General features: G+C 31.7%; 6 protein-coding genes, 1 long non-coding RNA gene and 2 other non-coding genes across 10 annotated transcripts; 4 read left to right on the top strand and 5 right to left on the bottom strand.

Moving 5' to 3' along the window:
* Positions 1–39,516: 39,516 nt before the first annotated feature.
* On the bottom strand, positions 39,517–41,731 carry LOC134715388 (uncharacterized). Its single transcript, XR_010106680.1, has 2 exons — positions 41,266–41,731; positions 39,517–39,727 (listed from the first exon to the last, which is right to left on the bottom strand). It is a non-coding gene; the product is annotated as an uncharacterized LOC134715388 (long non-coding RNA).
* Positions 41,732–42,451: 720 nt separating this feature from the next.
* LOC134716654 (G-protein coupled receptor 83-like) lies at positions 42,452–43,636 on the top strand. The gene has a single exon (XM_063579662.1). The coding sequence runs from the start codon at positions 42,452–42,454 to the stop codon at positions 43,634–43,636; it is 1,185 nt and encodes a 394-aa protein (XP_063435732.1).
* Positions 43,637–58,285: 14,649 nt separating this feature from the next.
* Positions 58,286–65,427, top strand: LOC134715386 (zinc finger protein 239-like). The gene is made up of 2 exons (XM_063577539.1): positions 58,286–58,423; positions 64,204–65,427. Exons 1-2 carry the CDS (start codon positions 58,390–58,392, stop codon positions 65,172–65,174), a joined length of 1,005 nt encoding a protein of 334 aa, XP_063433609.1. The 5' UTR covers positions 58,286–58,389; the 3' UTR covers positions 65,175–65,427.
* Positions 65,428–70,850: 5,423 nt separating this feature from the next.
* Positions 70,851–110,652, top strand: LOC134715385 (secretory phospholipase A2 receptor-like). Its single transcript, XM_063577538.1, has 14 exons — positions 70,851–70,927; positions 87,277–87,440; positions 89,627–89,757; positions 91,309–91,436; positions 91,907–92,070; positions 92,379–92,506; positions 97,342–97,469; positions 99,795–99,961; positions 102,015–102,136; positions 102,624–102,751; positions 103,518–103,690; positions 104,356–104,495; positions 107,533–107,684; positions 110,477–110,652. Exons 1-14 carry the CDS (start codon positions 70,888–70,890, stop codon positions 110,539–110,541), a joined length of 1,830 nt encoding a protein of 609 aa, XP_063433608.1. The 5' UTR covers positions 70,851–70,887; the 3' UTR covers positions 110,542–110,652.
* Positions 80,933–85,388, bottom strand: LOC134713980 (uncharacterized). Its single transcript, XM_063575240.1, has 7 exons — positions 85,197–85,388; positions 84,592–84,816; positions 83,895–84,001; positions 82,752–82,854; positions 82,129–82,252; positions 81,813–81,902; positions 80,933–81,366 (listed from the first exon to the last, which is right to left on the bottom strand). Exons 1-7 carry the CDS (start codon positions 85,266–85,268, stop codon positions 81,011–81,013), a joined length of 1,077 nt encoding a protein of 358 aa, XP_063431310.1. The 5' UTR covers positions 85,269–85,388; the 3' UTR covers positions 80,933–81,010.
* Positions 85,515–86,833, bottom strand: LOC134714340 (uncharacterized). The gene is made up of 3 exons (XM_063575578.1): positions 86,656–86,833; positions 86,242–86,372; positions 85,515–85,633 (listed from the first exon to the last, which is right to left on the bottom strand). Exons 1-3 carry the CDS (start codon positions 86,706–86,708, stop codon positions 85,515–85,517), a joined length of 303 nt encoding a protein of 100 aa, XP_063431648.1. The 5' UTR covers positions 86,709–86,833.
* A 4,943-nt stretch (positions 110,653–115,595) lies between the features above and the next one.
* LOC134717365 (small nucleolar RNA U3) lies at positions 115,596–115,817 on the bottom strand. Its single transcript, XR_010107297.1, has one exon. It is a non-coding gene; the product is annotated as a small nucleolar RNA U3 (small nucleolar RNA).
* Positions 115,818–120,115: 4,298 nt separating this feature from the next.
* Positions 120,116–120,334, bottom strand: LOC134717367 (small nucleolar RNA U3). The gene has a single exon (XR_010107298.1). It is a non-coding gene; the product is annotated as a small nucleolar RNA U3 (small nucleolar RNA).
* An 11,878-nt stretch (positions 120,335–132,212) lies between these two features.
* LOC134715384 (slit homolog 1 protein-like) lies at positions 132,213–136,459 on the top strand. Of its 2 annotated transcripts, none has more exons than XM_063577536.1 (2): positions 132,213–132,356; positions 133,616–136,459. In XM_063577536.1, the coding sequence occupies exon 2, from the start codon at positions 133,620–133,622 to the stop codon at positions 135,681–135,683; it is 2,064 nt and encodes a 687-aa protein (XP_063433606.1). In that variant the 5' UTR covers positions 132,213–132,356; positions 133,616–133,619; the 3' UTR covers positions 135,684–136,459. The 2 variants fall into 2 exon arrangements, with proteins under 2 accessions (XP_063433606.1, XP_063433607.1); XM_063577537.1 differs by having other exon boundaries at positions 132,254–132,346.
* Positions 136,460–144,179: the final 7,720 nt, after the last annotated feature.

The following is a 144,179-nucleotide window of genomic DNA, read 5'->3' as shown; positions in this document are numbered from 1 at the left end:
CGCGCCATCATCGTAATCCATCGTATAGCCTGCGTGGTCCATCGTATAGGCTTCGGCTGAGATAGGAAGCTTAAACACCAGTCTTTGGTTAACCTTCGTATGTCCATTGATCTTTTGCTATCGTGTATAATTTCGGCACCATCGTATAGACTTCGTTATTCATCGTACTTGCTTCGGTCACTATTTTGGTATTTTAAAGAGATCGGGACCAACTTCGTGCGAACTTACAATTTTCGCATTCGGGTGTCCATCGTATATAAAAATCGGGACAGTGTGACGCGGGCAATATAAAAATTGGGACAGTGTGACGCGGGCAAAAAGGAAAACAATATTTCAATATTTTTATTTCTGAACTACAAAAAATAGACTTTATGTGAAACACCGTGTTGTTATTGCATACAATCAAAATTATCAAAATCCAAAATAAGAATCCTCTAGACTGACCATCTTATCATTTTATGTTAACAAGCATAAATAACGTTTTGTGAAAAATGTTAAAAACAAAACACATTACTTAATGAATCAAATGAGTAAAATCAATACTGAAAAAAGCAAGAGTTATTATACTTCGTAGACAATTCAAAGTTACTGTCTATTCTGGTGTGTGAGAGTTTAGACCATATCAGCAGAAAATGACTTACAGCAAGAACTGTACAAGGTTAATAATGATATTACTTCTCCCATCAGATCTGATTTTCTTTATATTTTTAGAATTGCAGAAGTGGACTGCTGTCTTTCTAATTGATTTTTGATTAAAAGTCAAACCTGAAGTGTTCCCATGCTACATGTTTGAATTAAATTGAAGTTTATTGGGTTCAAATAGGAAAATATTTATTCATTTATTTAATTGTGACACATAGTTTTTGTGATGTAAATGCACTTACTTAAAAATGGAATTTGCTCCTAGATAGGTGCCCCATTACCTGAATTTAAAACATGTTGTTTCTTGACCAATTATTTTTAAAACAGTGTCTCAGATTTCCAAAATCCTCAATAAAACAAATTGTTTACCCAACTAAATGTTGTCACTTCGTATGAATTAAGGTTGCAAATTAGATTGAAGTTTTTTTTATATCAGTGAATGAAATACAATGACAAAAATCTGCGACACGTTTTTGGGAAGTCAAAATGTGTTGCTAAAAAAACTATCAAACATTTTGGCATACTATGAATAATAGGGAAGATAATTTCATTGAAATATGGACATCACAATCTAGCAACTTATTACATAATAATCAATTATGTAATAATGAAACTATTCCCATTTGAAAGATTAATCATTTTTGTTTGTTCTTTATGTATAAATTCCAGAACTAGATGAATGAAACTAATCAGTTTTGAATTTTCTAATTGGTGACGAAACAAACCTTGTTTGATATGATTATAATGTACATGTGCTACCTTAATGTAACTTTAAAAGGTATGGTATAATGCAATAATTTAGCTAGATAGTTTCAGTGTAAAAAGAAAATGAGTGAATTTAAAAAAATGCTTTCAGTTTTATTATTTAAGCTTCCCATTTTTGATAGACGATCCCATTTTGAGAAGCCCAGTGATGTCTTATTTCCCTGACCTTTAAAGAATTTATAGATATTTTTTGTTTCCATATTATTAAATATTTGTATTATCTCTTCAAATATTGAAAAAAACATCCAAATATGTCATCTGAAACTTTATCATTGTCTTTAGATATGCTAATAATGTGCATTTTTTTGCGCTTGTCCCAAGCCAGGAGCTTTTAGCCTTTGTTAGTCTTGTATGATTTTTTTTTAAATTTCAGTTCATTTATATTCTTCGGACTAAAAATTTATTATGACGTCCTTTGTCTCTGAACTAGTACACATTCTTGTTTAGAATCCATCTGAAGCATTTGAGACTTTGACACATTCCAATTCCTCATTTCAATTCTTAATTTTATCTAAATGATGAATGCAATTCTTAGGTAAACAAATTAGTAGAAATTTTATGTTGAACTCTGGCATGCCACAAAACTAGGTTCAACCCACCATTTTTATCTTTAAAAATGTCCTGTACCAAGTAAGGAAAATGGCCATTGTTATATCATAGTTCGTTTGTGTGTAAAATTTTAACGTTGTGTTTCCGTTGTGTCGTTTTTTCTTATATTTGAGTGTGATATCACATTACTATAAGACGTGTCACGGTACTTTTCTATCCCAAATATATGTATTTGGTTTTGAAGTTATATTTGTTATTCTAATCGGATTTGTCTAATGCTTAGTCCGTTTCTGTGTGTGTTACATTTTAATGCTGTGTCGTTGTTCTCCTTTTATAATTTATGCGTTTCCCTCAGATTTAGTTTGCTACCTCAATTTTGTTTTTTGTCCATAGATTTACGAGTTTTAAACAGCGGTATACTACTGTTGCCTTTATATATAACAACAATGTTCAGTTATCTAATTATTACATCTGTGTATTGACATTGTCAAAAATATGCCATATTTAAATTTGAGTGTCTGCCAGTCATTTCTTGAAGAACAAAAACTAGGATTTTATCAAAGGATATATTTTCAATTTTTGTATATGGAAGAGTGCAAGCATTGCTGCAATTAACAGTCAAGTGAATAAATGATGTGCTACGTTCAAGATATATATTTGTGTATTTGTAACTTTAAATAAAAGAATGAAACTAAAAGTTATCTTACTTTGAAGTAATTTTGAATAATTCACAAAGCGTTCTGATTGTTTAATCTGTTTCGTTTAAAATAAGCAAGTATACTGTCAAATGCAATTGAAAAGTAGCAGACAATTAAGAAAGAGATGCAATGAAATTGCTTTGATCTTGTTAGTTTCTTGTTCTTAAAGGTTTTGAACATTTAAGTCATTCCATGTTCGAGTTTCAATCATTATCTAGATCTGGAGCAACATTTAAATCAAGTTCTGGAATAATTTTTGGGATTTAGTTTTGCAGACAAGCTTCAAATCATACTACAGTTATGACATTAAACGCCAACACTTTGACGCCAAATATCGACAAAACATCCAGATATGACATTATAAACTTGCAGAATATCATTATCATTATCTTCAGATACGCAAGAAATGAGTACTGCAATTCTTTAATTAACATGTTATTGCTATTGTTCAGTTTGTCTCTTTTCGTAAATAATTGATAGCACCATCACAATCAGATACAAATACTCGTACATTGTTTTTTTTCTTCTTTTTTCTTTAAAAATATATAATGTATATTGAATATGTCCTTAGTTTGAACAAAGACTTTAAAAACGTTAGAGAAAATGATCGAACAGTATAATGGTTTTTAAAAATCAAGTATGTTTATTTCACATTAACCTACTTTGAAAACACCCAGTTGTTGAACAATCCGTTCGGATAACTATTAATGATGCAGGACTCTGTGGAATAGGATTATACAGCAACAACAATGACCAGTGTTCTGTAATTTAGTGTTGCAGACAAAATTTAAATTATATTACAGTTATTTCAATTATTCCTAACACGATGACGCCAAATAATGACAAAAGATCCAAATATGTCATACTAAATTTGTGCTGTATCATTATCTTCAGATATGCAAATAATGAATAATGCAATCTTTATTATTAATAATATTGCAATTGTTCGGCTTTATTTTAGGATTATGCAATACCAATAATGAAGTTGAAACGTTAGAACTTTTAAACGCAAGTGACCCTTTCATATGGGAATACAATCATATATCAAACAATTCTAGACTGAGTTGCTGGAATTAATTGTTTCTATTCACCAATTCAATCAAAATCTGCCTGGACAGTCTGATGTTTGTCAACGATACACTTAGGATAACACCAAGATCTTCATAGGTTTGTCTCGTATATGTCTAAATAAACTCATCATCTAATGTATTTATTGAACTTTCTATATTTACAATTGTTAAACTCATTAGAGACATATAACAGGTCCTACATGTCCATGTGTGTTAGCCTTGTAATACTACCAGTGTTTTCATGGTCCAGTGCTGCAACTTGCCTACTTATGAGATATGAATTTCGATACATTACTGTTGCCTATATTTATGGATATCATTTTTGCATCATGTGACCATTTAACATGCATATACCGATGAATTTACCGACGTACCTGGTCTGATCTGTTCAATCAATTCAGTAAATTTTAGTACCATTTGTTTCTGTTTAATGTATTACTTAAAGATATTGACTGCACATCGGTATACTAACTTTTTATAGTCTGAAGCATTTGGAAGTTATATAGATCTCTGGAAGTTAAACAATAATTGAAGAAAGGATTAATGACCAGACATCTTCGTCAACATTATCAACTAGACAAATAAATTTCTTTTTCCAATTAAGCAGACTTTCTTATAGTTGGGTTACAATTATTAATTCAACCCAATCTGATTATTGATTTTAAAGGTTTTATACATTACTTACTGTGGTAAGTCGGTAGTCTGTTATCATTAAAATGAAACTCTCGTTCTGTTAAGTTACCGGTTGTGTAATATGCCCAATAGCAATTGCTTCGGTACCGGCAGGATTAAGATTATACCTTTCGTCTTTAAGTTTCCAGTTAGTAAACTTTGGTTATTGTTATAAACATCGGTAGTATAAAATTGATCTTAGCTCAAAGGTTTAACGGTTCGTTCTTGTCTAATGCCTTCAAAAGATTTATTTTTTTTGGTTTTCAAATTTTTCATCTCGTACTTCACTTTACTACATTAACTACAAAATGATCTTCCCTATGAGTGTTAGACCTTACAATATTGAAGAAGAAAGTTCTAAAATGTTATCTCGTTGAATTCAGCTCCTTGTATTTATTATTAGGGTTATCGTACTAGCTTCCTCTAAATCCATGGGACTTAGTGTTTCGAGGCGAATAGCGGGATCCTTACTATTTGTTATCTTCCTGGTACAGTACTTTCCAAAGTCTGATCATTTTTATATTTCGAATATTTGTATTTGAACCATAATACTGACTGTTTTTTTTTTCGGAACGTTAAACAGGTTCGATAACATTCGGTTTTACACTTGCTATCGTGAGTTAAAAGGCATCCGAAGAATATCGAGTTTATTCCTTCAACAATTATATATGTTAGCAATTTAAGTATGAAATTAAAATTAATGGAATAACTTGAGCAATGTATTTTACAAATTCAAAATTCGATGCCAAATCGCAATTTTTTAAGGAGTAAATCTCTTTTGAATATGAAAAAAAAAGTTTGTTTTCATCAAAAGTTTATTTTTATTATAGTGACATTGTGAATATATATATAATAATAATAATATTTGTCAATACAATGTTTGTACATCCGGCCCATTGGACCTATTATCTCTTAAAAATAAAAATCGAAAAATCATTTCATAGTAGAGTCCTATAGTTCAATTATTAACATAGATAAATTGTCTGCGTTTTGTAAATGCTTGTAAGCTATATTTAGCTGTTCTTCTTAATAAATGAATTAGAAATTGTATTAGTTGTTCACAGCGTGGCAGTGATACAAATGTTTATTTGCTGGTATGGTTGTGTAAAGTTCATTTCGAAGTTAATTATATAGATCACAGTTAAAAAGGAAAAGGAATTCAGTTTCTATTTCATTTTTGCTACACGTTTTACATACTCTGCTGTCCTCAGGTTTGCCACTAAATCGCCCTGTTATATCAGCGATGTCTAGCACAGCACAAGATCCAATCAGTGTTTATCAATTATTTTATTGGAAGTTATGTTCCTGTAATATCAAATGTTTAAAGCAGTGGTAAAAAGTTACCTACCTAACAAACTTTAGGTACTAAGTACAAGTTTAGGTACTAAGTACAAGATTTAAGATTTAGGTAAAACAGCTTTTGTAAACGGTGTCAAAATTGTATATACATTGACAATTTGTAACTATTGCATTTGTGATGATAACTTATCCACTACTTCTATTATTCTTAAGTGTTCTACAATCCTTTCAAATTTCTAATTGACTACTTTCTTAGTCTAGACATATTTCACTAGGTTGTGAACTTTTACGCAGTACAACCATTTCATTTCACTTTTGAAATCAGATTTACAGTGTGATATAGTGATCAGAATTGTTAAGTGAAAATACTAAGACTATTGGTCATTGCAGGAACTATCGTCTTCACTCGTCTCCATTTTATCTTTAGAAATAGATTTATATTGTGATTTAGTGTTCAATTTAGCAGTGCATATCAAAATGATGTTCAGTGTTTGTCGTTAGTTTATGCGTTCATATTTGTTTTACGTTCATTTTTTTGTACATAAATAAGGCCGTTAGTTTTCTCTTTTGAATACTTTTACATTGATACTTCGGGGTCTTTTATAGCTGAAAATGAGGTATGGGCTTTTCTCATTTTTGAAGGCCGTACGGTGACCTATAGTTAATAGTTTTTGTGTTATTTTGATCTTTCGTAGAGATTTGTCTCTTTGGCAATCATACCAGATCTTCTTTTTTTTTATATATATATATACCAAGAATAAAGGTCAATGTAGAAGCCATCGTCGGCACTGTTCATTTAGAAATGCTTATCCGATATTGTAAGTATTTGTTGCTAATCGAACTATTTGGAAGAGAAAAGTACAATTATTTTTGTAATAGTTAACGCTGATAATTTTTTTTTGAATTGCTATAAAGATAAGAAGATGTGGTATGACTAAGCTGAATTTCTCCTGATACTTTAACAACAAAAAATCCTACATATTGACTTACTGACTGTATTTACTTCTACCGGTACCAGTTTGTGCACTGCATGTACATTCTGGCTTTCCTGATATTCCCTCGACATTGTAGCATACCACAATCATATGTATTGACTAAGTGACTGTATTTAAAAAATTGAAATTAACACGTTTGATAATTGCATGGTCCGTAGCGCTTTTCTGGATTTACCTTCATCAGGAACGCTCAAAGAAGATGTATAAATACCGAAAATCGTTGAAGAGCTATGTGTCAAAAATACATAAAATAAATAGCCAACATCATTTAACGTCAACTTCGCCTGAGGGAGTTGAAATACAGTTTCATAATAATTGTAGTAGGAGCATCAAAGCCTTGTTTTTGGCCCAAGAAATTAAAATGTCTTATAAGTCTTTCAAATTGGGACATAATGTTTAGAAATGCATAGGGTCAAGAAATATTAATGAAAATCATTAAGATTGTTATGTGATGACGTCACAATTACGTCATAATATGTACTGTTTTCGAAAAAAACGATGAAAAATACAGAATTTATGCAGTTTTTCTATCTTTATTTCTGTTGTGGAAACAACGTGCGCATCCAAAAAACAACAAAATAATTTAATAGAAGCTTTATTATACCTATTGACAAAATCTCACCAAATATGAAGGTGTTTCTAGCTGCGCACATACTTTTTCAATCTTAAATATACTTAATAGTTTGATGAATAACAAAGAAAAGCACAACATTTTACAAATTATGCAAATTAAGTCATGATTTGTTGCGTACTTTACTTGGCCTTTTTAACTTTTTAGGATTCGAGCGTCACTGATGAGTCTTTTTGTAGACGAAACGCTCGTCTGGCGTATACACAAAATTTAGTCCTTGTATATATGATGAGTTTATTTACAACAACTGGGTCGATGCCACTGCTGGTGGAGATTTATTTCCCCGAGGGTATCACAAGCCCAGTAGTCAGCTCTTTTTGTGCGGACATGAATTATCATTGATATGGTTATATTTATAAAATTAACTGTTTACAAAATTTGGAATTATTTGAAATACTAAGGCTTTTCTACACTAGGCATATATTTCTTTAGCTGTATTTGGCAAAACTTTCAGGAATTTTGATCCTCAATGCTCTTCAACTTCGTACTTTATTTGGCCTTGTGAACTTTTTAGGATTCGAGCGTCACTGATGAGTATTTTTGTAGACGAAACGCGCGTCTGGCGTATAAACAAAATTTAGTCCTGGTATCTATGATGAGTTTATTGCCATGGTTAATTTTCAATGTCCAAAATTGTTTTGTATTTCTGAATACCTTATACCTTAGACACTGTACAGTAATTTAAAAATATGTATGCTTACTTTAAAATTTGCAGTGATTTTTGGGCCAAATAAGGGCCTTATTGCCCCTACTCCTTTATAAACGGACATATAACGGTACTATGTGTTGCAGTGCATGTACATTCAAATGAATAAAAGCAACCATCAAGGGGGTTGATAACGAAGTACGGTCGCTTGAAATTGTCAATTTCCGGTCCACATGTGGTAGTATACGTGTATACGTAGCCATATCAAGTCAGCATTGGACATTCAAACAATGTCTCGTGCATATGCGTGCGTGTCAAGGAGAAATAAACAATATCCAATTATAGATAGGTTATTTAACATACCAACTTGTTCAGTATATACATTACATGCGTCGAACTTGAAACTGAAGCACTTATCAATTAATAAACAAATACAGTCTATCCAGCTATGCTTAAGACCAAGACACAAACATGTGTTTATTTGAATAACAAAGGGGTAACCACGGAATACTTGTTCAGTTCTATCAAAACCAAACCAAACCAAAAATATAAATCTGAAATGAAAATATACATGGAAAATAAAATCAAATAATAACAATACAATGTCCTAAAAATAACACTTTAAAAATTAGATGCATTCAAAACGACCAAAGGTCGTCGTATTTTATACAAATCATTGTCAAACTCAATTTGATTGGTCTGGAATTACATAGACTTAATACACTTTTTTTTATATTAAAGCAGGATCAATTTAAATGTATTTATTTTCATCTTATTCAAAAAAAATTCAATATTTGATTCTGGTTGTCAACCCGCTAAGACTCTTTGGTATAGCATTGTGAATAATAAATATGAATTAATGATCTGAAATGAAAGATTCAACCGAATTAACCGTAATCATTAAAGATTTGTGTCTATATATAAGAAAAAGTTGTTGGATGTGAATAATAGTGGCAGAGATCTGATCAGTGTTACAACCATTAACATCAGAGCAAATGTCTTAGAATTCTGCTAATAATCAATTAGGACATTGTCAATACGCTTCTTCTCTTAATGTTGCGATGAATGGAATAAAATTGCAATTAATTTTATATAATGCCTATAACCGTTTGTTGCTTACTTTATAAGTAAACCAATTAGTTTAACAGCTTTATATGAGAATAGTTAACACAGTGGCGACAAATAGAGGTAAGTCAATTTTCACATATAGTTTTAATAAGAAAATTCATTTAAATCAAATTATCAAACAATTTGTTATATTTGATTGATTTATAAACTATGAAATGATATATGTCTTATTCTGAAGTAAGATTTTACTTATAATTTAATCGTTCGATTTTAAATCTTAAAAGACGAGAAAGATGAAAAGCCTGAACATACCTCTTTGTTGTATATAAGGTTAAAAAAAAGAACCACATATGACACTTTAGCTAAAAATGCATAGCAGCTATTTTGATTTTAAAATATATATTGGTTTTGTCAAACCGATATTGCGAAAAAGAAACGAAAGCTATCAAAGGAATATTCAAAGTCAAAAGTCGAAAATAAATTGACAACGACAAAAAAGGATCAAAACATAAACAACCGTTATTTACTGCGCACAACTAAGATTGGGCAACACAAAATCAAACAAAATCCGGAGATGATATCAGGTGCTTCGAAAGAGTACGCATCCCCAGCATCAAATACGGTACCACCAGGAAGTTTTTATTAAGACTTAATTTAACGATATTATATTAATTATGTATTATTGAGTGTACCTCAGTTGTCTCATTTGTGACTTTTTAACCTTTATTGCTATCTACATTTTCTTGGTTTTGCATTAACTTAAGGAGAAATATCTGTACGATGGATGTTTTGGAACTGATATTGGCAACGTATTTTAATTATTTAATCATATACAATGTAACCATAACAGTATGCAGTTTCGTTATATAAATGATTTTATAGTTAAGATAACGATTCTCTCTTAATGTAAACCTACTTTTAGTGTTGACTTGAATATCAATTATGTGGTCATTTTCTGTTTACAATTTTTTTTCGAAAAACTAAGGATTTTCTTATCCCAGACAAAGATTACCTTAGCCATATTTGGCCAAACTTTTTGGAATTTTGGATCCTCAATGCTCTTCAACTTTGTACTTATTTGGCTTTATACGTATTTTTATATGAGCGTCACTGAAGAGTCTTATGAAGACGAAACGCGCGTATTGCGTACAAAAATTATAATCCTGGTCCCTTTGATAACAATTTACCCTATGTGCCCTATACCCGATTATAACGTATTGAATGAGTCTTGTTTAGACGCCTAGCCTATCCAGTCCTGCTCCTGTCTCGATTATAGCGTATTAAATCAATGTTGTTTAGACGCCTAGCTTGTCGACCAACCAAAACTTGCTCCTGTTTGAGTTTATGCAATTCCCTCTATTTCTGCTCTATTCCTGTGTGTTGCATTGATTCGCTTTCTTGATCGATTGTTTAGATTAGAACGTCGACAAATTACTGTTGCCTTAATTCATTACATTCTGTACAGATGTGATGAAGAATTTGTTTAACAGAAATTGATAATTTAAGTCTCGCAGTCTTGGTTAAAAGTCAAATCACAAAAATACTGAACTCCGGGGAAAATTCAAAAAGGAAAGTCCCTAATCAAATGGCAAATTTTATCAAAAGCTCAAACACATCAAACACATCAAACGAATATTCATTGGAGTTGATATGAATATCAATTATATGGTATTTTTTTTTAATTTCCTATTTACAAAAGTATGAATTTTTCAAATATTCCATCGTATTTGGTGCAATTTTTTTGATATTTTGGATCCTCAATGCTCTACAACTTTTTACTTGTTTGGCTTTATAACTATTTTGATATGAACGTCACTGAAGAGTCTTATGTATAGACGAATCGCGCATCTGACGTAGTAAATCATAGACCTGGTACCTTTGATAACTATATACACATCAAACGAATGGATAACAATTGTCACACTCCTTAACTGTTCAGTTTCATAGCGATCTGAAATTTTGATTGTCATTTTCATAATTATTGAAATTGTTGGACAGATATTTACAGTAAACATTCATAACCAAACAATTTTTATAAAATATGTTTTAACCTGATTTAGAACACACAATTAATAATTTACACCCACTTCATTTAAATTTTGGTAGATTGCATTGCGATTATACCACATCGCCTTATTCTTATAATAATTACTCAAGTGAAAATATTTGTCAAAAGTGAAATGGAAATTGAGATATAAAAGTTAAGAAAACCAAGATAATCTTAAAAGGAAGCAAATCTCAGTGAATCATAAAAATTGATAAGACTTTTTATAATTGTTCACTTAATACGGAACATATTCACGACAGAGTAAAATTATAAGTAAACTTTTTTTCTCAAAGTCGAAATTTATTAGATTTCAAATCTTAAATTTGCGACTCTTAAAAAAAATTGTGATCTAACAAAAAAATCTAACAATTGCGACTCTAACTCGTAATTTTAATATTTCAAATCTTGAAATTTCGACTTTCAGAAAAGTCGATTTTTTTTTTTAAACTCGACATTTCGAATTTTCCTCAGTATTTATACGACTATTCCATTCACAATCATTTATATCAGCAAGCGGAGAACCATATACATCATAAACTTGATAAAAAAAACAACTTTACCGTTTTAAAGATGTCTTTTTTACATAAAACAATCTTATTTGTGGAAGAACAAATGGAATATTTTTCACGTACAAATATCTAACGCAAGTATGTATTTCAGATATGTACCAAGACAACCCCATTATCACACCTACATTACATCCCTTTGTAAATTTTACGGACGCCATCACGAGTTGGTTGACTGTTATTGAAAAACCGTGTCACAAATTATATCGAATATTTTCCTCACGTCGTAACTACAATCCCCTTCCCTTTCATGAATGTGACCTACCGAATTAGGCTATGTACCGGATTTGTTATAACATAAGCAACATGACGGGTGCCACATATGAAGCATGATCTCCTTACCCTTCCGGAGCACCTGAGATCACACCTAGTTTTTAGTGGGGTTCGATTTGCTTATTTTTTTTAGTTTTTATGTTGAGTCATGTGTTCTATTGTTTGTCTGTTTGACTTCTTTCATTTTAAGCCAGGCGTTGTCAGTTTATTTTTGTTTTATGAGATTGACTGTCCCTCTGGTATCTTTCGTCCCTTTTTTCACCAAATTTCAAAAAAGTTTAATTCAACAGTCTAATATTTAAAGGGTTAATAATTGTCATAATAATCAATGTTTCAGAAAAAAGAATTAACATTTCAAATGTCCAAGAACTAGATAACTGAGAAGCTTATGAGTTGTTCCGAATTATCATGACATATAAGCAACATAATTTGCCATGTTTGCAAAGTCGTTGACTTGCTTTGAAGAGACCAAACAAGCCTTTAAACCAACCATAAAACACTGGATACTAAATGTCTTGACGACCATATTAAAATATGTATGACCATTAATATGGTCATAATAATAAATTTACTGTTGACAAAATTTTGATATTTCTTATATACTAAAGCTTCTCTACCTCGGGAAAAGATAACTTTATCTGCATTTGGCAACAGTTTTTGGTTCTAAATGCTCTTCAACTTCGTACTTTATATTGACTTTTTAACTTTTTTTATTCGAGCCTCACTGATGAGTCTTTTGTACAAAATACAAAATACAAAAGTGCAATCCTAGAATCTTTGATGAGTTTATTCATAACAGTGGATTATGGAAATTAAAACATATAATATATGGGATACCCCGAAAACATCAAGTTTGTGCATAGTTCTTTTCGATTTAAACTCTATAATATAAAATGCTAGTTCATATCATAATCTAAGAACACAAAACAAATTTCTGAATACAAATTGCTAAAATGTGTGGATGATGCTTTAATAAATTGCGTCCATTTCCCCTCCATCTTAAATTGTAATGAACTAAATTGAAAAAAAAACTAACAAAGGCCAGAGGCTCCTGAATGTGATCAGGCGCAAGATATCATATCTTTTGTGAGATCTCAACCCTCTTCCTATACCTATACCTAGACAATGTAGAATAAAGACACACACAGTTATACGCACAGTAAAACTCAATAAAAAGAAAGTAACAAAATTAACTCCGGAAAATGACAATGATACATAAATACTAGTAAACAAAGGACTTCTTGCAGTTGCTGACATGCGAGCTTCAGACATCAATTAAATTGATTGAATATACCTTCATCATATGAAAATCAAGCATATACCTCAATTGAAAAAAATATTGTTTCTTGCTATTAACAAGTAAGCTGGAATCATTTATCTTTTATTCTTTTGTCAGCAGTAACAAAAGAAATCGGTGTCAGTTTTCTACTTATCTTAATAATACGATTTAAGTATACGTTTTGTCTCTTATCTTTCAAACCAAACAACCAATCAAAATTGTGCATTGCATTTCTTTAAAAGTTTAAAGATTATAAATATACGAAACAAATTTAAACACGCGAAACGTATGCTTTACAATTCATATATGATATTAAAGTAAACTATTGTATTTCATTCTTGTTTTTTCTTTTATGGGCAATACATCTAATTAATTTTTTTATGAAAAGCATGATTCGTTTTTTTTCAAATTGTAATACTTCAACCCCATTGCTATCTATCTAAGATTCTCTAGGAATGCCTTCCTGTTTTTGTTTATTAGAATTCAATACTATAACAATGAATAATATCAATGATATGATATTCGTCTTTGAGATTGTTCATGAACGCACAGAATTATCCGAAGCCTATTACTACAGATAAATTATACACCCTTCCAAATAGTGAAGGACATCGCATTGTCAACATAACTGTATTCATATGAACTGTATGTCATGTCAATTTTCTGCAGTGAGTAACAAAATTGTATGGCAAAAAAGGGCAATACATGGGTAGGCATAATTTATGAATTTGTCCAATGATTTTTTTAAAAGCATGACCATATCAACTTAGATATTATACGTTAAACCTTTCTAAAAAGTATGTGTGATTCGCAGGGTAATAAATCTATGTCGGTTAATTCATTTGATTAGCGCCTTTTTTTGTTACACTAAACATGCTAAATGGTAGTAATATCTGACGTTGCTGTCGAGAGACCGGGGGAAAATACCTACATCATACACGATTAACCGGTTTCCTGTTAGAATGGAGTTGCCTTCTTAAAGCGTTAGATATTTTTTTAAGAGCATATACGGCAAAATTAAATATTCATCGAAATTAATAAACAAATTAATATATGTTTTGAATGTTTACATTTGATTGTCTTTGTAAATTCATCAAAACAGAGGTAGGCTGAGAAAAGAGATTTTCTTGGCCTAAACTTTTTAAACCTTCTAATCGTGTCTTAGTCATTCCACCTATTTGTGCTTAACCATTTTTCCTGATAGAAATAACTAGGTGGGTTCTTTTTTTTAATAAAGCACGAAGGCATATCAAGCATGCATTTACTTAATGAAATATTTATTGATTTTGCTCTGCATGTTAGTTTTATTATCGTCATCTAGACTGTTGTATCAATACTTTGTTATATGTTTTGCTTTTGTTTGACCAACAAGAACTTTTTTTTCGATTTTTTTCTAGTACATAAATGAGGCTGTTAGTATTTTCGGTTGAATTGTATTTCATTTGTTATTTCGGGGAGTTTTACAGCTGACTATGATGTATGTGATTGGCTCATTGTCGAAGGCTGATAGTGATAGGTGACTTATAGTTGTTAAGTTCTGTGTTATTCGATCTCTTTTATTAACTTACATTTATATATTCCAAGCTCAATAACAAAATAATGATATGTGAAACAAAAAACTTCACTGTTATTGCACCGTGGTTATTGCAGGCGTGAGGGCACAAAGTGCTACATTTTGACGGAGATGCGACCCACAAAATAAATCTCATAATTTACTTGAGTTAAAACTTGTTTAAAATCTTCAATTTCAGTCGTCATTTTTAACAAAAAGTTAAAAGTTATTTTCAGCTTATATATTTACAGGAAAATAACAACCTCAATTCAATTTGGTCTAACGTGGTTTTTGATATTATTTTGTGCGCCTTTTTTCCCCAGCTGTTCCATAAGATAACCAATTTTGAAATTATTTAAGAATATAAAACCCATACAATCTTAGTGAAAGTGTATTTTTACAAAATGTTAAAAAGATACCGTAAATTCTTTACAGAAACCTTTAGAAATCATATAAATGTTTCACTTATCTCATATAAGATCAATTTTAAGACAGCCCTATGATATCTAAAATATAATATACCAAAACATGATTTATCTACAAAACTTTGTATGAAAATGTTGTTTTTTTTCAATTTAAAAAAAGAGACATGATATGATTGTAAATGCGATAACTGTGCAATTGTTAACAGTAATTTGCGTGAACTTTTCGATTTAATCACTTTCATTATTGTTTTAGGAAAGCCAACATAGAATGATAAGATTCATTTTCATACTGATGAAGGATGTCTGTTATCCGAATAGTATATCGATGCTTGTTTTGTATTTCCTTTTTTACTATTTACAGTATTGGTGTTGCTTTGTACCCTTTTTATGTGTATATTAAAAGTATTCATTGTGCACAGTATCGTTATTCATATTCATATATATTCATTTACAGAATTATTTTTTTTTAAATCTAATTTTAATAGGAAGTTGTGTATAATTTTTTTTTTATTACTTTTTAACCGTCAAAATCTGCATTTGTCGTTTGTTGGTGTGGTTCAAAAATGTCTCTCGTTTTTCGTCTTTTATAGATTAGACCGTTGGTTTTTTCCGTTTGATAGTTTTACTCTGGACATTTATTGGGCCTCTTAATAGCTACGTTTTGAAGACCGTACTTTGATCTATAATAGTTTTCTTTTACAAATTATGATTTGTCTCAATGGCACTCCTACCGCACATTCTTTTATCTAGTAACAATCTATCAGATCCAGAAACACATCATGACAGACAGAATTAAAAAGGACAATTCTCTTATTGTTTGGGCCTGCTATCTGTTTCGCACATGAACAGACATTTCACGTAAAATAATGAACGGAGTGTGGTATTTATAATGCTGCAACATATCCATTAATTTGGTTGCCCTGGTTTAAAATGTGAAACGAATTTCAATTATTATTGAAACAGAAACAGTTGATATACATTTGCATTGTTTATTGGTTCATAAGGAACGTCTGTGATTCTGATTTACGCGTCGCACATTTCAAACGATAATTTGAAATGTTGCTTCTTCAACTTATACTTAATGCATTAGTAGTATGTCACTAAAACTGGGACTTGCTAATGCTTACAAAGGTAAAGACAAATTTACACATATTCGTGACTTGGAACACATATTTCTATATGAAGAAAATGTTGGAGAAAAAACACTTAGATGTATTCTTCTCTTTATTAAGTTGGATCTGCATGTATCTGTATGATGTGCATATGTCTAGCATTTTCAGTAATTGCTAAATTTTGAAAGTAGTGAAAATAGAAAATGCAACATGAATAACAATTACGTTGACTATTTTGTCCAAAGTTAAATCAAATGTGACAAAAAGTAAATGATTTAGTGAAAAATATGATGATTTTCCCTATGACTAAAGAAATCAAGTATCTTCGATACCAAGGACAAGAAGGAGGAAAATTAGTTGGCCGTGCACTTTGCTAGATGTCACCGACCTAACGAATAAAATATATAGAAAAAAACAAAAAAATATCGCATCGCAGGAAAACCAGATTACACAATTTTGGCATCATTATAAATATAACACTGAGTTCAGTATAATAATTTTGTATTTTCATACACGAAATTAATAAGAGAATTCGGAAAATTAAACAAATTCTTCTAATTATCATTGAAACAGATACTTTTGTTCTGACGAAAACAAACAATTTAATTCAGTTATTGATTTTATTCGTTCTTTGAAATTAATCAAATGTCACGCTGTTTTATATTTTGCACTTTATGTAAGGAAGGAAAGTTAAAATTGAAAGTGTCAACAATTGAAGTATGTAAATGTTGCAATTTAGATAAATGTCAAATAGAAGTATTTTTAGCAAACCGATAAAAAGAAAATGCCCTAAACCTTTCCTCACCATATCCTATAGACATAATTACATTAGAACAAAAATCAAGCAATTGTCAAAAGCACAGTCAGAGGTCTGTTTTTTAAATTTTTAATCAAAGTGCACTTTCGCATCAACTGATTCGTTCAAATAATCGAATTGCCTATATCTATATATATACAAGTATAAATTGAAAACAACGTTCAAACCTATGATTGTGTTGGATAAAAACTGCAACTTTCATACGAATGCATATTACAAATTTCGTTGTAGAAAGGTCTAAATACAGCACATTTTCCAAAATACCAAAAAAGTTAAAAGTATATTTAAACAAAACCCATTTGGCTAACGGGGCAAACAACTGATGTTCTTAAACCCTGCCGACTGTCATTGGCGATTGCCAAATAAATTGATCACAAGGTATGACAAAATGGATCTCCATATTATCTTGATACCAAGTAGAAAACAATTAACTTGCGGATAAGATGGTAAACCGCAATATGAGGTGCTAAATCTTTTACACCATATACGGATTTCTAAAACTAATGTCTCTTCAGTGATGTAAGGGATCGAAAAGTATTTAGAAGGCCATTTAATTTACCTAAATTTAGGATACTTAGTAGGCTCTTGAATTTTAAAGAGTCAAAATATGATATATATTGTTAAAACTTGTGACACAAGAAGAAGGCCATTTGTTGAGCCGAAATATTTGTCAACACGATTTTATAACAACATTTTCGTTTAAAAACACCTTATATCAGTACCGTTGTGCAAATCTTTAGACTGATATATATATATTTATTACTGCAATGTGTGCCTACTTTAATATATATGATTATTAAGACAAAGCGACATTAAAACGACTGAAACAACTTTAACATTTTAAGTGGAAACTTGAATAGTTATCATTATTTACAGAAACGATTAGTTTTTGTACAATTTTTCTGAAAGAATCTCAAAATCTACGCTTATTCAAAAAGTCTTAATAATCATAGTGTCTTGCAAAAATTTAACACGATCTTATTTGCATCTGTGCATATGCAATTTAAAATGTGAACTCGGTCGAAACGATATTGTGCAAGTGCTCAGCATTTTCAGTTATTACTAAAAATTGAAATTAGGGAAACCAACTTGGAAACTGATTTCGTTGTGTAACTCGACCATTCGTATGCAAGTTTCTCAACAACGATTATATGATTGCAATGTAACATTTTTTTTTAATCTCTGACATTCAAAAAACCAAACAGAACTAGAAGTATTCGTCATTCTACTAGTTCATGTGCTTTCTGTGTCCACCTTTTCATATTTATGCTTGCATATGGATCACACGCCCGTCAACAATCTTCGGAAGTCATGGTGATTGATAACTAGAACACAAGTCCAAAATACGTAGGAGATGTTGATTTACTAGTATCAATGCCAAGTTATTGCAATGCAATGAGATGTTTATGGATTTATTGTATCAGTAATTCTAGAAAATTCGATTTTTTTTGGACATACTGTATATTTTAAATATGTGAAATTTTAGAAAAAAAGTGGGGTCGTCATTTTTTTTTACTATTGAATTTGAAGTCATATGAAACCTTAAATAAAAAAAAAAAATATGCATATGTTTTTTTTTTTAACAAAATGGATATTTTCTGTTATTAAACTTGTGTACATATACTTTTATCTGAAGAGAATTCCTTAATTTGTCCACATTTAGAAGAAATTTACTTTTTTTAATTGCTTGCTTCCATGCAAGAAACAATTCGCCGACATATTTTCCAAATTCAAAATTGAGCGTAGCGTGACCCTTTTTGTAAAAATCCGGTGATCCTAATACGCATGGATCTATCAATGACCTAAGCTATAAGCGTCGTAACTACAATCCCCTTCCCTTTCATGAATTTGACCTACCGAATAAGACTATTTGCCGGATTTGTAATCACATAAGCAACACGACGGGTGCCGCATGTGGAGCAGAATCTGCTTATTCTTTCGGAGCACCTGAGATCACTCCTAGTTTTGGTGGGGTTCGTGTTGTTTATTCTTTAGTTTTCTATGTTGTGTCATGTGTACTATTGTTTTTCTGTTTGTCTTTTTCATTTTTAGCCATGGCGTTGTCAGTTTGTTTTAGATTTATGAGTTTGACTGTCCATTTGGTATCTTTCGTCCCTCTTCTATAATTAATTAATTATTTGCGTTCACAACTCTGTCGCATTTTCCGCAATAATAAAAACCTCGCAATAATTTCTGAATTACAGTATATCTGGCCTTGTTGTCATAAAAATTTCGAGCACTATTTTCGTACTCAGACTCAGAAATAAACCTAGTATCGACATTATAAGTTTTGAGTGTAAATTTTGTACTCCGAGAACTGAGTAAAGTTTTATGACAGATATATGTTCCTCCATTGTAAATTTTTTTTGGAAATGAATATGTTGCGTACTGAGGCGTGACTGCAAACACTGGAATATCTAACTAACTCTTTAACTTAATCAAACAAGAAAGAGCCAAAGCAAAATCATAATCAAGTAACAAGGAACAATTACAGAAAGAATAATCATTTAGCGATTACCATTTAATTTTCTTTTTAAAATTGATCTAGTGAATAAAATTTCACTTGAATTAATTGTATCAGTAACTTAACAAAAATCTGGATTATTTTAAACAAACTATCGTTTTTTAAAAGATATGAAATTTGGGAATAAACTATGAAGTGGTATTTCGACAGCTTTTTTAAGTTTAATTTACATCAAACTCAATATTCAGACTGGTAAACACACAAATTTGTAACAAGGCGCATAGTTTCCATATCAAATTATACATCAATTGACGTCCATACTTTCTACATTATTACTATACACGACGTAATAGTTTATAATAAAGGAAGTGCAACTTAAAAATTGCTTGAGCTAAACATATCAAAAATTGTAGTGTGTCTCAAATATTTTAAAGCAAATTATCGAAATAAGTTCTTTTGAGTACTGTTTCCACACTGACGACAATACAATAATATTTGTCACAATCTAATAGATCTTTTGTTACATCATCATCACAACTAAATTTTGTCCAATAATGACAGCAGTCACAGTTTGTCAAACTTTGATTATCAGTGGTACTTTTAAAGGATATTTTATTATAAACTCCAGGAAAACCAATATTTTTACCACAAGATTGTTTTCGTTAAAAGAAAAATCCAATTAAAATGTGCATTTAATTGTTTCTGCTGCCTATCCTTTAATTTCAGAAATGAAGACGAACTTTTAAAATCTTTGAAATCACGCTATTATTGTTGTTATTCTATTGCTACGGAAAAGTATGAAACACCAGTATAGAAACTCGATAAGATTAAAATCTAAACAGTTATCAAAGGTACCAGGATTATAATTTAGTAAGCCCGACGCGCATTTCGTCTACATAAGACTAATCAGTGACGCTCAGATCAGAACAGTTATAAGGTCAAGTACAAAGTACAAAGTTGAAGAGTATTGAGGACCCAAATTTCCAAAAAGTGTTGCCAAATAAGGCTAAGGTAATCTATTCTTGGGATAAGAAAATCCTTTGTTGAAAAAATCAAAGTTTTGTAACCGGAAACTTATAAAAATGACCATATAATTGATACTCATGTCAACACCGAAGCGCTGACTAATGTACTAGTGATACCCTCGGAGACGAAACGTCCACCTGCAGTGGCATCGACCCAGTGGTGTAAATAGTTATTAAAGGTACCAGGATTATAATCTAGTACGCCAGACGCGCTTAAATACATTGTATGATACAGTTTAAAATAGTTCAGGGAATAGTCTGAGTAAAAACAGTATTCTTTTGTTTTACTTGTACACTGTGAAAACTGTTCAGGTATGAAACGTTTTCCAAATCAAGCAAAGTAAAGCAGCAAATAAAAAAAAAACATCATGTGAAAATTCCAGCAAAGAACAATGCTAATTTTCGTAGCAATTCAATATTTTTTGAAAATATTTCACCCCTAAATAATTTCTCGGCCCTTCGTGTTTCATAAGAAATTCTTCACCTATTGTATTGAGCAATTATACTTTTTCATGTGTGCGAATGTTTTAGTTCAATGTTCAGAAAACATTTTTTTCCAGAATGCAGAAAAAGGTTTATTATTCAATAAAGATAATTTTCGAGAGTGATGCCACGGAAAATATTAAATACCTTAAAAGAAAAACGGGTGCAGAAAACTTCGTCAGTAACATACTAGACATGTCTGTACTATTGACCAATAAAATTTATAATAAGAAATACTTCATGTCTGCATTCCAAAGTACAATAAACGTTTTTTAAGCCTTGTCCTGTTGCATTTTATTATAGTTCGTTTTCTTGTTGTGTAGTTTTACATCTCCGTCCAAGGTTAGAGGATTGCTCAGCTAGCACAATCATAATAATTTAATGATGTACAAGTCCGAAGTTATAAGCCTGTGATTCAATGTTTGTCGTTGGTTGTTGAATGCATTATTTGCTCTTCATTTATTGTTTGTAGCACAATTTTCTCTTTAAATTTGATTCTTTTGTAGTTTAGTTTAAGGATTAGATGTTGCTCATTGTTGAAGCCATACAGAGCCCTATTATTGTGTTCGTCTCTAGTAGATAGTTTTCTCTTTGAATTCATATTAAATCTACCTGTTTTTTTTTTATTCATTAACAATTGAGACATAGTACAAACTTCTATCATAGTAAGTCAATTGACAATTTCCAAAAGAATTGGATATACATATTACAACCATAACGACAACATCTTAAATAACTCATCATATATACCAGGATTAAATTCATATTTACGCCAGATGCGGCGTTTTGTCTACAAAAGACACATCAGTGACGCTCGAGTCAAAAATGGATAAAAAGGCAAAAAAAAGTACAAAGTTAAAGAGCATTAAGGACCAAAATTTCCCGAATGACTGTGGGAAACAAACGAATATTTACTTTGTCAGATAGATAGATAAAGATTGAGTGTTTACTGTTTATTGATGTGCTATGTCCTTTGTATTTCACATATTCATACATTTTTCTGTATTATATAGAATTGATATTATGAGGTTTTTTTAAAACTTTTTTTTGTCTCTAAGGGAGTTTGATATTTTTATTGGATCTTTGATAATCTCTGTTATTTTTCTGAAGTGTGTTTTTTTAAAGCTTACGATATTATCAAAAAAAGATATTACCGACTAAAACAGTACCAGTCTTCAGTGCGGTATCGCTGACGTGTGTCCCACATTTCTTTTAATTCCAAACTACATTTTCAAAGAGTCCGTATGCTTTACCGAAAGTGTATAACTTGCGTTGTTAATGTTCGAGTTGAATGAACTAATGAACAGCTTTAATATTATCAGCAACAATAACATAGTATAGAATAGTATAAATACCGCCTAACTTCATATTTCCATACCGAATACTTTTAAATAAATCCAGTTGGCAGTATTACAATAATTGTAAATGGTAAACCATTATGTCAGTTTTATACAATAATCTCATTTCCATTCGCTATAAATGATTGTTGAGAGAAAATGATTTTATTAGACAAGCTTTAGAATTTTATAGTTTTCGAAAAACCAAGAATAGTCTGTGTTTAGAGACCACTATCTAATATGACTCGAACTGATATATAAGAAGGCAAGAAAGTACTAGCAATTTCTGTCGTATCATCATGCAATATCGTATTCATTATTATATATACATGTACGTAGGAATATGAGACAATTTAACGACATCTGTTCTCTTGAAAATAACCCGCGGTTATACTGGTTATACATGACTAACGCCTTAACTGATATAATTAAACCAACAATATCAAATCTGTGTATGTTTGTTCTTTCCTGAACAACATTATAACTCCTGCTTCTGTGACATCGTGGCAACACCGCGTGCACTGTTTCCTGGACCAAAATGCTTTAAAATGGATAAGCAATGAACACCTAATACAGTAACAAGGGCAGCTAGTTTTACTATAAATTTGCTGCTGTTCTGAACTTTTCTATTGAATTAATGTTATCAAATCTATAAACTTTTTCACCCTTAAGATATGAATAAAGACAACCGCGCTGATAAAATTCAAATCGTCAATTCCTACACTTGTCTGGTTTACACAAAAAGAGACCAGTGTTACGTACATATAAACAAGTGGGTTGTTAATTGTGTCTGTGGACAGCATTATTTGTTTTTATTTAAAGGGAAATTTTAACGCCATCTTCTGCTGATGACCATGCCAAAGGGATGTTATTCAAACTCATGCTTCGAAACAATGTTACACTGCAGTGGCAAAAGAAACACGAAACGGCCAAATTTTAAACAAAAGTACACAGAAAACAACCATGGACTAAGCAACCAGAACCCAACCGAAAATTGAGAATGATCACAGGTACTAACGAAGGGTACATAGATCCTGTTATACATGTGACAACCGTCATGTTGCTTCTATAAAATATTTTGATTAATGTTTGACTGTAAATATATGAACTCTAACATTTATTGCAGCAATATGATCTACTTTATATAAATAGGCTCCATAAATACAGCCAATTACTTTTTATAAATACCTCATCATCAATTTAACTTAAGCATAGTGTTGATATAACATCCCTTTGCTAGATTTAATGAGGTTATTATTAAGTTGTATTTATTGCAGCTTTAACAAAGTAAAATTGACATTCTGAAAACATCAAGGTTCTTTAGCTTTTAATTTAAGAAAAAAACAAAGCCGCGAATTGTGTTCCGCTAAGCACAATATCAAATGATAAACCCAAATTGATATTTTATTAGATTAAAATGGGTGCTATATTTTCTTTAAAATGGAATGTGGAATTTAATTCGGTTCAAAAAAACTTTTTTTAATTGTTTATAATCGACGAATTGACAATGAGTAAATTTCAAAAGCGTTATATAAGATATCGTCAAAGCAATACACGTTATCGAAAAAAGGATTTTCAGCTGCGTTTCAGTTATTGCGAGATCATACTACTTATAGGTGGTTATTTTCTTGAATGATTTGTCTGATCTCCTCAGTTAAATTTCAGCTGATATTGACCAATCATTGCAATGTTCGATTCTCAAATGTGTGGTTGAGGATTGAGCGCTCCGATTGAATTTCTGTCACAAACCACGAGCTTATATTCTTTTGTTTGTTGATCTCTTATATTATTTATACTATTTATTTCTTTTTGTTTTTCATTCTACAAACCGATTTTTATTGCATCTTTTTATCCTCTGTAGCTTTGATTTTTTGCTAACCGAGATAACAGGGACAGGATTGAGTATTCACGAAACTTTAAAGTTCCGCCACGTGTAAATGTACGTGTTCACAGTCTGGTCATCGGCAGTCGCTGTGGCTTGTTTTTATTGATATCTTTTGTCTATTAGAAGTTTTTTTGTGAGTTGAAATCAAAACTTTTGTGGTCTCAGAATTAGCTTGATTCTAGACGCGAAATGAGCTTGGTGGAAGGTATGATAACCATTTGTCTATCATTGAAAAAAAAATTTGATACCAAAAGCCTTTTTTAGTTTCTAGTTTTGCTGCACTGACTGAATATTTCCTTTAAAGTTATTAAATGAAAAGAAAGACGCAAATTAAATAATCAATAACAACTTTATATTGACATCTTGTCTAGTTGAGAAACATTTTTTTATCTGTGCTTTCAACAGACACGGCTTCCTCCACCTCGTTTTTATACTTTATATTCCTCGAATTGGACATACACAGTCATCTCAGTACCAGAATCTATGAAAAGGGAGACGATTTTAATTTTGAAATTATCAATTTACCCTACCTGAGTGGCAATATACAAACTTTATCTGCATATTGGATTTTTATTTCCCAACTTATTCGGTATTCAAGTGCTTGCAGCTCCTAGTCAGACTTTTTAAAATGTCACCAGTGTCTAGGCAGAAAGTTGATGAACCAGGGGTATGTCAAATAACGTCTCGTCTATTTACTAAATAAGTTTTTTGGAAAGTGCAAAGACATTGTTGATAAATATTTCCTATCAACCTCACACATAATACAAGGTGACATTTTTGCTAATGTGCTTTGTTTGTTCATTGATACATATGACGTAGCTCTGTACTTATATATTTTGTCATTGTGTTAGTGTTCTATAATCATTTTTGTATTCTTTATGCCTTGTTGTGTTTCTTATACATATGACGGGGCTTTTAGCTTTATGTTTTGAATTTTCATCGGTTCAGTATTTTTGTGATTTTACTTTTTATGTGTTTAATTTTTTTTCATTTTCAAAGGAAAAACGCATACGTCGGGAATATGTCAAAGCTCATTTTCAGAGATAAAGTCTACAGTCATCTGATGGGTGTTTTCTGAGAACTTGCTGTGCTTCTCTGATCCCGGAAATGTTGTGTTACTGATTCAAATGTCAACCGAAGTTATACAACATCCTCCGAAAAACCATAATTTGACAAATATTTGTTCAACTATAAAGGTTGTTATATAATTATATTCTCATTAAATATTCCAGATATGTTCATTCATTGCTCCAATTATGGAACTGAATATACTCCTTTGCAATATGATGTTAAACATGAGCATTTTTTGATAAAATCCAGTTTCCAGTTGATAAGGGTATAATGCGTTTTGACTTTTAAACTGTTTTTTTTTCTAACCTTAGAGCATTATAATTCAAACAAGTGAAACTGCGAGCTACTGCTCACTGATGATACCCCCGCCGGAAGTGGATAATATTAATAGTGTAAAAATATGCAAGTGTTCGGTAAACAGGCAGTTGCCGAGTGATGAATCTGAAAACGCATCACACGGTATAGGTGACTTATATAAATCCTAAAACCAAATTTCAGAAATCCTTGTATTGTAGTTCCTGAGAAAAATGTGACGAAAATTTTCAACTTGGCTATCATGTGTAAAATCATACAAGTGTTCTGTAAACAGGAAGTTGTCGATTGATGAATCTGAAAACGCATCACACGGTATAGCTGACTTATATAAATCCTAAAACCAAATTTCAGAAATCCTTGTATTGTAGTTCCTGAGAAAAATGTGACGAAAATTTTCAACTTGGCTATCATGTGTAAAATCATACAAGTGTTCTGTAAACAGGAAGTTGTCAAGTGATCAATCTGAAAACGCATCACACGGTATAGCTGACTTAGATAAACCCTGAAACCAAATTTCAGAAATCCTTGTATTGTAGTTCCTGAGAAAAATGTGACGAAAGTTTCATGGGACGGACTGACTGACGGACGGACTGACGGACAGAGGTAAAACAGTATACCCCCCCCTTTTTTAAAGCGGGGGTATAATTACCTTTGATAACTATTTACACTACTGGGTCGATGCTACTGCTGGTGGACGTTTTGTCCACGAGGGAACCACCATCCCAGTAGTCAGCATTTCGGTGTTGCCATGAATATCAACTATGTGGTCAAAAAAGTATTAATTATTCAAAATACTAAGTATTTTGTTATCCCGGATATATTTGACCTTTAAAAGAGGGACGAAAGATACCAGAGGGAGAATCAAACTCATAGATTTATAATAAACTGACAACACAATGGCTAAAAATAAAAGACATACAGACAAAAATAATAGTGGAGAAGACAGAAGGGTATTGTAGTTATGACATAAGAAACATATCCGATATCATCTGTGAAACGGTTATTCCATAGTGGTCAAACAACTCGTGATGGCGTCCGTAAAAGGAGTATGTTCGATAAGGTCCTAAAATGGCCCCATTTTTTAGCGTAAATTTCAAATTCGGATTCATCGACCAATATCACGATAAATTGTAGCTAATACATTGACTAGATAGGATAAAAGCCATTTTGTTGAAAATTTTACGTTTCTGCGTTTCATTATGACGTCGCAAGTTGTACTCATATTGATTTTTCACGAAAAAATCAATGAAAATGGGTAAATTTCCAAAGACTATTTGACAGAAAGCATACAGCGCATACGTCGACAACAAAGATCTTTTAAAATAATGTTTGTGAAGACATTCATCATGTCTCATTTGAATATCAAGCTTGTCGACGCCTGCGCTCTATGTTTCCTGGTCCTTTATTTGGTTGAAAACAAGCTGATTTTGTCAAATTTCACCAAAATCCTTTATCTTGACCTTTTTGGGATGTAAAAATCAACGTGTTAGAACTAAAGTTTGACAAAAATTGCTCTGTTTAACGTTCTCGCATGTATTTAAGGCAACTTGAAACACTTATTGTCTTGTAACCATGATCTTTATAATTGGGGCCAAATATGGCACTTATCGAACTTACTCCTTTACGAAGGTATGACTTTAACTTCCCCATTTGGGACTCTTGGTTTGAAAGCTTCCTTGTGAGTAGCAATTCTCTATCATAGGAAATACAAGCCCGGGAATATCGTATCAATTGGGAGATATGTACTCCGTATGCAGGCGCTACTGGAATGTTGCTACATAGAAATGGAAAGTTCACAATGGGGAATTTGAAATCATCTCTTTTGTCGTAAAGTTTTGTTTTCAACCGACCCTTATCGTCAATTTCTAGATGTTAATCAAGATACGAGGCAGACTTAACTCTATTTGTAGTATCCTTTATCTCTAGTTCGATGGGATACATTCGTTCAACATAGTCACCGAATTTTGTATTACTTAGTTAGAGAATATCATCCATATAGCGGAACATAAAGTTAAAGAATATTGATCAATTCTTATCTTTCTCCTAAGAAGTTCCTGTATGAAGCTAGCCTCATAATAATACAGAAACAAGGGTACAAGAAGAGGGGTACAATTGGTTCCCATTGGAATTCCGACAGTCTGTTATAAAACACGTCCTCTATACGTAACAAATATGTTGTCAATCAAGAAATCAAGCATCTTGATAATGTCAGTTTCAGAGAATTCTTTTGTTTGAATTAGAGAGATTCTTTTCAAAGTTTACAAAATAGGATTCATCCCTCCCATAGACAAGATACGTGTATCTACGTTCGCCATTTTTTTTTAATGAAACACAGAAATACAAACTCTTCCAATTTGTCCTTTGTTTTGAATGAGAAATACTGTGTAAAGTGAAGAAAATTCAAATGTTTTCAAATTATTTCAAGATGAGAGAGTCTTAGATTGTTTGTACTCGGATGATTTTAGTATCCACATCTGATTCACGCCACCTCTAGAATAGACAGTTTTACAATTAGTTTGGGGCCTGGCTTTGATTGCTGATATAATAGATATTAATAATTTAGAAAGAGGTTTCGTGGAGCACTTGGAAGACCCAGCAATATAGCATTGTTTGTCAGGACACTTATGTAGTCTGGGTATCAAATACAGTGATGGAAGATCCAGTTCTTCATCTTTGGTTGAAATTCCAAAACGGAACATAGAACAGACCTTTGATTATCCAGGATTTCCTCTTTGATAAGTGTCGTGAGGGTATATGTTGGGTTCCTAAGGAAATTGTCTATACCCAATTCATTTATCAAGCAGTTTATGATAACTATTTACACCACTGGGTCGATGCCACTGTTGGTGGATGTTTCATCCCCGAGGGTATCACCAGTCCAGTAGTCAACATTTCGGTGTTGACATGAATATCAATAATGTGGTCATTTTTATAAATTTTCTGTTTACAAAACTTTAAATTTTTCGAAAAACTACGGATTTTCTTATCTCAGGCATAGATTACCTTAGCCGTATTTGGCACAACTTTTTGGAATTTTGGATCATCAATGCTCTTCAACTTTGTACTTGTTTGGCTTTATAAATATTTTAGTATGAGCGTCACTGATGAGTATTATGTAGACGAAACGCGCGTCTGGCGTACTAAATTATAATCCTGGTACCTTTGATAACTAATTATGTAATGATATTTACACACAAAACGATGTTGTTTCGGGGACAACAACATATTTGTCATGGAGGGCAAGTGTTTTGCAACATTTGGATCTTAAAAAATTGACGTAGCGGGGGTATTGATAGACCCATTAAGTTTCTTAATTCGGATTTGTATCAACGACCTCACAGCCTAGCATAATCCTAGTCTAAATCCATCAGTATTTTGAGGTTGTATTTCCAATTGATCGATTTAGGCTCACGATATTTCAGACCTTTGGATAAAAATTTACCATGGAAGCGCGTCTGGCGTATATACAAAATTTAGTCCTGGTATCTATGATGAGTTTATTTACAAGCACTAGGTCGATGCCACTGCTGCTGGAGATTTATTTCACTGAGGGTATCACCAGCCCAGTAGTAAGCACTTTTTTTGGTGCTGACATGAATTATCATTGATATGTTTATATTTATAAATTAACTGTTTACAAAATTTAGAAATTTTGAAATACTAAGGCTTTTCTACTTCAGGCATAGATTACCTTAGCTGGATTTGGTAAAACGTTTATGAATTTTGGTCCTCAATGCTCTTCAACTTGGTACTTTATTTGGCCTTTGTAACTTATTTGGATTCGAGCGTCACTGATGAGTTTTTTGTAAACGAAACGCGTAGTCCTGGTATCTATGGTGAGTTTATTGACAATGTTGAGGTATCCAGTAATAATGTGGTCAGCCGGATAATATGTGAATTTTGAACTAGCACAGGTTCAATCAGGAGGTTTACACTTAAAGTCTTTTAGTCAGCAGAATTTAGCACAACCTTTTATGAATTTTGGATCCTCAATGCTCTTCGTATTTGTACTTGTTTGGCTTTATAACTATTTTGATCTGAGCGTCACTGAAGAGATAATGTAGACAAAACGCACGTCTGGCGTATTAAATTATAAGACGAGAACCTTTGATAACTATTTATTAAAAAGCAAGAAAATCAATTATTTAAAACATCGATTGTTATAACCTGGTCATAAATATTCAGTGAACTTCAGAAGTTTATATAATGGGCAGGACGGTGTGATTTCTAATCAGAAGGTTTTTCAGAAGTACATTAAGCTTGCTTTCAGTAGCTGCTAGCATCCTTTAATGCGAAACATAGTATTTAGCGTTCATACTATTTACCATTGTGAGTGATTGTTTCAGCTCTTACACTTACGGAATCTTAAAGTGCATACAGTATTTTCTTTCTCAATGTTTTTTTTTTTTGGTATAGCCAGTTTTTAATTTTTATATTCTACCATGCCTATTACTCTTATGTATGTTATATATATATTTTTTTTAAATATAAAATTATCTGTCCAGTATGTAGTACATTATTATGGTCGCTTCTTTTCATGCATCACAGTTTGTTTGGAAATGTGACATGACGCATAATGTTGAGTTCAGCGAACTGGTGGGGATAAATCAACTATCGTAATATAAAAAGCAGAAACCCAGCCGTATTATTTAAGGGGGGTTATTATATTTTTAATAGAAAACAATGGGGTAACCGTTCATTTAAGCTCACAATATGCCTCCGACTGAAGCAAACATTTTCCGTTAGTGTCCTTTTTTTCTATTGAACTAATAAGAGAAATAGAGGTAATACCGAAATAAAAAAGAACTAAATAACAGAAATCGCTAATGTACAGCTTATTTAAAATAATTCAAAAAAAAAATATAGGTCACCGATGAGTTGAAAAAATATTTCAATTTTAATGCCAAAAATATAAACATTTAAAAAGTCATCTAAGGCCAAACCGATTCGATTTTTTTGGGTTGATTTTTTGTACCATATTATGTAGTAATTACGGGGAGCCGAATGGGACTCTTGTGGTTTTGTACTCGAAATTCATATTGTACAGACAAAAGTGAGTTTTGTGCAACAAAAATACGTTCAGTTTAACAAAATTTGTAGCATACTACAAATTTAAATTTTGTCATATAAAATTATCTTTCTGTGGACAAAAGTCAATTTTGTGTCACAACAATCAATTTTGTCTACACAAAAAAATAAACACAAAATTGATTTTTTTTAATGACGAAATTAATTTTTGTCATGACAAAATTTAATTTTGTGTTTATTTTTGTGTTGACAAAATTGACTATTGTGACACAAATTATTTTTTTTGACACAAAATTGAATTTTTTAATGACAAAGTTCATTTTTGTAGATAAAATTCATTTTTGTCATGACAAAGTTCAATTTTGTGTATTCATTTTTGTGCAGACAAATTTCATTTTTGTCATGAGAAAGTTCAATTTTGTGTATTCATTTTTGTGTAGACAAAATTGAGGTTTGTTAAACGAAATGAGAATTTAACACAAAATTCATTTTTGTCACAAAAGTCAATTTTCTGTCACTAAAGTCAATTGTGTATGGATATAAGTTTATACTTGCGAACCTATGAAAAAACATTTTGTCTACAAAAATGAATTTTGTCATCACAAAATTGAAGTTTTGATATTTTGTAAGACAAAAATGATTTTGTTATGACAGAATTGAATTTTGTACAAAACTTTCAGAGTCCCATTCGGCGCCCCGTAGTAATAACTAATAGTGTAATAGATAAAATTTGTAATGAAAAAACAAATGTCTATTTTTAGCTGAATTATTTGTATCTTAACAATTACTTCATAAATAATCTTAAATGGTAAAGCATCCTGCACCGACGTCAATCCTATATGTATAGGTAAAACGCAACGTCGTTACTAACGCGATGTTTTTAAAAACCCCGTAGTTGCATTTGAAATTCCGCGAAATATAATGACGTTTGCGGTCAAATAGTTTCATCGAGGTCCAATAGTTGAAAACTATTGACCGGTCCAATAGTTCAACACTTGCAATTTGAAAAATAGTGAAAATATTGTGTACATATTTCATATAGAAAATGATACCAAGGTATAATAAATCAAGTTTAATATCTGTTGTCTTTTCCATATAATAAAACGCATCAGGGCAATTGGGGATAACAAACGTAATATTCCACTCATACCCAGTCAATAAGTATCAGTATTCTGCAATACTTAATAAGAAATACAAACAAAATGTTATCGACAGAATACAAAGAAGCTACAAATAGCAGGTGTCATGCGGTGCGGAGAAATTAAAGAACTATTTTTATAGAACATAATTTCTCCATATATATTCTTCAATTTAATCACATTGTCAGAGTATAAACATTGAAGTGTAAAATTGATTTCACTTTATAAAACTTTGTGCTTTTTGCTGTGCACGGACTGATTTTCTGTCATTGGTGGCCCGGATGCCCAAAAATCTTTCCTTTTTTTCTTAACTACATTTTGTACTTTGAAAAAATTATAGGGAATGGATCCGTTACAGTTTTTATATATAATTATCGAGCAAGGTATGAAACAATGATAGTATTCCCAGTTTTTAAATGTAAATGAACACAAATAAAACAAAAAAAAGTATTGTTTTTGGAAACACTGGCTGGTCACAGGAGAAATAAATTATATGGAATGAATTAATTATAATAATGATCTCATCAGCCCAACGAAATTTCCAAATACTGATTTCATATTTTCCGTTAGATTTGTTCTAAATAAAAAAAATACAAGATTTGCGTTATTTGTTTCCATTTATCACCATTATAATTGATTCTGCCCGATTTTTGATAAAGTTGTACTTAATAGTCTGGGGGACAATGATACTTTAAGTACACAATCATATAATATCACTAGTACCAACAGTTGCATACTCCCTATATTGATAGATAGAACTATGATTTAGTTAGTCATAAGTCATGTTTGTCATATTAACACGAACATCCGGAGTAGTTCTAATCACTTACTGTTAGTTAAACATCTTGAACATTGCTTTAGTGATTAGAAAGCTTGATATTCATTGGAAGGTCAAGAGCAAACTCTTCTGATAACATTGTAATTACAATGGAAAAAACTGACAAATCAGGATATTGAGTAATTAATAGCGGAATAAGAATGGGTTATTATACGATATTTAATAGATGATATTGACTGAATATAAAAGTTATATTGAGAGTCTTTAATTTTATCTAGATCGCTTGCTTATGACCATAAATCTAAAAGGATTGTGTTGACCGTCTGTTGAACTCAAGATGTCTTTAAAGGGTTTCCTATCGTTATGTTGCTGTCTCGTTCACGTGTTATTCCTTTTATTTATATGCATCTTCAATAGGGAACAAAAAAGAAGTCTGATGAGCACAGTATTTGTATTCTTCACGAATGCTTCGATCGCTATGCAATATACCTGTTTCATATATGACGACGGATATGTTCTATTCGTCGTAGCCACAATCCCAATGTGACATACCAATGACTTATCACTAGATTTGTATATACATCAGCAATACGACGAGTGCCACATGTGAATAGTTATCAAAGGTACCAGGATTATAATTTAATACGCCAGACGCGCGTTTCGTCTACATAAGACTCATTAGTGACGCTCATATCAAAAAATTTATAAAGCCAAAAAAGTACAAAGGTGAAGAGCATTGAGGATCCAAAATTCCAAAAAGTTGTGCCAAAGCACAATGTGAAGCAGGATCTTACCCTCCCGGAACACATGAGATCAACTTTGTGTTTGGTTGGGTTTGTGTTGCTAATTCTTTACTTTTCTATATTTTGTTTTGTATACTGTTGTTTGCCTTTTGATCTTTGAGTTTTGCAATATCGTTGTTAAGACATTTTCGACGTATGAGTTTAAGTGATCCTTTGGTATCGTTTCTCTCTCTTTTGTCTATATTTGCATTTCAAAATATATAGATAAATATAAATGTAGTTTTGTATAAGCTAAAATTTCACAATCATGTTCTAAAAATCTTCAAAAAAGTAGCAATGATTATTCGTTTTTAAGTTTGCTGTCGAAACGTGAATGGAATGTAAATATAAAATGATATACCGTTAAACTACAAAATTATCTATGGTTTCCTTAATTGACAAATGTCTTTATCGTTTTCTAAGCGTTAAATCGCAATCCGTGTGAAGGAATATAATAACAATCTGCTGTTAAAAAAAGCACTATGTTAATAAACAACCACGACTAAATGGCGAGGTTCTTGAATCGATACAAATTGTTTATGGAAGTGAAACGTTCTACAAATATTTTTGAAGGTAAAGTTAATTGACTTTGTTGCTCAAACTTTAGAAGCATAAAACAATAGCTATGTTCAGAAACAAAACTTGCTATTATATACAAAGATACTGAAATTTCTTTATGTTATATTTTTTGAAAGGCGGGAGTGTTCAACATACAGATTCTTTGTGTTCAATTTGTATCGTCCTTGAAGAATGACTTGTTTTATGTCAGGAGATGATATTGACGCAGAAACTCCCTATATAGCACATCATGACATCATAATTAATGAGTTTATTTCGAGCTTAATGTATCAGAGATCAAGTTTACTAACCGTATGGAAGCATCATAAAGAGAAGACCCATACCGTATAAAAGATGGACGAAAGATACAAAGGGGACAGTCAAACTCATAAATCTAAAACAAACTGACAACGCCATGGCTAAAAATGAAAAAGACAAACAGAAAAACAATAGTACACATGACACAACACAGAAAACTAAAGAATAAACAACACGAACCCCACCAAAAACTAGGGGTGATCTCAGTTATAAGTTAGTTTCAGGTCATCATACGGCCGTGCTACGTTAAAATAATGTTTTGGCTTGTTACAATTTTTTCAATAAAAAATATTTTCTTGAATTTTCTTTTTTTTATCCTCCTAACTTATATCGTTTTGTGGGTTTATAATCTTATTTAAAAATAGGTTGCTGAAAAAATCAAGCATAGCGTAATTTAAACGAAACAACCTCATGATATTTGATAACGCGGTCGTTAACCTTTTAGGGCAAGTCGTTAATTGTGTTTTAGGGATAACTTCATAAAAATCAATGTTTAAAATTTGACTGTTATGTATGCAGCCAATATTGTATTATATAGTTTATATAAGGTACATAAAATAAAAATACATCTTAGTATGAATCTAAAGTTTTTTTTAATATAAAACGTACCAATTGCAGCTGGTTTCTTTCAGTGAATGATCGATATGTAAACAAAGAAACACAAATTAGCAGTATATAAAATACAATGCACTTAATGGATTAAATAGATAATTCAAATGCAATATTTCAATGTTTCACTCGTTTACACTTGACCTAAATAGCAACCTCGAATTTGTACATTATGATCGAAAATAAAACAAACATGCCCAAACCGTCTTTACTAAAAACAATCTTTTGCTTTCTTTCTATTTTGTTTTTGTTTATAAGGTTTTGATTTGATTGTTTTAATGCAAAAAATTTTAGTTTCAAAGGTAGGACAGTTTCTTGCATGCTTTATTTTTGTCAGTGTTTATGTATTTATTGGTGTTCCTATGTTTCACATATGAAGTTTCCTTATATCCTTAGTCTCAACCATACCCTATGAAAGTTATTCCTGAATCACACAAATCACTTTACAATTTTTAACTTGCAAAAGATTTGAAAATTATCCCAAGTGGAACTGTATTACTTGTTGGTATTGTTGAAACAATTTACACACTTTGTCATTGTTGTTAAGAAGGTTTGCAGATTGAATTTTAAAAACTGTTTATATTTTATAATGAAAACTGTCCAATTAAGGTAAGTTGCCAATGTAGATACTACAGCATATGAGTAACTGTGCTTTTTAGAAAGGAGTAGGTCCGGTAAGGACGGATTTTGACCTCAAATTTCAGGTTCATCTGACGAACGATTTTGACCACTTTTTAAACACTTAAGTGTCTATTTTATTTGAATTAATTAGTTTATGTGAAAGATTTTAACAGATTTAGTCATTAAAACGATCGAATTCAAGCTAAAATACGAAAAATCTACCAAATATGCCCAAAAATGTCACTTTTCGGATAGTTTTTGGTAAAAATGAAAGTGGCCGCATCCGTGTTCATCCTCAACCTTTATATATGTTATACATTATCATCAAATACAACTTACATTTCAATATTAAGGATGAACACGAATGCGCAACTTTCGTTTTACCCAAAGACCGTCTAAAATTTAACTAAAATGCTAGAATTATGAATATTTCAGTAATTTAGCATGACTCAATGGTGCTAGTACCGGATATATGTGCATTGTATTGTCAAAAACAGCCCATACCTATGTAGCAGAAGCATTTTACTGTCCAATAAATAATTAAAAGTTTACATTTTAACCATTTGTAAAACTGCTATATTCTGGGGCCAAAAAGAGGTCTTACTGAACCTACATTGTGCTCCTTTTATGTTATTTTCTAGTTTATCATTTCAATTTGGTTTTCGTTGCAGCCACACTGTAACTCTTTCTGTCCCGTAATAATGTGGGAAAACGAAACAAATGATCACATTTATCTTAATAAATGCATTGTTTTATCCGTTTTGATTGCTAACATGATTTATTGTGAGATGACAAATACAATTATATTCACACCAATAACATACCAATAAAATGGATTTATTGAAATAAGCTGTATATGAATTGTCTTTTTATTACAAAGATTTCGGAAAATACAAACATGTCAGTTATCAACAAATACAGATTAGATTTTTTCCACAAAGATGTTTTAACTGTGTAATGAGGTTGTAGTCATATCAGTTTACTAAAGACTCCATATAAAGGTAGAGATAAACTTATCATAGATACTATGATTTAACTTTTGTACGCCAGACGCTAAATTAGGAAAAAGCAAAAGGGCTAATTTGAGCACGGTCGGAAAAAGTATACAAGAAAGTAGTACACATTTTAAACAAAACTGTAATTTTGTAAAGGATTAAATCATTAAGGCAAGTTTGGTATGAAATGAAAGCTCAAGGATCTTGGATCACAGTAGAATTTTTGTTTTAAATTATTTTTTTGAATAAAGAAATAAATAAATGAGACGATGACAAAGGAGAGCATATTATCTTATAGTACTTAGTACCATTTTTGATATATGTAGAAGGTAGAATTTTTCATCACAAGTCAGGGTAAGACATGGGTTTGCTTTGCAATGATTGCCATTTTATTTGAACTTAGACAAAATACTGGTAGCTATAAATGCTTGAAATTGCATAAAATAACAAAGAAAGCAATAGGGTTATGGATTAATCTTTTTTCTTCTTTTCTTATTTCAAGGTTTCGTTCACGTCATCATTCATCTTTGGTTTATTCAAAATAATAGTTAACTTTGGATGCTTTGAAATATTGTGTAGTGATCATGTCGATGAATTTTAGTTCAAGATATTTAAATAAGAGCGACGCCCAGTACGAACAGTGGGAAAGCCAGTGACATTGAAGAGCTACTTCCGGTAGTCCAGCGGGAAAGGGGAGATAATCTAAAAATTTTGAGGTGGCGCTGTAACCAGCGTGTAAACAAAAACGTAGCCTGTGCTTCAGACAATAAATCTATTAAAACAACGTATCATCCATCAGTATTTGAGGTTAATTTTTCATAAGAATAGATTTTGTGACACGACTGCCAAATTCGGTATTCAAATAAGTGCTCCGTTACTGAAATATGATAAACCAAAAGACTACCTCCGTTGATTTCCAAAAAACCGCGGGTAATCCCCACGACTACAAACAACTGACACAAATGCATCCTAAAGCTTTTCATTGGTCGAGATATAAATAAATGTGACCTAGAAACATATGGGCACATGACTATGTACAGGATTCCCCGTCACTCTGAGTCTTGTTTACATAATAAATACTTCAACCGGAGGTCAAAATTCAACATTTTTCAGACGTTTTGGGAGTTATTTCGGTGCAAAATCAAGCAAATTATGTCATATTTTACAGATTTTAAGCACAAAATTGATTGAGACAACGAAGGGTGATGATGTTTTCAGGATTTTAAATATATTTTACTTAAAATATTGAGTGGTGGAAGGCTCGACACCGTCATTTGTTGATGTTTACAAGTTGCTCGAACTCCTCGTATCACATTTTCTGTAGTTATTTAATTATGCTGCTGATGTATAACACATTTATGGGCGAGATTTATGTAGTACATTGAAACTGGTTTAATCTATGAACGAATTTGTCCATATAAATAACTTCCATTGTTTGGAAGTAGACCTACCCCCCTTTTTTCAACAACAAAAAATCAGTTAAGTCAAAAGTTGTTGTCTGAATAAGCATGCAAAAGTTGCAAAGTGTAAGCACTCAGGTAGTCTTTGTTTTAAGCCAATTTTTAGGGTAATGGTTACAGTCATTCTTTGATTCTGTAAATTATTATAAATCTGAAATGTTTCAACTTGTCAATTTTAAAAAGTACATGTACCAATCAACAAATATTGCCTGCCTACTACTGATGCATCAATAATTTTCATATTTTGTTCTTGTTTATCTAAAAAATACTAGGCAAGTGGGAAGTTAACACTCACACATGTTTATAAATGTCTGTCCTTATTATGCTTATCAAGCAACCTGATGTACACTGTGACTACTGACTATTCATGTTTGAGTGTGTCTGGGCCCTGGGGCATATTTAACTCTTGAGAACTTGAGTTTAACATTCAATAGGAATTCACAATGCCTAGTACATCAAATTCTTCATACATGTTAGAGCTACATGTATATGACCATTTAAAGCATTAACAAAATGCTATCACTTCCAAGGTCTACTTTAAAAATGGTATATGAATGTCTCACTCTGATTTTGGTGATCCTGTTTTGTTGCATTGATATAACTGCTTGACCCACATTTTCATTTTACACCAATCTACAGGAAAACAAATCTTGGACACAGGATATATAGTTTATTAAGAATCATACCATTCCTATATTTGTGTGCTGATTTTTCTGCAATAGAATACCTTTCCTAACATTCATTGACATTTTACTCCATTCTAAAAGCACACAATTGCAATAATTTGCAAAATCATGTGTTTACATATCTAGGAAAAGGGCACATAGACATCTCATTCATAATACTACACAAGGAGCAGGATCTGCTAACTCTTCCAGAGCACCCGAGATCAATTATATGTTGTGGGTTCAAGTTGATCAGTTTTCTTTTTTCTAATTTGTATATTAGTTTAAACTTTTCATCAAAAAGTCTGAAAAAAGAGATATGTATCTACTGAAAATGATTTATTTAGGTGCAGGGGTTACCACACTTTGAAATCTACATGGAAGCAAAACAGTGAAAGGTCATGTTATGAAAGGCCACCTGAGAGACCTCACTACGTCTACGAGAAGTGAACAATTCTAGAAACTTTCCATTTAAGTCATTCAAACCTTATAAAGAATAAAAGACCATCATTTTAACTTTTTATATCTTTTATTTTTCTTATGTCTCAAATACTACAGTACATACATGTATACATGTATGTCTGATACCAGTGACAGATCCAGAACTTTTTCTATGGGGGGTGCGGGGGGTTGCTGCTGCTGACTAACTTAAGAGGGGCCCGCTCCAGTGATTCCCTATTTAATCAACCATTTTTTTCCTATGAAAGGGGGGCCATATGAATATGCTAGCTTTGCATCAATGAATCTCAGGTTTTTCAATGACATTTAGTAATATTGTATTGCAACAGCATAGTGTCTCGTGTACATTTACCCCACGTTATCAATATAAAATGGTGGAGTGTTTCACATTGTATGTATATTTGAAAATATAAAAATGTTTAGTAATAAAAGTTTATTAAATAATGAATAAATACAGTCATAAAAAAAATGTTAAAATGAAAAATATGTAAAAAGTATTTTAAACAATTAAGGAGAACTATTGTTAAAATTAAAAAGTTTTTTAAAGTAAAATCAAGTCATATAGTCCTCTGTCCCATACATGTAAATCCTCAATATAGAAATCCTGCTCTTCTTATTCCTATTGTTATCTGAAAATATATAATTTATGCAGATGATATTATCAAATGAATATAATTTCAAACTTCTCTAGAGTTGCTATATGATCGGTAAATTATAATATATTTGAATTGTCTACTGACAAAAACATGATCTTCTGAGTTCCCAATTTAAAAAAAAAATGTTGAAAGAAAATACTGGAATCTGAAGGATCAATCCCGAAATCCTGAGCTAAAAAATACCCAATCCAGACGTCCCGAAAAAGGTCCTCTAGAAAAGGTAATAATTATACACACCAACAGATGTTTGGAGAAATTTTCTACTTAATATAAATTCATTTACTTAGTATCTAAAATTAATCACCATAATAACATATCAACCTTTTTGATAGATATAAATAATGTTTAAATGAAGTATAACATAATATGCAACATTAAATTATCTTACAGGTATCTGTTATTTAAAAGATAACTTTTCATTCAATCATTCATATCTTTAATTCTTCATACCAGTAATTGATAATAAATGTATCCAACGCCAATAAAACCTGGCCACAACACCTAGCCAATACTGAAGGTGGCAATAAAATTCAACAATAAATCACATAATTTTTTTTTTAGCATGGAAGGAGGGACAGAATTTATACTTTCCTACTGGTGAATATTTCATATACCTGAAATCTTTAAAATATATTTTACATGCCCATATGCACTATTCAGCAAAAATAATAGTACTGTTGTTCACATAGACAAGGGTCTGGATGGGGTATTCTGCATTTCTTTATCATTTAATCCTTAAGTTCATTTGTCTCTATTTTTTTTATACTTTTTGTCCATAATTTCTCTTTCCTCAATATATAAATTAGCACATCAATAGTTCAAAATGATTATGACCAGACCTCTGGCTTGCTGCTAGGAATATTTAGATTTTTTTCTGGGATACATAGGAAGTCGTCCCAGAAAAAAAGTAGTCTTGTCAGACTTCATAATTATTTGGACTAGCATGTCATTTGCTCTATTTTTTCCTTATTTCATGGTAAATTTTCTCTATTTTTGTTCCTTTAGTAATAATTCTCTAATTCTTTATATGTTTTAATAGTCATAGTTCCCAGTGGCAGATCCAGGGATAGGGTTCCAGGGATTGGAATCTCCCTTTTTGGGGGACGATCAATGCATTTGAATGGGGACATATAGTTGGAACCCCCTTTATCCTGGGGATAGTAATTTTTTTCCTTTATTTTTATTTTGTTTGTTTTTTGTGATTTTTGTCACACTTTTTGGGTTCAAAAATAAAAATGTTAACCTTTCTACTATTCGAGACAACCAAACAAATCAACACAAATGCTTTACACAACTGTAAAACTTTAATTAACATTTAAATGCTAACATTGACATGCCAAAATTGAAGTTTTATTCAAATTGAAGTCTCACCGCTGGAAAAGGGGCGTTTATTTACATGTGGTCTACGGAAATTTACTGGATTTCAGAATCGAAAAAAGGCAAACATGTAGCCATAACCCGATCAGATCAATAAATTATGTTATGGATGGTATTCATATCTTTCTACTTACCATTAAAAGTAATAATACTAGGATTTCGTGAGCTCAGAAACCTTAATCTGTTGAAAAATGGCGTCGATTTATGTGCTTCCTTTTCGCAGCCTCAGTTACAATTTGACACGGAGTGATGGGTATTTATGCAAATATTTAGGGACTCCTATCATCATAGATACTATTTTTGGTCATGTTATATTTAAATAGCCAATAGGATGCAAATGTGTCAGTTATTTTCAGAAGGGGAAAACACCCGCCATATTTTTATCTTCCAAATTAACAACGTCACTTGCCATTTTCAGATGTTCGTTTCTTGTAAATAAAATCTTCTAAGAAGAAAAAATAGCATGGTCACCTGTAAAACTTACCTATATAACTAATTGATGATGAAATGACACAAGTTTAATTGTCTTTAATGATAAATTTCTCGAAAAATCACACGTACACGATGTAAACAAATTGACGCGATGGCGCGATACTGTCGCCCTCTATGAAAAATCGGGATTGTCGCCCTTGATTTTCTGGCCTTTACGTCATATGGAAGGAGGCGCAGAATCGATCCGTGGCTTTCCCACTGGAATATTTCATCAAAGAAGTAAAGAACATACAATAGATTGAGATGAATAAAAATACTAACAAAACATACTGTATGTTTAAAATTATATGTGATCGTCTTTACGAACTTTTCAGGATTACTGAAACGTATAAAAGATGTCTACTGTTGATAAATTCCCTTCATTTATGACATTTTTATAGGTTAATCTATTGTGCCATACTGGTCAATTGAAAACAACCAAGTGTTAAGCAATTATTATCCTGTAAGCCTATGTAACATGAGTTCGCATTTTAATAATCAAGCAAATGGTCGAGTATTTCAAAGATACTACATGCCGTAGTTCTTTTTTTTTATATAGAGAGCATAACCAATTATATTAATTGTTTGTCTTTTTTCAATTTCATAAACAGAATTGTAACGTTGCAATCGTTACCATATTTCTTTGTAATACTTAAACCATTCTATATACATAATAGTATTATCTCCTGAATACAAAATATAAAACATTCTATGTCAATGATTGTTCCAAAGTATAGTGTTAGTAAATTGTCTATTATTTGATTGCTGCAGTATATTTAATTTCTATTTTCAGCGTCAGTGGATTACTTGAATGAATACACTTTTTGTAATAAGTAATTTACTTCCAACATGACAAACGTTATAACTCAGATAGAAAACCTCTTCAAGAATATAAACGGCACTAATAAGACCGACATTGAAGAGATTCTAAAGCAAAACAATACTCTTGATGACCCAGTGCATTTTGACATCAACAGAGCCATTGTACTTATACCCAGCTTTGGAATACTTACTATTATAACAATATTTGCAAATGTATTTGTGTGTTATGTCATTGCTAAAAATAGACACATGCATACCGTTACAAACCTGTTTATAGCAAATATGGCTATTTCCGATCTTTTGTTAGCTTTCATAAACGTGCCATTAAATATTGCAAGAAATCTAATGAACGAGTGGACATTGGGATCATTTTTGTGTCATCTTTTCAACTATTCTCTTAAAGTATCGGTATATGTATCGACTTTCACCTTAACAGCAATTGCTTTAGACAGACAGCGGGTATTATTATATCCATTACATCCTCGAATGACAAGAAAACGAGGAATGTTTGTTTTGGCATTCATTTGGTTGTTATCTATCTGTTTTTCACTACCCTTTGGAATTTATACTAATGTAAAAGAGATCAATATGATAACATACAAAGTAAAGCGATGTTGGTCAACCTACCCTAGTAATAAATGGGAACAGTATTTAACAATTGCTACTATATTGTTTCAGTACTTCATTCCACTTATAGTGATAACATGTACCTATGGACGAATTGTACATAAACTCTGGATAAGAACCCATCTTGGAGTTGTTACTGAAAATCAACGATTAATGCAAATACAGGCTAAGAGGAAAAGTATCAAACTTCTAGTCGCGGTAGTTGCCGTATTTGCAATAAGTTGGATGCCATTAAATTTGTATTATATTTTAGCTGACCACCATCCAAATACCAAAGTATTTCATCCCGATACCAATACATTTTTTGTTTGTCACTGGATTGCGATTAGCAGTTCGTGTATTAATCCGTTTTTGTATTGTTGGATGAATCCAGCATTCAGTACAGTCATTGCTAAACGTCTTCGATGTCTAAAATCATTTACAGGCGGCCCTGAAATAGAAATTGATGAAATTGATTCCACAGGATTTAGATTGCGAAGCAATCGTCGGTTCGGAAATTCAAGTAGAACGATTTCTTCATTTTCAGCATCGGATTCAAGAAGGTCAAGTTCAAAGACATTTCGAGGATTTGCTTATATGGTTTGACTTTGCAACATTAAAAGAGAATTCACAAGTATGTGTTCATGTACTTGTAAAAGAGTACAAGTATGGTCTTTAAAACTTAATATTTCATTCCTGTTTCATGTCTGAATTATTACAGTTTAATTGAGATTTTACGAACTTTTCACTCCATAATTTACATCCGACTAGTTCTAGTTAAGATGCACTGCTAGTCATTATTGCATAAAACATTTCTAAACCATTTCATTAAATATTTAAATACTACAGATAAGATCCGATGGAAGCCTCTGTCGGAAATGAAACTTCCGACAATTTACTATCAATATAGGCACCGTTTGTATCTGTAAATTTTCTCAAATGGACAAAAATTGAAAGATTGTGCAACATTCTTATTTACATTATTCTATCTATTAGTTTATGAATGTACTTTGAGTTTTATAATGGTTAACTGTATTACATGATAGGAAATTTTCTTTCCAATCTATTTTATTTTATTTCGTTCAGCATTTCGCCAAGCGACATTGTTTAGACTGACCTTAATGTACTTATTAATTACGGTTACGTAAATATGGCGTGCGACTTTTACTTTCAAAGGCCAATAAATGACGAACCAATATGATTTTAAAGATTAAAAAAATATAGTCAATTTATAGCCATTATCTTTATTTTCTCTTCATGTGGTAAAAGATTTAATATTAATGATTTGATTGTGATTTGTTTAACGTAAGGTCATGCATATTCAGGACAAGAACAAATGGAAGTTTTTAATGTTAACGGTTAACAAAGTTAGCAATGACAACGAAACGAGTAGGTTCAATTACAATATAGTAGTAAATAAAAATAAAAGTGAGTCGACCGAAAAAGAAGACATACTGGATGGGAGCAGTAATATCCAGCAACTAACACGCAATGGATAAGAACGAGATTATGATCGATTACAGAACATATATAGCATTGAAGAATGAGTCAATTATCATATTCAACAACTTAACAGTTCAATGATATTTGAAAATCAACAGAATTAGTTTGTTTAAAATGCTTGTAGACGTGAATTGACTTAAATGTATGGTCAGTAACTGAGAATCATATGTAGTACCTTTCAACATTGTCGACAAATATCTGATCACGATATATAACCGATGACAGGTTTTGCTTACTTCATTTATGTTAATGGCAGACCAAACTTTGTCTCCCTTATATTTTTTGTCGATGTGTATGAATTTTGAGGTTGGAGTCATTTACACGATCTTTCGAAGCAAAGCACATATTATATAATAGTGACTCGTCTATATTAATTGCAAGCCAAACACATCACCAGCATAAACACTGTCTATTTTCTGGGAAAATCTGGGGTACCCTATTAATCGTTGAATTGCCTCACATCGTGAAATTCTTTCAAAAAAAGATTCACCAGGACATAGAATTTCAAAAGAGACTACAACTAACTATAAAGTATCCATATTGAGGGTTATGGAAAATTATTAACATCGAAATGTTAAAAAACAAAAATGAATACAAGGACTTATAATTATGATCGTACACAGACAATACTATTTTTTAAATGAACGATTTCAAACAGTCAAAACTCTTGTAAAAGACAGGAGTGTAACAAATACACAAAACTCAAAATAAAATCAACAAACTACAAACGAGATAATTTATCTTTAAGAACGTTAAAAAAGCCAACTTCAGAACTAATCACATGAAGCAGTTAGACATTCTTTTTAAAATTATACAATATCTCCTGAATACACACTTAAGTTGCTGCAAATTTATAATGTTTACAATGGTGAATGAATGAATCTTGGATAAATACTAGACCATTTTCAATCTTAGTAAACCGATGTTTATACACTGGCACAACAAAACAGTCTTACGTTAGAAAATAATTAAATGTAACTTAATCTTCAAGTCAAAACCTTAAAGTCAAAACTTAAGTATTGATGAAAAAAACCCTGAACAGATTCCATAGCTTCTCAAAAAGAGTTGTAACAAATGAACACAACCCTTTAAAAATATCATGCGTTTTCAACTCTTTTCTGCATTTAACCTCATTTTACCTCATTAGGAACGCTCAAAGATGAATATTTAAAAGCCAAGGATGTATAAGAACTCAAACGTTTGAACAGCTATGTTACCAAAAATGTACTATCCAATAAAAGGTCAACATAATTGTTAGTCAATGAATATTAGTAGTATGTTTTAAAAAAAATCGTCACCGAAACAACAAACCACAAAACTAAAGGTTTGTCCATAATCATATGTTTTATGCTTTGACATGGTTTTCTGTATGTCCCTTTGGTATTTTTCATCTGGTTCTTTTAAATTTTCCAGTGAAAAAAAGCACACAGAAGTCATAACAAAATACAAAACGTTCAAGTAACCATACAACAAACCATCTGTGTAAAAACAAATATCACTGTAATGGACAATATACGAAACATACGCAACATTGGCGTTATGAATTGATTTTAAGCAATATAAAGTTTGAAACAAGGCTTGGTCCGTTTCTGAGTGTGTTACATTTCCGTGTTGTGTCGTTGTTCTCCTCTTATATTTAATGCGTTTCCCTCGGTTTTAGTTTGTTACCCCGATTTTGTTTTTTCCCCATGGATTTATGAGTTTTGAACAGCAGTATACTACTGTTGCCTTTATTTAGAGTTTGATAGTTGTCGAGGCCAACATATACAGACCACTATATGTTTGATAACCTTGAATTAAAGTTGCTGTTTTGATGTCTACGTGTATCCAAGATCTATTTTATTTATTATATTATAATAAACAAGTATGCATGGTCAATATGTCAATAGGAAAACATTTCTCTCACAATATTATAAGTCCATACTCAACGAAGTTTTAAATATTAACAAAACATTTTTTTTTTACTTATGTTGAAATCATGTCATACAAGTCATGACAAAATACAAACACTAAGATAATTCCATGAACCCCAAACGTAGCGCTGCCGGGCAACTTCATCAGGCCAAGGTGACCTAAGGTGGATATGATTATTAGTATAATTATTTTGCACGTATATATTATTGGCTTTCAAATATTCAGTGTTGGATGTTCCATATAATGAATGTTTAATCCAGAAAATCGTTTCAGCATGATAGTACTTACTTACGGCCATGTGTGCCATTGGCATGAAGGGCAACAACAAATGATCTTCATTTCTGTTTGTCTTTGGTCATCTTTTCTACTGTTCCCTTTGTGCTATTCTTCGCCTTCAGTTCTCCGTCCACAGTACGCATCCCTGTGGTTTTCTTGTCAACTTTGCTTACGCCTTATTTCTGGAGTCTAATGTAAAGCTTTTCTGTTTGTGGAATTTATATCTCTTCTATCACATGCCCAATCCGTTGCCAACCCCTTATCATTAATATTGTAGCCATGCTTTCTTGGTGACAATGTCAAAGAAGGTCTTCATTTTGTTTGACCAGAAAATGCACAGGATTCTTTTTAAGCTTTTTGTTTGAAAAACTGACAGTTTGCTCAGATCGACACCTGTTATCCTCCATCATTCAGAAAAAACCGGATTAGATTGAACACAATTCTGGTACAATTTTAGTGTTATCTGCTTACTGTACTGTGATTATTTCAATACATTGTTTAATGATCTGAATATTTTTCTGGCATTGTTTAATCTGTACATGCTGTCATTTCTTGTACCTCCCAGTGTACATAACAATAAGATTGTGTATTAAGTTTAAAACTGTTGTGAACACAAATTCATGGTATTCTACCCTTACCAAAAACCGAAACCTGAAACGAGTAAGACGGACTAGCAGATGGACGCACATACCAGAAACAAAAAATATGAATAAACAAATGAAAACAAAAATTGAGAAATACAAAATATGATAGTATGCATTATACAGTACGTATCAACAATCAAGTAAAGAAAGAACAAGTTCTTTTGAATACTAAAAGACTAGAAAAGCATTCATCCATACAAGGCAATCATCTAATTACTAGTTAGGACTACAATGCATTTTGTTAATAAATAATACAAAGAGTATACTTTATAATCTCTTGATATTCCTGGTTTATAGAAACAACTTTCAGAATATAAAGGAAGACAAATAGCTAGAAAATAAACAGATGATGAGCTGATAGTTTTCTCTCAAATTGAAATTAATAAGAATAATTGGATAACTGCAACCGATAAATGTTGCATAGCGATAGAGAAATGACAGATTGTGTGCATTTGTTTATAAAAAAGAGAAATTTCGACCTTTATTTCAATATCACATTAATTTTCTGCATCAGTTTTCACAGTAAAACAAATATCAGTGTAATTTTCGGAGATAATTGCATCAGAATATAATTTGTGTGGTATATATTCGAATTTGTATTGTTCTGTCTAATATGCTTTGTTTGTCATTCTCAATCCAATTTTGATAAACTTACATTGGAGGAGACCTTCAAATAATCTATTAAACTTTCACGCTGCCCCACTGTACATAATTACAATTGAACAACTATATATCTGCTAACCATTGAAGCGAATACAAGTGAAGACAACCGAAAAATGTCTTCCTTCCTTAACAACGACGGCTTCGTGTATTCCTTATCATTATTTCTATACATTTGTATATGGTAAAGGTTAAACAGAAAAGGAGTACCAGTTGTTTTCTCATGCAACAAAATAATAAATATGTGTTACATGTATATAGATGGATTAAAACATATATTTGCCTGATATTGACAGTCAACCAAGAGATGATCTGATTTTCTCGTATTTCAAAAAAATTAATTAATACATCATTACTTCAATTAACATCCATTCAACTAGTCTAGTTGAGATAGTTATTCGTTTTTGTATCCATTCTATGCAGCTTCAAAATTTTGATAGATATTATAAACAACGATATTAAATGCTGACGAATGCGCTGCGTCTTTGAGAGGGTACATCTTCTTGTAGAACATACGAACAATGCATGTGACGTGTCTTATTTCTTTATTGTGTCATTTATGTAAACTACACGATTCATACTATTAAATCCAAACATTGCGTGTTGTTTTATACATAAGTATGGATATTCAAACCTTAAACATCTACCTCCGATGTTGGATAGTCTTTTTAAATTCTAATTACTTAAAATAGGTTTGTTGACAACTATACTACTAAAATATGGAAGGAACTACTCTTCTTCAAAGATACAACAACGAAAGAAGAACAAAAATAACTAAAAAGAAATCAAGAACATACAATAATTGACAGGTATCTAAGAAATACTGTGCTTCATCGTTCTTAGTTTATGAGTTGGACTGAAAAATCTAAAACATGTCATCAACAGCAAATTCTCCAAATATATTTAACATATAACATAACAACATGACATAACACGACCACTGTCTTGGTACAGGCGCATGCAAATTTGGAGGTGTTAAACTACATCTTAATCGTTTCTTTCTAATCTCGATTAGTGGAATAGTTACTAAATTGTACTAAAATCAATATTTTATTTTTTTAATTATGTTACACAATGAATGCAGCACAACAGCACACAAATAAATAAATTCATGAACAAAATAATTATACAATCATATAAAGCAAACTATAATGAAACTCGTACCATACATGAATATTTAAAGCAATATAGATAAGGAATAATTGAGACCGAGAAAACAACATGGTCAGTCAGTACAGCGTTAATGTCACTACATACAAAAGATCATTAAATAAAGGCAACAGTAGTATATCGCTGTTATTTTACAGTGTGCATGATTGTTACAGTACAAATTGTAGTTCACGAGGATACAGAACGATGAAATATTCTACTTAGTAGAAATTGGGACATTCATATTTGTACTATACTATGATAACTATGATGATAACCCTGGATTACTGAAAAAAGACACAATACATTATGACTACAATAGTTTGATTTACTTCATAATCAATTCATAAACGTATCATCAAACCGGCTTGTCCAAGGAAGGACCAATGTTCATTGAATTTCTTTCCCATTTGTGTAGTTTTATAAAATGTCTTCCACACTTTCAATTAGTGTATTTGAAAAATTGATCAAATTGTAGAAACTGTATATATTGTTCGGGCCTTTACTTAAACAGGTTTTGGCAAATTTTGAGGAGTATTAGACGGACATTTTAAACCAGATCCAATTTATTTTTTAATTTAAACATCAGCATATTTTGTTAATTTATCAGATACAAATTCATTCATTTATCTTACTGATGACACAAACATGTTCAATTTTCAATATTGTCTTCAATGGCAATTTTGTTGTGCTAAATAAATTTGATTGTATAAAACTTTGCTAGAATTTTTATTACCAAATTCTATCAGATTATAAGTTTTAGTTTATCTAGCTGCGATAAGACATTTTAGTCTAGTGTATCACTGAAATTTGAATTAGAATTATGTCTATTTCAAAGAGGTACGAAAGATACCAAAGAGACAGTCAAACTCATAAATCGAAAATAAACTGACAACGCCATGGCTAAAAATAAAAATTTTCATTAAGTTGAGAACGTTATTGCTTTAATATCACCTCCCAAATAGCATGACGTGACAATGATATTTAATCCAGCCAGTTGCAAATAATGCGTTGCTGATATGAAACCTTACATTGCAGTGTTCACTATAGGTATTGAAGACTGTTTGAATGTATTAGTAAAAGGAAGTCATTGGTAAGGAGTAGTTAGTATACTAAGTATAGTAGGGCGAACGGATATTTGGAGGAGGTTTACACAGAAGTACATCAGTATCTCATACCAAGCTGTACCACTTTGGGAGTACAATTACTAGATACAAAATCATATACGTATATTCGCCTTGTTATTCAGGTACGGCGGGTATAGACAACATAAAAAATATAAATGGAAAACAACTGAATCAGTTCAATAAGGTTTAATGTTCGTGTTACTACACTGTATATAATCTCATCAGTGATGTCTGCATTAAAATTCTTTTAATATAATTATTACTTAGTTGCGTCTTATAAATGATCCTGAAGGATTTTTGAGTGACATATTTTGTCCATGTCAGGTAGTACGTGAAATTAATTTATATCTTTGATCGTCTGTTCAGAATGCTAACAAGGGTAAATTGGATAAGCCGTAACAAGATTGATGATTGCAGGCGAACAACGATAATTTGTATGTATAATTTTTTTCTCTCAAATTGTCATATTAGCGATGATTGATTTGGCACCTTGGGACATGTCGAAAGACATAAAGTTCGCAAACTTGGTTTCATTAAATAATGTATCTGTGACGTCATTTGACAATTTTAATATACACAAAATTTGTTGTGTCTAAGATTTGGTAAAGAGTACTGCGTCGATGCATTATGTGAGTAGTAGTGCATACCTTTATAGAGAATAATAGGCAAAACTCGCAGAATAAATGCGGACTAAAAAAGGAAGTATAGTGAAAAATAGACTAACAAAATAAGGTATAGGGGGGAAAAGAGTTGTTTTTATAAAGAATATAGAAAAATGGCTTGTCTCCATATCAAATTGTGTCCAAAGCCTTGCAAGAAGAAAGTTATGTTTTCCCTCAGAATTATAGCCCTGATTTTTCGGGATCAATGATTCTTATTTATTTGTCTTTTGTTCATTTGTAGCCAGGTGAAGGGTGAGGCTGATAGAAGTGACATTTTTGATGATATATAGATCTTTATTTTCAACTATTAACAAAGGTGGCAGGTAGTCCTGTAGGTGGTATAAAAAGGGCTTAGGTACAACAATTTATGGCGTTTCTTTCATTTCATTTCAGCGTTATCATAAATGCATAATACGTCATCAAAACGGTGTTTCCGGTCACAATAAAAATAAAACATTACCGGTTGTACATGAATAAACTCCGAAATCATAAGTGACTTGCTCACATACTCCTCTGCTTATAAATTAAAAGTAACGTCCTCGTTACTGTAACCATTACACAAAAAGTACAAATTTACAGTATAGGACTGAATTTTAAAATATGATACAACTCATAATCATAATAAAACACACACAAACAAAAATTTCTTACTAGCAAGGTGTGATTATCTTTAACTACAAATGCAATAACAAGTTATTTTTGACTAGAACTTGACTTCAAAACTTTCAATACAATAATAGTTAACACAAAAATGAAAAAAAATCAGCAACGATTTAAAGTGTCAAAAAAAATGAATTTAACAATTAATCAAATAAAATTAGCAAACAACCTGGACTAAAAAAGGTAACACACATCACTTTCAATTCATTAAACATTTCACACTGGTACAATATCAAAAAATATTTGATTGTCAAAAATTGTCAAAGGCATGAACATACAATTTTAAACAGTTGATCTTGGTTCATTATAAACATTTGAGTGTTCACCAAAGTTAGTTCTGTTTGATCGTATCAGCAGTCGGTATCCGTTGAATCCAACTGCAATAGGGTCTACGTCTGAACTACTGTCACTGGCTGTTTGTCGTTTGAATTTGCACACTTGTATATTTGTTCTATTTTAGACGCGAGGTTATCCAGATTTACCAATTGGTTCAATGAGATAAACCTGACGGTCAGCGTCTAGGCACTTTATCACTTGATATTGTAAGGAATTCCACTTATCCTGAATTTTATTTCGGCCTTGTACTCTATTACGAGTAAGTACTCGAGTACCAACTCCAAATTTATGTTCGGACGCTTTTGTGTAATGAGCTTTCTCTCGTAAAACAGCTTCTTCATTCTATTTAGATGTTCAAAAATATACTCATGTCTACTGTCACTAATATTTCCATCTTCTTCAAAGTCGAGAAGAGAGTCAACAGGTAATCTAGGCTGTCTACCCATCATAAGATAAAACGGAGAAAACCCTGTTGATGCATGTACTGTTGAGTTGTATGTAAAGATTAGTTCTGGAAGAAAGTTTGGCCATTGTTGTTTCTGTGTCTGTCATGCAAAGTCCGATTAAACCTTTCACATTGACAATTACCTTGTGGGTGATAAGGAGTAGTTCTGCTCTTTTTGATGTTGTAAATATTGCAAAGCTCACTTATAAGTTCAGATTCGAAGTTCATCCCCTGGTCCGAATGGATATGTTCAGGTATTCCATATCACATGAACCATGATGAAACTAGTACTTTGGCGGTAGATGCTGCAGTTTGATTTCGTGTCGGAATCGCTGCTGTAAATTTCGAAAATACATCAGTTATTACTAATACATTTTCTCTACCATCACTTGCTTGTTCTAGAATAGTAAAATCTATAGCTAAGATTTCATTTGGTTTGCTTGCTAACAAATGACACATTGGAACTGATATGCGCGGACATGGCATCTTAGCAACAATACAACGTTCGAAAGCCTTGCAGTAGTTGTCGATATCATTGAACATTCCTGTCCAGTAACACCTTGAACGAATTAAGCTTGTTGTTCTTTTCTATACCCTGATGACCTGCTTGTTCATGTAACATTTCTAACTCTTGCTTTTGTAAAGCTTCTGGTACAACGAATTGATGTGTTTCGCCTTGTTGTGGGTCAGTTACTTTTCTATATAAAATCCCGTTTGTAAGAAACATTCTTTCCATTTGTCGTAACATAGAGATAACTTTTGGAGACTCTTTTATTCTCTCACTTGATGACGGTTTCCTTTGTTCATTGAAGTATATCAAAAACTGTTTAATCGTATTGTCACTTTTTTGCATTAGTTTCATGTCACGGTTACTATATCTAGGTAATGCACTTACTTCATTACATAACGCTTGTAATATTCCATCCTTGTCAGGCTGTTCGTGTTTTTCTCCACTTCATATTCGAGTGATTTTTCGGTTCTCTGGTATGCTATAACACGTAAATCGGTCGGTACATCTGTCGTGTAACTGGGTAATCGTGATAAAGCATCAGCTGCTCCATTTAATTTTCCAGAACGGTATGAAATTGTAAAGTTGAACTGAGCTAACCGGGCCCATCGTTGTTCCACTGCTGATAGTTTCCCGCTAGTTTGTAATTGTGACAGATGATTGATGTCTGTTATAATTTCAAACTTTTAACCAAGTCAGTAGTCTTTCAATTTTTCAGTTACAGTTTGACGGATTATAGTTCAAGTTTAGCAGAACTATAATTGATCATTCCGTTCACTAGGCCTAAGTGTCCGGCTTGCATAGGCTATAACACGAAGATCTTTCCCTTGTTTTTGCATTAAGACTGCTCCAAGTCCTCTTAAACTAGCATCAGTTTCTAGAATAAATTCAGATTTATAATCTGCAAACCCTAATATAGGTGAAGTTGTCAGCTTCTCTTTTAGATGTGTAAATGCGTTGGAGCATTCGTCTGACCATGAAAGTTGCATTTGTTTGTTTGACACATGTTTTGTCTTTTCCTTGTTACAAACACTGATAAGATGATATAAAGGTCTAGCTACAAGTGCAAACTTTGGAACAAATCTACGATAATAACTCGCAAATCCAAGAAAAACGCGCAAATCTTTTACAACCTCTGGTTTCGGCCATTTCTTTACAACATCCACTTTGTCTGGATCAGTTGCGATGCCGTCTGAAGATATAATGTAACCCAGATATTTCACTTGTTCTTTAAAAAAATGGCATTTCTTTCCTTTTAGTTTCAAGTTATGTTCTCTTAGCTTAGTTAACACTTAATCCAATCTTGCCAAATGTTCTTCTATTGTTGAAGAGTAAATAATCAAATCATCTAAGTATATAAGCAAAATTTGGAAGACGGAATAATTAAAAATGTGCTGCATCAACCGTTGGAATGTGGCTGGACTGTTGCACAATCCGAATGGCATTCTAGTATATTCAAATAACCCAAATGGTGTACTGAAAGCAGTTTTCTGTTGGTCATCGGGGTGCATTGCAATCTGGTGAAAACCACTAGCAAGGTCCAAAGTACTAAAATATTTTGCTCCATGAAGTGCATCCACAGTCTCATCGATCCGTGGTAGCGGAAATGCGTCACGGGCTGTCTTTATGTTCAACTTCCGGTAATCAACTCATATGCGTATAGACTGGTCTTTTTTCCTTGTCACAACAATTGGAGCCGCATACGAACTTATACTTTCTTTTATGATATTTTTCGTCAAAAGATCTTTGATATGCGCTTTAACTTCTTCATACTGACTTGGTGGTATACGTCTATAAGGATGAGCTACTGGTTTATCATCAGACAACTTAATTTGATGTTGCATAGAAGTGGTGTATCCTAGATCTAATTCTTCGGATATGAAAACATCTTGATGCTTCTCGATCAAATCCACTTTTTTTTGTTTTTCAGTTTCGCTACAGTTTAATTCTTTTAAAAAGTCCAGAGAAATGTCTTGTTTAGAATTGATTTTTATTAATTTCAGCTTTTAAAACTATTGTCACTTCATTATCATTGGTTTAAAAAAATTCTACTTCTGATTCCTATTGGTTTACCAAACAAGTTACTTCTCTTATAACAACAATCCTAGTATTTGGTTTTAGCCATAAATCAGATGATTTCAAATTTGCTATCCTCACCGGATATCGGTTTTTTTCTGTAGTTGACACAGAATCAATTACCATTACTTCTATATTTCTAGATAAAAGAGGGACGAAAGATACCAAAGGGACAGTCAAACTCGTAAATCTAAAACAAACTGACAACGCCATGGCTAAAAATGAAAAAGACAAACAGAAAAACAATAGTACACATGACACAACATAGAAAACTAAAGAATAAACAACATGAACCCCACCAAAAACTAGGGGTGATCTCAGGTGCTCAGTATAGATAACGGTTCAATGTTTATAATTTTGTCCTTTGACCTTGTCTGTGTTGGTCCTACAATTGTTACAATACTAACAGAATAAGCTGGTACACAAATTTCAGAAATTCCGGCTACTCTTGCAAATCCCTTAATTTCAAAATTTTCTGGTGAAATTGAGTTGTTTATAGTTTTGAAAAGATCCATACATTGAGATATTATGTTCATACCAATAAGGCCAGACGAGTCCTTCCTGTTTACTCTAGGTGAATCCTTTAAAATTAAAATTCCTCTGTCCTTAATAGTTTCACCAAACAAAGGTAAGTATACATCCGTTTCTATATATCCAACGTACGGAATGTCTAATCCATTGGCTGCTCTAAGCCGAGGCCAACTCTTATCCTGATGCAATTCAAAATTTGACTCTAACATCTTATTGAAAAACGATTCGGAAATAGTACTAACCATTGATCAAGTATCCAAAATACATGATACAACTACATCTCCAATTTGCATGTCCACGATAGGACTATTTCCAACGGATTTCTTAACAAGGGACGAGCCATTTGTACCAGCGCCTACAGATCGGCTCCCTGCCGTAGACTGTTTTCGTTTAAATCATTTGTTTCGTACTTTTGCTTCTGTGTAGCATTACCTTGATCTCTGATGAAGCTGCGACAATTTCTTTTTTATGTGCCCAGGCTTACCACAATAGTAACAATCTCTAGGTTTTCTATATGCTCCTTGTTTTTCTTCTTTTAACGTTTTTACTTCTGGTTTGATGCTTTGGAGTTCAGATTTGAGATCTTCAAGTACTTTTGCTATGTCGGAAGTTTCAGATGGTTTGGCTTGAGTAGCAAAAATGGGGACTTCAAAGTCGTCTGTCCTGTTATCTTGTTGTTGGCTAGTTTCTTGTACATCGCCGTCCTCCATGAGCAAAGTTGCTTCCTCTCGAATATCATTAAATGAAATTGTGTGCGTACTTCTTATGCGTTTCTTTAATTGTTGGTCTTACATTCTCAGCAAACTGGTTGCGCAAGACAATTTCTCGATCTGTTATGCATTTGTGGTCTCGCTTGCATATCTTGTCTAGCTTAATACACATGAGGATATGTGAAAATTCTTGCAGTGTCTGGTTTTCTGTTTGTTTGCAAATGTAGAAATTTGACAATAGTTCTGATATTGTTCCCCTTTCGCCAAATACTTTCCTCAGTATACTAAGCACACTTTTTGTTGTTTTCTTTTCAGAGTGTGGTCGGTACCTTATCTCCTCCTTATCTGGACCTTCTAGGAGACTAATTATATATTTTCTTTTTCTTTTTCTGAGGTGGACTACTCTTTATTGTCAAATCAACATCTTCGATAAACTCCTCTAATGTTTGCGAGTCCTCTTTCCTACGTGAAATTTCTCTATTTTCCTTTCTCTTGGTGTAAAAACAACCTTCGGTTCCACTGTTTCTTTACATGCTATTACCTTAGCTAATCTCAGCTTAACATCATCTAGTTCCTTTTTCAAAGCATGGACATCTCCGTCGGCCATCATGAATGTTGTTCTCCGTCTACCATATTTAGTAAAAAGTTGTTACATAAATCCTGTCGACGACGCCAAATGTAGCCAGGTTAAAGGTGAGGCTGATAGAAGTGAACTTATTTGATGATATATAGATATATAGATATAGATCTTTATTTTTTACTATTAACAAAGCTGGCAGGTAGTCCTGCAGATGGTATAAAAAGGGCTTAGGTACAACAATTTATGGCGTTTCTTTCATTTCATTTCAGCGTTATCATAAATGCATAATACGTCACCAAAACGGTGTTTCCGCTCACAATAAAAATAGAACATTACCGGTTGTACATGAATAAACTCCGGAATCATAAGGGACTTGCTCACACATTGATTGCCCATATTTATTCTGTTAGTGTTGCATTCCTTTTGTAATCTAGTAATTTTGTTCAAAGTTGAATTATGAGTTTTAAAAAAAACCAGCAGACACAGACTTAAGATGTGAATTCCATTTTTGCTTTATCAGTGCACATTGGTCTTTTGATGCTGTCCCTAGAAAATTCAGTCTTATACTGAATTTATACATTTTGCCGTTTGAGACCAATTAAAATGTTGTCAACAAATTATTAAAAAAAACCTTCATTTTCAGATTATGAAAGCGTCTTCGGAACACCCAGAAAGCATGATTTTGCATCATTTGTTCTATAGCTTCTTGGGCCTTCAGTGGCTCCAAAACCCTTAAAAAAAGTTTTATCAGTCCCTTGCTTTAATGAAAATGAAAAATCTTGATTCAATAGTGTAGAAAATGATAATAATCAGTCCTCTTTTAGTTTACAAAAATAAATAACCGATCAAAAACAAACCCTCCTGTCCCCCTCCCCCCCCCCCCAGAATATCAAATGGTCGTTCCCTAACCCTTATAGAGCTATACTAAACTATCTTAAACCCAAAATCTAACCTTAACTAGCCCTAACCATAAAACTACTCGGCCTTTCTGGTTGCACGAAGAAATAACCTCGTATGCATTAGGCGGAGGAATCATTGTCCGGAAAATTTTCCGATTCGATTCAAAATTATATTTTTTCGACTGGACTGGTACATTTTTTTTACCACTACTGATTTACCTTGCTCCTGTCCGGAAAATTTTCCGATCCGATTGAATTTTATAATTTTTCGACTGGAATGGTACAATTTTTTTACCATTACTTATTTACTTTGCTCCTTTTTTCGCGCCAAAATATTTGGCAGAATTAAAGTTCTTGATTACTGTGATATGTAACCAAATTATAGCGCCACCTGGAGGATAGAACTTCTTTGTGTCGCGGATCACTACAATTCCGGCCAACAATTTAAGAAGAATTTCTCCGTAGTGCATACGAGGTTATTGTACTGCATAGCGAGAATGGCCGAGTAGTTACGATTGCTACAAAATGCAGAAAAAAAATGTTTCCAGTCCGTCTTGATCTGACTTTTAGTCATGCAAATAGCATATCCGTTTTGTTTTTCCAGTATTTTTTCATCTCTTTATTTCAAAAAATACAAAAAGCAGACTGAATTTACCAACAACCGACAAAGAAAAACAGAATGATGACCGATGAATTTGATCCATTCGAAATAGGTATATTTTGGTTCCCCTTCTGCCTATCTTTTGCATATTTAACCCATTAAATTAGCGCTATAGATAGTCTCCAATGACAGTAGTCCAAATAATTATGACGTCTTGAAAGGCTATTATAATTTTTTTCTTTGACGCCTTACGTCGAAGTAAGGCGTCAAAGAAAAAAATTATAATAGCCTTTCAAGACGTCATAATTATTTGGACTACAATGACAGTCAATGTAACACAACTATTTTATTAGCCAGTGCCTTAAAATAAAGTAAAGAAATCTTTATTCTTTATTTTAAAGTCCGGTTGCATAAACTATATTATAAACATAATAACAAGGGATATGAGGTGTTTTAAAAGAGCTCTTTATCAGTTTATAAACGGACTGATAATATGAGGCAGGCATTACCTGGGGACGAAGTCTGTATGAATTATTTTTTTGTAACTTAAATATTTGTTAAAACAAAGAAAAGAAAGTACCGCAACGTTTCTGATTTTGGTTCTGTTAATAGGGATTTTAGTAATTTAACTATGACGTCCAGTGTTCTCCCCAGGCCCTTAAAGGACCACGGGCCCGCGATGTATAAATTTCTACCGCGGTGGTATCGTTCTTGCCGCGATGTATAATTTTTCTCCGTGGTGCTAAAGTTTTCGGTAAAAAAATCGTATTAAAATCGGTAAAGTTTTGAATGACTTCAACTTTCAGTCAGGTGTAAAATTTTACATGAAAATTGACCAGTTCTAACCAGTTTAATCCAGTATTGACAAGTAGATTGTTTACACCACGTGATCGATTTACCTGTTGAGGTTAACCTTGATGATTGGATTAATTGATGTACATGATTTTTTGTGTTTTAATTAATTAAGAGATCATAATTTTAATAACAGACTTGTGAGGGACAAGCAAGCATTTTTAATGAACTATATTACGTCAGTCTTTAGTCAAAAAATTTGCCTGTTTAAAATTAATTGTGGAGTTATTTCCCCTGATTTTTCTTATTACAAATAATTGCTCCTCACATATAATTTCTCATTGAAAATAAAAATAAAGTACAAATTGAATGCAAAATTATATTAAAATGTAATATTCAGGATGAAAACTTTCTTACAACATACCAACAAAAATGTTTTGCAAATTATATTTTAGAATCATACCTTTATTGATTCAAAGACATATTGTAATAAATGGGTAGTTTTTTCAAAAAAGAAATTACGTGTGAATACCTTGAAACAGCCAAAGTAACACAGGATTTAAGCTATGAATTAATTAACTTAACGAAGAGATGATATTTTAAAGCAATCTTCATGACTGAAATAATGTGTTAACTATAGAAAAAAGATGTTTTGTTTATTACAATCAGGTCATAAACTATGGAAAATATTTTTAACTTACTGAAGGTTCTGTATCAAAATTTGATCTTGTTCAAAGTTCATAGCTATATGTATGGTGAAATCTAACATAGGGAATATGTAGTGTAACTACAAGTATCGGGACAAAATGGCTTGATCAAAATATAAGAAGTGACTTTAGTTTAAAGACTAATTGTGCTTTCTTTTATTTATTCTTCAAAGATATTAAAACTGTTTATTGATTTACTTTTTCTTCCAATAATTTCCTGACCCAAAAACCATACAACCCAGTACCACAGACAGTAAACAAAACAAAGGCAAAAAGGTTGTGACAAAAACTAACAAGAAAAAAATAAGCGACGCAACGCGACACAAAATATTGTAAAATTCATTTTGTCACGCGTCACCCTGGTGCTATCCAAAAATCCTGGGGAGAACACTGAGTCGTCATATGCAATGTAAACAGAGAAACACTATCATCACGACATCTGCAGGTAACGTTTTTTCCTCATATCAAGGAATTATTTTAAAAAAAAATGAAATTGATATTGCATTCCTTCCTATTTATACTAGAATGATAAATATATATTTTACTCAAAGATTCATACAACACGAGACCAGGAAAATGAAGTACATTGTAGATTTCTGCGCAGGTCCAGGATTTCAAAACATGGCATAAAGAAAATTGAATGATTTTGAGTTCATTCGTACAATGAAAAATTCGGGAAATTTTCCCAGACTTTTTTTTTTTATTGAATTTTCTACTGTTATTGGGGACGTAGTCCCCATATTAATAAACAAAAAAATACAGTAATAAATCATATCATTTATTTTCCTGATTAAAGGCTCCGTCAATTAACTTTACAAACAAGAAAATATAATACAAACATGCAAACATCATTTAAGACAAAGACAATCATCAAACATTATATTATTATTTATATAAAAAAAAAGCTGGTGCAGGAGAGATAACTCTAATGTACAAATGTATATTATTAGACACCAAGAACAAAAATGCCCCCCAAAAAACTATGTAAAAACATCAGATACATATATATTAACACAAACATAGAGACAGACAATACAAAGATAGCACTTGCAAAAGCTAAGCAAGATATATACACACATGTACATTGTAGTCGCCTGTAGCCAGGAGTTTCCTAGGGGGTTTTCAAATTGTACATAGACTCCTGAAGGCTGAGGCAATCATACTCAAGTCTCAACTTTTAACAGTTACAATTAATACAGATTGTCAACTTAAATACATGTAGTGCTTATTTGTTTTCAAGGGGGGTGTAAGAATCCCTTGAACGCCTGCTCCCCGTCCCAAGGGTGTGTATATTAAAACAATGTCAAATATCAGCGCATAGTAGCACTCAGTATTTATATCTGAGAAATACATGCAAAATGGATTAGAATAGAATAATTTTAATTGCTTATCCCAGCACCCAAAGTTGAGTTGAATAATTAACTACGTTAATAAGTTTATATACAAAGATTAAAATGATTACAATGATTGCAGATGAAGAAAAAAAACACACAAGTAAAACAATACAAATATAAAATCAACAACAACAAAATGTACATTTGTGTAATATCACATTTAAATCCAACTATTCAATTAGACTTGCAATAAAAAAAAGCTGGTACATTTAATAATATATGAGATACTGTACAGTGATACTGACAAGCAGGACCAAACTTACTGGCATGCAATTTCTAATTATAAGTGTATATATATGTTACAGTAAATAGGTGAAATTAGGAATTACATGTACAATGATGTAATTACTAAAATTTAGGAATTACATGTAATCCCCGATGCATTTAGTTAATACAAGTAATTCCTGAAACGTCCCAGTATAAATGTATTACCAGTAATTACTAATTTTAAAATGAATTTTTACACATATTTACTGACTGCTAAAACAATGTTGTATTATGGTCAGGTGATCAAAAGTTATGGTTATACTAACTAAAAGATCAGTTAGTACAGTACAGTAATTCTTAAATGGTTGATTTCTATAAAAAAAATATCTTGAATAAATATGGACTTTCAAATATTTGGTTAAATCCGAGTAACTTTAGTTTTAATCCAAAATGGTTCAAGTTGAGCATTATACAGATAATTTTGACCAATTTCAGCAGACATGGAAATAAGAAATGGAAAATTCTCCTAAAGAATTATGTTTTAATTTTTTAAAGAAAACTTTGAATTTTAAGAATATTTAGACTTACTACCTGATACAGATAAGAGGTTAAGAACTGGAGTGAACTGTTATGTGCATAAGCTTCGAGATATAAAAAAAAATTAATATGTTTTTTTTGTTGTTAAATCATTAATAAAAATGATATAGTGAAATTACAATTCACTATTAGCAGCCAATCTGGTTATATTTTGCTAAAATAGCTGAGAAACAAGGTTGATGAGTTGTGCACTTGCAAGTGAATATTTGGAGATCTTTGAATACCTATTCATGTGACCTTCAATTCAACCTCTAGCTGGAGATGGGTTATCGATGTATTAAGCTATTAAAGTTGTAAGGGTTTTACAGAACAAATAGCCTACTTTTTGCAGGCTCAACAAAAATGAGGAAATAATATTAAAATTTTCCTCTAGATACTATCTTTTGACTAGAACTGTAAGAAGCTTCTGTCAAAATTGGGTAAAAATCCAGGATGGTTTATAAAACCTAATGTTTTAAAAACTTTAACTGCATAGTGTATGAAATGTTAACCGGGAAAAAAACTCTAGTCCATTTATAAGTAATACGAAAAAAAAAGGATTCTTTTTACAAACTTTACTTTTTGATATTAACTTATGATCATAAAAATTTTGCTTCTATTCATGTTTGGTAAAAATCCAGGATATTTGGAGAAAGTTATTTTAAAGTTCTAAACCACAGTGCATGATAGAGATTTTAGTTTAACCAAATTATGAAAATCAATTTGAGATAGCTATCATTGTCTTGCATGCATATATTTACAGAGTTACAAGACCTATAAAACAACCATTTTCCTGTTTTAATTTACAAACACTAAAGAGTATGCACTTTTGATGTGCCTTATATTCCTACATCCTTAAATAAGCTCCCTTAAAATCCCTATTCCTTCACTTTCTTATTTGGTATCTTCAATTATGTTTTTAATTTTAAAACAAAACATCAAGTTAGTAAATAGCTGTAAAAATGACCAAAACTAGTAAATACATGTAATTACTAAATTGGCTAGTAATTACAGGTATTTACTGAAACGTTCAGTAATTACATGTAATTCCTAATTTCACCTATTTAATTTTACTGTAACATATATATTATGAAATTCAAAATTCAAATATTTATTGCCATATAAACTTTAAACATTAAGTTTGTGACATACAAAATAAGTAAACAATATACATGTAACTATAATTCACATATATATGATACAAAATTGTTCATTTACAGTAAATATTCCATGTCCAGTGTCCCCTGTCCTCAGTTCTAATGACCTTTTGATGTAGGACCCCAATTTATTTACTAGTGACGGTGTTGATGGATTGAGTATAAAAATCAATGTTTTCTTCATCAGATAAATGTTGAACAGAAAAATTAAAATCCAAATTGTTAAAAAAGTTGTTTCTTAGTTCCCTATTTAATTTACAATCTTATATAAAATGTTTTTAGTTTTCTAATGTTCTACATAAGGCATAATCTTACACATAAGGCATAATCTCTGCTCTCTAGGAATATTACAATGTCTGCCTTTTTCTATATTTAAATGATGGTCACTAATTCTTAGTTTTGTTATTAATTTTTTTAAGTAAAGTTTGATGTTCTTAAATAGTCTTCAAAACATAAATTTTAATTAAGATTCTTATATAAAAAAAAGTTTACTTTTTTCATTGATGTTTCATTGGAGAGCAATACATAAGTCGAGTCACAGTCATGACAGTATATGATTTTCAATCTATTTATAAAAAAAAATTCTGATGCCAAAACAGAATATACAGTTCTATCAAGTATTTGTACAGTTAGACAACTTTACAAATCCTTGGTTTTATGGATTTTCTTGGAATAATCTCTTGTATTTTTTAGCATTTGTAAAAAAACAATCACTCTTTCATAAAGATGGACATGTTTTGCTGCTTAAAAAAACCCTGGACATTATTGGGGGTTTATGAAAGGGACATGATAATGAGACGACCTACACATATGTTTGGGCTTACAGTGACAACTCATGGACACTTTTTGAAGATTAGACACGTTTCTGAGTGTTATATTTATATTGTGTACATGTACATGTAATATTCATGAAATTGTATGATAGCCAACAAAAAAATAGCTAGAATGTGAATAGATATAGGAAGATGTGGTGTAAATGCCAATGAGACAACTCTCCATCCAAATAACAATTTAAAAATTAAACCATGTATACTTCATGTATGTCTTTTTTCCTTTCAGGTATTCAGTCAAAGAATTTGAATTATGTTTGTGGAATTTGCGATCTCTCATTTTGGAAGAAATCAGAACTAGAATCCCATTTAATTGTACATAACAATGGAAGTAAACATTATAGGTGTGAGGAGTGTGGTAAAGGTTTTGTACAAAGTGCTACACTAAAAAGACACATTAGACTTCACACCGGAGATAGGTTGTTACAGTGTAAGGTCTGTGATAAAATATTCACTGTACCTTGTTATTTGAAAAAGCATGAAAAAACTCAATTCAATGAAAAACCCTACATTTGTGATAAATGTGGGAAAAGTTTTGGCCATAAGGGTGACTTGCGGCGACATGAACGAATTCATTCTGGTATTAAACCACATAGTTGTGATAATTGTGGTAAATGTTTCCAGCAGCGAAATTCATTGATTAATCATATGAGGACACATACTGGCGAAAAACCACATAAGTGTATGACTTGTGGACAATGTTTTACAGCTCGCCCAAATTTAGTAAGGCACATGGCAGTGCACAACAGTATCAGAAGTCATCAGTGTGATTTATGTGGAAAGAGTTTCGTCAGAAAAGGTGATTTAATTCGCCATATTAGAACTCACAGCGGTGAAAAACCATTCTCATGTAGCATCTGTGATAAATCGTTTTCACAAAGTCAGGACATGAAAGTTCATATGAGAATTCACTCTGGTGAGACCCCATTTTCTTGCTCTGTTTGTAAAAAAAGTTTTTCTTCTGTTAGTTTAGTACATCGCCACGTAAGAGGCGTTCATAATGAAGAAGCAATATTTGAATGTCTTATTTGTGGAAAGAAATATAAATATAGACAAAGTCTGCTTGTTCACAGTAAAGTACATTTTCAAGGAATGTTATACAAATGTTTGGTGTGCAGTCTAGAATTTAAACATAAATCTTCATTAGAAAGACATAAGCTAAAACACAAAGACTTACTCACTTTGACCTCAAGTTTGTAATGAGAATTTTTACAGTGAGGAAAAGTACTTTTTTCATCAGAAATCTCACAGTCATGACAGTGATCATGATATGACAATTTATGAAACAGTCCAAGCAGATGTATATGAACATTTAGAATTAGAACTGCCAAAAACATCTAACAAAAAACAATAAGATCATTAAGTGATGGTAGAAAGGAAAAAATTATTAACATGTATTGAAAACAAATTATATCAACCAGTATTACATTGTATTAAATTTTTTGTCTCACTTTTCATGCATTTAATTTCTGATCCTATTTACTAGAGATATCAACTCAATGAACAACTACTAATCCATCAACTGTTGGGTTTTTCTGGCAATACTTGAGTACTAGCTTGGGAATATATCAACATCATGGAAAGACCATATCAAATATAGTATTTGGTAATCGGAAACAAAAATGTATATTTAATGTTTTCAAAAGCATAAGGACCAGAAGTTTTATATTAAATATTCACTATAGGTCTGATTTTTTTGTTGCTGTTATCTCAACCAAATGTTATGAACTTACACACATTATTTGTTACCACCATATTCAGATCAAGTACATATTTTGGTAGTGTCACTTTAATTTATATATCTGTATATGATATGCAAGTTGGGGGGGGGGAACAAATGTGTCCTATGGACACATTCCCCATATATTTATTTCATTTTTAGCCTGCTGCTGTGAATGTAGTCTGAAAAAATAAAAATCAGACTAATACTTCATTACAAATTACATAAAATGTATTACATGTATATACATTTGTAAATCTTGTTTATTAATCTACATTTATATACATGTTTTTTGATGATTACAAATTGATTTACTAAGAAATGATCCAATACAGGATATTTAAGGATTTTTTTTTAAAACTGGTAAAATTAAGGAATTTCATGTCAGATGTGCAATGATCTGAAAAGTCTTTTTTTTATATTTGACAAAATGACAAAACCTGGGAAATACCCCTGCATTACATACATTATATGTTCAAGCTTCATGAGCATATATGAATGTTTTTTTATTTGAGCTATATCTGTTAGTTATTGACTCAAATCAGAGCCACCTTTAAACTTTTGTCTTAATCTACACTTTAAAATACTTTCTATATTCAACATGTTCAAGGACACTTAAAGGAGGCTAGTCCAAATGTCATATTACATGTATATTAAAGTAACTTAATATGGTTTTTCATCTCTCGATCTTTTGATACCATTCATGAAAATGAATGGACATCTAGGAGAAATCTCGTATGTCATTTGGACTCTGGTAGACAGTTGCATTAATTATTGCCTATCATACCACATCTCCTTAGGCTAATCTGCAAGCTGAGAGTCTCGTGTTGGGGAAACCTGGATACTCTTTTTTTTACAATAAAAAATCATTGAACAGAGAAAAATCAAAGGCACTAACTGTGTTTTAATGGCTTGTTTTTCATCAAAACAATGACTTTTTATTTTGCTTGGAAGACTAATTACATATTGTACAATGTACATCATTTGAGCAAAGGACAGGTGCTCTGTAGACAGCTGTAAATTCAGTAAAAACTTTTTTTCTGCACATATCGTTACTGAGGTGGTAGGTAGGTGTTTAAAAAACTCAATCTGATCATTTGTAGTAATGGCCAAATGTTCTATAATGAATGTCAAATAATGGGCTTTGTTCACATTTCTGTTCTGGTGACATGCTCCATGATCCTCCATCCAGATGCAGATTTTTAGTCTCATAGCGACTGAGTCGAAGGGGACTTTAGATTTGCACTCTGTCCGTCTGTCCAACCACCATTCTGGCACATAAGTTTTCCACACTTTTCTTCGTGCTTGAAAATATAAATTTGATATAAAACATGTAGTTTTATTATCATGACAAGTTACAAATCAAAGTTCAAATTTTGATCTGGTCTTATGATTATTGTAGAGCCTGTGACTTTTGTCGCAGAAAGTCCGACATAGGGATAGTGATCTGGTTATATATTTTAGAAGGTGGAAGACCTTGATACTTCCTACATTTGTACTTTGGATATATGCCTTATTTTACGAAGTTTCCGTCTGTCTTCTGACCATGATCTTTGGCCTCATTTTCATAGTTTAGTGACTTGAAAACAAAATATTTTTGGTTTTTTTTTGTAATTTTTATTGCTCTCTTATTATGAGTAATAGAGATTTACGGAAAGTGTCGGATCCGACTGTTGACTCCGACTTCTACAGCAAAAATTACAGGGTCGTCTCAAAAATGATTGACAAAAAGATAAACATATCCTGCATTCTGGAGTAAAAATTTTCCTGGTTGACATATACAAAAAAATGGAACATCAAGGTTCCTGAGTAATCTTTAGGATAGAAATCGGTGTGTGTGTTGCTTTTTTTAAAATAACGGAATTGTTTGACAAAATTTTATCTCCTTTTTTAAGAGCACGTAGCATGGTCCGCCCGTTAGTCACAATATTGCGTTACGGATGGTTGACCTGTTTTACTGCGCAGCGGACAGTTACCTTTTGAAATGTTAAGCTAAAAGTCGTTATGTTTTCCAGTCGCAAAAGATGACGGGGGAAACTACAGATGCCAAGTGATCAGACTATAACTCACAAATACCTTTGAGCTTGTAAATGTTCAAACTATATAATATATACATGTAAATTAAAAACATTAAGGAAATAATTTTATGTTTTTCTTAATCTACAATCAATCGTAATCGTTTTCAGAAGAACTAACTCCGATAACTTTCATTTTTTGGGTTTTTTTTTGTAATAAATCGGTTATATGCGATCTGGTTTTCGCAGAAGATGTGCATCAACTGTCGCTTTTTTGTCTTTCGCTTGTGTTTCCTTTGTGTTTCTGAAGATCCCGCTTCATTTTAAATACATGGTTCTTTTTCAACTGTGGCGACCGCATTTGGCGCTTCTATTTCTGCTTTAACTCGGGCTTCTTCTCACTCTTCCGCTGAATCCAACAGGTCATGCATCCACGGTTTCCCGGATGATGTCAGACAGCAGTTTTTGTAGTGAAAGCTTTTGCTACATTGAAAACGGATTTTAAGGCAACCAAATTTAAGCCAATGCACTTGCTAAATTTTCCAGAAAAATGTGTGTTTTGGGGAGATAAAATTTATATACCGATATTCTTATCGCAATCCCGTCATTACGCCATTTCTTAAATTACTAGAAAACCAGATGACCAGAAACGCAAGAGTAGAAAATTTAACAGAGTTATTGCAGAATATAGAATGCCATTGGTGACCTTAAAAATTATAAAGTGATGGGTACTTCGTGGAGGCACCCAAGACAAAAACTGATTGTGGAGACTTCTGCCTGATTTGTTAACAGAAGACAAAACGTATTTGAATAATTAAATCTTTGTGTCAAATCTTGTTAAATTGTTCTCGAAAAAATAATTATTTAGTACTTTTTTTTCTATTTTGAGATGACCCCTTCATTTTACCTGTTAGGGTCGGTGTCAACAGTCGGATCCGAGACTCCGTAAATCTTTAATACGATAGCTATATTTGGTATGTGCGAACCTTGCAAGGTCTTCATGCCGGACAGCTAATTTTCACTTGACCTTAAACCCATTTCAAGGATCAGTAAACAAGGTTAAGTTTTGGTGGTCAAGTCCATATCTCAGAAACTATAAGCAATAGGTCTAGTATATTTGGTTTATGGAAGGATTGTAAGTTCTACATGTCATACTTGTAGGTGTCATCCAACCTTGACCTCATTTTCATGTTTCAGTGGTTACATTTCAGTTCTTCTGCTTCTGCCTGATAATGGCCACAATCAACGAGCTGATTATTATGCCATGACCCTGTGTTTGTGCTTTGGTTTGTTTTTCCTATACTGTATGCAATTATTATAAGTCTATTATATTTGGTGTTTGGAATAAAGGTAAGGTGTACATATCCAACTGGCAGGTGTCATCTGACTTTGACCTCATTTATCGGGTCTAATGGTCAAAGTTAAGTTTTTGAGTTGGTATTTGTTTTCCTATTATTATATGCAATGCGTCTACTATATTTGGTGTATGGTAATATTTCATGATGTTCTTGAGAGTTTAATTTGACCTTGACCTCCTTTTCACGGTTCAGTGACTGTGTTCAAGTTTTGTGTTTTGGTCTGTATTTGTCTCGCGAGACATATGTATGCTGTTTTCGGCGGCATTACAGTACATTACTTTGTGATTAGGTCTAGTTAGTGGTAAACCACGAGTGGTAGGTCAATATTATTCAGTTTACGGCTGTATTAGACTAGGCACATCTCATTTCGATGGCGATAATTTGACCCTGTCCCTCAGTCATGGTCTAATGACTTATGACTTCGGAACTTTTGCTTAGTTTGTGATGAGATTTTTTAAAGATGAACTGCTTTAATTTGTTATAGGTCAATGATATTTGGTATACAAACTAATAGGCATTAATAAGTATCGTTTCCATGAAGATTATATAGCTCATGTAAGTCGATGATATTTGCAGTTGTATTAACATTGGCACATCTCATTTACATGGAGAATGTTTAGCCATGTACCTCAGTCATGGTCTATTGCCAGAGGGAAACGCATTAAATATAAGAGGTGAACGACACAACATAAAAATTTAACACTCACAGAAACGGACTAAGCATTCAATTTAGACAAAATCCGATGAGAATAACAAATATAACATCAAAACCAAATACACGAAATTTGGGATAGAAAAGTACCGTGACACGTCGTATAGTAATGTGAATTCACACTCAAACACAAGCGAAAACAAACGAAACAAGGGAAACACAACGTTAAAATGTAACACACAGAAACGAACTGTAACAATGGCTATATTCCTGACTTAGTACAGAACATCGTGATAAAGATAAAGAACGCATTAAATAAGGGATGTAAGTTTAAATATTAAAGAATATTTACTTATTAAATATAAAACACCAATAAAAAAAAAGTGGTGTACATGGCCAGAGTGCATGTTTTATCCTATCCCAATGGCCTATATATAATTTGTATGTATACATATTATCTCAAATGGACTGAAATCCTGTTAAGTGAGACTTGTAAATGACAATAAAAATAAAAATTTAGATAAACTCAAATAAGAAAAAAGTAGAAATGAAGAATAACATTGAGAAGGGAAATGGGGAATGCGTCAAAGAGACAACAACCCAACCATAGAGCAAACAAAGGCCACCAATGGGTCTTCAATGCAGCGAGAAACTCCCGCACCCGGAGGCGCCCGTCAGCTGGCCCCTGAATGACTTGCGAAGACAATGTAATGGAATTTGACGCGACTGCATACAAGTGAGAGGTTCAGCTAACTATAAAACCAGGTTCAATCCACCATTTTCTACATAAGAAAATGCCTGTACCAAGTCATGAATATGACAGTTGTTATCCATTCGTTTGATGTGTTTGAATTTTTGATTTTGACATTTGATTTGGGACTTTCCTTTTTGAATTTTCCTCGGAGTTCAGTATTTTTGTGTTTTTACTTTTTGCTCTATTCAAGAACTCCGAAAGCAATCTCCTGACGAAACACGTACTCATCCTTTATAGTATTATATATATATATAAATAGCATACTACAAACAATTATGTTGAGATAACTTAAACTGATCACCTTTTTTAAACACGATATTCAATTAATTTTCACATGAGATATTAAATGATATCTATCAGATCAAAGTACATGTACTAAAGTGTTATCTTTTTGGAGGTATATATTTAAGTTAAATGGAGTGGATTCAAATTTTTACTGTTTTATTTATTTCCGGTAAGTTTACAAAAGCCTTTATTTAAAAGACAAATCAGGTACATCGTTTTTCGTTTTCCTTAAAAAAAAATGTATTCACTCTAGTTAAAAAAAAAAGATGTGGTATGATTGCCATAGACAGCTCTTTACAAGACACAAAATGACATAGAAATTTTCAGCTATATGACACCGTACGTATGTATATATATTTGTAGGTATATGAAATATAAATTTAAATGTTGCTGGTCGATCGCCGCTTTGAAAGATGCACTATCAAATATTGAAAATCAAAGTTATTATACTGAATATCCTATCAGTATAGTGTCTTATACTAGTCTCTTACAGATTAATTTTATTTTAAAAGTATTTTTCTATGACGTCATGTACATAAGTTACAACGGTACAGGTATTAGAAAAAACAACAAAAAATTTACTTTGACTGTCATATATAAAAATCTGCACCAAAACTAAGAACTTTAGCATTGAATTTAATTACATGATGTAAATTCAACTCACTGTCCTTTAAACTGTAACGGTAAAATTATCAAAAGTCACAAATACGTATGTAAGGAATCCAATTATAAAAGTTCGAGCGGAGCATCCAGGCCACATATAGTCCAAGGTTTCAGGTAGGTAAATATTGTAATACTAGTATATAGTCGTCAAGTAGATCTTCTAAATCTGTAAAGTAATCCAAGTAAGGGTTCCCCAACTTTAATAAATCAATTCCATAATGTGGTAAAGTCAGTTACAGTAAACCTATCAGCAAAAAAAACCAATATAAAATCCAATGTTCCCTCATTGTGACCAGCACTGAAACAATTTCAGTTTTATCTCCCATATTCTGTCAGACACTGGAATAAATTAAGAAGCATGCACATTCTTCTTAAAAAACCTGACTCACCAAGAGTCTATATACACAAGCACTGCACCACTTGAGCAGGTGCCCCAATATGTTAGTTAATAGGTCACCGAAAGCATATAGCCCATGGTATTACTACAACCATTTAAAAACACATGGCTATACTGGAACACATACAAACTGACAAATATTTTCAAAAATTAGAAAGTCATATAAAACAATTGGGACTGTATACTAAATTATTCCTTGTATTCCAGTAGTCCCCAAACAATATCATTAACCGGACTTAACCATGCAGACAGCATACCTAAGGCGAATCAATTAAGGTTTACAATAAAATGTATACGCAACATACAATGTATAATACATGTACCTATTCTCGTATTCCAACTGTCCCCAAACAATATCGATGCAGACAGCATACCTAAGGTGAAACAATTAAGGTTTACAATAAAAATGTATACTCAACATATAATACTTATTCTCGCGCTATTCTCAAGCACCTAAGGTATTTCCAAAATTGCCTCTCTGTATACACCACGGGGGGGGGGGGGGGGGGGGGGGGGGGGTTGTAACTTCGATATTTTTTTGGTAGGGGTGTGCCATTTTTGCCTAAAAAACGTACCAATTTTAATATAACATTCACTGAAATTCAGTACCTATAGTTATATAAATATTTAAGAAAAAATGACCTATACTTATATACAATATTTCAAATATGACCCATGCTTATTAAGCACTAACTCATCATCACTCATAATTCATAAATATACCAGCTACCCTTAAGATTTTATATATGAATTGACATCGTTTGGTGCATGTATATTTTATCATTATATATACGCATGGATTGTTATATTGGTGTGTACATCATACCCCAAATCAATATACAGTTATTAACCCCCCCCCCCCCCTCCCCCCCCCCCCCCCCCCCGTGGTATACACCACCGAAAGAGGCTTCCAGCAACAGCTAAGATAATGAGTGTACGCCCGTTCTTCTATTATATTTTTATTCTAGTCACAAGACTACCCTATTCCAGGTGTATCATAAAAAATTGTCATACATTTATCCTAAATACTGGCTTACTCCACTAACTCCACAATTTCTACCTCTGAAGGCATTTATAATTAGCTAAAAACTGAAAATGAAGTATCTCTCCACAAACAGAATTATTTGCAATTAAACTGAATATAAATAAACCGAACAAATTTCCAGTATAAAATGTATTAAATGTATATCCATGACCACAATTCCGCGAACAACAACGACTGAAAACATGAGAAACCGTACCCCTTTCTTTTGAGAAACAAGCACAGTATATATATATGGTTTTTAAATCCACAATATTTAAAGACAGGAATAACAGACAAAACTAACAAAACGAACAGAATACAAGTACAAAACTTACTTCAACAATCCAAAATGGTAACAGTTAAAATCAGCAAAACAGTGTTTTAATATTATGACATTTAATTGAAAGGGTTACTTCCAATTATTATTCCATGTCATGTGCTCTGACGTCTTAAATATGACGTCATTTTGTAAACATGGCGTAAATATGCGTCGCCGACTTCCTGAATTTAGCAAAAATGTATTTTGCTTTTGATGACGATCAAATACAGATCAATACACTTAAATTAGTGAATTTTCTTTGTTCATCTCAAAACACGTGTGGTGTTTGTTTTCCTTTGAAATGCACATAACGTGTGATACCGGGAATGTGAACAAAAACACGAAATCCCGAGGTCCCGAAATTCGAAAAAAGAATTCCCGGATCCCGAAAGGGTCAATCCCGAAATCCCGAGCTTAAAAACACCCGATCCAGGAGTTCCGATAAAGGTCCTACCCCCCTCTGATATTCATCCATTTTATTGTATGAAACAATATTTAATTCCGTACTGATCCTTACAGGAACGGCTGCAATGTAAGAAATGACAAGAATATAGACAATAAACTGTCCGGCTGAGTTTGCCTTATTAGGGATTCAAAAATCCATTTAATTCCAACCATAATATTATGGAAGTTTTTGCAAGTGTAAACAAAATGTTTGTATAAAATATTTTCCTGAAATGTCCCTCGGACGAGCCCCCAATGTAAAGGGGGTGAAGTTTCCTTCTGGCTTCGTTTTCCCGTTGTCTACCCAAGTTCTGGGATATTGTACAAACTACGAAGTAAAAAAAATAATTATGGTTAATACTAAAAACTACAGAGTTCAGACCCCCCCCCCCATATGGTGCTGTCAAATTAAGCGCGACAATAAAATATTTATTGATAACTTCCGTTTGCAACTACATTGTACATTCTGAACATTGTCTTTTTTTCCTTTCGGTGATTATTGAAATATCTGCATACCATAAGACACACCACTGTGTTCTTAATACAAGATTTCCAAAGAGATCCCAGTGTCATAAGCTTTAATAGTTTATACTGGAATCTTCAATAGACCGATTGGCATGAAACCACACGTGTTGGAGAGTATTTTTTTTTCCTTTCTGTTTCCCTCCTTTTTTAACGTCCTGGTTTTCTTCTGAAATTTCCCTATTATGTCTTTTTGGAAAATGCGTAACTTTAAATGGATTATTAAAAGATTAAATGATTTACAATAGTACAGCTGCTCTTAGCAATAATGTAAACATTCTGATCATGAACTTTTAAAAGCTTTTAAAAACGTAGCAATGAATCAGACCCTGAATAAGAATTATCTTTTCTTAGGTGTTCTATACCCCCGAAGAACACTTGAAATAATTTCATTCGAGAAATATTAACAATGTTGACACTAAAAGAACAAGAAAAACGGAGGGGTTATGCCCAAACAGCATGTGCAATCAATTTGTCTTTAAGTAATCATACATTTTTCTAATCTTTCGTTCGGAAATGCAGATCATGTTGCAGGAGATTCTTATTTTTGCCCTTTCATTACATACTATGCGGAATGATTTTGCTCGCTGTTGAAGATGGTACGGTTTTGTTTAGCTTACTATACTACTACTAGTATACGGTATGTGTTTTTCTTTTTTGTTGGAAGCGTACAATGATCTGTTGTTGTTTACATCATTGTTCTTTGGTCTTTGGTTGATTCTTTGGTTCAACTGCTGTCTCACTGACAATCGTATCACATCTCCTTATTCTAAGATTCCAAAAAACAGTAACAAAATTTTATTAGATTGATTAAAATCAAAAACTTATATGTACAATTCAAACATTCATTTGGCTTATAATTGGGTTTTTTTCAATTCAAACTACCAGTATGTTTTCTTCGAGTCTAATCGCGTGAATACATTCGTGAATAATTTTCTGGATCATAGGCACTACAACTTCATCTTCTAGTTCTTTCGTTTCTGTGTTTTCGTGCTTGTTTTCCTGAGCTATAACACATGGATTATCCCCCTGTTCCGTCTGAAATCGTCAGAACAATCGGCTACTTCAATTGTTGGATTAGCTTTGAGGGATGATACTGATGTCACACCTTTTGTTGATGTTGTTGTTGCATCTTCTGATGCCAGGAAATAAAAACCCCAAGTCTTCCTTCTAAAGAACATGTAACTGAATTTGTTCGAATTCCACCATTTATGGGGAAGAAACAGCCTTCTAAAATAACAACTAAAATGAAATATTAAATAGAGGAAACTAAATTGTAGTTACAATGTTTACTCTCTTTGAACAGCTTGAATATCTTTGTTCTATTAATCTAGCTGTATTTATCTGTTAATATAACAACTAACATATTATACTATTATGTACATTCCATATGTATTTACACTTAAACGACAGTTCGAAATATTTGGAGAAATTAATTATTTTCTTTATTAACAGTTACTTACAATTTAGAATATACATTAAAAATGAATAAAACCAAAACCAAAATTATTGTAAATATACAAGAAAGAAGAGTTACCTTCACCACTCTCTTTTTTTTCAAACAAAAGATTTTTTCTCAGTCTGTGATTTTCAGGTAGTACGGGGTGCCGAATGGGACTCTTGTGGTTTTGTACAAAATTCAATTCTGTCATAACAAACTAATTTTTGTCTTACAAAACTATGTGCTACAGATTTGTTTTATGAGAACTTCAATTTTGTGATGACAAAATTCATTTGTGTAAACAAAATTCATGTTTGTCATGACAAAATTCATTTTTGTAGACAAAATTCATTTTTGTAGACAAAATTCATATTTGTCATGACAAAAGTCAATTTTGTCTAAAAGGTATGCAAATATAAACATATTTGCATACAAAATTGACTTTTGTTACCTGATATGGAAATTAAATCACAAAAGTCAATTGTGTGAGATAAGATTCAATTTTGTGAGACAAAATTAACTTTAGTGAGACAAAATTGACTTTTGTGAGACAAAATTGACTTTTGTGAGACAAAAGTCAATTTTGTTAATTTTGTTGAGACAAAAGTCAATTTTGTCAATTTTGTTGAGACAAAAATCAATTTTGTTCACTTTGTTGAGACAAAAATCAATTTTGTCAATTTTGTTGAGAAAAAAGTCAATTTTGTCAATTTTGTTGAGACAAAAGTCAATTTTGTTAATTTTGTTGAGACAAAAGTCAATTTTGTCAATTTTGTTGAGACAAAAGTCAATTTTGTTGAGACAAAAGTCAATTTTGTGGAGACAAAAGTCAATATTGTTGAGACAAAAGTTAATTTTGTGACGACAAAATTCATTTTTGTGATGACAAAATTCAATTTTGTAACAACAAAATTGACTTTTATGAGACAAAGTTGACTTTCGTGAGACAAAATTGACTTTCGTGAGACAAAAATCAATTTAGTTGAGACAAAATTCAATTTTGTCAATTTTGTTGAGACAAAATTCAATTTTGTCAATTTTGTTGAGACAAAATTCAATTTTGTCAATTTTGTTGAGACAAAATTCAATTTTGTCAATTTTGTTGAGACAAAAGTCAATTTTGTTGAGACAAAATTCAATTTTGTCAATTTTGTTGAGACAAAATTCAATTTTGTCAATTTTGTCAATTTTGTTGAGACAAAAGTCAATTTTGTCTAACATTGGTCAATTTTGTCTCACAAAAGTCAATTTTGTGTAACAAAAGTCGATTTTGTATGCAAATTAGTTCACAGAATCCAAACTAAACTAATTTGAATACAAAATTGAGTTTTGTCGCCAAATTTTCAAATTAGGTAACAAAAGTGAAGTACGTGTAACAAAAATGAATTTTGTCATGACAAAAGTGACTTTTGTCCACTGATAGATAATTTTGTATGACAAAATTTTAAATTTGTAGTATGATACAAATTTTGTTAAACTGAACTCATTTTTGTTGAACAAAAGTCACTTTTGTCCGTACAAAATTGAATTTCGATTACAAAACCACAAGAGTGCCATTCGGCGCCCCGTAGGTAGGGATTTTACAGTAGAGAATATAAAGAAATACGAATTTCTTGAATTTTGTAACGATGGTATGAACAGAATATAACTGTGTGTATGTGTTTGTGTGGCTAGGGTGAAGGTTTAAGAATAAAAAAAAAATGATGTTTTTTGTCAAGCCGAAAAGGATAGTTTTATTATATAGTATTATCAGTGTTTATGTGGGTGCCTATTTTTTTTAATGAAGGATCGTCACAATATTTACTATTAATTAAGTTATACGTATATATATCAATCAGAACAGATTAGATATGAAAATACCAAACAGGGTGTACTGCTTAATTAAAGAGATACGCTGATCTACGCTGGGCAAGTTCATATTGTATTTTTTTCTCTCTCCATAATTCCGATTGTACTGCGTTATCTAATTCACTAGTCAGATTACTCATAATTCTTCGAACTTTTCATCATGTTTATTATAGTTATCATGAACAAATAACCAGTACATTTGTACATAAAATTATGCAGCTAAAATGCTGAAAACCGTCCCCCCCTGAACCCCCTACCAGGGCTCTACCCTGGACCTAATGGGGGCCTTGAGCGGCCCCCAGACCCCCTGCCGATTGGTGCCTACAGTTGGCTGAATATCTTGCTACGCCCCTGGGCATATTGACGAGAGAACAACAGTTTTGCACTTGGGGGATATGGGATATTGCTAATCCCCTCCATTTTCTCCCAAAAAAACCCACCTTAAACGCGCACATAACATTGAAACTTTGAAAACAATTAGAATATCTACTTACCACAATACCTGATCCGACAGCTGCTTCATTGTCAATATCTTGAACAGGTACATGTATATATTTAAAGGTTATGCATAGTTTTGTCTGTTAAAAGGGCATTTTTCAGTAAAAGTGTGAATTTCAGACCTAAAAAAATGAAAAAAGAAAAATCAACTTGTCGAAATTTTTATTTTTAGAGTTATTTTGAATACCTCTCTTGTAGACCTGTTTGTAAATAAAAAGTGTAATCTTAAATACTCTTTGAAATGATATCATTTTCATAATGTATGAACAGTTTCGTCGGGGACATTTGTCCACTACGAAACTGCTTTTAAACGCACATCTTATTGTATTTTGATGTTTCCTATAGACATTCCAGTTTGTTTTACTTTATAAACTAGAAAGATCTCATTTTTTTCTGAATGTGAGAACCATTTTTTATCGATGAATATTAGACAGTACTTCACATATGAACGTACAACTTATGTTACGTAGTGGACATTTTGATGAGTGTCGAAGTGGACAAAACCGTATGATCGTTTTGGACAAAAAGTTTCGTAGTTGACACCAACCCTATTTCTATGTTGATATCATACTGAAAATTACATGAAACTAACCCTTGTTATTTGTTTTTTTGCACGAATAGAATTATTAAAATAAAAATCTCCAATACTTGTTTCGAAGGTGACCGTTTTGTAGTGGACAAATTTACTTGGGTTTTTTCCCCACAAACTCTATATTGCAATAGTAACAAAAATGATTATATTCATCAAATCACGTACTAAGCTGTACACTGTTTTTGTTTTATAATTCTAAAACCAGATACTGGAGGAGATTTGAAGAGTTTCGAAGTGGACATTAACAAAAATACGGTATCACTCTGATCCATTTGATGTGCTCTTTTTTGTCAACAATTAAACTGCCGTTATTAAAACATCATTTCTTTTGTAAGACCCTTATGTTTATATCTCTTGCAAACATTGAGCATGAATGATGAATAGGGTGTCTAGGGAAATGCCATTTTGGTTATTTTGAATCATTCAGGAATCAATAGCTTATTAGTCCCTCTCAAAATAGTATGTTTCTTTGCTTAATTTTTTAAAAATCTAATTCCATGTACTGACTGCACAAAAAATTACTTGTAAAGATCAAACACATTTTTTTTCTAAAAGTGGCTGGGACAAGAAATGAAGGTTTCGTAGAAAAATGCCAATAAATCGAGAAATATATAAGTAAATTTGTTTTAGATATTAACCTGTAAGTTTCTTCATTTATTTTTATTTTCAGTTAATATCATCAATTAACTGAACATTTGCATTTTAATACACACAATACCATTGAAATGCTGAAAGACAAATTTAATATTTTTCAGTTACTATTATCCGATAAATAAATTACGATTATCAAACAAGAAAAATTCCATAGAGTTACGATTATCATCCCGAATTTTTCAACGGCAATTTTCAAAGCGCTTAGACAATTCCAGTGCGCCGTTACGATTCAAATATGATGTAATGGTTTAGAAAAACCTTGCAGCTGAGTAACTAGTGACAAAAACATGATACATTTGAGAAAAATGACTGTAAAGATTTCACCTATATCTGCCGTCGCCATATTGGGATAATCGTAATTGCAGTTACTACTATCTCTTTAATACCAGTACTTTTGGAAATAACAAAAGCATACATAAATGATTGTGTCGATAAGATAAAGAACGCATTAAATAAGTGAAGTTAAGTTTAAATATTAAAGAATATTCACTTATTAGATATAAAGCATCAATTAAAAAAATGGTGTCCATTGCCAGGCTAATTTAGAATTTCTGTGTACAATTTCAGAGGAATTTTTTGCTGATGGTTCTTATAAATTTGTCCAAAATATTTCAAACAACTTTATCCCACACCCGGAGTTGTTATATATAATAAATAAAAATAGATAAAATTGGCGCAATTAGATGATTATTTTATTGGCGCAAATGATACCTATAGTTTTGAAAATAAGGTGGCGCAAAAGAAGTATCGGCGCAATTATGTTGTGGCGCAAATGAGTTACTTTTTGACGCAAAAAGATATCGCCCGTTTTATCCTACCCCAATGGCACATACATAATTTGTATGTATAGTATCTCAAATGGACTGAAATACTGTAAAGTGAAGTTAGAAGTGAAACAGTATAAACTGGAATAAGAAAAAGAAGAAAGCATGCTCTTTTTATGTACCCCGAAAGCATGCTCTATTTAAACACTCCGAAAGCATGCGTATGTGTATGTATGTGTCGCCTGTCCCAAGTAAGGAGTCTGTAATTCAGTGGTCGTCGTTTGTTGTACATGTGTAACATATTTGTTTTTCGTTCATTTTTATATATGTATAAGGCCGTTAGTTTTCTCGATTGAATTGTTTTACATTGCCATTTCGGGGCCTTTTGTATCAGACTACTCAGTAAGGACTTTGTTCATTGTTGAAGGCCGTACGGTTACCTATAATTGTTAGTGGTATCTTGTGGAGAGTTTTGTCATTGGAAATCATCCATACCATATCTTTTTTATACTTGATAATACTGTCCTTGTACTCCTAGCTACAGTTGTTGTAAGATTTTGTTTATAAGATAACACATGAAATAAGTTCATTCGAAAAATATTAATTTAACACTCTTGACATTAAAAGAACAAGAAAAAGGGAAAATGCATGTCCAAACAGCATTGTGCGCTCACTACTAGTATGTATTTTTATAATCATACATTTGTCTAATCATTCGTTCGGAAATGCAGATCATGTTGCAGGAGATTCTCATTTTTGCCCTTTTATGGCATATAAGCGAAATGATTTTGCTCGCTGTTGAAGATGGTACGGTCTTGTTTTGCTTATTTTACTAGTATACGGTTACGGTATGCGCTCTCAAGTCAATAATTGTTAATTATCTGCTGTTGTTTACATCATTGTCCTTTGGTCTTTGGATGATTCTTTGGTTCAACTGCTGTCTCATTAACAATCGTATCACATCTCTAAACCATAAACAGTAACACAATCGTTCTTTTTTCCAAATTTTATTTATAGATTAAAAATTAAAAAGTTATATGTACAATTCAAACATTCGTTTGGCTTATAATTGATTTTTTTTCAAATTCAAACTACCAATATTTTTTCTTCAAGTGTAATCTCGTGCATGCATTCATCAACAATTTTCTGGATCATTGGCACGATAACTGCATCTTCTTGTTCTTTCTTTTCTGTGTTTTCGTGCTTGTTGTCATGAGGTACAACACATGAATTATCTCCCTGTCCTCTATAATCGTCCAAACAATCGGTTACTTCAATTGTTGGAAAAGCTGATGGCACACCTTTTGTTGATGTTGTTGTTGCATCTTCTGATGTAAGGAAATAAAACCCCCATGTCTTCCTTCTGTAGAATGCATTCTGTCTAACCCAACCAAACCCAACGGTTCTGTCCATTAAAGCTAATTTTAATTTTACTTGGTAACCTGTTGTTATAAAATAAAACATAAGATACATACCACAAACTAAAATGTATTCATTTACTGACAAGCATAAAGTAATAAGAGTTGTTTAATTGGCAATCATGCCACATCTCCTCATCTACCACATCTTCTTCAAAATATATATATAACACAGTCATCTTCTTATTTATTTACTAAATCTTCTTAATCTTACATGATTTATATATGGCAATTTATCTAAAAGAAGGAAAACCTACGTTTCCAAACTCTTGGTTCTGCATTTTGACTAAAAAAATATTTTGGTTTTTAATCGCGTATTCTTCTTTATGAAGAGTCAAGATACTAGTATAATAGGAAATTTGTGTTATTGTTTATTTTGAAAATTGATTTGACAATTCGTTTTTGTTAGGGATATAATTCAAAATCAGACGGTTGGAGCATTCCATCCTAAAAGTAAATACTTAACAAACCTGTTTTGATGTTGATAATTCCTCTGTTTTTTTCATCACTTGTAAATGGATTTGTTCGAATTCCGCCATTTATGGGGAAGAAACAGCCTTCTACAATAGTTATTAAAATGAAATATTAAAAGTAAATGAATCTAAATTGTAGTAAAAATGAAATCTAGCTGTTGAAAAAAAACCAAACATATACTACTATGAAATGTTCATATGCAGTTATTCAGAAACGACAGTTCGAAAGAGTTACTTACAATTTAACATATAAATAAAATATGAATAAAAGCAAAACCAAAAATATTGTAAATATACAAGAAAGGATATTTACCTTTACGACTCTCCTTTAATTTTCTAAAATAGTTCCCCTCCTTCATTCCTAGTACTTCATAATTACACTCCTTATAGTATATCTCGGCCAACTTTTCGTCGGGTCCAGTGGCTTGGATAAAATCCTACAAAACAAATCTTGCATATTATCTTTCATTAAAATCTGAAAACTGCATGATGATATTTTTTTTGGAGAAAATTACATAAGTTTAGAAGTTATTTTAGTTTACAGTTACAGTTTTGTAAAAATTTGATGTGTATCTATACAACACGATCTAAATAGTCATTGTTTACAATTGGCCCCGTTAATAAATCTCAAATTTAAAGTCTGTGCTTCATGTAAGAAATTTCATTTGAATTCTCATACACCTAATCTCCTATAAATATCATAACAGTGGCGGATCGAGAAGTTTATGTAAAAAGGGCGTGGGAGGAGGGGTTCATTCATGCTTCAGTGATTCCCTATATAATCTGACAACCAATTGTTCCCACAAAAGAGAGGGTCGGGCCCCCGGCCCCCCTTGCATCCGCCTAAAAAATACAGACGTTTTTTAATTTACTTTGTATCTGTGTGAATGATAATGTGAAGATAAGTACTTCGGGTCGTACTTGAAGTATACAAACCTCAGGTACTGGTGTGTTGTAGGTGGCTGATGTTATCTCATATAACTTCTCAACGATGCCATCAATGTTAACTGCTGTTAGTTGTTGATCAACCAAGTTAAATCTGAAAAAAATCATTGCATCAGATCAAATTCATCTACATTTCCACGCATGAAACTGAAGGTCTTACTGCTTCTATTACATACTCTTTAAATTTATGCCAATCAAAACTGTAGAGTGACCTGATACTTTTAACTGTTCATAGAAATCATCGAGTCGAGACATTTGTCCATTTGGGCAATACATCCAAAAACTATTAAAACAACATATTTTAGCATACTAACCCTTTCAACGCTATACACGACATATGCCGCGATGACGTACGCCGTTCGCCACTGCTATTCGCGGCATAATTCGCGGCATATGCCGCGATGAAAGAAAATAAAAACAAATATTTTGACAAATGCAAATGGCGGAAATCGGAAACGAAGCTGTAAATATGGAAAAATTTCAGCATTTCCTTGGCGAAACTAACAACGAGGATTAGTTAAAAGGTTTCTTGTTATCTCAATGTGTTTATTACATTAAATTCGTGTGGGAAATATGATTTGATCGATCAATACGAGACGTAGAAAAAGGGGGGAAAACGGAGGTTGACTGAAATTTTTTAGCACGGAGCTATTTATTTGTGCCACGATTAAATAAAACGTTATGTATGGTACAATACGCTACTGAATCGGGCAATTGGTGTCTTCTTTACAATATGGCAGATAAAACAACAAAATAAATGAAGACTAAAAGTAGTTTTTATTCAAAATTCAACACAAATGTAATAAATTACACCTTTTACCTGTTAATTACCTGAAAACGGAGGTAACCTGATAACAATTTCAGTAAAATGCCTATCATTACAGTTCATGCTCTCCTGAGAATTTTTCATGCAATAACTTTCTCTGTATCTCATATAATAAAAAAGATACAGCAGTCTGAAAAGGAAAATACTGTTCTAATGAATGAACTAAAAAAAATGCAGCAGCAGCAGCCATTTTTCTATTTTTTTGTGTAGCGTTGAAAGGGCTAATTATAGATCAATATAAGATGTGTTCTACCACTGTCACATACTATCCTAGAGGAAATTATTTCAAAAACAATGAAAGTTCATACCCGTCTTGTTCCTTTGCCATGTATACAGCCTGTATCATATCACTGTAGGCATGTATTAAGCTTTCTTTCATGACAGATGACAATTTTTCTCGGATGGCAGCCACTTTCTATAAGAAAATAATAAGTTTGAAAATATGTTTTTTGCAAACTTTTAATGATAAATATAACTTAAAAAAAATGATAGTAATTTACGAACTCAAAAGGAATTACGACAAACAGTTGGTAAGGCTCCTTACTCTGGCCAAAATGTGTGTTGTCTGCTGCAGCTCCATTCATTATTGACATTTGTATTCAATGGCCTCTATCTCCCTCCCGCCCCTCTTCAATAATACTGGTACCGACATTGGAATAACAGGGACGAATTTATCTTAAAGTTCCTTCACTAAGTCAAAACGAGTCAATGTTTTCAAAAGTTTTACTAACGATTTTGCTTTTGCCTTTGAACTTGGATTAGTTTCTAGTGACTAAAGTTTTATTTTCTCATCTTTTACAAGTAGTTGGTAAATATTTCTACAAATGCAGAACCAACAAATTTTAAATGGGAACACCAAATTCGTTGTCTTGTGTTCATTTTGTCAACCTGTCTATTAAAATTAACAGGATTTCCATCAACGTCATTAAAAAATAGAGAAAAGTAAAATAATCTGTGAACAGAAAATTGATGGACATAGTTTCCAGCAAAATTAACACATTTTACCTGCAAAATAACTGTCCTGAGTTTCTTCTCATCCTCCATTTTTTCTTGGAAGCAAACCAGTATTGCTCTGTAACGTTTTGCTACCTCACTCTGCTTTAATACTAGCTTGTCATATTTGCTTTGACTCTTACTGGTAACATATTGTCCTTCATCTGTGTTTTCCTCCAAGAAAGTGTCCATTCTATCGTTCCTGTGTTTCAGGCGTTTTTCCCAGAACCAACAATCCTTGAAAGAATAAAAAGTAAATACTGTACATAAGTTTAAGAAATAAAGGGTTTTATCCAAATATTAACTACATGCATATTTAAGATCATTGAAATCCCAAATTCATTCCAAGCTCGTTTTGATGAGGACTTTTTTCCACAATATTTCTCTTTATCATACATTTAAAAAATTCCGATGAAGATTCCTCAATACCGTGTTTAAGTCTAATTTTGAAAAGGAGTAAGTTAAATGATGGCAACTTAATTAAACACTTTTAATGTAATTCACTTAATGTTTTATATAAATGATCGAATGTATATAATTGTCGTACTATGTGCAGTCTTGTGTTTTCCTTTCCTTTTCTTTATTTTATTTTAACATGTAAAGTTCTTATAACTTACTTTCTGTAAATCCCTGAGTCCTTCCAGGCATATGATATGGCTTCTTATTTTACGACTCACTTCTTTCTCCATTTTTATAACATCTTGACAAATACTATAATCAAATCTGAAAGAAAATGAAATGCGGGTTGAAATAGTTTAGTGATTTTAATTATATTTTGCGATCTGTTTCTCACGACTTTGTATTTCTCTTGAATGTGTTGTTGAAACAAAGTTCTTACAATATTTAAGCTAGCTTATATGTAACATTAAGTAATATACAATCACATACGTTAACGATATACCATTTGTGATTGTATATTCATCTTATACATGTACTCACGTAACGTCAAAGTCTGTTTTTTTTTCTTTCATGACAGCATTGTCTGGTGTCTGACATTGAAGAAGATAGGCGGTGTTACAAAGTGGCACCAACAAGTCCTTCATTTCAACCATACCTGTCAAAAAATAATATATAAAATACATAAAAAAGTTATCAATAATCCACAGTCCATACAAAAGATATTAAATAATTTTATATAGACTGCAGAGCTGTCTACATATTCAAGTATAGCAATGTTCTGTTTCTGTTTTCTTTATCTTTATTTTTATACAATTAACTGAACAAGTGTGGACACACATCGGTGTGGAAAGTTTTTTTTACACAATCAAAGATTAGAAATCATCTCCAATTCAAATATGAGCATACAAATCAATATATATAATTCAAGAGATTCCAAACATAAGACGGTCCATTTCTTTACTACTACAGACGGTTTTAAGTCATAAAGGTTAAAGGGTGCGCGAATTTCTCGCTGCATTGAAGACCTATTGGCGACCTTCTGCAGTTGTATGTTCTATGGTCTTTTTTTTTTCTCTCTTCAACTCATTCCCCATTTCTATTCTCAATTTTATCATCACTTATACTTTTTAGGGGGGGGGGGTCACATTTCGAATTCATTATATTTGAATTATTTCAAAGATATATGCTCACAAAGCTGAAAATTATTAACTTATTAGATTCGAAACAATATATTTGTAATATTACAATGATAAACAATAATACCGAAATTGTCATCTTCCTGGGAATATGCCATTCTCTTCGCTACATATATTGGTGCTGGCATTCCATCAACTGTAAATGCTTCCATTGCATATTCTTTCAGAAGCCTACAGTACCCTTTATACTGGTCAATTCTAAACGAAAACATTTATTATAATCATTAATTCGTAATAAATAAAATAAAGTTACGGAAGACTAACTGGTGTTTATATCATATGATCATGTCAATGATAAATATATTTTTTTTATTTTCGAGTAAAACATTTATTATCTTGTCTGAAACCTCTGATAAATTTTACTTCGAAAACCATGCCAAACTACGTTCATTTTTAGCGCCTTAAGTCTTTGAAGAATAGTATATTAAAATTCAAACTTATAAAGTTAATATCCACATATTAATGGTAACTAAATACATACCTAATAAACTGCTTCAAGATTAAGTCAAGTCTTGAAATTGAAATACTCTCCATCTTTTAAAATAGTTGATTTTTTTAAAAGTTCCAATATAAGCGTTCTCTTTACTTCTAAAGCGAAAACTCTACTGAACGTCGTCAAGGCACCTCAGCTGAACAACGTCACAATGTTGCGACCGCAACGTTGACATTCCGATGTTGTTCGTCGTCTCTTGGACTTTTCCAATTTCTTCCATTAACTTTTTCCACTACGTATGCTCTGAATAAATGATCTATGCATCAGCACGAGTTTTCTCTTTACATTTTGATCCCGTGAGGCGAATATGTATTTATATCTGGACACATATGGATGAATAAAGCGCAAAATTTAACTTATCTTGCAATTTTTTAATTGAAAGCTACGATTTATCAGTTATCATACACAATCGAAAAGAAATATTTGGCTTCTTAATAAAATGCTATGCATTTGTGCTTATTTTTTTTAAGAAAAAAAAGAAAAATAATAAATTTTCTACAAAAAAATATTAAAAGTATGACTTTGCGTATCCCTTATCAAAATAGAAAGTTATCAAATTGGGATTTTAGCCTCCTTCTTTGGCACTACTTATGACTGTACAAATCTTAGTTTCAGTTATTGCCGATCATTGTCCGGTAGGAAACTGGATAAAAGTCAATGGAATGTGCTATTTATTTAGTACTCAGAAACTGAAATGGAAAGAGGCAATAGATGAATGTCAACAATACGGACAGTCTGTAACGTCATTACAGTTCTATTCCAAACAAGATAAGGTATGTATGCATGACATAGGACAACTTAAGAATTAGCACGTTTTGCAATTCTAATGTTCAAATATATGCAGATAATGATGAAAATAGCGGGTATGTAGTTCATTAACAGATAAATACGAATGTTAAAGTTTTCTTGAAATAACAATTTAATTCATCATTGTCCATTGTAACATTTTATAGATAGGCATACTGGTATATATATGTCGTGTACAAGTTGCGTTTTTGTACAGGTTATAACATGTACAAAAATATTGTACATGTTATAACTTGTATAATGCAAAAATACAAGTTATAACATGTACAAAAGTACCTCATACATGTTATAACCTGTACAAAATATTGCTTAAAAATGGTTCTAACTTGTACAAAATTTAAGATAAATCTTAAGGAAGTAAAATACACATTTAAATTCACCAATGCATACAGAACAACAACAATAAATAGGCCATATAACGTGTCTCTTTCTGTAGAGGACAATGATCACATAGTTACAGAAATATATGTTTCATGACTTATGTTGGCAAAATGTGTTTTCATGTGATTGAATGTTTTATGTAGTCCATCATGGTTTAAATAAGTGTGACACTATATACTAAAAGCTTGCATTTCCTCAATGACAATATTTCATTAGATACTAGTACATGTAACTAAATTCTTCCCAAAATTTTAAGAACGAAGCCTTATAATATTGGGTAATACTCCTCCCTCTCGTTTTATAGCATGCAAAGACTAAAACAATGTCTTATATGCTTACTCTGTAAAATCAAGAGAGAGCTGAAATAGTTTTTATTGCACCACGTTTCATTATAAATATCTTTGGATCTACTCTTCAACATTTTTGGCCTTCAGCATGACTTATGTAAATTTATAACTCAATTATTTTTTTTACAAACTATAAGATTATTTTATTAGGCGTATGTCATTTTTATATTTTAAATATATATCCTCTACTTTGAAAGCATGTATTTGTGTCCTTTGGACGTTGTCTGCTCCTTGGGCGGGTTGTTATCTTTTAGACACATACCCCATTTCCATTCCCAATTTTATTTGTAGACACACCTGTCCTGGCTATCCTCTTATGTCTTTTAATGTCAACTAGAATGAAAGTATTTTACTATTGCCTTCAAAGTGGACACTCAAATTTACAATTCATCAAATAAAGATATGTCCATAGATAGTCATAAGAGAATTATAAGACACGTCCTAAGATATACATGTATCTTATGACAAGTCTTAGGAATGCTTCGTAATACTGACCCCTGGACATTAACTGTATCAAAAAAGGACAAAACACACTAACATGAAGGAATAATAAAAAGGTTATGAAAATATTATTGATGTCAATAACATCTGTTGCGATAATAGAAACATATCCTTATTTTTCGATTTTGTACAAGTTAAACCCATTTTTAAGCAATATTTTGTACAGGTTATAACATGTATGAGGTAATTTTGTACATGTTATAACTTGTATTTTTGCATCATACAAGTTATAACATGTACAATATTTTTGTACATGTTATAACCTGTACAAAATCGCAACTTGTACACGACATATATATATAAAACACATACCATATGCAATACTGTTAAAAGTCTTTCATAGTAGTTCAGCGTTTTGTACAAATAAACACATCTACATGATAGGTATATTATTGATGTTGATCTTGGTTTTGATGATTAAAATCCCGTAATTTCTATTACTTCAGCCGGAGTTACTGAAAAAATATCTCCATAAAGACTGGATTGATTAGATATCTAACGTCAATAAATTCCATGCACGAATATTGAAGAAGGGAAAAATGATTTTAAAAATATGCCCAATCAACATCTCGGTATTTTATGAAGGGAGAACGGTTTCTAGTATAATGATAATAATTGTCTGCACAAACTGCGTTTTCTAGAAAATTGAAATGTGTAATAAAGTTATGAAATAAGCATACTTTACATCTTTTCATTCGAAAACTAAACGTTTCCCATCTAGTTATAAAAAAAAGAGGATTTTTTGCCATTCTAGTAAATATCCTGAATGCCTTAAGCGTTCATTTTTTTTAGAATCTCTTATACAGCAATTATCCCATAGCTCAAATGCATATTCTAAAAGAGAAACAATATTAAAATTTGCAAGATATATTGCTTCTGTTAATTAATGCATTTTAACTATTTAAAACCCATTTCTGTTGTAGAATGCTTTTCTACAAGCCACAAAAACAATGAGAATAGAACGCTGGTGGACATCACTCAACGAACTGACATCTCCTGGAACATATGTATGGGGGACATCAGATTCGGCTTTAAGACCAGGCGATGGTATACTGTATGCATATTCTAAATTTTGATTTTAATCAGGCTTGCTTAACAAGAAGCTCCAACAGAAAATTTATAGAAAATTCGCCCTTGAATCCTGCAAAACTTGTTTCAGTCTTCTCAGAGTACTCTCAGATCTGTTCATTGTGTCTTTTTGTGTCGGGATGTATAAGTACCCGGCAACGTCCACTTGTATTTTTGTCTATCTGATGAGTTAATCCTTTTTCAACTGATTTTTATAGTTCGTTCTTCTGTTTTACTGTTATACCACTGTCCCAGGTTATGGGGAGGGTTGGGATCCCGCTAACATGTTTAACCCCGCCACATTATTTTTGTATGTGCCTGTCCCAAGTCAGAAGCCTGTAATTCAGTGGTTGTCGTTTGTTTATGTGTTACATATTTGTTTTTCGTTAATATTTTTTACATAAATAAGGCCGTTAGTTTTCTCGTTTGAATTGTTTTACATTGTCTTATCGGGGCCTTTTATAGCTGACTATGCGGTATGCCTAATGGGCTTTGCTCATTGTCGAATACCGTACGGTGACCTATAGTTGTGTCATTTTGGTCTTTTGTGGATAGTTGTCTCATTAGCAATCATACCACATCTTCTTTTTTATATTGACTGCAGAATAACTTCGGTTTGACAAACTATGAAAAAAGATTGCTTCGTATATATTACATACAAACTGTCAATATGCGCATAAAAATAAGTCAATACAATCAGTTCGTTCATTATGACCATTATCTGGCAGAGTTCGTTCATTATGACCATTATCTGGCAGAGTTCGTTCATTATGACCATTATCTGGCAGAGTTCGTTCATTATGACCATTATCTGGCAGAGTTCGTTCATTATGACCATTATCTGGCAGAGTTCGTTCATTATGACCATTATCTGGCAGAAGCAGAATCTAATTTCTTTTCGCAGATACTTTTTTTTCGTGTTTGGCATATCGTAAATTGAATTTCGTGTGTTGTTCGATCACCAGTTGAGATAATTATTTTTCTAAATAATTCTAGTTTTTAATTAATATTTTATAAATAAAAACAGCAAAGTGTATCTATAGACTTTACAGTCTTTGTAAAGACTAAACCTGTAAAATTAAAAGGTGGGTATATGTCATCGATACAGCCACCCCAGAAAACGTAAAAGGCACAAAAGACATCTACATGTCAATATACGGCCTATATCAATAGACACGTGACTATATATTATACATGTCATTCTCAAATTCGGCCGACTGAGTATAGACGGAGATTCAGATTAGAAAACATTTAACATGCAGAGACTAAACTGTGCCATCATTATCATACTCTAAAAAGAATGAAAACATAAAATTTGAACTTGAGACAATAACTTACAGTTTTTACCAACAACTTGTCAGTTCAAATTTTGGATCATAAACATGAAGGCGACATATAATACGCATAAATTTCAAAGAACGAAACCGTATACAGTTATCTTGCGAATATTTCATACCATCAGATAACTAGGAGTTATTTTACTTACTTAAAGATATAACATAATAAAATCAACTACAATATATTCTTGACGCTACAGAGTATGGAATGATGAACCAGATGATACCAAACATTTAGAAAATTGTGGCGCTATAAGTATCCAAGCCACAATCAGTGATGAAGATTGTAAGGAACGGCATGGCTATATATGTGAATATGTCCTTACTGGTATGTTTATCTTAGTTAAATTTGTGGGCATCTGCTAGTCTACCCCAAACATTTATAATTAAATGCACGAAAATCTGCGTGTTTTTGAATTTTTGGTTTGAATTAAACTTGAAGACAAATCCATTCAAACATTCATGGATATACTATCCTATACACAAATGCGATTTCATTAAAAATTGAGAAAAAGAAATAAGTGTATTACTCTCTTAAAAATAAAGTGTTATTGTATAAAATAGATATAGAAATTTCCACTTTTAACTTCTAAGTGTATTATATATTAACAGATACTATAGTTTTACATGTATTTTAAAGTTTCCGCGTTTCATGGTATTTTTAAATTTTGTTCTTGACCAAAACCCATGATTTCTCTTCTAAATACAGAATGTAGCGAAGCAGATCAGTGATAAAAAGGAAGGTGGAAAATTTTGATGCGAAGGACTTTAAATCTATTTGTCTTCTGTACATTTCAGGTAAAACTTGTCTAGATGGCTGGAAATTGTTTAACAGCTCTTGTTACTATATAAGTTATATAACAGACCCGTTCAATAATATACCATGGTCAGATGCAAAACTTAAATGTAATAGTTTGGCTCCAAACGCTCATTTACTCCAACTAGAAACGAATACAGAACAGGTAAATATCATACAAGTCAAAATACAAATCATGTTTTTAATGCCATATTAAAGTTTTGTCCCCAATTTCAGGGTCCACAGACTAGAAAATAATAGTGGGGATGGGGCATCAGTGTACTTGGGACACATTCTTGTTTTCTATGTTTTGGTTTTTGCTACTTAAGTAAAATAAGGGTTTCAAAACGATTGTCAAAAATCCGTTGACATATTTCATTCTAGTAGAGTAGTTTCTGCATTTATGGCTCGTTTATTACGAGTTTCACATTTAAGTTGGCTGACATATATAACTATCGTCTTGTTGTATTGAAGGCTTTTTTGGTGAACCAGTTGCCTTATATCAAAACAACATCCCGTCTATGGTGGATAGGAATGACGGATCAAATAGCTGAGAGTCGATGGTTATGGGTCGATGGTAGTCTTGTTAATCAACAATCCATGTAGGTAATATCTACTAATAAAATTTGTTTGATTACTATGTTTTATTTTGATCTGTTTGTTCAGGATATTGTGCTTGTTGATAATATTATAGCCTTTTTATTGCAAGTAATTCATAAAATAATATTGTTTACATGTTCATTATATTTGCAACTGATCTGAATTTTATGGATTTTCTTGAAACTTTGTAGAGTTTCTATCCGGCATGTCTGGGAAGTTATCAAATTTTACTTTATCTTTATCATTTCTGATGATTTTTAAAGTTTAATCAATTGTTCAATTTGATTTTCATATTGTTCATATTTTAACTCTATAATTTAAAATGATATGGAATTAAATAAATCTCTTATGTCCTTTTTTTTAGTTTAAAATAATTGTATTGAACTAAATTTCTTTTAAAATTTCTAATACATGTATTTGAACATGGTATTTCTTATGTTACTAAACATTTCAATTGCCAATATTTATTTTTTTTAAATTCATAATAATTCTAACCCGAAAATCTACAATTTTCATAGACAAGACAAGACAAGACAAATACTTTATTAGAGTCTCACCTCAAAATTGACATACATTTATACATTTATAAAATTACAGTAATATTTAAAACAACATGAGCCACTCTAAAAAGAGTTATGAGAGACTATAAAATTTCTACAAAACACATTATTATCTACAATTATATAAAATACCTTTTCTTTTTAATAATACATCATAGCAGATTTTGGCTAAAAAGTAACACACATTTTCATCAGTGAATAAAAATTTGAATTTATCATCATCAGACAAATTAACAAAATCACAATTAAAAGAGCTAGCATGTCTAAATAAAATAGCTCGTAAATCTGCATATACTGGGCAGTTAATTAAGACATGTTTCTCATCTTCAATAAAGTTATTTTTCTTACATTGCTCATTAAAACATAATCTATTGTCAACCATAATGCCTTCATATCGGCCAGTTTCTATTCTCAGAGGTGCAACACCACATCTAAATTTAGCATATGCACTCTTATATTTTCCAGGCATATTAATACATAAATATTTTTCTCTATTAAAACATTGCTTAAACATTCTATACGTTCGCAATTTACTTCTTTCATTGTACATTAAGTCAGAGTACCACTTCTCTTTATATCTACAAAAATTTTCCTTTTCAATTTGTTTAATTGTATTTTTATCAATAGAAAAATCAGTATTACATAAAAACTCCATATCCATTTCTTTAAATTTCACATTGACTCTATAATTCCAATTTTTAAATTTACTATTACAGCATCTATTGCCCCATAAGAAAACCTTTTTATTAACTCTACAATGAGACATTTTAGTAAGTCTCGACCATAATCTAAAAATACATGTCCACTGAGATATAATACTGGGCATCCAACCCATATCTCCATATAAGGCTAAGTTAGGGGTGTATTTACCCACACCCATAAAAAATCTCATTGCTCTATTTTTTACAGCATTAATACAAGAAAAATCCTGGTGACCCCAAATTGAGGCACCGTATTCAATTACAGACATAACAAGTGTATCAAAAAGTTTTGTAAATGTATCAAATTGAAAACCTCCATTAGCTTTACATTTAGCTATTAATAAACCTAATGACCTACTTGCAGATTTAGCTACTGCCTTAGCCATACAATTGTAGTCTAAAAATTCTGACAACAGTAAACCTAGATAAGTATAACTAGGAACAATTTCCATATCATTATTATTAAGTACAAAAGTAAAATTTGTCTTTGGTATAGACTTAGTTCTGAAATGTACAATTTTTGATTTCTCTAGATTTACAACTAAATCATTTTTACAACACCATATATTTAAAGTGTCCAACATTTTTTGTAAATCTTTCTCATTTTCTGTTATAAATACAAGATCATCTGCATAAAGTAGTACACAAATTTTTTCATCATCAATTTTTACTCCAATATCTATTTTTTTTACTTCATCTACAAGGTCATTAATAAAAATGTTAAACAAAATTGGAGACAGAATACACCCTTGTTTCAAACCACATTTAACCTCAAACCAGTCAGTAAAATTACCATTTACTTTTACACATGAATATACATTTCTATAAAGTGAAAAAATAGCATTTAACATTTTACTACTTATACCTAAATTTTCCAATTTACCAAAAAGCAAATCCCTGTTTATCCAGTCGTAAGCTTTTTTAAAGTCTATAAATGCTACAAATGTTGATAATTTACGCAATTTACGTGTTTCTATGACAGTAGTCAAAGTAGAAATATGGTCTATAGTATTTCGTCCCTTTCTGAAACCATTTTGTTCATCATGAAGAAAATTAAGTTCATCAAGTTTAACGGTAAGACGAGAGTTTAATACACCACAGTAAAGTTTATAAGATACAGGAGCCAAAGTTATTCCATATGAAAAAGTGATCAAATGTTGCAATTCTTTGAAGTTCACTAATTGTTTTTAACAGTTGAATACTTGTAAAATTATAAACATCTATTGAAATATTTTTGTTGGCATTCAAGGAATAGGTATTAACATATAAAATGTTGGCATTCGAGGAAGACACCTTGCCTATATATTTTTCGATATGTCATTATAATAATCAATCGTATTTGTTTGTAATATTGAAAATCTACGGAAGCGTATTAGGGACATAGTAAAAATAAAATTGGCATTAAACTTTTATCTCTAAGTCGAAATTTTGACTTTTCAGATCTCAAAATTTTGACTTTAATTTGAAATTCTGACTATTCAAATCTCGAAATTTTAATTAAACTTGAAATTTTGACTTTCTAAAATCTTAAAATTTCGACTTTAAACTGAAAATTTCGACTTTTCAAAAACTCGAAATTTTGACTTAATATATTAAACTCAAAATTTCGACTTTTTTTTATTAAACTCAAAATTTTGACTGTATGTAAAGCTCAAAATTTCGACTTTTTTTTTATAATCTCGAAATTTCGACTTTTTTTAACTCAAAATTTTGACTTTGAAATAAAAAAATCCTCTTTTATAATCTCTTAATTTTTTTTAAGTTATAATTTTGACTTTTTATTAGTATTTTAAAACTTGTTATTAAACTTGTTAACACAGTTATTGTAATTTTAGAAGGAGTAGACATGAAGACATGGACGCAATTTATTAAAGCGTCATCCACACATTTTAGCAATTTATATTAAGAAATTGGGTTTATTCTTAAATTAAGAAATGGATGAACATTTGATATTGAAGAATTTCATTCGTAAAGAACATGCATGTTGACAGAAAAAAAAAATGTTTTCCCATATTATTCCATGTTCTAGTTTCGACGACAATGTCATATGATCGTCATATTTGAGGACATTTAGCATCCTATGTTTTATAGTTGGTTTCAAAGGCCTGTTTCGTTTACTAAAAGCAAGTCACTGACTTTGCCTTGTTTAAACAATGGTAAATTAAGTGGCAAATATGCCATTCCTATTTAGGACGACTCATTAGCTGCTTAGTTTTTTAGTTTTTTGAATTTTGAAATGTAGGGTCTTTTTTATAGAACATTGATTAAACTCTAAAAGTTGGCATTCTTATGACACTACTGTTAACCCTTGTCTTTATATATAAGACTGTTGAATAAAAATATGGCGTAATATAAGTGTCGGAATAACGGGGTTGTCTTTGATACACATATATGAAGTTCAGACTTGAAATATATATTTGTACGTAAAACATATTCCATTTATTCTTCCGCAAAAACTAAAATAACTTCTTTAAAATGATCAATAGATATGAGAAGATGTGGTGTGAGTGCCAATGAGACAACTATCCATCCAAATAACAATTAAAAAAAAAGTAAACCATTAAAGGTCAATGTACGGCCTTCAACACAGAGCCTTGGCTCACACCGAACAACAAGCTATAAAGGGCCCCAAAATTACTAGTGTAAAACCATTCAAACGGGAAAATCAACGGTCTAATTTATACAAAAAAAACGAGAAACGAGAAACACGTATATATTACATAAACAAACGACAACTACTGTACATCAGATTCCTGACTTAGGACAGGTGCAAACATTTGCAGCGGGATTAAACGTTTTAATGGATCCAAACCTTCTCCCTTTTTCTGAAACAATAGCATAAAATCACAACATAGAAAAACACACGATAAAATATCAATTGGCAGACTTAACTCAATCAAAAAACGTAAATTAATACACAATGAACGAATAAATTTGATATTCAAGTTTATTGATATCTGCATGCTTATTATGATGTATATGGTTCTCCGCTTGCTGATATAAATGACTGTGAATGTGATAATTGCAAACGTATAATTAATAAGGAAAAGTCGAAATTTTCAGTTTTAAAAAAGTTAAAATTTTGAGTTTAAAAGAAGTCGAAATTTTGAGTTTAAATAAGTTGAAATATCGAGTTTAAAATAAGTCGAAATTTCGAGTTTAAAATAAGTCGAAATTTCGAGTTTAAAATAAGTCGAAATTTCGAGTTTATGAAAGTCAAAATTTCAAGTTAAAGTCAAAATTTCGGGATTTGAAAAGTCAAAATTTCAAGTTTTAGTCAAAATTTTAAGATTTGAAATGTTAAAATTTCGACCATGAAAAAGAAGTTCACTGCCAATTTTATTTTTTCTATGTCCCTAATACGCTTCCGTAAAAATCTAAAGAAAATGCATGATAGATTTTAATTATATAAGCCGGAGAGATTTAAAAATGAAATAGACGAGAAATTGATACATGCACTCGCTGTACGTAATCGCAAACGAAATTAAACACCATATTACTTTGATGCTACTTTGCAATTATATTACATTGGATATTTGACGTAATAAATTCTGCTTTTTTTGTATCGATAATCAGACAATGGGAGATAGAGCCTGACAATTTAGGAGGCCAAGAACATTGTGCCATGATGTATAACAGCGGTGTCTTCTCAGACAAGTCATGTGACACATTAGCGAACTACGTATGCACGACGTCTCAAATAGGTATTACCATGGATAATAGATCTACGGATACAAGTCAATGAAATGAGAATGCAACAAGAAAATACATTTAAAAAAAGTACAGACCAGCATTTAGTTCACAATGTTAAGGCAATAGTCTAGGCTATACTTAAAAAGTCAAACTTGAGGAATTAAATGAATTCATCTGACGCGACAACAGATCTGCCTTTAACACAATAAAAAACACTCAATGGGTAACAATATGAAAAAACACTCAATGGGCAACAATATACAGTACTGACTTTGGGCAGTTTATCAATCTATGACTGGGTTATTGTTTATCTTGAACATTTGGATAACAAACGAACAGAGATGATACATTAAAATCAGTTTAGATAACCTCAATTAATTGAACTCAGTGAAACTTGTATCACAGACGAGACTGTTCGGAGGCAACAAGTTGTTTTTATACAATGAAGAAAACACACGATGTATATATAAAGAATATAAAAAATTGTGGTTTCTTCATTAGGTATAGGTTTACGAATTGTTCATTCTGGTTTTAATATACTCGATTTTCTTTTAACACAAAATGTTCATTTAAGGGTTCATAAAGAAAAACATTAAGAATAAGAAAATACTACGACTGGTGGATTGTTTAGTTCTCTGTGTTTATCATCCATCTAGTTGTCAAGGCTTCAGCATTGACACTACACACTACCTTAATGGATTGCTGCTCAGTAATTCAGAAAAGAAAAAAAAATTCGTTTCTTAGTTATAAAAATAAGTAAATGTATTTGGTTTCTTTCTTTATGTCTATGGACTTTATCGATATAGGGTAATGTGGTATGAGTGCCAATGAGACAACTTTCCATCCAAGTACATAAAATTGAGAATGGAAATGGGGAATGTGTCAAAGAGACAACAATCCGACCAAATAAAAAAAACAAAAGCAGAAGGTCACAACCAGGTCTTTAATGTAGCGAGAAATTCCCGCACCCGGAGGTGTCCTTCAGCTGGCCCCTAAACAAATATATACTTCAGTGATAATGAACGCCATACTAATTTCCAAATTGTACACAAGAAACTAAAATTAAAACAATACAAGACTAACAAAGGCCAGAGGCTCCTGACTTGGGACAGGCGCAAAAATGCGGCGGGGTTAAACATGTTTGTGAGATCTCAACCCTCCCCCTAAACCTCTAACCAATGTAGAAAAGTAAACGCATAACAATACGCACATTAAAATTCAGTTCAAGATAAGTCCGAGTCTGATGTCAGAAGATGTAACCAAAGAAAATAAACAAAATGACAATAATACATAAATAACAACAGACTACTAGCAGTTTACTGACATGCCAGCTCCAGACTTCAATTAAACTGACTGAAAGATTATGATTTCATCATATGAACATCAGGCACAATCCTTCCCGTTAGGGGTTTACTATCATACCATCATTACATATATGAGAAGAACATAACCCGTGTCATGCCAACAACTGTTTTTTGAATAAATGTGTTTAGTTCCGACGCAAGGACCTTATCAGTGACTCAATATTAACGCCAAAATATGCAACCTTTAATGACTTGACACCAGTATCGTAATTATATCCCTTCTTAAGTCTATTCAAAGGTTTTGTAAGTTTGTGAGGTGAATACTGACACCTTTGTGCTTTATAAAGAATATTTCCATAAAAAATTGGATGGGAAATACCTGAACGTATAAGAAGTCTGCATGTTGAGCTATATTTACGAATGATGTCTTTATACCGATGATAAAATTTAGTAAATGTTTTCACTAGTTTGTGATATCGAAAACCCTGGTGTAATAATTTTTCAGTAATACATAAATTTCTCTCGTTAAAATCTAAAACAGTGTTACATACACGAGCGAATCGTACACGTTGAGATATATAAACACCGTAAGATGGTGAAAAGGGAACGTCACCATCTAAAAACGGACAATTAACGATAGGAAATGAAAAATCATTCCTTTTATCATAAATTTTAGTATTCAGCTTTCCGTTAGTGATATGGATATCAAGATCGAGGAAAGGGCAGTGGTCTTGTTAGTATTAGCTTTATTTAAAGTAAGTTCAGCAGGATAAATTTCATTAATATACATACTGAAGTCGTCATTATTGAGAGTCAAAATATCATCCAAATATCTAAAAGTATTATTAAATTTGTTTATCAGATGTTGTTTCGATGGGTCTTTGCTTATTTTTGTATACACATGTTTTTCTTTCATTTACTGTTTCAGTTTTGTTCTGTAGACTGTATTATACATTTCATTTTGATATTGATTGTCAATATTAGCTGATCTTATTTCAGGGCTCGTACATTTTATACTAAATATTATTCTAGGTGACAGTGAATTATTAGATAAAGTTGGTTGTCCACCAAATTGGATACGAGGTGGACATAAATGCTACTTATTTCAAACTGCTAATTTAAGATCATGGACCGATGCTTCTACAGCGTGTAGACCTGGTGGTGGTCGACTTCTGCAAATCGAAAGTAAAGATGAAAAGGTAATTTTCCTATATGGCATAAATGTCATATATAAATATAACATGACATTAAAAGGATGCAAAAGCGAGACATAGCGATCCTAAATTCCGTTGGCGTCGTCGTTTGCGTCAGCCGCGTCCACAAATAATCACTCTGTGGTTATACAGCTTTTGAAATTTTAATAACGTTCTTAAGGAAACTATCCTGGATTTCTACTAAACTTGGACAAAAGCTTGTTTATGATAAGATAGTATCCATAAGCATTTTTTTTTAAAGAAAAATCTCCTTTTTATAGATAAAGGAAGATGTGGTGTGAGTGCCAATGACACAACTCTCCATCCAAATAACAATTTATAAAAGTAAACCATTATAGGCCCTCAACACGGAGCCTTGGCTCACACCGACCAAAAGCTATAAAGGGCCCCCAAAATAACTAGTGTTAAACCATTCAAACGGGGAAAACCAACTGCCTAGTCTATATAAAAAACGAGAAACGATAAACACGTATAAATAACATAAACAAACGACAACTACTGTACATCATATTATTTACTTAGTTTTGTTTTCTCTGCCAGTAAACATTACATTCACTATGTGGATTAAGTTTTTGAATATTTTTCATAACTTTCTTAAACTATCCTGGATTTTTACCAAACTTAGACAGAGGCTTGTTTATGATCAAGAGCTAGAGAAGATTTTTTTTTTAGTTTTCCCCCTTTTTTGTCTGCTACTTTTGTCGCAAACGGGAGACAAAGCGTTCCAACATTCCGTCCTCGTCAGAGCAGCAAAAGTAATCGAGACACTGCATGGGTTCCACGGAACCCTTACATTTTTTATTATTTTATAGCAAGTTAAAAATTTCTGATTAAATTTGAAAAATGTTTGGTTTGTGTATGGAGGAACAAATTCTAAATGGATATTTTTTTCTCTAAGAAATATGATTTAGAGTTAAATATTAACGATCACATTTAGCTTGGCACAATTTAACAGGCTTCACACAGTTTGGATTTTTGAAGAAGGAAAAAAATGGACAATTTACACATTATTTTTCATTTTCTGTCTAACAATAATTTTAAAGAGGCATATTTTTAAGACGTTGATCAATTTTTCATACTTTCAACATGTTCAATATGTTTGATTGTTCTTTGATACAGTATATTTTTTCTTGTTTTTTTAGTTTTGCTATCTATTATACCGGTTTTTCACAGTTTTATCTGTATTGTATACCGGTATTTAAAAAAAATCTGTCTATTCACATCGACATTTTAAAGTTTTTGGTATATCATTCCTATATTATAGATTTTCCCTGTCTAATAATAATAATCATAGAGTTTTCTATGCTTATAACTAGTATATTTTGTGCACTGAATATTATAGAATGTTTGATACATGTAGTATATATTAATTTCTCCAATTTTCATCATAGAGCGTGTCTTTTTGTGTAAAATACTCCTCTTATTAATGAACAAAATAATATTCCCGACAAAAAGAGAGATACGATAACCAAAAAACTAATCACAAACATGCAAAACAAAATTTACAAACTCCACAAGCATAAACATATATATGTCTAAAGAAACCTCATTTGTGATCTCATGCTCGCCTCGAGTGCACCAGTTACTATGTGGGAAGTTGAGGGGTCGAAACACGGCAGCTAGGGTCAAACTTTAAAATTGGTACTTGTTGCTTCTCAGAAAAAACTGCATTAAGGAGTAACAGCAAAGCTCGGTCAGAACAATGTGTCCATGGTAGGGTGACATGTCTTCCTGCAAACTGTTACCTTGTGATCTTACACGTTAAAAACCAGGATCGGATTGTCTGTCTGATACAAAGCAGGTCCGAGTACACAGTTATTTCGTAGTGCATTTCTTTTAGACAAAACATGAAAAAAAATTCTAAGGGAGGAGGAAAACACCAGTGAGGTTTCTTTGTAAAGATATGGTAAAATATCGTGAACATTGATAAACTTAATCTGGATAAATACTTAGAAGGGCAAGCATTTATATATCACGTCATGCCTAGTTATAGTTTGATTTTAAATACGCTCATTTTCATTTACAATTTATTTTTCAGAACTGGATAGAGCTTCAAACTAGATACTACAAGATGTATCCATTTTGGTCTGGTCTAACCTTTCATGTAAATGATAACAAATGGTTTTGGTCCACTGGTATACAGGCAGATATGAATCTCATGTAAATACACGTTATGTGTTACATTCTTTTTAAAGTATACATTCAACTGTAGTCTGAGGATCAATGCACACCATAGATTTTTTTGTCGATATGTAGAAATAAAACACAAACTCAGGTCGAATCTGAACCTTTGTTTCATTTCTTTTCTTCTATTTTTGAAACTCGCAACATCCTTTTTACATTGACAAGCAGTGTTATTTCATCTTGGAACTACACATTTTTAATATGATTAGCCAATACCACAGACAAGTCTTGAAGAAAATTTAATAGTAGTATTATGACTAACCTTTTTTCTCTCTTAAAAGTACAACAGCAGTACTTTACTCAAGTTCAGTGTTAATTTACTAACAGAAAAGATATATAAGCACACATGGCACGATTGCCAGTGACAATCATCACAGACCATAAGATATTTACAATTTATTGTGTTTTCGCCAAATTTTGCAAGTATCATAAACATTAATGTTTATTCTTTTTTCTTCTTCAGAAAATGGAACTCAGAACCCAATAATTACGCCGGAAACGAAGATTGTGGAGAAATATTTCAAGACGGGGGATTTAATGACATGAGCTGTTTATCAAAAGCAAAATACATATGTGAAGTTCATTTAGAAAGTATGTTGTAATATTCAGTTCGGTAGTCCTCGTTTTGAGGTGAAAATTTTCTAAAACTAATCAAGTTGTTCGGCAAATCAGACTCAAAAGGACGAAACTCGGATATTTTTGTCAAAATTTTGATGATCATAATTGTTAAAGACTGCCGGTAAACACTGCATCCTTCTCCTTTTCCAATACAAACCCAATACGTAGATTAGTGTGGAATTTCACAAGACTCAGTATATTTAATGACAGAAAAACTTCATAATTTAGAAGTAATATTTTCTAATGCCAGATGGTCTTTATAGATTACATATCAAATAATAAAAGGAAATACTCAATATCAAACGATTAAAACGCAATGAAACAGCAACCTAGCGAAAAAGTATACACAAGAAATTTAGAGATAACCTACAGCCTTCAACCATAGGCAGCGTTCTATACAATATGTCAAGGTCTTAATCATTCTTTATTATTCAATATGATGATTACATTTTTTTCTCTCTTAAATGTGCAACTGCAGTTCATTACTTTTAAAAGTGACATAAGCACATGTGGTACCAGAAAAATCATCACAGATCATAAGATATCACTACAAATTATTTTGCTTTTCACCATTTACGTAGATGATTTGCTAAAGGATTGAAAATTGATAGGGTTTTCAGCACTTTGATACACGAATTAAATTGCATTAGTATTCGCTATATCAGATGTTGCATTTATTACATCTGAACCTAGCACTATTGTTCAATTTCTTTATCTATTAAATAATCTATTATTATAGATGCAGACTGTCCATCTGGGTGGTTTAAGATATTTAGTGCCGATTTCAATAGCTGTTACTTTATCAGCAATGGCACTGATTTAGCTGCATGGGATGAAGCCATAGACAAGTGTAAAGAACGTGCACAACCGAATGATGGCGCTTTAGTTGCTTTTGATTCTCAGGATGAATTGGTTAGTATTGCTTTAAATAGTCTGGTGAATTGTTAAAATATGAACTAACATGTATTGTTACTTAAGAGTTAGCCACCCGGTTGGGAGACATAACTTTAAATTAAAGAATATGATTTTAAAAGAAAAAATATGCTACTCTAAAGAATATGCAACTCTAAAGTGCGTTTATCATCGACGCACCTTTTGCCATTGCAAGAGTAATCGTTATTACTTTTGTCTTGTACATTTACAGTTGCGACATGCAATAGTGAAATGGCAAGACACTTATTTCGTTCATTTAATATGTTTTAAAAAAATAACAAAATGGCAACTGTAGCTGCTTTGTTGCTTTCTTCAATGTGATGGGTTTGCTCATTGTTTGTTATGCGATCTGAAATCAATCCAAATGATTAATGTGACAAGACCATTAAAATAATGATGTGGTCTGACTTTTTTTTCGATTTATCGTTTTTGATTGGTATAACTATCTTCCATTTTTTTTTAATTTCTGTTGTCTCTTTTCAAATATATTAAAAAACATAGATAACCTATAACATAAATAAAAGATACTTATTACCTAGTCCGAACTCCGAAATATCATCTTATTTTTTTATCTCTTGTTTTCTAATATGAAACTATAATTTTATGTGCTTTAAAAAATATAAAACTTGTAATTTTAATTCCAGACAAAAGTGGTTCAGTTTTTAAAACAAGTTGAACCTAATCCATTTGGTTGGTGGACTGGTTTGAATGACAGAAAAAAGGACGGGAATTGGGTGTATTACACTTCTTTTGATAACCCATCTGGGGGTTCAAATGTTAAAATGTAAGTAATACTTCAATGGTTTAATGTATTGATCATTGATAATTTCAGGGAGGATTGTTGTGACAAAAATTTGTTAAATGGAAAGTTCTCAATGAGAAATTTAAATAATCTCCATTGTTTCACCCTACTTTGTTAAATGGTTTATCTGACAAATCCAGAGATAAAGCAGACCTGCATGTATTTGTGGTATCTTTAATTTCATAATCAACTTGATATTTACGATCTTAATACTCACCAAACAAAGGTGTATGCATAGTGATAGGACATCATTACTATCAGTATTTTCCATAACATGATTTTAAAGTATAATAACCAATACGATCTTGTTTTTGTTGCTCTTGGGGATTTCTTGAATACAGGTGTTTTTTTTATTTTGAAAAAAGAGGAATACCGTTGGTTCCCATGGGAATGCCAATTATTGGTGAACAAATATGAACTCACAAATATGTTTTCAATACAAACAAATTCAGGCATCTGATGATTTGAGTTTCGGAAATTTTTGATTCAAAGTATGAGTTGTCCCTTCCAAAAAAAGATGTACGTTCGTGAAACAATTTTGGACTAATTTTTTATCTGTTTTGAGTTAAGAATGAGGAATACTTGTGTAAAGGTTATAACGTCACTTTAGAAATTCAAATGTAACGTCATTGAGTTGATGGCTTTAGCTAACTTGGCTGTGTATTTTCATGTGCTAGTTAAGATGGTTTTATGTAATGTATCCATTTTTATTCTGTAGCTAGTCATCACTTCGGTTTTATCATGTATATCTATTTTATGGTAATTTTATGAAATATACCGTTTGCAAAAGTATCAATTATTCTAAATAATAAGGATGTTCTTAACCCAGGCATCAAACCCTAGCCGTATTGGTTGCAACGTTCCGTGCTCTTCAACTTTGTACTTTTTCGAACATTTTTCATCTGAGCGTCACTGATTACGCACGTCTGGCGTATCAATTTTAAATCTGGTACATTTTGTTAGTTAGTGTGTTTCTCTGTCCTATATGTTCTTCCATTAATTTTTATTGTAGTCCTGTCATGTTATTTTGGCATTTTAAGGGGGCTCCTGGGTATAAATCATTTTTGTTCTAATATAGGATTTCGCTATATTTTTTTATAAATGAACTTTATCATATACTTGAAAGAATAATGAATTAAAAAATGGGGTCACCGTTCATTTTAGCACACAATCTGCCTCCGGAAGAAGTATAAATTTTTGTTGATGTCCTTTTTTTCTGTTGAGCCAGTAGGAGAAATAGAGGTAGTATCTTAATAAAAAAAAAAGACCTAATTACAGAAATTAAATTTTACAATTACTTAGTTTATGTACAGCTTATTTGAAAACAATAATAAAAATATAGGTCACCGATGAGTTAAACAAGATATTTCAAATTTAATGCCCAAAAAATGGCAATCGGGTTTTTTTTGGTTGATTTTCGTACAATATTGTAAAGTTATAACTAATAGTGTAATAAATAAAATTTGAAATGAAAAAATAAAGGTTTTAATTTTTGATGAAATTTTTGTACCCACAAGCCACCTTAATATCGTATTTAAACATTGCCATAAAAGCGGGAAATGTCCTGTACCAAGTCAGGAAAATGGCCATTGTTATATAATAGTTCGTTTCTGTGTGTCTTACATTTTAATTATCCTCTTATATTTGATGCGTTTCCTTCAGTTGTAGTTTGTAGCCCGGATTTGTTTTTATTCTCAATCAATGTATAAATGTCGAACAGCGGTATACCACTTGTCTTTATTTATAAAAGTCTATATTTACAATGTTGCACGAGAAGAGGCACTTACACGTACTTAGTGTAGTACTTCGTTATTTTATTTTAATTTGCTTTTCTTCGTGCATTGAACTGATTGACAGACTCAGCTGAATTTTAAATAATATATGCGTAGCAAAATGTATCTTTGGTGAGTCATAAACAAAAATTTTGTCATACGTTTTTTTTCATTCTTATTGTAGGACCTGATATATGTTCTTTCTTTGTTTACTTCATTTAAGCATATAGTTTTGTTTTTATTGTGGCTTTGCATCAGCTCCAATTATTATTTGTGTTGCAAAAGTACAGGGTTTTCTTAACCTTCAAAGTAGTACACACTATTGTCATATTTAAGCATATAGCCTTATAAATGAGATGAATTTCAGCGAATTAAGTCATCTTATGGCAATATGCCCATGCATTTGTTTCTTTTTTCTTGATTTTATGAAAACAAGTGATTCTGATGACATTCTTCAATTTGTATGAAAGAAACACACATGAAGAATAAAGAATTGTCACAAAACAAAACCGAATATCGTCAAATTGTAAATACATTACTAAATTCAGAATAAGCAAACACCTATGATTTAACTAGATATGTAGTGGAACTTTATAATGCTCTTCAGCTTTGTACTTGTTTGGCTTTATAACTATTTTGATCTGAGCTCCACTGATGAGTCTTATGTAGACGAAACGTGCGTCTGGCGTATTAGATTATAATCCTGGTACCTTTGATAACAATTATAGAAGATACGAATCACCTAAAACTATCTATTTTATGAATTCATGTATATTATAAAATAAGATAAACAGTATACCCATTTTATATTTTACACTTAAATTAAAAGAAGATTGATGTTATATCTACGTCGTCAACTCATCTTGTACTAAGTTCAACTTACAGTAACATTTATAATTCAGTCGTTGGAACAGTGAAAGGGGGTAAAACACTTGTTAACAAGGTTTATTGGAGTCAGTGATGTAAAATTATATGTTATCTTTTTTTTTATCACATATCTTCTAATATTTTTAATTGAATTAAAAAAATAAAATAAAGTAAAAATGATATTTTGAATAAAGCTGTGCACACTGTTTATGTGGCTGTTCATTTTCATTGATTCCATTATCAATGTATCAGAGGTATACATAGGAAAAATGCTTTAATCAAACTTTTCTTTCTATTGTGAAATGGACTTATATTTGATGTTCATACATTAACACCAAAATCTCCTTCCCTTACGACACTATAAATATTTTGTGTTGCAGAAATTGGAATTCAGAACCTAGTAACCCAGTAACAGACAATTGCGCTGTTATTTATTATGGAGGACGATACAATGATGTTAAGTGTAACAACAATGTTTCTTATATTTGCGAGAGAGATGCTCACCAGCCTTATAATCCTCAGACATCGCATGGTAAGTTTGAAAACCAAAATAAGGATATACAATATTCTATCGCTTCCATTCCATGGTAGCATACGCTATAAATTTATTACTTTGGGATTTCATAAGGCTTATTTCGTTTATAGTGACAAACAAAAAGGTAAAATATGCTACACAGAAGAACAAGTGGTCAGTATGCTGGAGTTTCTTATCGACAACATATTTGTTGAGTTTGGAGGTAGATTTTTCCAACAAATTGTCGGAATTTCTATGGGAACAAACTGTGCGCCTCTTCTTGCCGACCTCTTCTTATTTTCATATGAATCGGAGTTCCTCCAGACACTTGTCAAAAACAAGAGGATCAAAGAAGCCAGATTATTTAATTTCACTTTCAGATATATTGATGATGTTCTTTCCTTAAACAATCCGAACTTTTCTGATTGGGTTCCATTGATATATTCCCCAGAATTATAGATTAAAGAAACAACAGACACCGCTTCCTCCGCCTCATTTTTAGACTAATATCTCGAATTTGATTTACACAGTCATCTCAGTACCAGAATCTTTGACAAACGAGACGATTTTAGTTTTGAAATTGTAAATTTCCCCCACCTTAGTAGCAACAAACCAACTTCACCTGCATATGGGATATATATTTCCCAACTTATTCGATATTCAAGAGCTTGCAGCTCCTACTCAGACTTTGTTAAACGTCATCAGTGTCTGAGTAGAAAGTTGATGAACCAGGGGTATGTCAAAGAACGTCTCGTCCTTTTTCTAAAAAAGTTCATCGGAAGGTACCAAGACCTTGTTGATAAATATTTCGTATCAACTTCACAAATAATACACGATGGTCTTGATGTATAGATTCTGCGTACTGATGTTGTTTATCATCTTAACAGCATGTTTTACTGTTCTTTCATTTGTCTTTGTTCTATTATTAATATTACTTTTACTGTTGAATGGTTTTATGTGATATCCGTTTGACGTGGCTCGGTACTTATACATCTCGTCAATGTGTGTGTATTGGCTTTCATTTTTTGGTGGTTTGTTTTGTATATGCGACTCTGTATTTCTTTTGTTCTTATTACGTGACTCTGTACTTTAAAAGATCCCGTCAGTATTATTTTGGTCTATTATATGTCATTATGATATATTTCTATTATGAATTACTATATACGTTGAACCACAAACGTCAAAATCATTCAATTATTAATCAATTGTCACTTCCCGTTTTCATTTCATTTCGTTTAAAAATCGAAAGTAAACGTGATCTACAGTCTACAGCCATTAGAATCGTCACATTAAGTATAGATGCAGATCCTTCTATCCAATATTAAAAAAAATGATTCCAAATAGATATTTAAACGTATTCAAGGATATAAATGATTGTGAAGTGAAAAAGTCGTTACAAGTTCATTTGTGCAGTGGTTTAAAAAATAGATCGAGGCACCCAACTTTTGTTGATCAGGGGTGTGCCCTGAAAATAACTGAAGTGAAGTTGTGAACCATATTACCAGATCCCTGATCTTATCTTCATATCTTAGCATCACATCAGTCAATTCATTCAATATTGACAATAACTGCCTACATTAGCAATCATAATGTCTTCAAAGATCCTAGACTAGTCCTTGAAGGACTTGGACATATATGTATAGCTAGTTATATAAACATCCTAGACCCCTTGCTATTATAAAAAATAAGCCTGAATTTTATCACGGGCAAAAGTGACTAAAGCCCTCAAAATCCTAGCTGAAACCCTGTTCAATCGCGTAGTGGAATTAACTATTTTTGGATTCTCATAAATTCTACCTATAACTTTTGGACTAGTTTAAATCTCGGTCTATTTCTGTAATTTGTTCTTACATATTTGTAATTTTTAACTCTGTATGCTTACATTGCCTATGTAAATTTTACAACTGTTTGTATGCACATTGAACGACACGTTTATGTGACGTATACAAATTTTATGACGTCAGACACTCAAGTCAATCCATGTGTTCGTAGATAGATGTTTTTGTGTTCTGTTAAATTGTTCCTTTTAAAATTGTTATCGATGATGACTGATGTACCCATATTTTGACTATTTTATTAATTGTGACTGTTTATTTAACGCATCATGTAAATATAACGGAATTTGATGAGACTGTTATTAAAGAGAGAGGGTTAGCGCTATAGAACCAGGTTTAATCCACCATTTTCTACATTTGAAAATACCTGTACTTAGTCAGGAATATGACAGTTTTGATGCGTTTTGTTATTTGATTTTGCCATGTGATTATGGACTTTCCGTATTGATTTTCCTCTGAGTTCAGTATTTTTGTGATTTTACTTTTTTCCAATGTCAAAAGACTAACCGATGGGCATAGCACACAATACGTTAGAGTTGTATCTTTTTAGTTTACATCAACAAGTACAAACAGCAGAAATATTCGAAAATAGTATTAACATTAAGTAACTAAGTAAAAATATTTGACTTCGAATTCAAAATCTGAGTTATTTATACACAAAAGTGTCCGTTCGTATATGAAAGGTGCATGTGTCGAATGCAAAAAAGGTATGATTATGTTACAGTTTACGTATAAATACGGTATTTTTTAAAATGTTTAATCTTTCATTGATAATAATCATTTCGGTACCAATAAAGTTTAGAACCGTTGACCAACAGGATGCTAGTAAAATAACTTCCGTATGAAGAAATATCATCAACTTAAACGTCATTATTTATATTATACAGATATGCTCTAATATTCTGTGTCAAACATATTATCAAAAGTTAAATTTTAGGCATCATGTAACTAAAGTAACTGTTTTGTATTTTACAGGGTTTCAAAACCTGCCATTTTATCTCAACACTGCAATGATGGTGATCATATGTTGGTTATATTAAAGATCTGTAGCAGCCATAATTTGACAATAGAACCTTTACTGTGCATTTGATGCATTTTATTTATCTGGCTTATTTTGTACGATTACACAATGTTTTATAAAAATCTTTATAATCAAAGTGCAATGTCATTTATTTATTAATGTTGTTTATCTGTCTTTGTTGCATTGTTGTTTGCTATTTTGTTGCAATGCTTTGTTCAGTTATTTCATTATTTTCCTCTTATAGTTAATGCGCTTCCCTCGGTGTTAGTTTGTAATCCGGATTTGTTTTCTCTCAATCGATTTATGACTTTTGAACAGCGGTATACTACTGTTATCAATTGCCTTTGTTTGACACACAACTTATAAATGAATTTCTAATTGTTTGAGCTGCTTGAGTATAGGACTAAACAAGAAGATGTGATTTATTTTGCTAAGAGACTACAACCCTTTAACACATAATTGCTAGAAATATATCTTTTTAATCTTGCTTTCAGCTGATATTGTTCATGTTTGATGTTCAATTATCTTTTTAGGACTTATACACTTGTATATGCTTTTATCGAACATATCTTTCTATTCAACTCTGTAAAAGGTATTTTTGAAATGAAAGGGTAATCCATTGATATCATTTTTGATGATCTTATTTTGTTTATATGAAATATATTCCGTTTGAAATGTGAACAAATATTTCACCAGTCGTATATTGAGTTTCAGTTCAGGTTGAAAGTTTTACAGTACTACAAACTTGAATTCTTCAATACCCGATTTCAGACACAAAATTGTTTGAATACATTGAATTACACTTTTCAAAAGAAGTGTGAAATTTTATTTCGTATTTTAGATTTCTTCAATTCTATCATGACAGGAAATCAAAGCGTTAACAATAAATTTTAAGACATATTTTCAGTGTTCGACTTATTCATAATTCCTGATTAGCTGTGCGTTCCATGTAACTTTTGATTTTAAGGATTTTGTTGTTCATACACATTTTTGATTTCGAAGAAGAACTGATATGGTTAGAGAATACAAATAATAACAGCATTTCAATCTCAATCCCAAATTAATATTCTTTTACTCGTCATTAAATTATATCTATTTTATTTTTTAGAAATTTTCTGTGAAAATATAAACGTCACAAAAAATACATCACGTTTTGTTGCGTTGATCCATTCATGTTTATTAATTGGTTTGTGTGTCTATGTATGCTTTCGTAAATTCATGGGATGTGTCCGTTGTTATTTTGCGGTTGACATATTTTTATTTAATATTGTATAATTAATTTATTTCTATAGTTGTGCTGCGCTTTTGTTCGTACTGTCTTCCTGTCACTAAGTGTTGTCCTTTAAGCGGTATTTTGAAGATTGTCATTTAAGCGAGAGGTCTGTTAAGAACTAAGTTCAGCCGATCATTTTTCCCTTAAGGGTCATTTACCAAGTGAGGAATATGGAAGATTCTATCAAAAAGTCCCTACCTAAGTATGTTGGCGTTTGTTTTTTGTAAAAGTTGAGTGTTTCTGTTGTTCCGTTGGTTTCCTCTTATAGATGATGGGTTTCCCTCTGTTTAAGTTTCTAACCCGGATTTTTTTTATCTAAATTGATTTATGGCTAGTAAACAGAGGTATATACTACTGTTGCCTTCATATCCGAGGAAAGTTGAAAGATATCATATTTCTTGGAAGTGTTGCGACCTTTTAAAAGCAGCAAACAGAAAGTAGAGAAAAGTAGGGTGTCATAACTTTCTTCGTCATGGCATAAAGCCATTAAAATCACAATTCACACCACTACATAAATGATATGTACATGAAACAAAACACCAAGGGTTTAGCGTGTGAGCCTATAAATCAGTCAATAATAAGACTGCAAACTTCTAAATCAATTTGCGCGCTTTGAACATTGGTAAACTACAGTCGTCCTAATTTAAAGTACATGTAGGATATTTATTATTATGTGAAACATGGCATCGATCGTATGCTTATACACCATCTATTTGTAAAGTAGACCGTTATACTATTGTTATAAATACAAATTTATGATCGTTTATGGTAATTATAACCCTGTATGAACATTGAATTTGACAGTGAATGTGCTTTCTAAAGTTATACACTATATTAGAAACAGAATGAATAATGATGCGATTTAACCAGGTTCAATCCACATTGTGTACATAAAAAAATGTCTGTACAAGTTAGGAATATTACAGTTGTTTGATGTGTTTGAGCTTTTGATTTTGTCATTTTTTAAGGGACTTTTAGTTTACAATTTTCCTCGGGATATTTTTTTTTTGGGGGTGGGGTCTTTTTTTATAAGTAATGTATAGAAATAAGAAGATGTGGTATAAGTGCCAATGATATTAACTATGTATTACCACTTCAACAAAGAAATAATAGAATTAAAACTAAAGGAGATGAGTTTGAAGACCTCGCCGATTTATTTTTTATTAGCTATATATAGAAATAAGAAGATGTGGTATAAGTGTCAATGATAATAACTATGTTGTATATACTAAATTTAGTCCTGGTATCTAAGATGAGTTTATTTACCACTTCAACAAAGAAATAATAGAATAAAAACTAACGGAGATGTATTTGAAGACCTCGACGATTTAAAACTTCCTCATTATAAAATCAAAAGTTTTTGAATAAAGGCAACAGTCGTATACCGCTGTTCAAAACTCGTAAATCCATGGACAAAAAACAAAATCGGGGTAACAAACTAAAATCGAGGGAAACGCATTAAATATAAAAGGAGAACAACGACACAACACCGGAACGCAACACACACAGAAATTGGCCAAGCATCAGACAAAATCCCACGAGAATAACAAATATAACATCTAAACCAAATACATGAATTTGGGATAAACAAGTACCGTGCCACGTCTTATCTTAACATCTCAAAAATAAGAGAAAACAAACGAAACAACATTAAAATGCATTACACATAGAAACGAACAATAATATAACAATGGCCATCTTCCTGACTTGGTACAGGACATTTTTAAAGGGAAATAAAAATGGTGGGTTGAACCTGGTTTTGTGGCATGCCAAACCTCGCACTTAAATGGCAAAGTTAAATATAACATTGAAATGACAACATAATATTACAGGACTACAATGCAAATAGGAGAACATATTAGACAAAAAAACACATGATTAAAAGATAACAAAAAGAATCAGGTTTAAAATTAAATACGTCAAAAACGCGCCTCGTCAACACAAGACTCACCAGTGACGCCCAGATATAAAAGATCGAAAGTGAAAAAAGTACAAAGTTGTACAGCACTGAAGATCAAAAGTTGAAAAAGGTTGTGCCAAATACGGCGTAGTTTTTATGCTTGGGATAAGAACATCCTTATTATTTAGAACAATTAATGCTATTGTAAACAGTAAATTTTATCAAATGAATATGAAAGAGATATACATAATGAAACTGAAGTATTAACGAATTACTGAAAACTAAACCCGAATACATATAATGCTAAGACCAGCACATAAGACACACCCGATTCAGTTCAGGCCTAAACGCAGTAAATCGTAAATTTTAAAATGACGTAACAAACGATGGCGAAAAGGCACAAACATTACGCCGCATTTGAATTTATGAAATTTAGAAACACCATGACGTCACATATGAAAAACTAAAATTCAAAAGTAAGATAGAATTAGGTTTGATTTTAGATTATATTAGAACTAAATACTGATATTATATTTAAACACAATGCATATTATAATCCTTATTAATAGCAATTAACTATAATATATATATATATATAGTCCAGTTTGGTATGAATCCAACTTCAAACGTAAATTATCGTACAAAATCAAATATAATTAATAAAGGCGGTGATAAATTTTTCTATCTGTAACACCTAAATATAATAAAAAGAAACGTCAACTGATTTGACAAAATTTCAAAATGACGTCACAAACGATGGCGAAAATGTAATGTAAACATTATTGTTTGTATGTAAAATGTTATTAATTAAATCTTAACCAGATACGCATACCCTCGTTTTTGTATGTTGTATAAAAAAAACTGTGTTGAAAGTTTTAGAACAGTGTGTCCGTCCTTCTACATAAGAATAATTATTTTATAAGTTAAAAATACGAACAATCGGATTGCTATAATATAACAAATAAACAATAAACAATGCAAACGTCTAATATGTATTAAAAAAAATATAATGAAACAATCTACTTTCTTCATTTTCTTTTCTTAAGTGCTGGACGACATGCCTTACCTCAAATCAGTATAACAATCATTATAATAAGAACAGAAATAAACAGAAAAGAAATGCTGATTACCTCTATCATATGTACATTCATCATAAAAAGTAAAATCACAAAAATACTGAACTTAGAGGAAAATCGGAAAGTTCATAATCACATGGCAAAATCAAATAATAAAACGCATCAAAACCGAATGGACAAGAGCTGCAATATTCCTGACTTGGTTCAGGCATTTTCAAATGTAGAATAAGTTATACTGAAATGAAAAAGGTAACCCAGTATTAAACCATATATCTAAAATCAACATTTTATGCAAATTGTGAATATTGTTTCGGGTATTATATGTCATATTCTTCACAAGAAAAAGAAACATCAAGGTTTTTTTTTATAGTTGACGTGATGTTTCGTATTCTTATTTTGGAATAGTTTATAACATGTTTATCTTGATTCCATTTTTTTTTTATCAGTTATCAAAGTAGTCCATATTAGTTTTTCTCATCTCCAAAAAGACAATTTGTTTATATAAACCATTCTTCTAAATGGGAATTGAAGTGTAACAATAGAAAAGTAAAACATTAGTAGTTATTCCTGTTTGTAATTTAATTGAAAACGAAAACTCTAGATTTCGTTCCACATTTTCAAACCCGTTATTATTATTGATTGGTTTTTCAAATTCATATTTTTATAATAATTAATCCGATTCTTTCAATCTTAATAATAAAATAGTAACACTCATAATCATAATATTATATGATAAGGTCAAAATAAACATAGATATTTTGATTAGAGGATTATAGTTATTTGATATACTATTTAAATTACTTATTAACTTGTGTTAAAGGGGAACCACTCAGAATGCGTCTCCTTCCTCCTGCTCCCCACTTAGGGAGGAGAGGAACGGTCATCAATAACCGAAGGCTAAGTCCCACCAAGCTAGGGACAGCCCCGATCGCCTTCACGCTCAGAAGGAGACGCTATTTCTCTTCATCGTGGGTTTAGGTCCAGTCAGGTTTATCTGACGTCCCGGCGATACATACTATAGAAATGATCCCTAAAAGTATGATCTTACCTAGTTAAGATAACATTTTGTTTTTGTTTACCTGTGTTTGTCACTAAGAGTAGGTGTTTGATATGGTTTTAACAGTTGCACGGAAAACAAACAAAGAGACTAGTGTGTGTGTTTATAATCATAATATTTTAAAAGAAATGGAAAATGAGAACTGAAAATTTCATCATTTTTCATTTTGATTTAGACATTAAACGTGTACGTTCTTTGTTTGTAAACTTTTCGGTTCAAGGGAAATAACCGATGTCGTATATTAGTTTTGTGCGAATTAACCCATTGTCATCTTGGTGTTTTTGATCAAGCGATTACTTGGTCGTTTTTTCAATGATTTCAGACCAAATATTTCATGATCACTTGCTTATTATATAATCTAGGATTGTATTTTTTTTATAAGCTTAATTAAGGAAATAATTAAAGATTATGTGAAAATATTATTTATTTGGCAAATAATTTCTAATTATGTGATTACTTAGACACTCCCTTATAGGTTCATCATCTCTACATGAATATCCAATTAATTATATATAGGAAAGATTAATATTGTAATCGCCTTAAATTTCTTTGATATTTTTTTTATAATTATTGTTGTTCATTTAAAATTTTATGTTTTTGAAAGTTTAAATCAAATTGAATTCAAAATGTATAATATGTGTTCACAATAAGATTGTTATAAATAATATATAAATTCACAAAATATACAACAATTTGGATACAGTAAATAAATATCATTAAAGTTCAAGCAAACATATATCTACCCCTAGATCTACCCAGTCTTCAGTCCTTAATTTAAATGAATTTCTTTACTAGGTTAATCACTTACATTGATTTACGGACTTTTGAATACAGTTTATTTTTTGTAATGTCTTTTAATAATTCAATTTTGCATGTAACATGTGTAACGCGTCTTCTGATTGTCTGACGTTATTTTGTTATGAGCCCATAGACATAATTTAGTCATGTGACCGTGACGTCATCATCGTTTTTTCATGGTTTTCTACGGTTTAAAATGGAATTTAGAATTAAGTTATAAGAAATGACTAATATTTTTTCTGTCTATTCGAAATAATATAAAAAAAATTGGTGCACACTGTTAAATAACCCGCTACGCGCGTTATTCAATATGCACCAATTTTTTTATATTATTTCTTCATAGACAGAAAAAATATTACAGTCATTCCTTAAATAAAACAAAAATATTCTTATATGGTATTTTTTATTTGTGAGTTTTTTCTGCTTAAATGTTTATATAAAATTTGTAAATTCTTATCCAAATTCAAGGGAAATAACCAGTGTAGTATTGATGACATTCGATTCACGTCATAGTTATCTCTCTTTATATAGTCGATCGGTTGAATGTACTTTCGTCTTTTGCATTCAATGGGATAATTTCCGTTGTAATGATATAAAATATTTACGGAAAATTGGTCGAAAATAAATTGACAACGCCAGGGCCATGAAAGAATTAAACCAAAGAATAAAAAAAAAGTTTTAGTAATAGTTCAAAGGGCCTTAGAAGTAGGCAAATTCAACCATAGGTACTTTAACCTATAATGGTTTACTTTTTAAATTGTTATTTGGATGGAGAGTTGTCTCATTGGCACTCACACATCATCTTCCTATATCTATACAGTATACAGTTTAAAACATACAGTAAATAAATCAAATAAAAAAACTTTATATCTATTATTAAAAAGTCTGTTAACGTAAACTGAATTCAACCTTTGTTTTACCAAGTATAACAAATATAACTTTACAAAGATTAATTCTTTTGATTTTTAATGACGATGAGTAAAGGGAAAAGATGAGAAAGTAATGATAAGATACGATTAGCACTGTTTATCAAGATCTTTATTTGACAAATTTGATCAGTGCTGGTTTTTAATTAATAATATTTCTTTTTTGCAATTTTTCATTTATTTTTTTGTTTTGTGGATGGGGTTTTTCTTTCGGTTTTTGGTTCCTAGACCAATTAATGCCATTTCGTATTATTTTTTTTAATATTAAGAAAAAAGATAATTTAAAAAAAGTTTTTAAGTCACTGGTGAGTTTTATGTAGACGAAATGCTCATCTGGCGTATTGAAGTATAATCCTGGTACCTTTGATAACTATTAAGTGACTTTTTGAATTATGCTACTACGGCTTCAGAAATAGGGAGAAACCAGTACGTCAACTCATTTTAAACATTGCTTAAAAATTATCATTGTTTTCCGTACATCTAAAATAAAAACGAAATTCTTCAACTTCAATTTCCCATAATTAATTAATGGAAAGATACAAAAAATCTATATAGCAAAATAATGATCAATTTCAATACTTTTGCAGTTTATGTTTTCGTTCGAATTTTCCTTGTCATGGCCCTGTATGTGTTAATAAAGTTTTCAGATTTTTGATTAAGGGTGTTTTGACACATCAGTACAATTTAATAAAGCTTTCAGATTTCTGGTTAAGGGTGTTTTGACACATCAGTTCAATTCAACTAAGCTTTCAAATTTCTGGTTAAGAGTGTTTTGACACATCAATTCAATAGTGTCATTTCCATATTGTGATTTATATTTAAACTATATACAACTGACATGAAAGAGGGAGGTTAAAATAGCTTTAATTTAAAACCGGATTTAAACTTAAAAATTTCCTCGAAAAATGCCCACACCAAGTCAGGAATGTTACAGTTGTTTTCCTGTGGTTCACCTAATTAAATTTACCTGAGAGTTTGGTATTCTTGTAAATATATGTTAACTGTTGCTTCATGTCGAAAATTAATTCTTTAATTTTTAGTTTTGAGTTTTTCGATTTCTGATTTTCTTTTTGTTGACCTTGAGTATGCAATGACATTGTCAGTTTATCTTATACTTATTAGTTTTATATCCCATATAATATAGTAAAACTCTTTTGTTTTAAATGCTATAATAAATTGTATTAAACTGAATAAGATGATTAAGGGATCTTTAAAATAATGCTTTTTTTGCCGAGCACGAAATGGCAACGTACTACATGGAACACAAGCATTGGGATATCGTATCAACTTGTGGGTATATACGCAATAAGTACATTAAGCTGAAGCTTGCGGAATGTTAATTTTAAAACAGAAACTAAAAGTTAACAATTGGAAATTTAAAATGTCTCTATTGTTTCATATAGTATTATGTTTTCCCCCATTCATTGTCCATTTCTAAATATAAGTCCAGAGTGTGTTTCTGTATCCTTTCTTTCAATTCAAAGATAGGTTTGATGGTCACCGAAACTTGATTTTTTTCAGTGAAAATATATCATCTTTATAGCGAAACATAAAGTTAGAGGATAATATGCAAGTTTATTGTCAGTCTTCATGAGAAACTTCTGTCTGAAGTCTACCTCATTTTAGTAAGGAAAAAGTTTGGAAAGAAAATTGCAGTGTGTTCCCTTAGAAATGCCGTTTAACTGTTAAAAAATAGTACACTTCAAACGTGACCAATTATTTGGCGATAAACATAATCAATAAAATTGATAATTTCAGTGTAAGATTTTGATAAAATGAGTTTTGTTCTTACTCAAGGAATTGTTTGCCTCGTCATAAACCAATGCAACTTAAAGATAAAATGTCAAACTTGCATAGGTTGATATCGAATATTTAATTGGAAACGTCAAACGTCAAACGGCCATATTGTATGTAACAAGTTACGCTTATTTTCTCAATGCTTATGCTTGTAGAAGAGGTTGTACATTATTGAGAGAGACTTACATTTAGATTCTTTGTTTTTTCAAACAGATCCTTTGCATCTGCTAATATCATAATTTAAATCAAATCACACATTATTATTTAATGAAGTATTACGGTATGTATCAAGCTAGGTTTTGGTTGATGGTGAAACAGATGCTCATAATGTGTAACGATAATAGTTTGAACATTTGGCAAACCAAACAAAACAGATTTTACTATCAATTTATGACATTTGTACATCTGTCAACTACTGTTGCCTCAATTCAATATTATGCTTTTTAACATTTACTGTTTAACCATGCACTGTCTTTTCTAGATAATTTTGTTTAGATGAACTTTGTAAATGTTTTTGTAATTATTATGTAGTCGATTTAAGAAGCTCACTATAGGTTTTGTTTTTAAGTTCTTAAACAGAATGTCAACATAAGATCAAACTTTGTTTATGTTTATATTTTTTGTGTCTTTCAATCAAATTTGTTACATTATATAACAATTTCTCAGCACTAATGTCATTACCAGACAAAAATTGTAAGGTGTACTTAAAACACTTTTAAAATGTTACGTTTGGAATTATTTCCTTATTATAACTGTCCTCATGGTTACCACTCAGAATATGTCTGACTCCTCCTACTACCTATATTAGGAGGAGAGTAACAGTCTTTAAGAATCAAAGGCATGACTCCACTAAGCCGAGAACAGCCTCTACCACCTTCATGCTGAGAAATGTCTTTTACTTTTCATCTTTGGTTTAGGTCCAGACATATATTTCTGAATTCCCGGCGTTGCATAATACAGAAATTATATCTAAAAGTATGATCTTAATATCTGGTTAAGATATTACTTTGAATTAGTTAACGTGTATTTAGTCCCAAATATAGGTGCTTAATATGTTTGTGTAGTTGAATGGAACACAAAAGAAGACACTGTTTTTGTGCTTAAAATCATACTGACTTACAATTTGAATGAAAAACTCAATCTAGCGTCTGTACTAATAAATAATAATCCTGGTACTTTTGATAACTATTTACATCACTGGGTCGATGCCACTCCTGGTGGACGTTGCGTCCCCTAGGGTATCACTAACCCAGTAGTCATCACTTCGGTTTTGACATGAATATCAATTATGTGGTCATTTTTATGAATTTCCTGTTTACAAAACTTTGAATTTGTCGAAAAACTAAGGATTTTCCTGTCCCAGGAATAAATTACCATAGCCGCATTTGGCACATTTTGGGGAATTTTGGATCCAAAATGCTCTTCAACTTTGTACTTGTTTGGCTTTATAATTATTTTGATATGAACGTTTCTGATTAGTCTTGTATAGACGAAACGCGCGTCTGGCGTACTAAATTATAATGCTAGTACTTTGATCACTATAAATTATTATAAATTTTGGTGAAGTCATTAAAATTTCATTCATAAGTTGCAAATGTTCCGTTTTAATGGAAAATTTTCCACAAAAAAGTATTACGAAAATTACCGAACTCCAAGGTAAATGCAAAAAGGTGTAGTCCATCTAAAATGACAAAATCAAAATGTATCAACCAATGGAACGTGTACAAACATACTATCCTATTCAAATCTAACGAGAATGACTGAATCGTGTTTAATCTTTCCTCAAATAGTCGATAGATTAAATGTAGGATTGAAAGATGATTGATATAATCGCTTAAAATCTCTTTGATAAGAAAAAAATATTACTTTTGAATTTAACGTTGCAAGTTGTTGAAAGTTTATTTCAAATTGAATCAAATTCATGTCTTTGTTTCCCCTTGAATTAGCAAGCCTTTGAGAAATTAAACAAAACATAAGATATACAGTGTAATTGATCAGTAAATACATGCAATAATTGGTCAAGCAAATATATCTACAGTTCCCAATCCTTATTTCAAAGGACTCATTTATTCACTTAAATTGGATTTATAATACAGGTTTTTTTTTCTACTAAAATCTTTTATTTTAAAAAAATAATAATATAGGCCTACATTGTATGATTCATTGTTTATACTTTTAGCCTTTTTGCACTGTTTAATAATACTCTGAACCCTGCAGTAATTAACATTTGGAATTTTATGATGAAAAGTGAAATGACAAAAATACCGAACTCCGAGTACGGATAAAATATCAAAAAATAGCTAAGACACACTTTGTTATGGTGATATGTGTATACAAGAAGGACACTGTTTAAATTATAAACAAATATGTAAACTAAAGTATTAAATGTGTTCAGATTCAGCAAACAAACTTCATGAACATATATTTATATACAACTGAAAATCCAAATGGAGTGACACTTAACAAATACTGCATGGTTAGTGGAAAAAAAGACACACTATAACTATAAAACTATATCATAATACATATATCGTCCTTTGAGATAAGTATTAGATTTTTAATTCAACGCAATTAAAATGACATGTTATTACATGAATATGTATACTATTTTATAATAAATTCATCATTATTTTATGGTTGTTATCCTACAATCAAAGTTTTTTTCATTATGAAAAATAGATCCACTTGTACTTGGTTTTTCTCCTACGGGAATAATTCTTCTTTCGTAATACTCTCTAAATTTCATATGCTTCAGAAATTCAAAACCTATAAACCCAGTAACAAACATTCGTACCTTTATTTTTTTTAGGGCGATCAACAATTTGAAGTGTAACAACAAAGGAATCTTAATAAGCAAAGTGTATGTTATCATCATACATGACTGACAAAACATACCAATAGATATATGAATGATCATTTACGTCTTATGTTTCACGCGCTTATAATAATACAATTACTACTTGCTATTAACAATACATTTTTCGACGTATAATAAAACTATACTTCTATCCAAAATTGTGTTACTAACTTTTAGGTATTTATGATATTGTAATTAATGCATACACATATTAATGATAGCTTGTTAGTATTCATTAAAAACGATGACAAAGCTAAGATAAAAAAAAATGCAAAAAAGTGAATCGGTATTGTGATTCATCAGAGCAGAATGAAGGCTATGAAATATAAAAAAGCAACTTTGCATGACATCACAGTGACGGAAAGAAATATAATCATTACGCATAAGTAGATGAAAGAAGATTCACTGTCACAATAGATGATCAAAAATGTATATATTTTTCTACTGCAAACAGAAGGTGGAGATATAGTTTTTATCCATATATTTATTTTTAAGGATTTATCTTTTTTTTAATATCTTAATTCCACCTCCCTCCTAGTGCTGAAAAGCCGTAGCCAACAATGATAGATAATATCAGAGATTCCTTAAATGAACTTAATAGAACAATATTTTACTGTTCAAATTGAATCATCTGTTATCAAAGGTACCAGGCTCGAGGTACCAGGATTATAATTTAGTACGCCAGACGCGCGTTTCTTCTACATAAGACTCACCAGTGACGCTCATATCAAAATATCTATAAAGCCAAACAATTGAAAAGTTGAAGAGCATTGAGGATCCAAAACTCCAAAATGTTGTGCAAAATACGGCAAAGGTAATCTATGCTTGGAATAAGAAAATCCTTAGTGTTTCAAAAAAATCAGTTTTGTAAACAGGTAATTTAGAAAATGACCACATTATTGATATTCATGTCAACACCGGAGTGTTGACTACTGGGCTGGTGATACCCTCGGGTACGAAACGTCCACCAGCAGTGGCATCGACCCAGTGGTGTAAAAGTTATCAAAGGTACCAGGATTATAATTTAGTACGCCAGACGCGCGTTTCGTCTACTAAGACTAATTAGTGACGCTCATATCAAAATATTTATAAAGCCAAACAAGTAAAAAGTTGAAGAGCATTGAGGATCCAAAATTCCAAAAAGTTGTGCCAAATACGGTTAAGGTAACCTATGCTGTGTTATTGGCACAAGGCACTGGAGTTAAACATTTCAATTAAGATGGACAGGACTTGCTAATTCAAATTGTCTAAGTTAAAATCATAGTTTGATACAATGAAATTTACTTGTATGTCCATAAACATAAGATTATAAAAGGAAAATTAAAATTCAGAATGGACATGGGGAATGAGACAACAACTCGTCTAAAGAGAAGAACACTGCTCAATGACATCAATGGGGTTTACAAAACAGCGAGACCATTTCGTACCCGGATGCGGGGTTCAGCTGGCCCCTTAATATAAGTGTGTACTAGTTTGGTGAAAATGAAAGTCACGCTATTCCGAAACATGTTAATAAAATTGAACTAAAAAAACACACAAGACTTACAAAGGCCGGCATCAGGGACAGATGTAAAACTGTGATGGGGTTAAACATGACTAGTGAGATCTCAATCTTCCTCCTATACCTGATGCCGATGTAGAACAAGAACGTGTCCATAGTACACGGATGCCCCACTCGCACTATCATTTTCTATGTTCAGTAGACCGTGAAATTGGGGTCAAAACTTTAATTTTGAATTAAAATTAGAAAGATCATATCATAGGAAACATGTGTACTAAGTTTCAAGTTGATTGGACTTTAACTTCATCAAAAACTACCTTGACCAAAAACTATAACCTGAACTTCACACTATCATTTTCTATGTTCAGTGGACCATGATATTGGAGTCAAAAGTCTAATTTGGCTTTGAAATTAGAAAATCATATCATAAGCAACAAGTGTACTAAGTTTCAAGTTGATTGGACTTCAGCTTCATCAAAAACTACTTTGACCAAAAACTTTAACCTGAACGGACGCACAGACGAACGAACGCACAGACGAACAGACGCACGGACGAACGGAGCCACAGACCAGAACACATAATGCCCCTCTACTATCGTAGGTGGGGCATAAAAATTAAAATACCAACAATAGATTCAGAAAAAAAGAGGGTGTAGTGAGAGTTGAACAATTGACTTACTGTTTAACGGTTCATTTGGATAGCAAACATTTGAAATGAGTTCATTTTATATTAATTAAATAGGGTTTAACTTCTTAAGAGTTAAATCGTCTCTTTGCATCCCGCCTATACGTAAACTTGCAGTATTCTAATACAGTGTCATGTTTGTTTATCTTGTTACTCGGGGCGACGGATGTCAATTGTGGTGCACTGTGATTGAATGCATGAGGATAATATATGTTTGGTTCATTCATGAACAAATGCAGTATGAACATAAACAGTAGACATTTGTGCTATGATCAATGAGAAGATGACCATGCTTTCGTTTGATGAAATGTCAAATCAGTTCCTGTGAAAATAAAGGCAAGTTGAATTGGACAAGTAATTTTTTAGCTTGTCCCAAATCGAGAGCCCTGGCATTTTTATAGGTCTTGTATGTTTTTAAGTATTTATATGTTTAGGCGTTTAGTATGAAGTCCATTTTCACTAAATTTAACTAGTATACATGATTGATTAAGGGTCGTCTCAAGTCCGCCTCCGTCGCTGTGTTGAAAACCTATTATATATATATATCTTTATTAGCCTCCCTAAGGGGAGATAGTGATACCAATACAATATAATAGCATAACACAATATATACAAATTTGAACGGAAAAAAAAATATTTCGTTTGACTTAAATTCTAAAGTTACATGATAATATGTTCAAGTGTATATATATATATATATATATCTGTTTTATTCGGTTTTAATACAAAGATACTGTTTGAATTTATATGTTTCGACACATTACCAACACAAAAAAACACATGAACTATAGTGTATGTCCATAACAGAAATGGATTTTTAACTATATATACGAGTGTCGGCGGTGTAATTTTTATCGTACCCTACAGCTAGTTTTCCGATTTCTCATTATTGAAATGCCAAAGATTAATAGAATTTACATACTTGTCAATTTAAGCAACATATTTTGGTATACTTTTATATCCGTGTTCCATGATTTATTGATTGTAGTTTGCTTAACTCCCAGCGGCACATTTTGTATCTGCATGTATTATGTAGAAAATCATATGCATTTATAACCACACACACAAAAAAGGAACAAAGTTCAGAAGTAGAAAAATGTATAAATGCGTATTGTTGTGCGTTTGGTTTTTCTACATTGGCTAGAGGTAAAGGGGGAGGGTTGAGATCTAAAAAAAATTAGGTTTAACCCCGCCGCAATTTTGCTCCTGTCCCAAGTCAGCAGCCTCTGGCCTTTGTCAGTCTTGTATGATTTTTTATTTTATTTCTTGGGTATAATTCGGAGTTTAGTATCACTAAACTAGTAAACATATTTGTTATGGGGCCAGCTGAAGGACGCCTCCGGGTGCGGGAGTGAATCGCTACATTGAAGACACATTGGTGGCCTTCGGTTGTTGTCTGCTCTATTATCGGGTTGTTGTCGCTTTGACACATTCCTCATTTCCATTCTCAATTTTAGACTTCAAAGCGAGAACGGTCGTGTTTGGCGATTTTTCACCTCAGGATGTAGTGGCATAATGAAGTTTCATTTTAAAATAATAAAACAGCGACACAAGTACGTGTTATTCGAAAAATAGGTCACATGGAAATATCTTTAAGCTTCGGCAAAGATACATTTTAGCGTGTAGTACATGCAACCTTTAGTTCCTTCAACAATGAGCGAAAACCATTTAGCTTTTTTTTCGCGCGAAAATTTGTTTTCACTTTTGTTCGCATTAATTTACATTTCCTGCATTTTGTGCTGAATTTTCATTTTCATCCTGCTCACCAACGCCAAATTATTCATCTTTAAAAATCCTCCTCAAAAACGCACTTGTCTCAGTTTTGTTTCTTTTAACCTGTGTTATGTTAAGATTTATAAAAAAAAATATTGAGTCAATAGCCTGAAGCCCCTCCCCGAAAATCAAATAGTAAAACAGTTCTATTCTATGTTATGATCAACAACTTTTGTCGTAATTTTATACAAATTTTCAAAATGTATCTTTTAACATTTTCAATTATCAATTGCAGCTGATGCATGCATTGTATATTTCCGGTGTCTGAATTGGAATTCGTTTTGATAAAGATCATCACTAAACAATCTGCTCCTGAAATGCCAGTCTTATCAGTTTGTCAAAATTATTATCAAGGACGATCAAAAAAATTCCGGAAGTTTTTAAAAGTTTTTGATGTTGTGTCTATAATATAATACTAATTGATCATTTAGTTTATTTATATCTATCACAGAGTTCTATTTCAAGAAAAGTTCACAAATAATTTACCACAAATGAATTAGTTACCGCTGTGAGCTGAGTGATGTACCATTAAATTATGTTCTTTGGGATTGTTTATGTACAGATGTGGAATGAGACTCATAGTAGGTTGTTAGTATTTGTAATGATTTCTTCATCAGATTACCTAAGGTTATGTCAAAATTTTTGACACATTAAAGTATCTTTAGAATTTAGCCCACGTAATGTCGTGTCTGAAAACACTACATCCTAACCGGCGTTTTGCTTTTGCGCCGATTTTTTCTTTTATTTCCTAACATTCTAATGAATAAACAGAGTTTGGCATTTTCTTTACTTGATTCAATTGTCACTTTTAAAGTTTTTTGTTTGCTAAGAAAATTTTCAACGTTTATGAAAAAAAAAATATTGCGACAACCGTCATAGAAAGCTTTTATTTTTAAAATACGATGGATTTTGCTGGAATATAATCATATCCTACTTTTCTCGAAACTTTGGTAGACTCTCATGGAATAAGCCATTCATAGTGCAGTTTTTGGAAAGGTATTACTAGTATATGAGGTCCCCAAGAAAAAACGAAAATTGCCAGGGTAGAAATATGAATTCAAGCAATTGAATTTATTTTGATCAATTGTTAAACAAGAAGTAGTACCGGGTAACCAATGCGACTTCAACGTACCGGCCACTAAACAATAATCGATCCAACATTTAACTCCAAAACATATGAATTAACCAAAATAAATTAAAAAAACAAATGACTTACAAAGGTTTCGAGGTTTTTTGATTTTAAGCAGGCATAACACTGCGGCGGGTTAAACATGTTTTTGATAAATTGATCCTCCTACTATATCTCAAGCCAATGTAAACTAAACAAACCAACAGCAATACGCACAGTAAAACTCCGGTTAAAAGCTGTCCGAGTCCAATGTAAGAATTGAAGAAACTATAAACAATAAGACAAGATCAACATAAATTAAAAAGGACTACTAGTAGTTACTGACATGCCAGAACCAGACATCAATTAAACTGTTCGAAAGATTCGTGGCACAACTTTTTGGGAATTTTGGATCCTCAATGCTCTTCAACTTTGTACTTGTTTTGGCTTTATAAATATTTTGATATGAGCGTCACTGATGAGACTTATGTAGACGAAACGCGCGTCTGGCGTACTAAATTATAATCCTGGTACCTTTGATAAATATATCAAAATCAAGCACAATCCCTATCATAAGAGGGTTTAGTGCCATGCTATCATAGATAAGAATAAGAATATAATTCGCATCATGCTATAACAACTGGTTTTAGAATAAATGTATTCAGCTTTGCCAATGCAAAGCCATTAAGAATTAATCGATATATATTTTTTAAACCTGTTTAAGGACTTGACAACAGTATCGCAACTAGACATGTGCGTATGTCTGTGTAAAGATTTGGTAAGATTTTTATAGTATATTTTATAAACAATTTAGGTGGCCATGCAGTTTTTGATTGAAACAGAAATAAATATAGATACCGAATACAGCATGACTGACTATTTCTGTATATAATGTGCAGTGTTGCAGCTTTCGTGGCGTTCGTTATATACAAGAAAAAATTGTGTGTTTTAAATTTCATAAAAGCTGCAAATTGCGAAACAGTAAAAGCAGGCAACGACGGTCTTCTTAAGTACAGCTGAAAAGTATCGAAACTGTGTCAAGTAACTTCTGCATGACAAAACAGATTGGTAATATTTTAAAAATGTCATCTGCATTTTAGTAGAGACCACATTTATATTTCTACGTGTATATGCCTGATCTGAATGAAAGTCCAAGGTAATTGTTATCATTAAATATACCAGTTCATTACATAGGTATGCCAAGGTTTACCCCTGACAAAGATGGTGAGTGTACACATTACATAACTAAACTATTTAATTTAACATACTGCATTGTCTGCTGTCTGTATAAAGTATTGTTTTACCATCTGGCACGTATAGGATGAGATTTGAAAGTCACAAATACTTATTCGTCACTTTTTACTTTCTCTAATGAGCTTGACGATTATTTTTTTAAGGGCATTGAAATGAAATATTTGATATAACCTACTGCATTGTTTGTATTGTTTTATCATCTGGCACGTGTTAGGATGAGATTTTGAATTTATTCATCACTTAAATTCTTTTTAATTTCTCTAATGTGCTTGACGATTGTATTTCAAGGGCATTGAAAGCATATACCGGAATTTTAAACGACCAAAAACATGAACAGTTAAAACAATAGAAAACAAACATGAACATAGACTATACTAAATAAATCCATCAGCGGTCAAAACATAAAAAAAATAAGAAATAAATCGGATAATGCAGAAACTGGATTTTCTTGCCTTTTTATGCCTTTTTATGCTTAAAATATAAAGAAATACATTTTCAGGTATTGGCCAAAGTGTGCGAAAAAAGAGTTATTAATTGTCAAGAATAGGGACTGTATTTGTAGACAATAACTATATACCCGGACAAATTCCACATTTAGTGTCTGAAAAAATGCACTGATATAGGAAACAGAAAAATTTAATAAGTAATAAACACAAGTATAATGGAACACCACATGCACGTAGCAGCTTTTTTTTAATGTTTTGATGAATATCACCATATCCGCAGCAGGGGCTTAGGATAATCATATTCCCTCATGAGGTGACTTTCGGTCCTCCCGTCAGTATTACTATATTGGTTAAAATGCCATGCATATAGATATATGAAACAAAAATGAAGGCTCTTTCAAAACCAGTTGCAGTATAGACGGATGATGGACGCAATATCCTGGCTATTTTTTTGTAATTACATCACACACAAAAAACACGATGATCGTTTACAAATGGATTTAAATAAATGCACGTTGTGGAAAAATTTCAGCCTGGAATGCCAAGCATAGTTGCATCTACAATATCAACAAAAAAATGGAATTCAACGACTTCTAAACGCCTGTTTTATGATATCTTTTAGAGTGTAATACAGATATGACAATTTATATGTGACAAAATATGAACAGATTTGTAATATTATAAAAATGTCATCTGCATTTCAGTAGAGACCACATATATATTTCTATATGTATATGCCTGATCTGAATGAAAGTCCAAGGTAATTGTTATAATTAAATATATCAGTTCATTACATAGGTATGCCAAGGTTTACCCCTGTCAAAGATGGTGAGAGTACATTTTACATAACTATTTTTTTTAATTTAACCTACTGCATTGTATGCTGTCTGTATTTAGTATTGTTTTACCATCTGGCACGTATAGCATGAGATTTTAAAGTCCTAAATATGTGTTTGTCACTTTTTACTTTCTCTAATGAGCTTGACGATTATATTAGGGCAATGGAATACATTATTTAACATAACCTACTGCATTGAATTTATCCGTATTGTTTTATCTTCTGGCACGGGTTAGGATGAGATTTTATAGTCACAAACATTTATACATTAACTTTTTACTTTCTCTAATGCGCTTGACGATTGTATTTCAAGGGCAATGGAAACACCTACCGGTATTTTAAACGAGCAAAAACATGCACAGTTAAAACAATAAAAACAAACCATAGCGTAGACTTTGTAATGAAACAAACAGTTCCAAATAAATCCATGGTCAAAACATGAAAGACTAAGAAATATGGGCTTATGCAGAAACTGGCTTTTCTAGCCATTCTATGCTTGATGTATTATAAAGAAATACATTGAGAGGTATATGACCATGGTTTGTGAGGGAAAAAAAGTTATTACTTGTCAGGATTAGGGACTGTATTTGTAGGCAATACCCGGACAAATACCACATTTAGTGTCTGAAAAAATGCACTGATTTAATTTTAAATCAGGCAATGTCCTAAGTCAGGAATCTGATGTACAGTAGTTGTCGTTTGTTTATGTAATATATACGTGTTTCTCGTTTCTCGTTTTGTTTATATAGATTAGACCGTTGGTTTTCCCGTTTGAATGGATTTACACTAGTAATTTTGGGGCCCTCTATAGCTTGTTGTTCGGTGTGAGCCAAGGCTCCGTGTTGAAGGCCGTACTTTAACCTATAATGGTTTAATTTTTAAATTGTTATTTGGATGGAGAGTTGTCTCATTGGCACTCACACCACATCTTCCTATATCTAACAAAAAGGTTTAATACCGGTATAAATACTAGCATATTGGAACACCACATGTACGTAGCAGCTTTTTTTTTAAATGTGTTGATGAATTTCAACATACCCGTAGCAGGGGCTTAGGATGATCATAATCCCTATTGAGGTGACTTTCGGTCCTCTAGTCGGTATTGCCAAATTGGTTAAAAAGCCAAGCATATATTTATGAAAAAAAATGGAGGCTCTTTCAAACCCAGTTGCAGTATAGACGCACGATGGACGCAATATCCTGGCTGATTTATTTGTAATTACATCACACACAAACAAACACGATCGTTTACAAAGGATTCAAATAAATGCACTTTGTGGAAAATTTTCAGCTTGGATTGCCCAGCATAGTTGCATCTACTATATCAACAAAAAAATGGAATTCAACGACTTCTAAACGTCTGTTTTATAATATCTTTCAGGGTGTAACACAGATATGACAATAAATTTCTTGTATTACGAGCTTTGTATAAGAATGAACATCTAAGAATGTTTATTTAACCATATTTGGTAGTAACCTTGCAACAGGATACCTTTATTGCATTTCATTGTATTCAAATTCGATAATATTCAATTATTTTTAGGGTATAGACACACCTGTGTTGACGAAATCTACAAAGAGTGCAAGTTACGTCTTCGTGTCAACTGAGTCACACCAATAAATAATCTCAAATTAATGCAGACCCGATATTAAAACAGCAGATCAGATTTCGATATCTTTTTATTCATTCCAATCGAAATATTTGTAATTCAAATCTGAACCACAATTTGTAATTGATATGAATTTTGTAATCAAAATAATGATAAAATATTTCTCACTTAAATACTTTTAGTTTTTCTAATATTTGTGGTTTCATGATAATTTATTTTCTTAATTTGATCAAATACATTTAAAACCTGGATGAACGGACCTTGAATTTAAAAAAAAAATGAAATATCGTGCCAATGAGAATTAACATATGATCACATTGGTCATGACGATAATCATGATTTTTTTTTTGTGTTGATGTATGAGGATATACATTTCTCGAAATATCACCGCCTTTTCAAGAATTACGCACATTTCTTCATGATCGACCGTTTGATGTATTTAGAACAATTAAAATATTAATCGAACTACATCCGTTTTGGTTTCAATTGATATAAATCGCATAAAACGCTCCATTAATTAATGTTAAATGTTTATGATTGAACACCAAATGAAACCACGCCAAATTACGTAAAAAGTATTTTTTTAATACCACAGATTGAAATATAAACATTCTAGAATGATAAAAAATACCTTTAAAGGGAAATACAGGTAAAGGCTTAATTGATTTACAAAAAAAACGTACGGAATTAAATAATCGATGTTTAAAGACAACCCTACTGCATGTTTATTTGCGGAACAAGAATAAGTGGGCGTCGAACGGGGTGATCTAATAGGCTGAAAATGTCAGTTGAAAAAACTATTTATACATGGAACTACCGGAAACATGTTTATTAATATTTGAAAACTAGAAGGAGACACATACAGGAAACTACCACTTGTAAAAGTTATAAGAGATACAAGTTTATAAAAGAAAGCAATTAACAGGTAACTCAAGGTAAGACAACTGTTTAAATAACAAAGATAGATATAGATTTAAAAGATACTGTAGAAGTATATCTGATCTTTCTAGCGATACTATGCATTTCATTAAAATAATGTTTTTTTTAGAAATTACCGACACTGGATTTCTCGAATTGGAAAATGTTTAGAGCTCAGATATTTTATAGGGGAGAACCATAAAGTAATCTCTGGATTTTTTATATTTTTTTTTTTCGTTTTTTTGTTAAACTTTTAGATGAATTATACACAATTTGTTCATTGTAATTTTCTCGTTTAGAAAGCGTTAAGCCCGAGTCAATGAATGATAATACTTATTCAGACAAAGTCTAAGGGTTTGTAGACTCAAACTGATGTACTATAATATTGGTCTTAACTATTTTTAAACGTTTGATTTTCACTTCAGTACATACCTTCATCTTTAAGGTTTCCTGCTAAGAGTGACAGGTCAAAGAGATACGCATTTTTGAGGTTAAGCTTTTGTAGGTTGTCCAAGTACACTAATTGAGTTTTCATTGATATCCTATTAAATAAGTGCACGAATAAATATATATGGTACGCTTTGCGGTTGTTATAGACGCGCGACTCTAATATATGAAATAGAGCTGCAAAATATATATTTAAATCAAGGATTTCCACGGTATAGTAAGATTACTTTATTATATACAAATACTTGTTTTAATCAACTTCTTTCACTTCAAATTTATTTTCGCGTCTTTCTTGTAAATTTATACATTTGTACATAATTTTATCAACTCAACATATATGCATTCAATAACAATGGATTTTAGCAAAATATTTATGCTGCCGCGGTTTGATATAATTTGTTTTTTTATCAGATTCACTCATATTTTCATATGTTTAATGTTCTATTTACAAAACTTTTTGATTTGTTGCAAATGCAAAGGTTTTCTTTTTTTGCTATCCTGGATAACCGTAGCTGGATTTTGTAAAACCTTTCGGAGTTTGTTGCCCTCAATGCTCTTCAAATTTGTACTTTTTAGGGCATTTTAATTTTTCTGTTTAAGCGTCATTGATGAGTCCTATTAGATTAATTATAACGAAATAACTGATTAACATACGTACCCAAATATGTCGTTCATTGAAATGGGTTTCCGATCATAGGAGAAATGTGTTTCCGTTTATATAGGATGAACTATTTCCGAAATGTGTAACACATAGTCTAAAATTGGTTGTAAAATAACGGCAGGATTGTTTGTTTTATCAAGTAATTAGTACCATTTTTCTACTTTACAGAAACATGAAGCTTATGATGAAGATTGTCGTTTATTGTATTGTGATCATTGTGGCAAAGGCAGATTTGCCATGTCCAGTAGAGGAGTGCAGTTGCGAAAATGGACCAATCGGAAAAGGCAGAATAATTAACTGCAGAGATAAAAGTCTCACGTCCGTTCCAAAGTTTCAACCATCAGACGAAATATTTCTTGAACTCACACTTAGCAATAGCTACGACCCAGTTCTATTATCGAACGGCGCCCAGTGTCCATCATGTAACAAAATTACATTTCTCCCTCCTACTGCATTCAGAGGACTTCGATTACAAGGACTAGATCTGAGTAAAAACCAGATATCACAAGTTTCCGACACAGCGTTTGAAGGACTGGAAAGCTATCTGGAAGAATTATCAATTGATGGGGATAAGACCATATCCCCACCATACAGTGCTATGTCAAGACTTTCTAACTTGAAGAGTCTTTCTTTGCGTCATTTTAATCAAGCACATATGAACAGACAAAATACAATGATCGATACTTTAGTTAACCTGGAAACATTAGAACTAAAATACATGGACGTGTCATCATTTTCGAACGATTTATTTTTGTATCGGCTGCCAAAACTGACAAAACTCCATTTAGAGGGGTTGCCAATGAGAGAATTTCCAGTGAAACAACTGAAACCTTTAAAGTATCTTGAAAAACTATATGCTGTTTATATGCAGCTCGAAAACATTCCATACGGGGCTTTCCAAACGATGACAAACTTAAAAGAGTTAGTGCTTTCTCATAACAAAATTGAGACACTTTATCCAGGATGCTTTGATGGAATCGGTTCATCTTTAAAAGTACTTGGACTCCATTTGAACAATTTAGACGAAACAAAACTAGGCCCTCTAGCTTCAACGTCTTGGTCACAGTTGGAAAAGATAAACATCGGACACAACAAAATGAATACCATACCGAATGGATTATTCTTTAATATGAGAGACCTTAATACTCTTAATCTTGATTCGAACAAAATTGCAACAATAAGCAAAGGGGCTTTACAGGGACTGGATAAACTAGAAAATCTCGATCTATCCTACAACACATTGGACACAATTAATAAAGATACATTTTTATCGTTGATCAGACTGAGAGTGCTAGATCTTAGGAATGAAAACGGCAAATCTTCCACAGGACTTTTTAAACTAACAGTGGATAGTGTAAACGGCTTGAAACAACTTCAAAAACTTATTCTAACTGATACGACTGTTGATGAAGCTGAACTGTGGAAAACAATTCAGTATTTAGAAAATCTTGTTGTTTTAGAGTTAGGTGGAACAGACATTAAAGAAATTCCTGATATGCAGTTTACATTCAATAGACGATTAAGCCATTTGATGCTTGAAAGAAATTCTATTTCGATTTTAACACAGGCTAAATTGTATGGCACGGAGAAAAGTCTTGAATCAATAAATTTGCAACAGAATAGCATTAAAACTATTGATAGATGCGTATTTGCCAATTCTACGGCCTTGAAAAGTATGTTCTTATATGGAAATCCTCTTCGATGTGACTGCGAAATCAAATGGTTACAAGATTGGATTAGAGAGCGCAGTGCAACAGAACCCTTTTTCCGGTATATGGTAAATGGCATGTGTCAATCACCGGAGCATCTTAAGAATGTGCCTATTTGGAATATTCAAGGAGGCGGATTGACTTGCGGTCCATCTTATCAAATACCAGTGTGCAAAAATTTTGAAAACACGGCTCAAACTATTCCTACGCCTACTGTTAGAACGACCGAACAACCAGCTGTGGACAAAAGCAACAATTTTAAATTTACAAAAGTGTCTGAAACTGATCACACTATAGAAATCACGTGGGAAATAAGGGTTCCAAGCATGGTGTCAACGATGAAACTCGAATATCAGAAATTAGGACCTTATCCAACGATTTATCCAGTGCATGTTCCAAAATACGCAGACTATTACAAAATACAAAATGTAGAATCAGACAGTCAGTATTTGATATGTATGTACTCGGAACTGTACGATGCAATAAAACCAAAAGAAAGAATATGCGTTGTCATCAAAACACTTTAGATAATCGTCGACCAAGACTGATTCGTCACAATTCGGCCGATTCCGTAGCTTGAGTAGCGAAGCCCGGGTTTTATCGATGGGATCAAGACTGACACTTACAACGATTAATCTTCTTGTAACAATTACTTGCACATGTTGTGGTGAATGAAAATCCAAACCACCGTGATTTTTTTCAAACGTGTTAATTTGTCTTCCACAACTACATTTCCTGTGTTCGAATTTTTTTTATGATATCTTTGTTTAACGATGATGTCTTTATCATTTATTAGAAAGTATATTTTACTTAAACTTATATAAAATACTTAAATTATGATATAAGCTTTTGTATATATTTAAACTATTTTTTTGGTTAATATATAATGATAAAAAACGTTTTCCTCTATGGTTTAAACATTATCCTGATATAATTACAAAATAATTTCTACAAATAGCATTTATGTGCAAACGTTTGAAACAAAATAGATCTTTAATTTTGGCTTTTTCATGTTAGGATTTTTATTTTGTTTGTCATTGGGGTAAGCTGTCTTGTGGAGTTACCCCCTACCGAGTCCTTTTAATCATAGTTCCTATTATTTTTCGAAAGAAATCCATTTGTTTATTCATTAAATCTATAATTGTCTTTTTTACGACAATTGTACAATTTTTTATACATATCTAGTCTTTTGAAATACTCTTTTTTACTTATTGTGTGTTCTATTTATTTATTATATTTTGTATATGTTTAATAAATCATATCTACTAAGGTTGTGTTTATACAATAAAAAATGTGACTCATTTGATGTTTTGCTATGTGATTTTATTGTCCGATCATTTACTATGAATACATAAGGTAAACAAGGGAAGGTTTATGTTGTCAAAATGACTCAATTGAAATTTCGTGTATTTTATTGACTTTTAATGTTTTAAAATTTGGATAGGCTTCCCTCATTCTTGATCAAATCGCTCATCTTACATCCGCCGTAGAAAGTTTATTTGACGTAGAAATTGTTTGATCTGCGTGTCATCGCGGTTATCATTTAAAGGTACTTCTTATGAAAAGATGAAAGGATTTTAAATGTCATCGTGTTGTTAATTAAACAAGTATTGCTTTTTGCTTAACGTCCAGTGACAAATATGTCATGCATATTCACGGAATTACCAATTAACCCAATAGTTATAGTTTTTTCGATGGTATCTAAATTTTATCATATTAATTATGATACGGGTGTGATGTGTTTTAGCATGCAGAGGCTAAAATGAACCTTTGTTGGGCACACTGAACTTATTGTAATTAAAATTTGAAAAGTCAACAAATCGAGTCTGCAACTTGCGACAAATTCCGTAAACTACAATAAAACCTATAAACTTGTCAAAATCAACTGAAGCATCAGAAGCATTTATATCCCTACAATTCCAATTTGGGGCAGATAATGCTGCACGTAGAGAATAAAAGCAACAATTGTTACCAGGAACCACAAAGATGATTTAATATATCTGTCACAATAATATGCCATAAGTACTGTTATAGTATTTTATGTACATGGCAAATATTAAAAGTGTAAAAAGATTAATTGTGTGGCCTAAAACTAGACGATTTGCAGAAACATTATCGAGAAAGTGCACGCTAAAATGTCTTGCCTACTTACTGGCTGTGGCTGAATGCGATCAAGGTCAGATGAACCGTGCCAGATCGACATGAACACCTATCAATCGTTCCATAAACAATATAAAGTTTAACGACTAAGTATAAATGTATTATCTGAGGTACAAAAACAACCCAAAAACATTGACTTACGAACCAGGAATATGAGGTAAAGGTCACGTGGACCATGTCAGACGGACACGATCAAATTACAATATTTTTGTCCATCAAATGAGGTTGACCGGTTGCTTGTTATCGGAGAGAAATTTACCTATTCTACCGTAAAAACCTTGATATAGACGGTCTTGTACTCCTTAAATCATTCCGAGGACCAAATATAGTATCTGAGCTATGGGCATAACAATTAAATACATCAAGGTCAGATAAACTCTGCCAGATAGACATGTACACTTAACTATCATTTCATTTACCAAATTTAATTGAACTTTAATAATTGCTTATAGTATCTGAGAACTGGACACAACAATGAACACACTTCAAGGTCAGACTGCACGTACACCTTACAATTATTCCATTCACCAAATAAAGTTGACATACTGCTTATAGTATCTGAGACACGGACCTGAGTAATGCAAAACATTCAAAGTGAATGAACTATGACTGAAGGTGCGGGCTCTCACGGAGGGGGCGAGGCAAAGTAACCTCTATGTAAATGAGAAATTCCAATGCTTATAAAACCTCACACTTATTACCATTGGTATACCACAAGTAGTTTCCAATTGATTGATAATCTCAAATTACAAAGCATATGTTGCCAAGTCAAAAGACTTATGACTGAAGGGGATAGCATACTGATAGCATACTGATAGCATACTCAAAGCATACCGAAAGCATACTGATAGCATACCGCGGATGAGATGTTCCAACACTTATACAACTGCATATCAAATATTATTGACCTAGCACTAGTGGTTCTCTACAGACTGATAGAAGCATAAACTAATGCATAATAATATTGGTTATAGTCGTTAATTACTTAGGTGTTAGATTAGTTTTGTTATCAAATAATTCCAACAATTCTGTTATTTTCAACAGTTCTATTTTTGTAGAATCGCATTATGGAGCAAGAGAGAAATGTAAAGTATATTGACTGATACCAAGATGTCCAGATGATACTATATGTATTACTAATGATTATTACTATTAAAAATGCTATAAAAGGCCAGGACAGAACCAGATAATACAAATTACATCTTTAAAATATACCATTTAAAATCATATACCACTCAAAATATGTATATTTGTGGCTAATTTGCATTTATTATTTTTGAACTTCTCCTTATCTCTAGATTTTTAGATAAATACTTTCCTAAACATTTATACACATTTAAATTTTCTTGTGTAAAAAAACATAAAAATTTGGAAAAATTTCTAAAGATAGAAAATTATTACAATTTAGAGAAATGTCAGTAAAAAACTCATTTCTGTTATCAATATATAGTGGACATTCAGTTACAAAGTGTATCTCATCTTCAACTTTATTTAAAGTACAGTATAGTCTAAACATTTTCTCAGTGTCCTATTCACATAAAGTTTGGCATATCTATCAGTCTCAATCCTTAATGGATGAGCGCTTATTCTAATTTTACAGATTGATTGTCTTAAGTAAATTGTCCAAGTATTTTTCAAAACAAAATAGAGTTTTAAAGGCAAAATAGGTAGTAAGTTTACCCTGGTCTGATTGTAAAACTTTATTTCTATTTTCCTTCCAGAAATAGAGATAGTTTTTATATAGCTTATCTTTGATAAATTTTGTGAAAGAGTAGATACTGGTTTTTAAATCACAATGTCATGTTTGTATGCCCAGCTTTTTTGGAGAAAAAAATAATTTGTTTTTGACCCTGAGAAAAAAAATGTTTGTTTGACCCTCAGCTGCCACTATATGTAATGTTAAAATTGAAATAAAAAAAAATGTTTTCGACTTTAAATGAAAAAAATGAGTGTTTTTCGCTGAAGGCGGAGAAAAAAATTGTCCAGAAAAATATCCATAGCCAGTGCTAATCTATGGGACGCATTATAAACATTTACATATCGTTACATTTCTTTTTTTAAGAAAAAATCTTTAATTAAAAGTTCTTGTTCTCAAAATTTTCTTTAAACTGATCTTAACTCGTGCTTGTGCCATTTAAAGTATTAACTTTTACTACAGAACATATTTACAGTCCATCACAAGAGACCCTACTTTTATAAGTCCATTATAAATTCACAAAATCAAAACCCTAATCTAATTCAAACTAAAAAAATCAAACAGGCACATATTTACATAGTCCATTCAACGCACTACACATACATAGTCCTGAAGATGTTTCGGTTTACTACGAATACGTTCTGAGGTTCTGATAGTTGGTTTTGGTTCTTGGTGTTCAATCACTTTGTCGTCTACTTGATTATCGATTGTCGAGATTCAGTTGTCGTATCTAGGTCAAATATGCCAATTTCGGAATGCAACACATTACAGTCATAATGAATGATTTAGTATCATGTGCACCATTTTTAAAAGAGTTTGAAAGTGTTTTAAAGTTAAGGAAATATATTAAGTGCATGATTATTTGATAAAATTCATTATTCTGAAAAAGTCAATTTACGCATGTGCAAACAAATTTTATTGGATTTAGAGCATGGGTTTGTTCACAAAGCGAAAGAAGCACGTCATTTTATAATGTTAGAGACGTTGCGCACGATATTGGTGTCACTTTGGAATTATGGATTAGAAGGCGGGTTATTCATTTTATTTGTAATTACTTTCCTTTTGAACCGTTTGATATTATTATGAATTATTATGCACTTATTCCGAGTTTCTCAGTAGAAGTTTCAGATCAGCTCAATCTATTCGCAATAATTTAAACGGAATTAAAGTTCTTTTCCTGTTGTTAGGATTACATGTGGATGTATTTACGTCTTACGATTTGAAGTTGACGATAAAAGGGTTAGATAGGAAATTGAAACATTTACCTAAACAGGCATTACCTATTACTTTTTAACTTAAATACGCCTCTAGATGCGACATATTGGTGTTTATTTCTTTTTACTTTATCACTTTTAAGCAGGAAGTCTAATTAAGTTCCATTATCAACCAAGAAATGTGACCAAAATAAACAGCTATGCAGAGGGGATGTTACAGTCTTTCCGTCTCTTATAATAGTTGCATTCAAATGGACAAAAACAATGCAGTTGGGTAATCATATTCTAAGGATACCTTTGCTTGCATATCCTCTGTCTAAATTTTGTCCTGTAAATGCGTATTATAAAAGGATGTGTTCTTTAAATCCTTGCACTTCATATGATGCGACTTTTTCTTGTACTAAAAAGGGAAATGCATACCAATTACTTATAACCAGTTTCAGAATAAACTGAGAGAATTATTTTGTAAAAATTCGGTTTAATCCAAAATTATTTTCTTCCCATAGTTTCCGAAGGTGGAGCAACGTTGGCATCGAAGCAGGGGTTTCTTCTAGTTTTCTACCCAATTGATGGGTGATTGGAAAAGCAATTGCTTTACTAAATATATTGTCAGTTCTTTGTTTGATAAGATCAATGAAGCGGAACAAATACAACTTTGTTTTAATATAAAATTTGATTTCTATAGCTTTTAAGTCTACTCTGGTGTGCGATTCCATAGCCAAGCATGTTAAAACTATTAGAAGGTGTCACTAATGCAAGCCTTTCCTGGAGCAAACATTTGGGACATGATGAATTTGCTTAATTGAGGAACAATTCAGGTAAATTATGATATAATTCTGATGCATGTAGGAACAAATAATGTTGGTACCTATGCTGATTTTGATATAGCCTATAATGTGCTTATCTCTACAATTGAGAAATTAGTTAAGCCACATACTGTAATAGTTATGTCAGCAATTATTCCACATTTACTTGATTTTCAGAATACATGTTATTTTGTCACCACTATAAATTCTTATAATTTGCCACTGGCCATTTTAAACAAGCAAGCATGCAAGCAGCAATCAATAATATAATATATCATATGTCTGGATATATCCATATTCTGAATAGCAAATAAACAGAAATAACGTTCCAGTTATGAAGATTTGTACAATTTAGAATTGAACAACTGCTTAACTTTGTTGAATATTGCATACTTTAAAGTTTAAGGTCAAAGAAAGACCTTTACTGTTCCTACTCTAAACAAATGAGCACTTGTGATAGTATTAAACTGGGATAATATGTAATCATAAAATGTAGACTTGAAGAGTATCATTATGATTTATCAAAGCTGTACATATATCAATGCTATTTTGTTATGTTTGGTAAGGAGCATGTGTTTATGCTATTTAAAGAAAGCTCTGTTTGATTGGATATATAAAGCCTTAAGTATGTGGGTAGAATCTCATGCACATGGTGTTTGATAGTAGTTATAGTCAGTGGAGTCATTGCAGTCAAGTGCTCAAGATGCTTTTTTTCCAAATAAATACCTAATTATAAAAATTATTTATTTACAGGTCGATAGTCTAAGATGAGTCCCAAATATTGATGGGGCAGTGCTAGTTAGAGAGAGACAATTCTCATTGATATAAAATGAATTATGTGTACTTATTATTTAAATAAAAATGCACTTGATATTTGCAAGTGGCTACTCCCATGTGAGAGTTTTGTATTATATTGATAAAAATAGATAACAAAAATTACTGTAATTTGATCAACACAATAAATTCATGTTAAATTTGGCAAAGTATTCATTATAAGGTCTAACATTAAATTATCTTAGAGGACAGATCAGCAGAAAAATACAAATTCCAACCCTGGTAGGCACCTCGTGGAAAAGATGTAAATTTAAATGAGCTAAACAAAATTTTCGAAGAGGGGATTTTAATGGAAAAGCAGGAAAAGAAGATTGCAATAACAACTCTTAAATTGATTTAAATAAAACAGAACAATTAAACCCAACTAATGTATGTACCATTAATATATCAAATCCTAATAACAACACAATAAAATCAATAAAAGATTATACAGATGGGGAACCGTCAACTTCGTCAGTAGCTATACCTATAGATACTCTGGATGATATACAAGCATAAATCAAAGATATGAATCCAACTAATTCAGAGGATAGAAGCAAATGTGAAGATGAAATTGGTAACAAATTACCACAGTTGAATAAAGGGTGTTTACAATTAAACAAAATAAAAATGAAAAAAATCAATAGTCTTGACCTTCTTTTTTTGTAGGAATACCTGTTTAAGGTATGAAAATAGATGATGTGACATATTTTCATGTAGTTTAATTAGCATCTATCAGGCTATTTAACACTAGATAAGATAAGACTACTTTATTGGTTCCTGTTGTTCAGCTTTTTAGTTTTCTGTGTTTTTTTTGTATACTGTTATTTGTTTTTAGTCTTTCTTTTCTTGTCATGACATTGCATTATTATTTCGACTAATGAGTTTGATTGTCCCTTTGGTATCTATCACCAATCTTTTGACTTAACCTTGAATCTTCATAATACTCATTAAGCATTGCATTGTATTATTATTTCGACTAATGAGTTTGATTGTCCCTTTGGTATCTATCACCAATCTTTTGACTTAACCTTGAATCTTCATAATACTCATTAAGCATTGCATTGTATTATTATTTCGACTAATGAGTTTGATTGTCCCTTTGGTATCTTTCGCCAATCTTTTGACTTAACCTTGAATCTTCATAATATCCATTAAGCATTGCATTGTATTATTATTTCGACTAATGAGTTTGATTGTCCCTTTGGTATCGTTCACCAATCTTTTGACTAAACCTTGAATCTTCATAATACCCATTGAGCATTGCATTGTATTATTATTTCGACTAATGAGTTTGATTGTCCCTTTGGTATCTTTCGCCAATCTTTTGACTTAACCTTGAATCTTCATAATATCCATTAAGCATTGCATTGTATTATTATTTCGACTAATGAGTTTGATTGTCCCTTTGGTATCGTTCACCAATCTTTTGACTAAACCTTGAATCTTTATAATACCCATTGAGCATTGCATTGTATTATTATTTCGACTAATGAGTTTGATTGTCCCTTTGGTATCGTTCACCAATCTTTTGACTAAACCTTGAATCTTTATAATACCCATTGAGCATTGCATTGTATTATTATTTCGACTAATGAGTTTGATTGTCCCTTTGGTATCGTTCACCAATCTTTTGACTAAACCTTGAATCTTTATAATACCCATTGAGCATTGCATTGTAATATTATTTCGACTAATGAGTTTGATTGTCCCTTTGGTATCGTTAACCAATCTTTCGACTAAACCTGAATCTTCATTATACCCATTGAGCATTGCATTGACAATAACATTTGACTCTGCAGTCATGATTGATTTGATCTATGACCTTGAATTTTATATTCCATGTTAGATCATGTTTGTCAGATATGGCCAGGTAAAATTGTGGTACATAGACAATAATAGTGCATTGACTTGACATATCAACGATATAAGGATGAGGCTTAGAAACGGGGGGGAATGCGAGGCTGTGTCAAGCTATTTCCACGTTTCAGGCCGAATCATTATATCATTGATATGTCAAGTCAATGCACTATTATTGTCTTTATACTGAAATCTAAAAAATCATTTTCAATTGTTGTTTAATGCGTTAAGGTTATTTATTTGATTTAAATATTTGGGGAAATCCCATTTAAAAAGGCCTCATATCATGCTCGCGGAGAAATATACATTACAATGACATGTACATTTACCTGTTGAAGCCTACACTCGATGGTGAATGAAATAGTTTGAGTATGGACTAAAATATCAACCATAAGCATAAAACATAATGATTTATAGGTTGCAAACAAAAACTATTAGCAAATCAAATATGTTTTTCCAACAATTGCAAAAAAA

Source organism: Mytilus trossulus, chromosome 4 (genome assembly GCF_036588685.1).
Source record: "Mytilus trossulus isolate FHL-02 chromosome 4, PNRI_Mtr1.1.1.hap1, whole genome shotgun sequence".
In the NCBI taxonomy this organism is placed as follows: domain Eukaryota; kingdom Metazoa; phylum Mollusca; class Bivalvia; order Mytilida; family Mytilidae; genus Mytilus; species Mytilus trossulus.
The sequence above is the reverse complement of the archived record's forward strand: the minus strand, read 5'-3'. Positions and strand labels throughout refer to the sequence as shown.

Excerpts from the sequence above, each read along its gene's own strand:
- LOC134716654 (XM_063579662.1), top strand. The coding sequence starts at position 42,452 with ATGACAAACGTTATAACTCAGATAGAAAACCTCTTCAAGAATATAAAC.
- LOC134715386 (XM_063577539.1), top strand. The coding sequence starts at position 58,390 with ATGATGACCGATGAATTTGATCCATTCGAAATAG. Across the intron at positions 58,424-64,203 it reads ATTTGATCCATTCGAAATAG|GTATTCAGTCAAAGAATTTG; the intron begins GTATATTTTGGT and ends TTTTCCTTTCAG.
- LOC134715385 (XM_063577538.1), top strand. The coding sequence starts at position 70,888 with ATGGAGTGGATTCAAATTTTTACTGTTTTATTTATTTCCG. Across the intron at positions 89,758-91,308 it reads AGACCAGGCGATGGTATACT|AGTATGGAATGATGAACCAG; the intron begins GTATGCATATTC and ends TTGACGCTACAG. Across the intron at positions 102,752-103,517 it reads ATGTGAAGTTCATTTAGAAA|ATGCAGACTGTCCATCTGGG; the intron begins GTATGTTGTAAT and ends CTATTATTATAG.
- LOC134713980 (XM_063575240.1), bottom strand. The coding sequence starts at position 85,268 with ATGGAGAAAGAAGTGAGTCGTAAAATAAGAAGCCATATCATATGCCTG. Across the intron at positions 82,253-82,751 it reads ACAACACACCAGTACCTGAG|GATTTTATCCAAGCCACTGG; the intron begins GTTTGTATACTT and ends TTTGTTTTGTAG. Across the intron at positions 81,367-81,812 it reads AATTATCAACATCAAAACAG|GTTACCAAGTAAAATTAAAA; the intron begins GTTTGTTAAGTA and ends TTATAACAACAG.
- LOC134714340 (XM_063575578.1), bottom strand. The coding sequence starts at position 86,708 with ATGGAGAGTATTTCAATTTCAAGACTTGACTTAATCTTGAAGCAGTTT. Across the intron at positions 86,373-86,655 it reads ATCTTGAAGCAGTTTATTAG|AATTGACCAGTATAAAGGGT; the intron begins GTATGTATTTAG and ends GTTTTCGTTTAG. Across the intron at positions 85,634-86,241 it reads CCAGGAAGATGACAATTTCG|GTATGGTTGAAATGAAGGAC; the intron begins GTATTATTGTTT and ends ATTTTTTGACAG.
- LOC134715384 (XM_063577536.1), top strand. The coding sequence starts at position 133,620 with ATGAAGCTTATGATGAAGATTGTCGTTTATTGTATTGTGATCATTGTG.